Consider the following 130,354-nt stretch of genomic DNA (forward strand, 5'->3'; position numbering starts at 1 on the left):
GGAGATACACTCGTTTTTCCTAAATTTTTAAAAGACTTTGGTCAATAAAATTTTCCTTTGTCGATAAGGCAGAACTCATTTAATCTGAAATGTCAGGATTCTTTTGTAGTACTAAGTCAACTGGAGACACATTCACCCCATTCTTCACATTGAAATTTCTATCTCTTCTCTTTTTCTCCCTGTACTTACCTTTCATCTTACCCTTTTTGCCTCTCTCTCCTTTGCCTTCTCTAACCCTATATCTCGTCTTATATATTACAATATTTTTGTGTCGGATTTTTGCTCATGTATTTTTTGAAAGTTAACAAATAAGAGCCACAAAAGAGCTTGGGAGGTTAAGAGAAAACCTAGATGAAAAACAAATAGCGCCCAGATTCACTGATTTTGGTGTCATTTTTTTCCATTTTCCCAAACAAAACTCGATTCTAAATGAAGTTATAAGTCTAGGAAGTCAAAATTCTCCCGAATTTTAATCTGAAGAACTCTTCTACTACCACTACTACTAAAAAATTACTGCATCACCAAGCCGCCTCTGGCCATCACAGCTACACACGTTCGTCCTCCATCCCAATCTATTCAAAGCCTCCTTCTTTGCACCCTCATAAGAAGTTCTTATTTCCTATAAATCTTTCCTTACGACACTTACTCGCCTTAGCAAATTGAAAAGCAGGAGTTCAATAAGTAAATACAATATACGTTCTATATGATAGAGAAAAAATACAGATGTTGACATATAAACCGGTCAACTTGCTGCCAGGTCCAGATTTACCAATAGGCCCGTGCCAAGGGGGCGCAATGCAAGGGGGTACGGTAAATTATCACTGAGTGATTTTCTCTTAATAAAAGCTAAATTGATGCGATTTGCTGTCGAAGTGCCAGGTGCACTTTGCTGCTGTGCTGCCTGTTCACAGAAAAGTAATTTTAAAGCAACGCAGGAATTCTGTAGCCACTTATAAACTGATATCTCACAAGAATGCCACCTGAGAGTTCAGTATTACCTCTCTCTTTCATTAATTTTGGCTCATAAGTTGCATTCTGTTCAGTGCTTCCACTATCCCTGAATTTTCGGGGATTTCCAAGAAGCTCCCAAAAACGAAGTAGCAGAAACGCTGGGGCCTAAAAGCGTCAAAGCTTTAAATCTGGCCCTGGCTGCTGCACATTCGGAAAGTATAAGTGAGCCCAGAATATGTATATATAGCAAAAAAATAAGTCTGTAACTTTAATTTCGTAACCATATAAAACAAATCCTGTGTTTAAGTTGCTTGTTTTGGATGGAACGTCAAAGTCTACTATAATAATAACTATGAAAAGATCGATAGGTGCATGACTCCGGACTAATATCGAAATCTATCTGCCAAACTTTTGAGAACCGGGCCTCTATTCTGTATCTATCTCGATGCTTAAAATATACTTCTTTACATCTTCAATAAAGAATTTTTATTTTCAGGAATACTTGGATTTGGGTTTTTGTAGTGCAGACACTCCTTTATCTGGCAGTCCTGATGAGTCTGATCCTAGTTCACATTTTTTGATGAGCAACTAAATTTTGAAGCTAACTATTGAAGCATACTAGTCGATAATTTACAATTGTAAGGTGCTATTTTCTGTGCCATTGTGCTCTCACCCCATTAAAAAGCACAAAAGTGAAGAACACGTCAATGGAGTGTGCGATTTTGCCATAAGCTGCTGTGATGCTTGCCTTCATATTTTGATCAAGATTTTGAAAGTATTCTGATCCGTGATTCAAGGCCTTATCCAGGGTGGGGGAGTGGGGTTAACGGGTTTGAAATCCCCATCCTCGTAATATTTGTCTAACTTATGAAAATGTAACAAAATGCGTAAAAACAACTTTTTGATGCGTTTCACAAAGTTTTCTTTGTACCCCCCCCCCCAAAAAAAAAAAATATATCCTGGATACGCCCTTGTCGTGACCTGTGCTCGAGATTACCGAACCTCTATAATCTGTGGTGTCTTGTTACGCAGATTTAAAATTTCGTTATATTGTTACATGTTTGCATTTACGGTGCTATATCTGACAATTTTCAATATTTGATATTGTAATTTCATCATTAACATTGTTGCTGTCGAATCAAAATTATATTGATTAATGATTATAATCGCTTTTATTTGTTATGCCTATATGATTCTACTTATAATTCTTGTACAAACTAATGCAAAAAGCTAGTATTTTCTAGTACTTGTATACTAGTACTTGTGTGTTGACAAGAGCAAAGAAATGCATTTTACCAGCGCTACATTCAGGCACGTATACAGGAGGGGGTGGGGCCTCCTCCTCCCCAGAATGTCACTTTTTCTGATAATTGCTGTTGTAGTTTCGTGTGTATTCAATGTAAAACGCACATTTTTGCGTTATTTCGAACTTGCCGAAACTCTAAATACATGTCTGTCTACGGTAGATCCCATCCAGATTCATTTGCCATAATATATTTAATCATGTGCTATTATTTTTAAGCGTAAAATTAATAGATGTCCTCTCCCTTCTTTTTGCGTAACACTGAAAGGCTTCTTTATTTGTGCTGTCTTTTTAAACAGCGGGAAAGTAAACAACGACAGAAGTTATTAGTCTAAAAAGGTAGATTTTCGCTGTACTAGTGTCTAATCATATTTTTATGTTGTCATAGACGAGTCCGTTGCGAGCAAAGACTACATTTTTGAAAAGAATTAAAGCTTGCAACATAAATTTCTGTAATGTAATCTAAGTTGCTATATGAATTCGGCCTTGGAGGCTTGGGTTCCAATGTTTAGAACTCCTCTTCATCTGTCCACCCTTCGCAACGGTTTTGCGATGAGATTACTGCTATGTATCAAAGTATTTTCTGAGTTTCCTAGAATTTATTTGACAGTACTTCAGCGATGCCATCTATACACTTTATGCCTTTAAAGCAAAGAGTCATTGGCAATATCCTCCCTGAATTCACTAGGAATTCTAAATGGATCTTAATCGACCCTATCATTTTCGAATATGTACGGGAACAGAAATATACTCAAGGATGTTAGCCAACATTCGTGGAAATAAACTTTTGTTGGAAATTCAACTTATCATTTTGAGCAAAAAGTTTAGGGAAAACTACCGTCTCATCTCGGCAAATATCCAAGAGAAGATATTAATTTCCATCATCTTTTAAGAAAAAATTTGTGAATAATTAACTCACACATCTAAAACAAGAGAAATAAGATCATAAAATATAATAAAAGTGACTTTGAGATTTGAAGTTACAAAGAACATGAGCATAATCCATTGCCAAAAATCAGATCTTCTGTTTGATTTTTTTTCTGAAACTGTTAAAGTAAAAACAGGTGATAAGGGGGAATTAATGGCCACAGATTATGTTAAAACATCCTTAAAGTATAATTTTCATTCATTTTTTGAAATTTTTGGATTTTTATCTTCTTAATGTATATAGATTCGAGGTGGAGACCCTAAAGTGTTACATTTTACAACCTTCTTTTTTTACCATCTAATCTTACTCCAAACAAGTTTTTTAAAGAAGCTGAAAGCTATATTTTGTTGAAGATGGAAACAAATTATCAAAAATTTATTTATTTCACATTAGTAATTATGAATATCATACAGAAATAGTCCTATGAAATCCATGAATTAGGTTAAGCCTTAGAGAAGGGAAGCGGAGTCTCAACTATCTGTAGCCTTTTATGCATTTTGCTTCTATCCCTCCTCCTCCTTTTCTAGAATCTTCTTTATTATTTAGAAGATAACTATCACTAGTCATAGCTTAAGAAAAATAGTTTCAGACAGTTGTGGTGTACTGTTGTTTAAGTTCCTTTACACTCTAAGTGGTTTCGTTCGGTAGACCATACTGTGTTGCTGAGGAAGGTAGCCGTCTCTGCTGAACTACACTCCCCTCCCATTCTCGATCCGCCTGAAAATTCAATGAAATAGTAAATGTAATTACATCAGTTATTGAGGTGTCATTTTAACTTAGTCCGTATATAACTGTGTAGAACAGTTCGAAAAGAATATCCACTGGCGACTTTGATTTAAATTATAATGCTGTATCCTGTATTATTTCAAGCGTGTTTATGTTTTCTATGGCTCCTGACATCGTCTTTTAAAAAAGCGAATGTCCAGGAGTTTTGGGTCGTTACGCTAGTGTTTGAATATGGAAAGTTTCTTCGAGTCCATTTGGCATTAATTGGGCCAAATTGATAGCCAAAACAATTAGTTTATGTTCGGTGGCATAAAACAATTCATTTCCAGAGTCAATGATTGTTTTCAGATTTCTGGCTAATTTCCAAAATCAACCGTCGATTCCTGAATTAAAATCAACTTAGTGAAGGGGAAAAAAAGAAACACCCGTGCTATTCATTCAAAAAAGTTTCAGGGTTCCTTGTTAAAAGTTTCATTTTCCTTGTCTTTCAGGGTAAAGTTAGCAATTAACACGGGCTATTAAAATTATATCCAGAAAAGAATTTGATAAAACCATGTAAGTTTTACGAAAAGGGAAGAAAAGGGGCATTTACGAAAAGGGAAGTACTACAGCTCGGAATCAAAGCAATTATGTTTTAAGTTTTAGAAATCGGAGTTAGAGCTGGAGGCGGTATGTTGAAAATGTCCAGAGTCGGACTTAGTCGGACAGTTAGTCAATAAGAAATTGAAACTTTTTGCGAAGCAAATACTAAATAAAACGTAAATAAAACAATAACTCGTCCTTTAAAAGAGGTTTGGACTGATTCACATTTAATCCTATGAACACGAGTTAGAAAAAGCAAATGTACGGGAGTTTTCTTTGCAAATGTCCGGGAGGTTTCTATGCAAATATCCAGGAGTTTTCGTTGCAAATGTCCTGGAGTTTTGGGTCGTTGCTCTTCTGATTGAATAAGGAAAGTTTCCTCAAGTCAATTTGGCATTAAGTCAATCAATCAATTCAAGTCAATCAATCAATTGGCATTAAGTCAGTTTGGGTCGAATTGATGCCAAAAACTATTATTTTATGTTTGGTGGCAGAAAGTTTGTCATTTCTCAAAGGCTAAAAGTCAATAATTATTTTCAGATTTCTGAAAAATCTTAAGGGAGGTTCTGATACCCACCATCCACCCCTTATCCTGTGTACAGCTATATTTGGAACGATTTCTTTTTTTTTACTTTCAAATTTGTTGATCATCCGGTTGCCTTTCTTAGATGGTGCAGTATAAGTCTATCACAATTGAAACCTAAATCGAGTAGATTAGAAGATTACAAGTGTTCTTGCCTGATATCTATACCAATAATTGAGTTAAATGTATGTGCCTTATGTGACTAGCCTTTTAGAAGGATTTTGATGAGTGTATATAGGAGATAAGTACAAAGTATTATGCTATTCTTAGAAATTTTGTAGATTTTCTTGTGTTATTTTATTTCATTCTTGCGGTATATCTATATATGTGTATTATATAATATAGGGTATAAAACTATATATATATATATATATATATATATATATAATATATATATATATATATATATATATATATATATATATATATATATATATTATTAAAATGATTTGTCTTTTTCTGTATATTGCACATATTCTTCTTTCCGATCTCACTTGTTTCCACACTATTGCAATTAATTTTTTTTTTCTAAGTAAACACAAATTCTTGTATTCAACATTTATTCTTGTATCTCTATAACAGATTTTTTTTGGAAACTGACCTGCGGTATCTTATATAGAAATACAATGTACTTAATAAGTCGTGAAGTACTTTCTTTATATATTTTCATATAAAAGTGTTTCCGCTAAGACAGTTTGGAAGTTACCCTTATGGCACTTAAACATGACTAATATCAAGCCGATATTATGCTTGTAATTATTACTATTATAAATACAAGCATTCTAAGATTTTTTTTTTTTTTTTTTTTTTTTTTTTTTTTTTTTTTTTTTTTTTTTTTTTTTTTTTTTTTTTTTTTTTTTTTTGAATCCCTAGAATGTCTTTTCTTGAGCACTCTGTCCACTAGATTCGGTATCTGTTAATTTTCTTTCTGACATGTCCTTAAGCAAATTAGGAAACGGAAATTTGTTTATCCCAAGTGATACTCGAATACTCTTTGGGGAATGTGTAATACCTCAATGAGCTAACTATTTAATTGAAGTCTTTATGTGAACATGTATGCTGCTTTTGTTTTTATAAATAAAGCCTTGTAATTTATCTTGTACATGTATTCATGGTGGAAATAAAATTTAAATTGATCCATTGGGTATGTGTTTCTTTTCAAACAGTTCGTGATAACGGACTTGTGAGTAAGGAGCGACCCGGCTCAATAGTAACCGAAAATGTAAAAATGGAATTTTGATACCAATATACATCAAAAGAATTGGATTTTTATGCTGATTTTAAATGTATAAGGTTGACCAAGTTTAGTCCTACCCATCAAAAGTTACGAGTCTGAGAAAATTCGCCTTATTTTCGAAAAAAGGGAGATACACCCCCTAAAAGTCATAGAATCTTAATGAAAATCACAACATCAGATTCAACGTATACGAGAACGCTACTGTAGAAGATTCAAGTTCTAATCTGCAAAAATGTGAAATTTTGTATTTTATTGCCAGGAGAAAGATCACGGATGCGTGTTTATTTGTTTTTTCGTTGTTTTTTTTTTCTAAGGGTCATTGTATCGATCCAGTTGTCCTAGAATGTCTTGAGAGGGCTCTTTCGAATGGAAATGAAAAGCTCTAGTCGTTTTTTTAAGTGATCAAAAGATTAGAGGGCATTTGGGGAGCCGACCGAAAATGTGGCCAAAGTTGATTTAGTGGGCAGGACTGAGACTTTACTAACGTCAAAACTAAAGGTTGAAGGTAAACACAGTACATAATTTACTGTTACTCACTCATTTCCACAATTGCTGGTAACTATATTTCTTTAACTTATAATGTACCATCAGGCACGTACGCAGAATTTTTTTTCCGGGGGGGGGGAGCAAAACTTTCGGAACAGCGGAAATAAAGTAGCACTTTTCTTTTTTAGTAACTAAATAAATGCAAAAAGCAAGTATATCGGAAAATACAGATTAACTTTAATCTGTAGTATTGTAGCCGATGGGGGGAAGAAGACTAAAGCCTCAAAAGCACGTTTTAGGCTCAGGTTATGTTCATAGCGCTTTAGAACTAGTGATTAATCTTTTATATCCCACTGAAAGGGAGATTTTAGGGTTAACAGTGCAATATGGGTGCTGTGGGGGGTAGCTCTTCTATTGCGAAAACGTCGATTTTAATGAAAAATGATAGTTTCCAAAATTGATCCATTAAAGTCTGTATTTTATCCTGAAAAGGGGGGGAGATAAACGCCCTAATATCAAGGATAGTTCTATTTTGCTGTGGAAAGCAAACTCTCTTCAAAAAAAAAATAACAGTGCAATCGCTAATTACTTCAAAGAGGGTAAAAATTATGACAGAAAACGTGTTAATAATGGGGCAGTGATTTGACCGGATAATTGTATGCTGTAAAACCAAAAAAAAAAGGCTTCACACATGTATCTAGATTCTTAATAAATGTCCTACTTTTGTGCCAGAAATCCCTACAAATCATGGGGAAATTAACATTTCACAAAATTTGGGGGGGGCGAAGGCTCCCCCCCCCCTTGCGTACGTGCCAGTGTACCATATTATATCCCAGGGTTTTAGTCAGTGATAGATCGGATCACTTTGGGATTTTAGCATGGGCACCCATAAGCTGTATTTCAGGGGTGGCTTACCTGGTCTAATCTGCCCTTCCAATGCTGTATAATAGATATCACAAAACAAAAATATCATTGGCAGCGCAATAGCACTGCCTAAGTAAAGAGCGATGGGGGCACAATGCATTATTTTTTTTCCCAAGGCACTTCTTATAGACAACAAGGTCGTAGAAACTTCAAAAAGAGCTCATTCAATTGGGAATTGAGAGGGCTCGCACCCTTTTTAATAGTCAAAAGTGACTGGAGGGCAGCCAACGCCAATCCCCCACGTCAATCATTTCCCCAACGGCATCCAAACAAAATTTTCAGGCAACCATTTTGTTCAGAGTAGTTTAAGACTCCGGAAATTATGACTTTGAGGATGAAACCCCCCCTCCCCTAACCTCAGGGCAAGGGCTGTAAGTTATGCCCTGAGGGGATACATGGTTTTTATAGAAAGGGCGGTCGTTCGGAGAGGGCTCATTGGATTGGTAATCAGAAGCTATAGTTCTCTTTTTAAGAGTCAGAGTGATGAGAGGACAGATATCCCTCCTCCCCCCCCACACACATAAACGTAGTATTTTCCCGAAATACATATGATAGAAATTTTAAGATGGTCGTTTGTTGTCGTAGAAACTTTGAAAATGGCTCATTTGGTTTGAAATTAAAAGGGCTAGTGTCCTCTTCAATAGTCAAAAGGGATTGGAGGGTAACCATCCTATCCCCAACCATCATTTCCCTGAACACTTCCAATCAAAATTTTGAGATAGCTATTTTGTTTGATGTAGTTTAAAAGTACATAAATTATGTCTTTGAGGGTGAAACCCTCCCCCAGAGTCCTCAGGGCAATGTTTGTCAGTTACGCCCCAAGTGAATATAAGGCTTTTATAGAAAGTGTGGTTGTATAAACTTCAAAGGGGGCTCATTGGATTGTAAATAAGTTTAAGTGCCCTTTTAAGAGTCAAATTTATCGGAGGGGAGCTATACACCCCCCCCCCCACGTCGTAATTTCCCCAAATGCATCTGATAGAAATTTTGAATGAGTCATTTGTTCAAAAATAGTCCAAAGATCACATAACAAGGCCTTTGGGGTTGACACAACCCCCCAGAATCCGGGAGTAAGGGTTGTAAGTTATACCCCGGTGGCATATAATGTTTCTATAAAAGGGGTGGTCTTGTGAACTTTGGGGGAGGCTTATTTGATTGGAAATGTATAGTTCTAGTTCCATTTTAAGAGTCAAACGTGATGGGGGCAAAATAGCCCCTCTCCCTGATATCCTCTTTCCCCCAAACACATTCAATCGAAATTGCGAGACAGCCATTTTGTAACCTATAGTCCAAAGAGCATATAACGATGTTTTAGGTAATCAAATAAAAGGAATATTTAGGCGGACGTTGAATTAAATCAAAATAAACTATAAACATGTGGGCTTTCGAAAAGGTGACAAAGCAATATCTCAAGGACAACTTATATTATTAAGTTAGACCTTACGAGTAGGTTGTGGGGGATTTTGAACTAGCCCGAAGGCACTATGTGTATACTTTTAATACTACCACTACAGTTACTGCAAATATTGACACTAAAAGTATTAAGGTGAAACTTCTAGAAGCGTTTAGGGGAGTTTCAATTAAAAAAAAAAAAACTGTATGCATACAGGTTTTCAAAACCTGTAAGTTGTAAGCAATATGATAGGCAGCATCACTCTGTAATAGCTAGAAGTATCATTGAAACATTTAAAGGATCTAATTCGAAACAAAATTAAAAATTCTGGTATCCTTTCTAAGAGCAAAAAAAGAGATTGGAAAATAATCAGCCAGTCTCTCAAGGCGATTCCTTTTCCAAATTTTAAGACAACCATTTTGTTTAGCATACTAAAACGGTCCAGTAACTATGTATGTAGCAACTATGTCTGTGTCTTATTAGGCATGTCAACCACCACCCTCAAATTATGCAATTGGCCCATTATACTATAAAACTAAATGTTACATTATAACTAAATCAAAAGGCATTGTGTTTACGGTTTCCAATAAGACACTCCATCAATATATCGAGAACGACTGGGGGCATCAAGCTGCAGCTTTCGGGGCTACTGCTATTACTACTTCTCTTACGATTTAAATAAATAAATCATGTAAGTGTATCCAGGTTGCCAAAGAGAGTAGATAGAATCTTTTGGGAAAGATATTAAGTTTCATTTTCAGGTTAGTTTGAAGTGGTATGAAATTAAATTAAAAATACTATTTGTGTCAGGATTAAAAATTGTTGGAAAAGTTTCTCCAAACATACAAATAGCAAGCCAAACTATGGATTCTTAAAAAAAAAACTGAAAAGAAGTAAAAACAAAAATTTCATGAAAAAGACTATGTCAATAAAAAACGAACAGAAATTAATTTAAAACTTTTTCCACTAAACAAGCTTTCAAAGAAATGTAAAGAGCTCCATTAAGTCAAAATGGGCAGAAATATAGTCAAGTAATCTTCCAAATGTAAAACTACCAACTTAAAACGAACAGAAATTAGTTTAAAAAGCCAAGTCAAACTCGAAACGAGCAAAAATTAAGATTAGTACGGCTGATAATCCCCATGCCTTCTAAAGACCAGAATACAATTTGCGCCTTATTGAAAACAAATGCGTTTAAAATGTTTTCAATTTTTTTACTTAAATAAATAAAAAAATTTAAGACTTTAAGGTATAAATGTCAGTATATGTATGTTTAACTGACAATCCATAATCATTACTTTTTTCAGTAAAGCCTAAATTATGTTCTGGTCTTGAGTCTTTTTTCAAACAAAAGTAGGCTAAGCAGAACTTTCTAGACATAATTGTCTGCACATTTTTTGTTTTTGAGAGGAAATGAGGTTTGTTTTTGTGAGTGTAATTTTCAGTTCAGTAAACGTCTGGGAAGTTTATTAAATATTCAAGAAACAATTTTTATACACAAATCAATATTTAGCCTTCGGGGCTAATGCCCTATACATTAACGTTTATGTGTATATATCACAAATTTCAGCTACCTAACCGTTTCTTGGGTGCATTTCATCTAGGATCGATGTCCACTTGCATGATATATGCCTAAAGGACAGCCTTAACGCCCATTGGGCTGTAACTAACAGATCAAGACTTTCTTTTATTCACAGAGGTGTCAAACATGGAATAATATTTAGATGAGGAAATAATAAATTGTCATGTTTTTCGGTTCGGTTTAAGCAAAAGATTAAAGAAACATCAAGTTCAAATGTGAATTTTAGATTCTTCTTGGGTTTTTTAACGGTTTGTGGGTTTTTTTGGTTTATTTACGATTGGGTTTTGAAGGAACTGTCTTTTCTTCCTCTTCTTTTCTAATAGCTTCTTTGTGTCATTTTGGAAGTCTGGGCGCAGTCTAACCTCTGCGAAGCAGGAAAAGAGAATTTTCCAATTCTTGTTATCAGCAAGTTCACAAGAAGTAGCCAAACTTGAAGGCTTCTACGTTGAATTATTTGCTTATTAACAATAGATCGTAGCTAATCCTGGCTAGAACTGAGAACCTGTTGCATAGTTTTATCTTCTTGACAGGTGACCCCTGGACATAATGTAATTAATGTAAGGGACCCGCTGGAGTCCTTAGACTCTTGTCATCCATACGTTTGACAGAAGCGTTTTTGTATCTCCACAAGATGGTTCAGGAAGCAAGAACGAAATCCCTAGTTAAACCTTTTTGGAATCAGGATCTGACCGAGTCTCGGTGAGTAAGGGAAGTTTTTTTTTTGGGGGGGGGGCAAGAGATTTAGTGATGAGGACATTTTTTTTGACGGATTGCCAAATGTAAATCAGATTTAGTCAGAAACAAAGTACGAATAAATTCCAGGACTGACTCAGCCTCTGTGGGAGAGGATTTTTGTCGTCAAGACATCTTGTAAAAGATTTCATTGGATCTTAGCTCAGTAAAAAGTAAGGTATCGTGTCTTAATTGCACCTCTGTGGAGTCCGAGCCCCTTCGTAAATCTGAGCAACATGAAGAAAAAAGGGTCTCTAAAATTTTACCATTCGTCTATCTAACAGAAGCGAACGTTGTCTCTGAACAAACTAGACTTTCTGTTGTCTGGAGGCAATTCGACCTCCATACGAAAACCAAAAGTTTGAAGCTTAGTCGAAATCGCTGTTAGAAATAGGACTTTTGGTAATAATCAAAATATCTTTGAATAGCTCAGTATGAAAAGACATTAAATTGCGCAAAGAGCAAAACACTGGTAATTGCAAAAATATTTGATTGTTTTTAACAAGGGATTACAGCAATTCAAAAACTTTAAACAAAAACCAAAAGGTTGAAGCTTAGAAGAAATAAAAACGATCTAGAGAGGTCAGAAGTCTGAGAAAATTTATAAATGGCCTGTTTGGTTTTTGCAAATGGCGTCATGTGGTAAAAATTGCAATGACGTCATGACACTTGTCAGACATATGTGGAAAAATTGAAGATTTTCATGTATGGGGAAGTTTACATCAAATTGCTTAAAGAACAAAAAATAGATTTTGACAAGAGATTACAACAACTCAAGAGCCTTAAAAAAGAAAACAGCTTAGTAGCTACTGCAAGCTTAGTAGCTTGCAGCTTGAAGCTTAGTAGAAATCGTTGGTAAAATATCTTTGAATAGCCTTACTATGAGAAGAAATTAAATTGCGTAAAGAGCAAAAAACTGGTAATTACAAAAATATTTGTATAGGCTTTAACAAGGGACTACAACAATCCAAAAAGCTTAAAAAGAAAACCAAAAGTTGGAAGCTTACTAGAGATTATTTTATGAAAAAACATCATCGAATTTCTTTTCTTATAAGTAACTAGCTAGCTATAAGTAACTACCTAGTTGGTGGGGCGCTTCGCGCCCCCCCAAGCCCCCCCGCGTGCGTAAGTCGTTACGCGCCATATTAGTTATGCGCCATTGTAGTTGTGTCCCTGTGTCCCACCTGTGAATATAGATAGATTTATATATGTGTTTCAAACTACGTAAAAATTGCGAATAAACAACATTCTTGGCTTTCCCATTGTCTGTGCATATACAAAGCCGTATGTACTAATAATGACGTCATATGCAAACGCTCTTTTTACAAACAAACAAACATGCATCCACACAACTCGTTTTTATATAGATAGATAGATAGATAGATACAACACAAATTAACTGCGTAAAACTTGCGAATATACAACATTCTTCGCTGTCCAATTGTCGCTGCATATAAATACATTGTCAGGTTTACCGACCCTCATCGAGTCATCGTTTTGCAATCGGACACGTATATTTGTAGTTAATTTTAATATTTTTACGTGTGCCCATAAATTAAAATTTTTTAGGCAAGCATTCATTTCGTCTGCAGGAGTTAAACTACGTAAAAATTGCGAATATACAACATTCTTGGCTTTCCCATTGTCTCTGCATATACAAAGCCGTATGTACTAATAATGACATCATATGCAAACACTCTTTTTACAAACAAACAAACATGCATACACACAACACGTTTTTATATAGATAGATAGATAGATGGATACAATACAAATTAACTGCGTAAAACTTGCGAATATACAACATTCTTCGCTGTCCAATTGTCGCTGCATATAAATAGATTGTCAGGTTTACCGACCCTCGAACATGCAACGTACAATTGTCCATGGGAAAAACAATCAGTATTAAGATCTATACCACATTTTTCTAATGATTGACCTTGAGCTTTGTTAATGGTGATTGCAAATGCTAATCGAATTGGGAATTGCAATCTTTCAAATTGAAAAGGCAGATCCGTTGGAATCATGGGAATGCGAGGAATAAGAACAGCCTCACCCTCAAAAGGCCCTGTCAAGATTGTGGCCTCTATTAGGTTTTCCATTGTTTTTTTTTTTACGGCAAGTCGAGTGCCATTGCAAAGCTTTGGTGGGTTTATATTTCTTAAAAGTATTATTGGTACGCCTATTTTTAGTTGTAGCACGTGTGGTGGAAACCCTGAAAGATCTATGGAATTTAAAAATTCAGATGGATAATTAACCGCTTCATTTGGTTCCAAAACTGTGTCGACTGACTTGTAAAGGACTGCCTGGTCTCAAATCTTGGTCAAAACAATATTGTTGATTTCGTGGACGTCTATATTTTTGGATGCGAGAATCGCTCTTTCACTTAGCCATTTATTATTTTTATAATTTTTTAGAATATTCGGAAATACTGTTTCAATCAATTCATTTCTGGACGTCACTAAATTACAGAAATCAGCAGGTAGTTGTATACGTCCTGAAATTGAGTCTACTGGGAGCTTTCCGTTTCCAATTGTCAGCAATTGATCTGAAAATGTTTGACCAGAGTCATCGTTTTGCAATCGGACACGCATATTTGTAGTTAATTTTAATATTTTTACGTGTGCCCATAAATTAGAATTTTTCAGGCAAGCATTCATTTCGTCTGCAGGAGTTGATCTAGGTATTATAGGTAATGTTTGCCTGAAATCTCCCGCAAGCAATATTAATGTGCTGCCAAAGGGTTTCGACTTCCCTCTCAAATCTTTCAAGCATTGATCCAGAGCCTCGAGCGATTTTTTGTGTGCCATTGTGCACTCATCCCAAATAATAAGTTTGCATTGCTGCAATACTTTACCCATCCCAGATGATTTGGAAATATTGCACGTGGGAGTTTCTGTAGAATGCAAATTCAGAGGCAATTTCAAAGCGGAATGAGCAGTTCTTCCACCAGGCAGCAATGTTGCGGCTATTCCGGACGACGCAATTGCCAACGCTATATCATTTTTGATCGAATTGATGCCAGAATCAGTTTTATCACAAATGTTTTACCAGTACCTCCTGGCGCATCCAAAAAGAAAATTTCTCCAACGTTGTTATCGACACAATGCATTATCGTATCATAAATGTCTTTTTGTTCCGACGTTAACTTGGAAATGTTATTTTGTACATACGACAATAGATCACTCGTACTGTAACTTTGTTCACGATCCAATTCTACACATGTCGAAACAGCAGCGATACGGTTAGGTGAAGGCATTCCCAAATCCTGAAGAGGTTTGTTTGCCATACGTAAGCACAAATCTTCTATAATAACTAAAGTGTAGTTATAAATTTCTGATGTAAAATCAAAAGTCATATCTGATGTCTCTAACTGTTTTCGATGGAGTATATCTTCGGACATTTTTGACTTATATTTTTCCCATAACTCTGTAGGAGCTGATGGAGAGCAAGTTGTTAAAATGATGCCAAACAATGCACGAATTTGACTTGGGGTTGACGTTTCGCACGCGTCATTGATGCAGTTATCCCAGTGTTGGTCATTCTCCAATAAATTCAGAGCTTGGCATGCACTACGGTAAGTGTCATGTATAGTACCGTTTACAGTTCTCAAATACTCAAAGGATGTCGGACCGGGTACATTCACCAAAAGCAGGCGTAGAAAGAAGCATTCATGTTGATTGGGGTGAACGGTGTAGAGTCTTCCTATCGTGGTATCTTTGAGGATGGTAGGTTGGCCGTCGACTGACTTACCCTGTTTTCGACGTTCAAATACTTTATTTTTAGTATTCCACGTGTAATACGAAGGCACTTCAGTATACAGCAGTTTTTTTTGCAAAAGAATCATTTTTGCAAAGCGAAAAAAAAAGCTATTAATGTTGTATCTGGTGGATTCAGGACTCTTTGTTGCACGTTAGTTTCCGTGAAATAAACACGTTGACCATTCTGTAAATGTACCGCTAAGTGAACAACAGCTGGACTACGTTCATGTATCGGAAATGAAAGAATTCGCCAAACAGCTTCATTACTGCTTATGTATCTTCCAGCCTGATATTGTACGATTTCGTCGAAATCTTTGATTTCGGGCTGCAAGCCAAAAACTGCCATGTCACTGCCTTTGTTGACGTATTTACATATGTATTTGATTGCCTTTACGGAGTTACAGTATTCAACGTTTATGTGTGCATTAAATGTTTTTGATAATAATGGGGAATATGGAACAACCCACTGGTTATCTACTTCGATGGTGGTACCGTTACGCTTCTTTATTATTGCTGTTTTACCGCCATCTTCAGTAGATCTTCTTCTATATTGTGGGTAATCATCATTGCCAGTAATTGTGTTTGATACTAAAAGTCGAGGATATTGCTTTGTGCACCTTCCTTTGGCCATGCATGGTGAATTTTCGTTCAGTGCACCGCAAGGTCCATGTATCATATTTTTTACAATAATATCATGTAACCCCTTATCGACATTTTTATCAGGTATTTCAGCGGAAATCACATCATCAATTTCGTTCGAAGTAATTTTTTTATGTAGCCAGATTAGTATATGTGTGTGTGGCAAACCTCGTTTTTGCCATTCCACTGAGTACAACCAGCATCGCACTGACCCAAACACTTCAAGTTTTACTATGTAGTTTATCAGTGATTACAACTTTTGCCGGAAGACACGGGCCGTAATGTCATGTCTATGAACCGCCGATTGTCCTTGAAGTAAAAGCTGAAGTATCTCGTCCCAAGATTGATTACATGTAAATGTAATAAATAAATCTGGGCGACCATAGAGACGAACATACGCAATAGCATCTTAAGCATATTCATGCATATGACAGGGACTGCCAGCATATGACGAAGGTAAAATTGTTAATCTTCCAACGTTTGTGGTATTACCGTCATTTATAACTGCATCTCGCAAATGAATGTATTGTTCAGAGCGGAGCTTGGTCTGATTCAGGCGGATATATAGCAAACGTTCTGATTCAATTTTAGCATACATATCAACGACAAATTGGTGAAACAATTCACGGCATTTTAAAATATAATTTTCTTCATCCTGCCGAATCATTAGTCTATAGGAATAATAATGCATTGTACTGCATTTCTTATTCATTTCTTTGTTAGTGGCTGGATTCATCAATTTAATATTAAAGTGATAGCCGTCGGCTCCATCCCAAAAAATGATAGGATATTGTAGGGCATCGTAGCATCGATGAGTTTCAGCAATTCTTAACAACTGATCGTGTCGCTTATGAAGAATAATATCTCGAAGTAAAAACTGATCACCGACCATAACGATTGCCACTTCGTCGATAGTTGGAGCATTGTATCTACGCACATGTTGGCCAGGAGGCGTTTTGTCAGCGGAAATAACAATTTTATGCGTATCAGTAGGCATCAAATCGATGGCTGGTTTGAACAGACGCACTAAATTATTATTTTCGTGGAAAATGTTGCAATTGGGAAACGATTGTCCTTTCAACGTTGGGAGAAATTTCGCAACGTGCATTCAATTCAGAATTTCTATCACTGATGAAGTACAATTGTAAAAATTTATGATTCTCGCCTGAGAATGGTAGAAGGGACCCTGCTCTATGATAAATTTGCCCTTTTACTTTGAAAGTAGACATAAATTGATCTGGATTTTCGATTTGGGCTCCAAACGACGTCATTTGGAAAAATGAGTTGTATTTTCGGATTTGTGACAAAAAACGCTTAGATTCTGACGTAGTTCCAGTAAGGAAAGTCTTCAATGGCTCTGGTGGTTCAGCCAATAGAGGAAGTTTAACTTTTCCTGAGGTGCAACACATTCCCATTGTTTCACCATTGAATTTCAAGGCCTTGCAATAGGGACAAATTTTAGATATTTTCCCGATTTGTACACATCTACTCAAGCTATAATCATCGACTGGGTTGTACCTGAATGCCAGGCGATAACTTTCAGGTTGCTCTGATTCCTCGGCACGCTTTCTTTTCTTACTTTCTCTATCAGCAGCAAGCCTGATTTCTTGCTGTTCTTGTGATTCCTTGGCACGCTTTCTTTTCTTACTTTCTCTATCAGCAGCAAGCCTGATTTCTTGCTGTTCTTGTAATTCCTCGTCACGCCTTCTTTTTTCACTTTCTCTTTTAGCAGCAAGTCTGCTTCCGCGTTGCTCTGGTAGTTCCTCGGCACGCTTTCTGTTCTTTCTTTCTCTATCAGCCTCAAGCCTGTTTCCTTGCTGTTCTTTTGATTCCTCGGCACGCTTTCTGTTCTTTCTTTCTCTATCAGCCTCAAGCCTGTTTCCTTGCTGTTCTTTTGATTCCTCGGCACGCTTTCTGTTCTTTCTTTCTCTATCAGCCTCAAGCCTGTTTCCTTGCTGTTCTTTTGATTCCTCGGCACGCTTTCTTTTCTGACTTTCTCTATCAGCAGCAAGTTTTTTGGTATAGACTCTTTGAGCATCTTCATCGGCTTTTGCCATTGTAAGTTCATCAGTCATTTTAAACTTAAACATTAATAGATTTCTACGTGAACATATGTCTTAAATATCTTGAATGACGTCACCGTCAAAGCAAAAATGATATTTTTATATATATAGATGACGTCACCGTCAAAGCAAAAATGACGACAACTAACTTCATGACGTCAGTCAACACAGAAACATGACGTCACCTGACAGACAGACAGACAGACAACTTATTTTTATATATATAGATATTTTAAGGTTTTATTGGCTATTTATTTTTCACTGTGGGACGTGATTGTTTCTTACTAGGTTGCTAGCTACCGCTGTAACCCGTATTTAATTACAAAAAGTTCTTAACCCCATCAATTTCCCTTAAAATGTTCCTTTTTTTATAAGTATAAGCTATGTCTTTTTAAGACATGGAAAAAAAGTTGAAATAATTTTTATGTTCAGTTCAGAATCGCTAAGGTTATTATGTTAGCTGTAGAAATATTTACGGTACCCGAGCAATAATTTAAATGTTTTAATTAAACTATTTAATTAATTTAAATAGTTTTAATTAAAACTAGAAAATGACTGAAAAGTATGAAGTTAGTTTGTTTTTTTGTTAGATAAAATCCATTTGCTACGTGATTAAGCTTACAGGTTGGAACGCAACCAGTTATATAATGTCAGTAGGAAGACCAAAAAAAACGAGAATTTGCAAATAATATAAATGATGATTCAATATTTTGACAAGGGATTACAACAATTCAAAAACCTTAAAAAAGGAAAACCAAAACTTTTCAAGCGTAGTACATATCGTCGTTAGAAATCGGGGAAGCTTCAATAATCAAATATTTTTGAAGAGACTCCGTATGAAAAGACATAAAACTGCGTAAAGAGCAAAAGACTGGTGATTGCAAAAATATTTGTATATATTTTAATAAGGGATTACAACAATTCAAAAACCTTAAAAAAGAGAGACTTTTTGAACGCAACCAGTTATACAATCTCAGAAGGAAGACCCAAAAAAGAAAATTTGCAACTATTACAAATGATGATTCTCTATTTATAAAGAATTGCAACAATTCAAAAACATTAAAAAGAAAACCAAAGGCATGAAGCTCAGTACATATCGTTGTTAGAAATCGAACTAGCATCAATAATCAAACATCTTTAACAGACATCAGTATGAAAAGACATTAAATTGCGTAAAGAGCAAAAACCAGTAATTGCAAAAATATTTCTATTTATTTCAACAAGAGATTAAAGAATTCAAAAGCCTTAAAAAAAGTTTGAAGTTTAATAGAAATTGTTGTTTAGAAGTTGGACTTTCTTTAGTAGTCAAATAGATTTGAAAAGAATCTGTGTGATAAGACATTAAATTGTGTATAGAGCAAAAACTGGTAGTTGCAAAAATATTTTTATTTATTTCAACAGGGGATTTTAACTATTCAAAAACCTTCAAAAAGAAGGCCAAAAGTTTGAAGCTTATTAGATATCGTTGTTAGAAATCGGATTTGATTTAATAATCAAATATCTTTGAAAAGACCATCGTATGGAAAGGCAGCACATTGTCTGCGGTTAGAAGACAAGCGACAATAAAAATCTATATATAGAAGCCTGCCGCGTGTCAGATGCCAGGTCCCGGCGGTTGGTATATTTTAACAAAGGGCTAAAATAATTCAAAACCTTTAAAAAAGAAAACCTAAAGTTTGAAGCTTAGCAGACATTGTTGTTAGAAATCAGACCTGCTTTAATAGTCAAATATTTTTAAAAAGACTGCAATATGAAAAGACAGCAAATTGTCTCAAACTGTTCAACAGCAATTGTCTGCAGTTAGAAGACAAGCGACAACAAGAATCCATATATAGATGCCTGCCGTGTGCCGAGTGCTGGGATCCAGCAAAATAATAAAGATTAATAATAAAGATTCCAGCTAAAAAATATATTTCTTAGGTTAAATTAGTGATTACCAATTTAATTTAATTATGTCAAAAGGATACTTTTGTCAAAACTTGCCCTTGATTCTATTTCATTCGAATACTTAGAAAATTGATCTCTTAGTAAAACTTGTGTAACAATTGTGCGATCGAACCCATTGTCCTGATCGCGTCTAGACCCCTGTATTGCAGATAATGCATTTGGAAAGTCAGACGCACGTAATGTCTTTTGATTTACCCAGTTTCAGTGGGACTTCAAGAGTTTTCTCTGGGACAACTCGAGGAAATCTTGGCCCAACAAATCTATCTTAGAAAGTTTTCTGGCCAGTAAGAGACCCAAGATTAATCATGCCCCTGTTTTCCACTGTAAAACCGATTTGCAAACAGTTAGAAATTTGTATAATTTACGGCCCTTGCTCCAGTGGCTGTGAGGGCCATCTTATCCCCAGAGGTGTATTTATTTGAACTTTTAACCATTCAGAGCAAATGCTTATACCAAGTTTTGATTAGATGTCTTGGAGGCTTTGGGAATGGTTAGCAAAAAGGGCACGAGGGGGTTCCATTGTCCCCTTTGTCCCCTAAGAAAAGCAACTTTCAGTTTCTAGTCGAATAAGCCCTTTCCCAAATTTCTATTGTCTCTCTTCAACGCGGTGTGGGGTAGGGAAAATAAATAACGCATTCAGGGCACATGGCTCAAGATAACGCTACCGAGTTGGGTCAGAATTTTCACAGAATGTTTAACCTTTTGCTACTTAAAGAGTTGGCGGTCAAGCGAAGTATACTCAGTTACCGAATTACATGCCTATTTACGCACCAGCTTTTATATCCTGTTCAAAAGAAAGTATTATTTTTTTTGTTTTTATACACGGTTTCTACTTTGAAAAAGGGTCAGTTTCTCCAGCTTAACCCTTTAGCACGCCAATAAATTTGTAAACAAGTATAATAGTTATTCGAAATAATTACTGTTAAAATATTTTGAATAATAATAATAGTTGGAATAATAATAATGACTAAAGTTTGAATAACTCTTAAAATAGTTGAGCCTGTTGAGGATTTAGCATTGATAATTGATAAATAGTTTCATGTACATATCTATGAAAAAACACATTCTGTCAAAAAATCATAGATTTTCTGCAAGTAGACTTAAAATCCAATCAGCAGTAAAGTATCCCTCCCCTACAATAAAAGTTTATACAATAAGAAGTCATCAAGAATCTTCCCTATTGATCCATCGATTCTTCCTTCTCCAGCGGCTGTTTTGTGAACTGGTACATCTCTTCTGCTCTAATTCTTACGGTGATTTTTCCCTCATATCATTAGGCCCAAGGAATCAAATGCTATTTCTTGTTCTTTTTGTATATCTCCAACGAAGAAAATAATCTACGTTTTTATTTTAAGGTTTTTCAGCAAAACGGATATGCCAAAGAGGATTTACTAATGATATATTATGCATTTATATTCCAGAAGTAGATTTCTGAGTCAGCTCTGCAATATCTTGGGGTTTAGTTTCACTTTTGTCTAAGTCAGAGAGAAATAAATCTAGTGGTCACAATTAAGAAAATGTTTGGCGAAGAAATTGTATTTTAATTGAGCATGGACGCCAAAGAGCGGCAAGTTTGGTTCCAAGTATGTTTGACTTGTCTCCCTTCTCCATGATTAAAAATAAATTTGACTGAGGATGATCGCTATCGGGTACGGATCTAATTTACTCATTTTGTAGGAGAAGACATTTTTTCTGAGTAACAGTAATGCTTCCAATGCTTGCATAAAATAGTAAGATGGATCACGCAACATGAAATGTTACTACAAAATTCAAGATATTTGTCTCCACGGCCTAACAGCCTAAGATATGGTGCTAACATTAATTACTGTTAGCGTTGTAATTCAAGTTATTACTTCGTTCTCCTAGTAAACGTAGTAAGGTTGGAGATTGGCTCAGAGATTATTTTAGGTTAGGTCAAAGTAGACTTTCCCACCTCACTCAAAGTGCTGATGATCCGATTGCTGATTTGCTATTTTCATCGTCATATTAAAAAGACGCTGTTGTACTATATGTTATTTTTTGGTTCAGTCCGCTATAGTATAGCAAAATATAATCTAGACTGTTTAGGACACCTAAAAATTGTACTGTAGAAAACAATTCTCTTCGGCTTCTCTGGTTTAGTCGGGTCCACCCATGTACGCTCAGTTGCTGACGAGACGCTTTTACTAGTTTGTTTTATAGTATGCATGGTTCCAAATCGTTTTGTGACACTTGCTTGTACAAGATTGATCCGCATTATTTGTATTTGAACTACTATCATGCGAAGTCTTTTATATATAATTTCAATTGACCATTTTCTATTTCTTTCTCCAAAATCAAGATATCCGCTCTCAAACTCAAATTACAAGATACAACTATCGTAGAAGCGATTGAGAGAGACAGTAGCGGCTCAAGTTTAAATAAGGTTCAAGAAACAATAGATACAATCTCAGGTAGAAAATTTGTTTTTTATAGGGGAATTCAACGTTCAGGCTGGTACCTATAGGGCTATGGTATTCTAGTTATGTAAAGTTGGTGTAGGGAATGAAAATAGAAACCGTAATAGAGTTCTACAATTTTGTAGATACAGTAACAAAACGGTACTTGGCTATTAAATGGCTCATAAGTTAACATAAAAAGGTTCTCATTCTCATAAGATGATCGGCCATATCAAACAGCAAACAATTCGTGGTCACGAGCTGTAAGTACGGAGCGACTTGGTCCAATAGTGACCAAAACGGAATTTTGATAACAATTGATACATCAAAAGGAATTGGTTATTTACGCTAATTCAAACATTATAAAATTCATTCCGTTTAATATTATCCATCAAAAGCTACGAGCCAGAGAAAATGTATTTGATTTTTAGAAAAGGAGGGGGAAAACCTTCAAAACTTAAGTGACCCTTATGAAAGTCACACTATCTGATTCAGCATATCAGAGAACCCTGCTGTAGAGATTCCAAGCTCCTATCTGCAAAAATGTGGAATTTGGTATTTTCTGTGTATACACGAGTTCATTTATTTATTTTTTTTTATTCCCATATTCACGATGTTCCCCTAGAAGAGCGTTATAGATATTAGGGCAACCCAAATGAAGCTCTTCCTCAGGTAGGCTACTCGGTTCTTGGCATGCCCTCCTTTAGATGATTGGACCGAGCTGTGTGCCTTCACGTCTACCTTGTCGATTTGACAAAGCGGATACGTGTTTGTTTGTTTTGTTGTTGTTGTTTTTTATCGTTTCCAGTTATGATCATATCGACACAATGGTCATAGAAGATCTGGCTCGTTCGATCGGAAGTCAAAAGTTCTAGTGCCCTTTTTAAGTGACCAAAATATTGGACGAATATTGTAATTCAGTCCACAAAGACTGAGATAGGGGAAATGGCCGCACTCCCACGCTCCTTTTTCCTTCCAAAGGTATTTTGTAAATTTTTCTATTTGATTCAGCATAGTTAAATAATGACAAGGCCTTTGTAGATGACACGACACCTCATAGTCCCTGGGAAAAGGCTGTAAGAAGTAGTAATGATGCATGCAATATTGAATCTACCTCCTTGTTTGAGCTCTAAAGCTAGCATATATCACAGACAACACGCCTAATTTGGGCACTAAAGGTTGAATATACTACAGACAGGACAACTAACGCTTGTCCAACTTAAATGTTAGATGAAAGTATAGAAGGTACATCCCTTTTGCATACTTCCTTGATAATCTCATTTGCATATATCTATGAGGCCCTAGTAACCAGCTATAGCAGCCAGAACCAAAATAAGGCTGGATTTTCAATGTATTTCATACTCACAAGAAAGTAGAATTCAGAGAGGGAACAGTTTGACAATACTCTTTATCATTAGATTTTTATTTGACAATACATACTAGCAAAAATGAGTGGCTTGTTTACACTATTAGAAGTTGATTGTAGAGCTAACAGTAGCAATGATACAAAGACAAGAGTACCAAACATAGCAGTAGAAATTACAGGAGAATCTCGAATAAGCCTTGAATGGGATGACATGTATGAAAGATGTGTGATATGAGCAAATTCAAATTGGAGGAGCAGTTGTGTTTTTCAGCAAAACTTTATATACTGTATTTACATAAACTTCAAGCGTCTTTAAATACGATAGTGAGAAAATGAGTGATATATATATATATATATATATATATATATATATATATATATATATATATATATATATATATATATATATATATATATATATATATATAAATATATACTAGCTGTTGGGGTGGCGCTTCGCGCCACCCCAACACCTAGTGGGTTACGCGCCATTGTAGTTTTGTCCCCGTGTCCCACCTGTGAATATATATATATATATATATATATATATATATATATATATATATATATATATATATATATATATATGTTTTAACTACGTAAAACTTGCGAATATACAACATTCTTCGCTGTCCCATTGTCTGTGCATATAAATAGATTGTCAGGTTTACCGACTCTTGAACATGCAACATATAATTGTCCATGGGAAAAACAATCTGTATTCAGATCTATACCTCATGATTCTAATGATTGCCCTTGAGCTTTGTTGATGGTGATTGCTAATCGAACATTCCCTGTGTCCCCGTCGTCATTTATATAAAAAATTAAAAAATATCCCCCTGTGCCCACAGGCGTCCCCGTTGTAGTTGTGTCCCTGTGTCCCGGTCGTCATTTATATTCCCTATGTCCCTGTCGTCATTAGTGTCCCGGTGTCCCAGTCTGTAATTTCTCTTTGAGTGTCCCGGTCGTCATTTATATTACCTGTGTCCCGGTGTCCCGGTCGTCATTTGTGTCCCGGTGTTCCGGTCCGTATATACATTTGTTTTTGAATTGGTATATGATGAAATAAATTTTTAGTTTTTTTCCTTTTTCTCTTTTTAGTTTTTTTGGTTTTTATCTTTTCTAGCTTTTTTACTTTTTTTCTTTTTTCTTTTTAGTCTTCTTTTTTAGTTTTTAGTTTTTTTCGTTTTTTATCTTTTTTAATTTTTTTAGTTTTTTTAGTTTTTTAGCTTTTTTAGTTTTTTTCTTAGTTTTTGGTTTTTTTTTTGCAGTTTTTACATTTTTTCAGTTTTTTTTAGTTTTTTTCTTTTTTAGTTTTTAGTTTTTTTCCTTTTTTTAGTTTTATTTCTAGTTTTTTAGCTTTTTAGTTTTTTTTATATTTTTTTTATTTTTATTTTTTTTGTAGTTTTTACCTTTTTAGTTTTTTTTCTTCTTTTGTATTAATGCTGAAGACAAGGTTCGAACCTGGAACCTCTTGAACCTAGAACCTGAAACATAACGCCTTACCAACTCAGCTACATTGGCTTGAATACATTCGTTTTTGAATTGGTATATGATGAAATAATTCAGACAAATACGGACGTCACTCGACAGACAGACCGACAACTTATTTATATATATATATATATATATATATATATATATATATATATATATATATATATATATTTATATATATATATATATATATATATATATATATATATATATATATATATATATATATATATATATATATATATATATATACTAGCTGTTGGGGTGGCGCTTCGCGCCACCCCAACACCTAGTTGGTGGGGGCGCTTCGCCCCCCCCCAAGCCCCCCCGCGCGCGTAAGTCGTTACGCGCCATAATAGTTACGCGCCATTGTAGTTGTGTCCCTATGTCCCACCTGTGAATATAGATATATATATATATATATATATATATATATATATATATATGGTTTTAACTACGTAAAACTTGCGAATATACAACATTCTTTGCTGTCCCATTGTCTTTGTATATAAATAGATTGTCAGGTTTACCGACTCTTGAACATGCAACATATAATGGTCCATGGGAAAACAATCTGTATTCAGATCTATACCTCATGATTCTAATGATTGCCCTTGAGCTTTGTTGCTGGTGATTGCTAATCGACCATTCCCTGTCCCGGTGTCCCGGTCGTCATTTATATCCCCCTGTTTCCCCCGGTGTCCCCGTTGTAGTTGTGTCCCTGTGTCCAGGTCGTCATTTATATTCCCTGTGTCCCGGTCGTCATTTGTATCCCGGTGTCCCGGTCTGTATATACATTCGTTTTTTAGTTTTGTTTTTCTCCTTTATTTTTTTCCTTTTTTTTTCTTTTTTAGTTTATTTAGATTTTTAGATTTTTTAGTTTTTTTATTAGTTTTTAGTTTTTTTTTCTTTTTAGTTTTTTTGTAGTTTTTACCTTCTTTTTAGTTTTGTTAGTTTTTTTTTTTACTTATGTCCTGGTCGTCATTTATACTCCCTGTGTCCCGGTGCTTTGTTGATTGCTAATCGAACATTCCTTTTGTCCTTTTTTTCTTTTTAGTTTTTTATTGGTTTTTACCTTTATTTTAGCTTATTTTTCAGTTTTTTCCTTTTTTTTAGTTTTTTTTTATTTTTTATTTTTTTTTAGTTTTTTACCTTTTTTTAGTTTTTTTAGTTTTTTAGCTTTTTTACTTTTTTTATTAGTTTTTAGTTTTTTTTGTAGTTTTTGCCTTTTTTTAAGTTTTGTTTATCTCCTTAGTTTTTTTGTAGTTTTTACCTTCTTTTTAGTTTTGTTAGTTTTTTTTTTTACTTATGTCCTGGTCGTCATTTATACTCCCTGTGTCCCGGTGCTTTGTTGATTGCTAATCGAACATTCCTTTTGTCCTGGTCGCTTTCTCTTTGAGTGTCGTCATTTATTTTTTTCTTTTTTAGTTCTTTTAGTTTTTACCTTTTTTAGTTTTTTTTAGTTTTTTAGATGAAAATTTTTTTTAGTTTTTTCCTTTTTTTCTTTTTAGTTTTTTATTGGTTTTTACCTTTATTTTAGCTTATTTTTCAGTTTTTTCCTTTTTTTTAGTTTTTTTTTTATTTTTTATTTTTTTTAGTTTTTTACCTTTTTTTAGTTTTTTTAGTTTTTTTAGTTTTTTAGCTTTTTTACTTTTTTTATTAGTTTTTAGTTTTTTTTGTAGTTTTTGCCTTTTTTTAGTTTTTTCAGTTTTTTTTTTAGTTTTTTATTGGTTTTTACCTTTATTTTAGCTTATTTTTCAGTTTTTTCCTTTTTTTTAGTTTTTTTTAGTTTTTAGTTTTTTTAGTTTTTTACCTTTTTTTAGTTTTTTTAGTTTTTTTAGTTTTTTAGCTTTTTTATTTTTTTTATTAGTTTTTAGTTTTTTTTGTAGTTTTTGCCTTTTTTTAGTTTTTTTAGTTTTTTAGCCTTTTTATTAGTTTTTAGTTTTTTTTGTAGTTTTTGCCTTTTTTTAGTTTTTTTAGTTTTTTAGCTTTTTTATTAGTTTTTAGTTTTTATGGCACTTGGTATTAACCAAGTGACATATAGCAGTCGCCAATTCTGTCGGTCTGTCGGTCTGTCGGTCCCGGTTTTGCTACTTTAGGCACTTCCAGGTAAGCTAGGACGATGAAATTTGGCAAGCGTATCAGGGACCGGACCAGATTAAATTAGAAATAGTCGTTTTCCCGATTTGACCATCTAGGGGGGAGTGGGGGCCCGGTTAATTCGCAAAAAATAGAAAAAATGAAGTATTTTTAACTTATCAGCGGGTATTTGGATCTTAATGAAATTTCATGTTTGGAATGATATTGTGTTTTAGAGCTCTTATTTTAAATTCCGACCGGATCTGATGACATTGGGGGGAGTTGGAGGGGGAAAACCTAAAGTCCCGGTTTTGCTACTTTAGGCACTTCCAGGTAAGCTAGGACGATGAAATTTGGCAAGCGTATCAGGGACCGGACCAGATTAAATTAGAAATAGTCGTTTTCCCGATTTGACCATCTGGGGGGGGGAGTAGGGGCCGGTTAATTCGGAAAAATAGAAAAAATGAAGTATTTTTAACTTATGAGCGGGTGATTGGATCTTAATGAAATTTGATGTTTGGAATGATATTGTGTCTCAGAGCTCTTATTTTAAATCCCGACTGGGTCTGATGACATTGGGGGGAGTTGGAGGGGGGAAACCTAAAATCTTGGAAAACACTTAGAGTAGAGGGATCGGGATGAAACTTGATGGGAAAAATAAGCGCAAGTCCTAGATACATGATTGACATAATCGGAACTTATTTGTTCTCTTTGGGGTAGTTGGGGGGGGGGAGTAAGTCTTAAAAATTAGAAAAATGAGGTATTTTCAACTTGCGAACGGGTGATCGGATCTCAATGAAATTTGATGTTTAGAAGGATATCGTGTCTTAGAGCTCTTATTTTAAATCCCGACCAGATCTTGTGATGGGGGCGGGGAGTTGGGAGGGGGAACCTAAAACTTGGAAAACACTTAGAGTGGAGGGATCGGGATGAAACATGGTGGGAAAAATAAACACAAGTCCTAGATAGATGATTGACATAAACGGAACGGATCCGCTCTCTTTTGGGTAGTTGGGGGGGGGGTTAATTCTGAAAAATTAGAAAAAATGAGGTATTTTTAACTTACGAACGGGTGATTGGATCTCCATGAAATTTGATTTTTAGAAGGATATCGTGGCTCAAAGCTCTTATTTTAAATCCTGACCGGATCTGGTGACATTGGGGGAAGTTTGGGGTGGGGAGAGCTAAAATGATGGGAAACGCTTAGATTGGAGGGATTGGGATGAAACTTGGTTGGAAAAATAAGCAAAAGTCTTGCATACGTAATTTACATAATTGGAACGGATCCGCTCAATTGCGGGGGGGGGGGGGTAATTCTGAAAAATAAGAAAAATAACGTATTTTTAACTTACGAAGGAGTGATCGGATCTTCATGAAACTTCATATTTAGAAGGACCTCGTAACTCTGATATCTTATTTTAAATCTCAACCGGATCAAACGTAATTGGGGGGGGGGGGGGCAGTTGGGGGGACCGGAAATCTTAGAAAATACTTAAAGCGGTGAGATCAGGATGAAACTGGATGGGAAGAATAGAAACCTGTCTAAGATACGTGACTGACATAACTGGACCGGATCTGCTCTCTTTGGTGGAATTGGGAGGGGGGGAGGTAATTTTGAAAATTGAGGTATTTGTAACTTACGAAAGGGTGACCAGATCTTAATGAAATTTGATATTTAGAAGGATCTTGTGCTATAAAGTTTAACTTTAGGTTCTGACCTTCTCACAAGTGCCAAATGAGCTCTTGGCTCTTGGCTCTTCCGACCTCGTACCATATGAGCTCTCGGCTCTTCCGACCTCGTCCAAATGAGCTCTTGGCTCTTCCGACCTCGTACCGTATGAGCTCTCGGCTCTTCCGACCTCGTCACAAGTGCCATATGAGCTCTTAGCTCTTGTTTTTGTAGTTTTTGCCTTTTTTTAGTTTTTTCAGTTTTGACATCACCTGATCCAGTTTTTTCAGGTGACGTCACCTGATCCATCCACAGATCCACACACAGACAACTTATTTTTATATATATAGATTGTTGTAATTATGTGATAAAATAATGTTTCAATGTCAACAATGTTTTTTCTTATTAGATACTTTTAGTAGGTTAGTTAGTTTCAGTTTGGCGTAGCGTAAAGTAAGTTATGTTAAGTTAGGTTAGTTACGTGAGGTTAGTTTCATTTTGGCGGTGAGAGTGTCAACACTAGAAAAATGTTCGATCCATGTCCACGATACATTTATACGCTTTGCAGCTGGTCATCACGTAAGAATTGTACAATTATTGAGGATTATAATGAAAAGTGTAGATTATGAAATCTGTATAGATTAGATAGAGGATATGCAATACAAATTTGTGACTTTCACGCTAGAGGATTCCTTTCCTCCAATTATCACTATGATAAATGTGATCAGTGGGAGAATACCTATCCCGGTATCATTGAAAAGAACCCTAAACGAGACTGGTATCGTAGGATTTAAAATTGTATTTTGGGAGGCAAAATTAGGTCTAAGCTTCCGTAGAAAGAGAAATCTGAACCAGAGAAAAATCATTTTTACAATTCTTCATTAATAAACAAATTTACAGACATTTTTGGAGTTTTTTATCCGTAGAGCACTGACATCAATATTTTACAAATATAAAAGTATAGTTTTCACTAGGAAATCATTCAGGTGAGGATTGTCTACGTAAATGCTGAAAATTTTTTTGTAATTATAGCCACAACATCGGAAAACAAAATATATTAGGCCAAGAAAACCACAGCTTTTAGTCGTTAAATCGCGCACTCCCTTCTGATTTTGAAAAATAGTTCCCCACTGCTTTAAACAAAGTTGTTGATGTGCGGAGTGTAGAATGCCTATTGTAGGTCAAGAGGATCAAAAAATGATATATTTTTCGCTGTTTGAAAGATGTATAGCCAAATGACCTGTCTTTACGGTCGATGGACTGCTATTAGCACTGATAAGAATATTGTTAAGACTTTGAATTTTTTCAAGAAAATCCGATGGTATAAAAAAAGGATTTGTATTTTGACATGCACGGATCCATATTAAATACGCTGATTATTCGATTTGTGTTTAAGATGCGAGGGCTAGTAGAGCACTGCCTTTCCCCAGTAAGCTTCTAATTCATTTAATGAGATTAATTTAAAAAATAGTTTGGCAAAGGCACACTCTAAATATACACTCCCCGTTCGTACAATCCTCATATATTGAGTGCCAGACACGTCCAATAAAATGATAACATGATTTTTTGCAGACATTTTATCAGTTGTACCATTTTCAAATAATTGTGCATCTCGATCTAGGGATTTCATTGCCAATTCATACAGTGTCCTATAAGACTTCTCAATGGATTAACTGTAGGGAGGAATTCCGTTTACTTAAACACAAGACAGAAAAGTCCAAGCATTTCAAATTTTTTAATGGCAACTTGTCGACGATCTTATAGCACAAGCACTTTGTACAAATGCAAATGTCAGTTTTGAAGGAATTTTACCATTGATAAATGAAGAATTGGCGAAGGTGCGTGAGCCCTTGGCAATATGTCGCTGGTTGGTGATTGTATGAGGAACAAGTAGTTTTACATTATTTCCACTAGCTCTCAGTTTTTTAACTGCCAAAGCATTACAACTCATAACCTGTTGCTTTTGTACATGAAGCGTTGCCGAGATGAAAGAGATTGTTACATCGGGCGATGTAGGAAGTTCCTTTTGTAAAATGATATTGGATTGAGCAAGCGTTAATTTTATGTCCACCCTAATATTCGGTGGTAGCCACTAGGGTATATTAAATATCTCGTGATTTTTTTCTCCAACTAAATGCATTTCACTAGTTGTCACCTCTTTAAGTGTATCTGTAGTGTCGGTGTCTGTCTTATATCCATATCCATTGGTTGAGCCCCTCAATTCCTCATAGAACTTTGGTGGCATCAAAATGAACTGTCTATAGCTCATATAATCTGAGAGAAAGTTGCTAGTGCTCACCAATGCTCAATTTATGCAGACACTTATTTGTCAAAATAAATTACACAATAAAAAATTTTCATAGGATATTCCATTAGTAAGATTGGGCTTACATTGTCAGATTTCTTGACCACCAAATGTCCATGAAATAATCTTCGTTGGAGTAAATTTGAAAGTGGATGCTTTCAGAGAGTAGTTTTTGTGTGTAAAACTGTCCATAATAGCCATGTTTTAGACTCACATCAACATTTTCTACATTGAACGGATTTAAAGATGAAGTGATTGATGGATGGGAATTCCTGTGTGGTAGATATACTATTTCAGTCTAGGAAAAGAAATTCTTTTTTGATTTAAACTTTTCATTTCTTGGTTTCCTTGGTTTATTCTTATTTGACAAGAGTTATGTCATTTATATCTGACCTGAACAGAGACTGATGAGTGATGCAGTGTTTCTTGACCTTTTTAAACCTTTTTCATTTTGTCGAGATTTCAATCACTTACCAAGGGATCGTGCACTTGACCTGAGATTTTCCAAAACATTTTTTTAATTCTTGCCAGAATCCCAATTGTGCAGTGTAGAGGATGCCAAATTTTTGGCAGTTGGTACAATTTATTTTTTAGCCAAGGGCAGTGCAGAGCAAAACAGCTTAGCAAACCAAATGCCAAGACCGTAGCCCAACATTGATGAACAGCCTTTGTAATAATCAATTCTATGGCCCATTTGTCTTGGACCAAGAGTATTAACATTACAATCAATATCAGGACAGACGAATACAATTTCTTTATTAGACATCTTGCTATTGAAAGGGTGGAAAATGACTTGTAATAACGGCAAAACCTTTTGTTATTGCTTGTTACCTTTTGTTAACTGGAAGAGTTTCAAATGGGAAATGTTTACAGATATATTATGAAGATGCTTTAAATTGTAACGATGAATGTAATCTTGACTTTTTTTCGTTCAAAACAACGTAGGAGGGGAAGGTTGTTATTATCTACTCTCGATGATTCAAAGAATAAGGTGCAAAGAAATAGAGCAAAACAACTTAGCAAACCAACTGCCAAGACCATATCCCTACATTGATAAACTACTTTTTAATAGTCCATTCCATGACCCATTTGTCTTGGACCAAGAGTAGCAACATAGCAATCAATATAAGGACAAACGAATGTATTTTTTTATATTAGACATCTTGCTATTGAATGGATCAAAAAATATGTGTAATTACAGCCAAACCTTTTGTTATTGCTAAAGGATCACCTAGTTTATTTCTTAATGTTAAATGTCAGAGTTCCAAATGGGAATTGTTTACAGGCATATAATGAATATACTTTATATTGTAATGATGAGTATGATCTTAAATGGTTTTTCACTCAAATAAACGTAGGAGGGGAATATTACTATTGCCAACTCTCGTTGTTTCAACAAGTGAAGCGTAAAGAAATATACAACTGTCCGAGGAGAAACCAGATGGATTGTCGGCGAAAATGACACGATCCAAGCTACTAGTGCTTCCAGCACTTCTACCATTGATTAAATTCTGTTTAAAACCAAGAACATCTCTCAGATTATCATTGAGAATAACCTTTTCAATGTCAATGGGAGAACTGATGTAAATCTTGCTCTGTTCCATTGAAGAGTTGAATTGAAAGGCACTATTTTTACGAGCGGTAATTCTACTATTAATAGCACAACACAAATTATTCATTCTACTAAATTCCTTGTATGGTAATATGAAAAATGGATGTTGACCCGAGTTCACTGTTTCTATTCAATTCTCGCTAATGAGTGGCCAATCATGTGGTCTAACTTTTGTGTCATATGTACGATCTTTTTCAGAATATCATATGTATTTTTGTGAATACAATCGACAAAAAAAACTCATATTCACCATTAAATTTAATTGTGGGAGAGATTTTTGTCGAAAAATCACTTGTTTTATTCAAATCATTGTAGAGTGGATCACAGACATTGGACTTGAATGTCACATAGAAATCCTTGGGTATTGTTTAAGTCTTCAACTGCTACCCAAGAATCCAAATCATAGTTATATCCTAGACAACGAACAAGCAACTGTCTCTTGCCCTTGTGAGTCTGACTCCTTAAATACTTTCCAATTTGATAAATTTCACTATTGTTTTTAGCTTTTTGAAGTTTATAGTACTAAAAACCACAGAGGATCCCTTCATCTTTGGTGTCTTGTAAACGATATGTTATGGCTTTACTGTCTAAGACTTTTGACACTTTAAAAAGTTAACTGGACCATAAGTAATTCCCCTGTTCAAAAATATTAGTTGTTCAATTAATTTGAACAGTATCACCAGTATTGAATTTTTTTCTTCACAACCTTTTCACTGGAATATTGCTTAAGAATAGTGTCAAGTGTATCATGATCTCATTAATGAACTTCCTGAGGGCTAACTCCAGGCAGATACAGATGGACTGTTGATTATAAATTCATATGATTTTATCTAGATCTTGAATAAAAGCAGCAGTATCTTTCAATGTATAATGCTTTGAAATTAAAAGTCAAATAATTCTTATTAATCGTTCTGCCAATTCAGCCCTCATAGAACTATGACTATGATAGAAAATTATATTATATTTTAGCAATACCTTCTCTACATGTGGATAAACAAATTCGATACTTCCATCGGTTTGAATTTTTCTATAACAATCTTGCTCAAGAATATTTTTTACAGCCTTAGCAACCGCAAAACCTCTCATTGACTGCAATGGAATAGCATATACATAGCGACTAAAGACACAATCGAAAGTAGAACATATTTTTCGGGTCTATTGTGACGCCTTTGAATCTCATCTAGAGTTAAAAGATCTGCTTGCATTACATGCACTGGGAAAAAGGTTTTAGTTTCTTGATAATGATTACAATGAACCCTATGATTTCGATTTAGAGCGTAACTTGGTTCATTTTGTAGATACTCTCTCGCTAATGCTTTTTTAAGTCCAGCAGCTTTAAAAAGTGTGGTGGGTGAACTTAGACTTCCCACTTCACCAATATTTTCATAATCACGTTTCAAACTTAAATCATTTTGAACCCAAACACGTATTGTAATATCCGCTACCCTTTTACATACTAGAGGCTGATGGAGAGCTGATATCAATACATCTTCGCTTTGGTCTCGCCACCACTGCTAGTTTCATCAAATCAATGTTTCCACTACTGCTTGGTGTGCTAGTATTTGATAAAAAGCTGTATAGATGATTTTCAAATGATAAAAGTCCTTAAAGATTCGTAGCAATATCATATATTAAATCAAGTAGATTATCACTTTTTCCCTGAATTATAATTCTTTTCCCATTACTATCAACTTGAATGTGTTCACTTTCCGTCAAATATGTCAAGACTTTTTTAGTTTATTTACGATATGATTGTAGCAGTAGGTCTCCAATATTTGACAATATTGAATCTTCCTCCATTGGTTGTGCTGTTGTTCCAAAATCATGAATAGACGTTTCCTTTTTTATATAAAAGTTATATTGATCGTTCTCACATGATAGAGTTTATGTTTATCCACTCTTCTAAGTACATCTTGAAGTAAAAGTAGTTTTTATCATCGGCAATATTTTCATTATCAATGAATTTACTGAGTTGTCCTCAAAGTGTTTTATTGGCGAAAGGGTAAGTTCTATTGCCGTCAATTTGTTGAGTTCAGTCGTTTTTATAGAGAAAACTGTTTACAAGACCTATAATTATTGGTAGTAAAAGTGTAGAAAAGCTACCACCCGCTTGGAGAAGACGTTTTCTTTTAAAAAAATTCCAAAAAGATAATTTCTTATACCACATTGCCCCGCTATAATATAAAGAAAGAAAACGATCAAAAATGGGGTTCCTTGCTCTTGTGGTCTTTTGTACATCGGAAGAAACGATCAATGACTTATGGATAGATTAACTCAGCCCTCTACCTCAATTAATAACACCCTTAAAAAGTGAAAAAAACAGAAATTTTGACTCTGACCTCTCAGAACACAATCCAGACCATAGATAACTTCGAAGACCACACTGCCTTTCCATGACAAAAATATAACAGTTCAAAGTAGGGATAAATCCTTTTAATCGTCAGTCAAACAAACATGAAATTTTTAACTGAATATTTCGGATACATATACAGTGTCCATCATCAGCAGTAACATTGTAATGGACCCCTATTCGAGAGCTAATGTCCTTACCGCTTTCCAAATCAGTTAATAAATTGTCAGTTTTCATTTTTAACAAGAGTGAATCAGTGTCTCCATAATACTGCTGAACTTCTCCCCCCTTGACCATCGGAGCCTACATGGGTTGTAAAGGAATTACATAATAAGTTTCTTGGATATTTCTGTAATTGAGCTACCAGCAGGAATAGTTTTATTTAAAATGGCATTTCTGTTTCTTATCTAAGAGGACCATATTGGAGTCTATGATAGTGAATAATTTGAAGTTGGGATCGGATATTATTCGAGCACGTTATTTTGGACTGGTTACAATGTCACACCAACTCTTTTTGCGTACACTCTCGCATATTTTACTGAAGGCTGAATTTAAAATGAGTTTAAAGAATTTTTTTCAACCTTCGCTTTCGCTTTTGGACGTTTACTGATAAAAGTGTCAAAAAACGTCTTCATGCATGGCTTTTGATCAAATTGGAGGGCTCTATGAATCTTTGTGACCCTGAAATCGTTGGCTACCATCCAGTGCAATAGAAAATGATGAACAAAACATTCTGTTTCGGATCAATGTCGGCAATAAGTTTTTGTTTTCAACTCCCATCCTCTACCAAAGAAATATTATGTGGAAAAAAGAAAAACCTTTTACCAAGTTATGCAGTTTTAAAAGTATTTCACCATCAGTTTCAAAAAAAACATCCTTGTGGCAATCTCTTCAACAGTGTCGATTTCGGGGAAATTTGGAGCACTGGGAATATAAAGCAATTTGTAATTACCACACGACAAAGAGTTGTGAGACATTGCCGACGGATAAAGGGAATTCATATCCAGTAAATCCGCATTTGAAATTTCACCGGTATTGTCCAGTCGGATGAGTTTCCAGGATACGATTCCCGTGGAAAACATAGCCTTTTCTAATTGACCTCTCTACAGATAGATGCTGTCCAAGTCGGTACTGAGACCTATTTCTTCTTTACGGATTTTTAGAATTAAATCCATCACCAGATGAGGAGTTGAAGAATAATAACCCAAATCCAACCCAAAATCCTGATAGATTTTTTCCGTGTTCTTACTTATAATATCCAATAACGTCAATAATTCACTTGTCAAGTACATTTTCAATAATCCACCCCATTTTTATACCCTCCCTTTGCCTGAACTTTTTTAACAAATTCATAGTCGACAGTGGTGCATTGACGATAGTGACAGAAAAGTAGATCATAAAAAAGTAGATCATAAAACACTTCGATAGGCAGAAATTTTTGTGTTCATACGGGTATATACCCTAAATCTTTAATAAGTCATACCTTCTGGGAAATATCTTCTGGGAAAATCATATCTTCTGGGAAACACTGTTTCATGAGGGGGAAACTATTAAAATCGTCTCTTTTCTGTATTCGAATCAATTGACTTAGGGAACGGGGGGAAAAACTATGAGAATCCTAAAAACGGATTTTATTCAAGTACTTATGACTATTATCTTTTGTTTTCCATAGAAGATCTAAGACTAGCATTTTCTCAGATGATTTGGGTATGATATCATAAGAAAAATATCCATCTACCCATGCACCATCAACAAATTCACCTTTCTGCAAACGTGCCAACGCTGGTAAAATGAATTTCAAATCGTAATTGGAATTGTGTATATACAAAGGTAGAAAGTACTGATGTTTAAAAATTAAATTACATGATTTATGAGCCATTCCGTAAACTTTGCTACCCCTGAAAAAATTGGATTGCTTAATTGGTCATGATTACAAACTGACATCTGTCCCCCACTACCCTCAACAAATTTCTTCTGAAGAACCCTATGTATTTTCTGATCTTAATAGGCAAAAGGTCCTCTGGTGATAGAGTCACTGGATAATATACGTTGTGAAACCGTTATATTGATTTATATGCTGTTTTAATAAGTGGAGGCGTGGTTGTGTACATACAATCTTCGCCCCCCCCCATGTCTCAACTACCTTTACCGATTGCATAGCATTGCACGCGTATTTTTTGTTATGGGTGTGAGAAACCGCAATCGGTTCATGTTTTTTGACACGATTTAATTTTGATTGATCGTACACATCTTTGAGTTTGGTTTTGCAGTCTAATACAACTTTGTCACTCTGTAGGAGTTCTCTCCTAGAAAAGATCTTTCAATAATTTCTCGTACCAATCTAGTTTATTGTTGTTGTCAGGGGGCAAGTAAATAGGGTGATCATCCTGAAATTGTACTGGTGGTGACATTACAGGTGTCTCCATACCCTCGAAGAGGTTGCATGTCCCCTGAGTTGGTGGTGACAACTCAGCTAGGCTAATCTGAAATGATAATAAAATATATTTTCTATATGAAATTAGTACGGTCTTATAAAGTCAAAAATATGAATATCAACGAATTATGTTTTCATATCCCTTGCATAATAAATAAATAAAAAAAGTTATTAACACACACATTGCCTATAGTATTTAGAAAGGACAAGCCAAAGGTATCCTGTCTGTAGTATAGGTAACCTATAGCGCCCAAATGAGGTGTGCTGTTTGTTATACAGGCTAGCTTTAGAGCCCAAATAGGGAGGTAGATTCAGTATTGCATACATCATCCCTACTGCTGTAAGCTATGCAATTTTCCTATCGTTCACATATTTTATTTGTTATTATGAAACTAGCTGTTGGGGTGGCACTTTGCGCCACCCCAACACCTAGTTGGTGGGGGCGCTTCGCGCCCACCCCAGTCCCCCCTCGCCCGTAAGTCTTTACGTGCTATATTAGTTGCGCGCCATTGTAGTTGTGTCCCTGTGTCCCATCTGTGAATATAGATAGATATATACATGTTTTTGACTACGTAAAACTTGCGAATATACAACATTTTTCGCTGTCCCATTGTCTGTGCATGTGAATAGATTGTCGGGTTTACCGACTCTTGCACATGCAGTATATAATTGTCCATGGGAAAAACAATCCGTATTCAGATCTATACCTCATTTTTCTAATGATTGCCCTTGAGCTTTGTTGATGATGATTGCTAATCGAACATTCCCTGCGTCCCCGTCGTCATTTATATACCCCCTGTGCCCCCAGCGTCCCTGTTGTAGTTGTGTCCCTGTGTCCCGGTCGTCATTTATATTCCCTGTGCCCTGGTCGTCATTTGTGTCCCGGTGTCCCGGTCTGTGATTTCAGATCGAACATTCCCTGTGTCCCGGTCGTCATTTATATATCTCCCCTGTGCCCCGTGGCGTCCCTGTTGTAGTTTTGTCCCTGTGTCCCGGTCGTCATTTGTGTCCCGATGTCCCGGTCTGTAATTTCGTCAGTCGACAAACATGACGTCAGTCGACAACATGACGTCAGTCGACAACATGACGTCAGTCAACAGACACACACAAACACCTTATATATATATATATATATATATATATATATATATATATATATATATATATATATATATATATATATATATATATATATATATATATATATGTATATGTATAAATATATATATATATATATATATATATATATATATATATATATATATATATATATATATATATGTATATATATATATATATATATATATATATATATATATATATATATATATATATATATATATATATATATATGTATATATATATATATATATATATATATATATATATATATATATATATATATATATATATATATATATATATATATATATATATATATATATATATATATATATATATATATATATATATATATATATATATATATATATATATATATATATATATATATATATATATATAGGGATTTTTTTGGGGGGAAGGGGGGAATTTCATAGGGAAAACTGTATACAGGGAGGGGAGAGAAGGGGATTTCCTGGTATAATTTAAAAAATGATCAGAGATTAAATATATAAAAAGTCTTTTCCACTGAAAGTAAGGAACAACATAAAAACTGAAAAGGAAATGAAATTATTTTGTATATGAGGGGAGCTGCATCCTCCTCTTTCTCTTGCTCTTTACGCTAAAGTTTGTATTTTTGTCGCAATTCTTTAAGAAATACTGCTCATAAACAAGATCCTTTGAAATCGAATGTGAAGTGTTTTAAGAGAACTTTAAGACTTTAGGGGGAGGAAGAGACTGATGTCTAATGCATATTGAATCCCAGGAATATTTTGAATTTCACGCCTTTATTTTTGTTGCTAAAGGGGGGGAGTACTGTTACCACCCTCCAATGTTCAAATGTATATTAAAGTCCGAGAAGCCCTTTGCAGAGGTCATAATATCTTCAACAGAGTAGAAAATCAAATGTTTATTCACAATTTCCATCCCTATGGACAATGATATCCGTCTTTTTCACCCGAAATTCTGTAGTAAAAATATGATTAAGAAGTTATTCAGCAAAACTACTGTTCATCAAATTTTTTTTTATCAAACAATCAATTTTGTCCAAAATTTTGTTTTTAAAAAGTAAAAGGAAAAAGCGGGATGCTACCAATCAATTTACAATTATTGATAGTCTTTATGCAATTTAACAGCAAGAAATTGGGTGTTAACGGGACCGGTACCCCAAATCATATCTTGGTTAGGTAAGGTAAAAGGTAAAGGTAAAGGGTACGGCATTAGACTTTAGGCGGTGCTGATCTCCGTTTCTTGACCCTTCGGCCAGGAAGTGCAATGGGGGGTTATGGGCCAGCCATCCTGTGCTTTCGCACACCCTTCCTGTTTACCTTCCCCAGGTTTCTCCAGGTACCCATTTAGAGCTGGGTCGACTCTGGCTAAGCTTAAAGAGTCACGCCACTTGCCCCCATGTTATTCACATGATTTGAATACTGATTTGAAATGACTGACCTCACGTTATTCACATGATTTGAATAGCGATCAAAAATTAACAAGTTTTATCCCCTGAAACTAAGGAGTAACGTTAAAACTTAAAAGTAAAGAAATCAGCCCAAGACTAGGTAACGAATCGCTAAGACTAGGAATAAATGAGAGTGAAGAGAGGATGCTAGTTAATGGGAAAATTGATCAAGCGGGTAGCTTAATTTACCTGGATAGCATTATTAGATTCAGTGCAGATGTTAGATGCAGTGCAGACATAAAATGTTACATGGCGTGCAGATACTGGAAGTCATGGTAATGAAAGTGGTCAAGTGAATGCTTCTGAATCGTGGATACATCAAAAGGCTTCTTAAGCGTATTCCAGACAAATTGTAAAAGAAGAGTTTAAGGTACTTTCTTGACTGACTGTACATTAATCAGTAAGTTTTACTTAAACTCTGATCCGATATTAATTTCAAGGGCTTTAATGGAGCAAAGACTAATGTGGTATTTTTTATAGATGACACATTTTTAAGGTAGCACCTCATGGGATGAAGGATGACAGATTGCAAATGATTGTGCGTTTTGACCACCCCTATGAGGTAAAACGTAAAGTAAATCGTATCTAAATGAGACTTGTGGAGGTGATTAAAAAGAATTGATAGAAAATTAGACTGTTATGGGAGAGAATGAAAAGACAACCTTCGTATAGATTTGGAGAGAGGTTTGGAAGCACGTGCTGCAGTGTTGGTTTTGGTGCCTCAGTGAGCTGTTTGCAGTAGTATTATTGGTTTTAGTCAAAAAGTTCCTCCTTTCGTGTCTCAGTCATGTTTTTTCCCATTACTTTTTTGTTTTTCTTTTTAATATTTCCTGTTAATTCCCGTCTATCTTTGTATTTAAGACAACTTGTGTTAATGTCTTGTAATTATTTAATTGCAGTAGAATTATTTTCTTCTTCTTCTCAGGCGGCTTGGTGCTGCAGTGAGTTATTAGTAGTAGTAGTAGTAGTGCTAGTAGAATTATTTTACAAGGAAAAATGGATACAATTTTCCGTCTCAAACCCTCTAAACAGCTTGAGTGTTTTTTGAGTTTTAATTGAAAACAATATGCATTTTAAACAGTGTGGCTTTCCTTCGCCGAAACATCGACAAAATAAAAATATGCTAATCAAGATGACTGAAAAGAAGGGAAGTAATTTAATATGGGACAGGGGGACTCCTGCCCTTCCCAGGCCCCAGTTTTCCCCCAACCCAGCTGAAATTTGGCTTCTTTGAAAATCTTTTAAAAACTAAGATAAGCTGGCACAATTCAAGCATCTACAGAAACAGGTCAGTTTTCTTCAGTATATCTTTGCCTTTATGGTGCTATATGGCTCATTTAGGAAAAATGGCTTCACCTTTGCCCCCTCTCCCCGCCAGAATTTTGACGAAATCACGCCACTACTGGAAAGAACTAATGAAAGGAAGCTGATTTTTGTATACATATTGACATCAATTCGAATTTTTAAACTATATTTTGTTTTTAGTAAGACACAAATGACGTTGTAGCCTTTAAAAAGTTTGGAGGCAGTTACCCTACTCTTTATGTGGTAATTTATGTTCGCTTCAAGTCTGAGTAAAGTATTTATTTTCTTTCCGTTCCTTTTGTTATTTATTTATTCATCTCTAGCACTGTCTGGTGACTTTACGTTTGTGCTTTTGTATTTTTAATTTTGCTCGTTTTGGGTTTCAAATATCCATTCATAGTAATTTGTGTTTTTTTCATTGTTATAATTATAAAACAGAGAACTTTTAAACTATATTTTGTTTTTAGTAAGACTCAAATGACGTTGTAGCCTTTAAAAAGTTTGGAGGCAGTTACCCTACTCTTTATGTGGTAATTTATGTTCGCTTCAAGTCTGAGTAAAGTATTTATTTTCTTTCCGTTCGTTTTGTTATTTATTTATTCATCTCTAGCACTGTCTGATGACTTTACGTTTGTGCTTTTGTATTTTTAATTTTGCTCGTTTTGGGTTTTAAACAGCCATTCATAGTAATTTGTGTTTTTTTCAGTGTTATAATTATAAAACAGAGAACTTTTAAACTATATTTTGTTTTTAGTAAGACTCAAATGACGTTGTAGCCTTTAAAAAGTTTGGAGGCATTCCTAGCACTGTCTGGTGACTTTACGTTTGTGCTTTTGTATTTTTAATTTTGCTCGTTTTGGGTTTTAAATATCCATTCATAGTAATTTGTGTTTTTTTAAAACTTGGATTATTACAAAACTATATTTCTGCTCATCTTAGGTCTTATATGGCCCTTTACTTTTCGTTGTATTTTTTCATTAAGTTTTTTTTTTAAAGTAATATGTGTTAGAAACCTCTCTGAGTGCTCTTTGCAAGTTTAAACCAGTCTGCACATTCAACTCTGACTCTAACCTCAACTCTCGTGTACCCAATCTGTCTCCAGCCCCTCCAATCATACATCTGGTGTCTGACACTCATATTCCCGGTACACGCGAAGCAACCCATTGGATGAACCCTGGCTTATATTCTGTATTAAGATTTTGAAATGAGATTCATCTTTCAAGATTTTCTCTTGCATATTTAAAAAAGAAATATTCGTTTAGCGACTATTTCACGATTAGAATCCTGATGGTGTATATTTATATGGAAACAAGAGTGCAAAGCATCATTCAAGTATTTTGCAACTTCTTTCGCTTTCTCACCAAAAAATATAATGACAGGAAATTCTTTGGAAAGTTCTAAGCATGCGTTCCATGTCTGAGTACAAGGGATGCTGAGAAATAGCCCCCAGTAATGCGCTATATCTCCTTAGGAATATTTGCTTGATTACAATAGGGTTGGGAAAAGAATTTCGATAGTTTTTAGAAAATGGAGTTTTGGACTGAAAGCCTACTTGGAAAAATGCCAGTCAGGCGAGAATAGTTGATACAAGAAGATGGCAGGTATTGAAATAAAAGCAGAAAATTTAAAGGAATAGATTTGCATTGATTAAAGTAAGTACAATAATATGATACATCTCAAGTGTATTCAGAAAAGTGCGGTACTACGACGTCATTTTAAAATACCTAGAGGGTGCGGAGGAAATGCGTTACTGAAATCATCCTATTATTTTTTTTTTTTTTTTATGGGACCCTTTTTATATAACTCACCTCATTTCATCATAATCAGCAAATATTATGACAAAAATTTTATAAGAAACTAGCTGTTGGGGTGGCGCTTCGCGCCACCCCAACACCTAGTTGGTGGGGCGCTTCGTGCCCCCCCCCAAGCCCCCCGCGCGCATAAGTCGTTACGTGCCATATTAGTTACGCGCCATTGTAGTTGTGTCCCTGTGTCCCACCTGTGAATATAGATAGATTTCTATATGTGTTTCAAACTACGTAAAAATTGCGAGTATACAACATTCTTGGCTTTCCCACTACTGGGAGCTTTCCGTTTCCAATTGCCAGCAATTGATCTGAAAATGTTTGACCAGAGTCATCGTTTTGCAATCGGACATGCATATTTGTAGTTACTTTTAATATTTTTACATGTGCCCATAAATTAGAATTTTTCAGGCAAGCATTCATTTCGTCTGCAGGTATTAAACTACGTAAAAATTGCGAATATACAACATTCTTGGCTTTCCCATTGTCTGTGCATATACAAAGCCGTATGTACTAATAATGACGTCATATGCAAACGCTCTTTTTACAAACAAACAAACATGCATACACACAACTCGTTTTTATATAGATAGATAGATAGATAGATACAATACAAATTAACTGCGTAAAACTTGCGAATATACAACATTCTTTGCTGTCCAATTGTCGCTGCATATAAATAGATTGTCAGGTTTACCGACCCTCGAACATGCAACGTACAATTGTCCAAGGGAAAAACAATCAGTATTAAGATCTATACCACATTTTTCTAATGATTGACCTTGAGCTTTGTTAATGGTGATTGCAAATGCTAATCGAATTGGGAATTGCAATCTTTTAAATTGAAAAGGCAGATCCGTTGGAATCATGGGAATGCAAGGAATAAGAACAGCCTCACCCTCAAAAGGCCCTGTCAAGATTGTGGCCTCTATTAGGTTTTCCATTGTTTTTTTTTACGGCAAGTCGCGTGCCATTGCAAAGCTTTGGCGGGTTGATATTTCTTAAAAGTATTATTGGTACGCCTATTTTTAGTTGTAGCACGTGTGGTGGAAACCCTGAAAGATCTATGGAATTTAAAAATTCAGATGGATAATTAACCGCTTCATTTGGTTCCAAAACTGTGTCGACTGACTTGTAAAGGACTGCCTGGTCTCGAATCTTGGTCAAAACAATATTGTTGATTTCGTGGACGTCTATATTTTTGGGTGCGAGAATCGCTCTTTCACTTAGCCATTTATTATTTTTAAAATTTTTTAGAATATTCGGATATACTTTTTCAATCAATTCATTTTTGGACGTCACTAAATTACAGAAATCAGCAGGTAGTTGTATACGTCCTGAAATTGAGTCTACTGGGAGCTTTCCGTTTCCAATTGCCAGCAATTGATCTGAAAATGTTTGACCAGAGTCATCGTTTTGCAATCGGACACGCATATTTGTAGTTAATTTTAATATTTTTACGTGCGCCCATACATTAGAATTTTTCAGGCAAGCATTCATTTCGTCTGCAGGAGTTGATCTAGGTATTATAGGTAATATTTGCCTGAAATCTCCCGCAAGCAATATTAATGTGCTGCCAAAGGGTTTCGACTTCCCTCTCAAATCTTTCAAGCATTGATCCAGAGCCTCGAGCGATTTTTTGTGTGCCATTGTGCGCTCATCCCAAATAATAAGTTTGCATTGCTGCAATACTTTACCCATCCCAGATGATTTGGAAATATTGCTCATGGGAGTTTCTGTAGAATGCAAATTCAGAGGCAATTTCAAAGCGGAATGAGCAGTTCTTCCACCAGGCAGCAATGTTGCGGCTATTCCGGACGACGCAATTGCCAACGCTATATCATTTTTTGATCGAACTGATGCCAGAATCAGTTTTACCACAAACGTTTTACCAGTACCTCCTGGCGCATCCAAAAAGAAAATTTCTCCAACGTTGTTATCGACACAATGCATTATCGTATCATAAATGTCTTTTTGTTCCGACGTTAACTTGGAAATGTTATTTTGTACATACGACAATAGATCACTCGTACTGTAACTTTGTTCACGATCCAATTCTACACATGTCGAAACAGCGGCGATACGGTTAGGTGAAGGCATTCCCAAATCCTGAAGAGGTTTGTTTGCCATACGTACGCACAAATCTTCTATAATAACTAAAGTGTAGTTATAAATTTCTGATGTAAAATCAAAAGTCATATCTGACGTCTCTAACTGTTTTCGATGGAGTATATCTTCGGACATTTTTGACTTATATTTTTCCCATAACTCTGTAGGAGCTGATGGAGAGCAAGTTGTTAAAATGATGCCAAACAATGCACGAATTTGACTTGGGGTTGACGTTTCGCACGCGTCATTGATGCAGTTATCCCAGTGTTGGTCATTCTCCAATAAATTCAGAGCTTGGCATGCGCTACGGTAAGTGTCATGTATAGTACCGTTTACAGTTCTCAAATACTCAAAGGATGTCGGACCGGGTACATTCACCAAAAGCAGGCGTAGAAAGAAGCATTCATGTTGATTGGGGTGAACGGTGTAGAGTCTTCCTATCGTGGTATCTTTGAAGATGGTAGGTTGGCCGTCGACTGACTTACCCTGTTTTCGACGTTCAAATACTTTATTTTTAGTATTCCACGTGTAATACGAAGGCACTTCAGTATACAGCAGTTTTTTTGCAAAAGAATCATTTTTGCAAAGCGAAAAAAAGCTGTTAATTTTGTATCCGGTGGATTCAGGGCTCTTTGTTGCACGTTGGTTTTCGAGAAATAAACACGTTGACCATTCTGTAAATGTACCGCTAAGTGAACAACAGCTGGACTACGTTCATGTATCGGAAATGAAAGAATTCGCCAAACAGCTTCATTACTGCTTATGTTTCTTCCAGCCTGATATTGTACGATTTCGTCGAAATCTTTGATTTCGGGCTGCTGTAGTTTTTACCTTTTTTAGTTTTTTTCTTCTTTTGTATTAATTCTAAAGCCAAGGTTCAAACCTGGAGCCTCTCGGACCTAGAACCTGAAACATAACGCTTTACCAACTCAGCTACTTCCGCTTGAATACATTCGTTTTGAGCAGCTTCCTCGGGTGTTGCCATTGTATGTCTTTTTGTTCCGACGTTAACTTGGAAATGTTATTTTGTACATACGACAATAGATCACTCGTACTGTAACTTTGTTCACGATCGAATTCTACACATGTCGAAACAGCAGCGATACGGTTAGGTGAAGGCATTCCCAAATCCTGAAGAGGTTTGTTTGCCATACGTACGCACAAATCTTCTATAATAACTAAAGTGCAGTTATAAATTTCTGATGTAAAATCAAAAGTCATATCTGACGTCTCTAACTGTTTTCGATGGAGTATATCTTCGGACATTTTTGACTTATATTTTTCCCATAACTCTGTAGGAGCTGATGGAGAGCAAGTTGTTAAAATGATGCCAAACAATGCACGAATTTGACTTGGGGTTGACGTTTCGCACGCGTCATTGATGCAGTTATCCCAGTGTTGGTCATTCTCCAATAAATTCAGAGCTTGGCATGCACTACGGTAAGTGTCATGTATAGTACCGTTTACAGTTCTCAAATACTCAAAGGATGTCGGACCGGGTACATTCACCAAAAGCAGGCGTAGAAAGAAGCATTCATGTTGATTGGGGTGAACGGTGTAGAGTCTTCCTATCGTGGTATCTTTGAAGATGGTAGGTTGGCCGTCGACTGACTTACCCTGTTTTCGACGTTCAAATACTTTATTTTTAGTATTCCACGTGTAATACGAAGGCACTTCAGTATACAGCAGTTTTTTTTGCAAAAGAATCATTTTTGCAAAGCGAAAAAAAAGCTGTTAATTTTGTATCCGGTGGATTCAGGGCTCTTTGTTGCACGTTTGTTTCCGAGAAATAAACACGTTGACCATTCTGTAAATGTACCGCTAAGTGAACAACAGCTGGACTACGTTCATGTATCGGAAATGAAAGAATTCGCCAAACAGCTTCATTACTGCTTATGTATCTTCCAGCCTGATATTGTACGATTTCGTCGAAATCTTTGATTTCGGGCTGCTGTAGTTTTTACCTTTTTTAGTTTTTTTTCTTCTTTTGTATTAATGCTAAAGCCAAGGTTCAAACCTGGAGCCTCTCGGACCTAGAACCTGAAACATAACGCTTTACAAACTCAGCTACTTCGGCTTGAATACTTTCGTTTTGAGCAGCTTCCTCGGGTGTTGCCATTGTAGGTTCTTCAGTCATTTTACAATTAGAAATTTCTCTTTCAACGGTCTTCTTACAATTAAAAATTTGTCTTTGAACGATATTCTTAAATACCTGTGTCCTGGTCGTCATTTATATTCCCTGTGTCCCGGTCGTCATTTGTGTCCCGGTATCCCAGTCTGTAATTTCTCTTTGAGTGTCCCGGTTGTTATTTATATTCCCTGTGTCCCGGTCGTCATTTGTGTCCCGGTCTGTAATTTCTCTTTGAGTGTTTTTTCTTTTTAGTATTTTTTAGTTTTTTACATTTTTTCTTTTTTCAGTTTTCTTTTTCTTCTTTATTTTTCAGCTTCACTATGAAATACATATCGCCGAACCTTTGTTTTTTTTTAACTAAAATCTGGTAGGCATTGATGACCTTATCAAAGTCAAAATCCCAAACCCAATCATCATCGCTATCATTTTCAGTTTTGATATGTTTTTACTCTCGCTGTTCAGGTGGATCTTCATCTAACTGCGCGGTTTTGCGTTCTTTAGCCTCAAGCCTGTTTCCTTGCTGTTCCTTTGATTCCTCGGCAGGCTTTCTTTTTTGACTTCCTCTATCAGCAGCAAGTTTTTTGGCATAGACTCTTTGAGCATCTTCATCGGCTTTTGCCATTGTAAGTTCATCAGTCATTTTAAACTTAAACATTAATAGATTTCTACGTGAACATATATGTCTTAAATATCTTTAATGATGTCACCTTCATAGCAAAACTGACGACAACTAACTTCATGACGTCAGTCGACACAGAAACATGACGTCACCTGACAGACACACATACAGACAACTTATTTTTATATATATAGATTCACAACTTTTAAGCCATGAAAAAAGAAAAACAGTCAGATCATCAATGTGGTTCATAATGTGAGGCCCTCTGTTTGAAATAATCTGCTGGCTAGCATCAGGGAGTATGTTACTTTATACAGATTTAAAAATAAATTGAAAACATTTTGTTTAACTTACAGATTTTGAAGGGCGGGAGGTTTTTGATGTTTATTTTCGCAGTTTTATGGGGTGGGGTGGGGGCTGAAACCGGTAAATAATATTTAATAAGATTATTTTGTTGTAGTTTGTTCATGTGTATGTGTTGTTGTTCTCATATATAAGATAGGCTAGGTGGATAATCATGAGTTCTTATGTTTAGATATTTATTCAGTTCACTTCTAGCATTCATTCAATGCAGTCGCATTTCGCTAGCTCTGATAATTAGTGACGTGTGATTATTGGCACGAGTATTTCACATCTAGCATTCATTCAATGCAGTCGCATTTCGCTAGCTCTGATAATTAGTGACGTGTGATTATTGGCACGAGTATTTCACATCTAGCATTCATTCAATGCAGTCGCATTTCGCTAGCTCTGATAATTAGTGACGTATGATTATTGGCACGAGTATTTTGGATCCTCGGATATTTTTAAAGAATACGGTGAAGAAACCAATTACCAGGTCCTGCGTTTCACTGGGCCTCTTGTCAAACGGTGATTGCCACTGTTGACGTGGGACTGTCCCATTAACAGGTACGAGTTTTTTGGCAACTGTTGTAAATTACTTTTGATAAATTTGAGCTACAGATAATGGCTAAATTTAGTATTCATGATCTGGCTCTAGCAAAGTTTCGGGGATTCCCCAATTGGCCAGTTCGTATTATTGAGGTTTTGGATTCAAAGACTGCGAACTCAAAGTCAAAAGTCTCTAAATATCTGTTTTTTTGCTGCGGGTGACATGACATCCAATTTGTTCTCGAGTCACAGCTTATGCAGTTTGAGGCAAATAAGGCTGAAGCTATAAAATCTACTAGCAAGGGTGTAAAGGGAGCATTTCAGGATTTGATTCATCAACCGAACATTTATGTAGAACTTTGCAAAGAGAAGCTGAAAACTCAAATTCCAATTCCTGGGCAACAAACTATAGCGGGATTGTCGGCTATTATTACTTGCATTTCCGCGACAGAACAGGAAATCCAAAGTTTTATGGAAAATCTTGCTAAAAAAATAGACGAGAAGCTGAATGAAAAACTAGTGGCTACTGCTGCTGGTAGGCAGTCTCTATCCAGTGATGAAATAAAAAAAAGATTTTAAATGAAAGTAAGGGCAACATTAAAACTTAAAACGAACAGAAATTATTCCGTATACGAAAGGGGCTTTTCCTCCTCAACGCCTCGCTCTTTACGCTAAGTTTGACTCTTTCTCTTAACTCTATTTTTAAAACAGTAAGAAACTTTAGCGTAAAGAGCGGGGCTTTGAAGAGGAAAAGCCCCTTTCATATACGGAGTAATTTCTGTTCGTTTTAAGTTTTAATGTTGCTCCTTACTTTCATTGAAAAAAACTTTTTTTATTTAATTTCTGGACGTTTTTGAATTAATGTATGTTTTGATCTTGGCTCTCCGCACATAAATAATTAAAACGAAATTTGCATACTAATTAATTGCAATTAATCGGAAGATTTTGAGAAAAAAGGAGTGAGGGAGGAGGCCTAGTTGCCCTCCAATTTTTTGATTACTTAAAAAAGCAACTAGAACTTTTAATTTTTTACAAACGTTTTCATTGGTAAAAAATATACGTAACTTACGAATTAATTTACGTAATGAAATTCTATTTTCGTATGTTTTTGTTGCGTGTATGTGGGGGTTCAACCCTCGTAGATACCTCGCTCTTTACCCTAAAGCTTAAATTTTGTCCCAATTCCTTAAGAATGAGCTCTGAATCACAAAGGCCGTAGAATAAATAGTTGAAATTACTAAAAATACTTTAGCGTAAAGAATGAGGTATAACGAGGAGGTAACCCCCTATTATGCGTAATAATTTTTGTTCGTTTTAAGTTTTTAATGCTGCTCCTTACTTTCAGTAGAAAAAAACTTTTCATATTTATTTTTCATTGATTTTTCAAATAATGCTAGAAAATCCTGCGCCCCCTTCATTGAAATTCTCTTCCCCCGTTACTATTTTGTCCGTGGAAATATCCTCCCACGTAGCCCCCCTCAAATCTCCCCCCTAAACAAAAAAAAATCCCCCTGAAAACGTCTGTACACTTCCCAGCAACCATTACTATATGTAAACACAGGTCAAAGTTTGTAACTTGCAGCCCCTCCCACGGGGACTGCGGGGGAGTAAGTCGTCCCTAAAGACATAGTTATTAGGTGTTCCGACTATGGTAAATAAAATGGCTATCTCAGAATTTTTATCCGATGATTTTTGGGAAAAAATGAGCGTGGGAGGGGGCCTAGGTGCCCTCCAATTTTTTTGGTCACTTAAAAAGGGCACTAGAAATTTTAATTTCCGTTAGAATGGACCCTCTCGCGACATTCTAGGACCACTCAGTAGATACGATCACACCTGGGAAAAAAAAACAAAAAACAAACAAACAAAAAAACAAATAAACACGCATCCGTGATCCGTCTTCTGGCAAAAAAATGCAAAATTCCACAGTTTTGTAGATAGGAGCTTGAAACTTCTACAATAAGGTTCGCTGATGCGCTGAATCTGATGGTGTGGTTTTCGTTAAGATTATATGACTTTTAGGGGGTGTTTCTCCCTATTTTCTAAAATTAGGCAAATTTTCTCAGGCTCATAACTTTTGATGGGTATAACTGATCTTGATGAAACTTATATATCTAAAATCAGCATTCTTTAAAATGAAACTTATATATCTAAAATCAGCATTCTTTAAAATGCGATTCTTTTGATGTAACTATTGTCATCAAAATTTAATTTTTTAGAGTTTCGGTTACTATTGAGCCGGGTCGCTCCTTACTACAGTTCGTTATCACGAACTGTTTGACACTTTGAATGCCATAAAAGCTCAGAGTTCAATTATCGTCAGTGAGGTTTATTCAGCATTGATTGTTAAGTTTGAATCCAAATTCCTGGCCCTCAGTAACGAGCTAAAATTTCAACAAAAATTTCAAATAAAAGAAATCAAACAATACTTCTTAAGGAGAGAGTTAAGAATGCAGAGCAGAAACTAGATATGTATGACCAGGAGTTAAGGATAGACAGTCTTCTTTTCAACGGTATCAAACAGCCTCCAAGTAGTGACTTAAAGTCTGTAATCGGGGGTATGATTCGCAATAAAATGGAAATATCTGGAGTATCTGATGAAGATATTGTGGAAGTGAGAAGATTTAAACTAAACAGTTCTACAACTCGTCAAGATACCATAGCTCCGGTCCTAGTCAAATTCAGGTCGAAAGAAATGGCCCAGAAAATTTTTAAGCTTAAGTTGAAGACTTAAGTGGTATATTTGTATCAGAAAACTTAAAGCAGAGACGGAACATTCTGAGCCTAGCACGTGAAAAATACGGTAATAAACAAGTTTGGTCTGATCAAGGTCGCGTTTATATACGCCTTAAGAGTGATGCTTTCCCCCGTCACCTATGGTCGTTGCAAGATGTCGCTTAGATTGCGTTTATTTATTTTTTATTTTTAGTTTTTTTTTATGTATTGAGTATTGTTATTCTTTTATTATTTAGTGTTATTTATGTATTTATTTATGTATTATGTTTGTATGTTTATGTATTATGTTATGTATGTATTTATGTATTATTTATGGAAATGGTATTATTTTAGGAAATGCATTGTTTTTTTTTGTTCTTTTTTTTCCAAAAGGAATCAGTACAGTTTATATTGTTCTTATTTCTTGATAATTAGTTTTGCCGTTACACCAGAAGGATCGGTTGGATGAATTAGAAAATAGTGCTTTAGATGTTAATGGTATTGAGCGTTTGATCTTTTTGAATTTATGTCCATCACCAGAGGATCCGGTATGTTGCGCGCTTTTCACTGTGTCTCATGCTTTTGGATACCATTTGGCAAGTAGTTTAAAAGCAAATTATTTTGTTAAGTCATTTTTTTGATGTGTCTGATAGACTTAAACTTTTTGAGAGATACTCTACTGAGTTGATTAAAATATTAAATTCAATAAATATAGGTGATGAGCTAGTCCAAGACACTCTTGTTGATAATTTACGCCATAATTGGTATCTTTTACCTGAAGAAATTATTCCTGTTAATAATGGCCTTTTTAGACTTGCGAGTTGGAATTGTTGTGGGGTGCTTTCTAGCCTAGATTTGTTATTTACGTTCCTTCCTGGTAATGGGATAGGAGTTATGGGGCTTTGTGAGACTCTTTTGAATGCAAATACCCTGAATGCGGCAAATATTCAAGGATACCAAATACTTCAGAAAAATAGATAGAATAATCAGAAAGGAGGACTTGCATTCTACATCCATACTTCTTTGCATTTTGAAGAAATCAAAGATTTTGACTCTCTATATGAGGAAATGCTGTTCGAATTTCTGGTTATCGAAGTCATCTTAGCATCTGAGAAGGTTCTTTTATGCATGTTCTACCGCCCTCCTAGTTCTAGCGCCAAGAAATATTTGGATAAATTTGAAGAGTTTTGCTAAGATGGTCAGTTCCGAGAAAAGAAAAATCATTCTCATGGGAGACTTTAACATTGCCACTTCTTCAGTAAGTCATGACTCAAGTACTTCTGCGCCTTCGAGTACTCTGGCTACAGACTTCCTTACTACATCATTGGCTGCTGGCTTTGTTCCATCCGTCTGGATTCCAACTTGGGTTACAAATCCAAATGCATCTATTATTTATAATCCACTTGTAAAATTCCCTGTTGGGTCGTGTGACATAATACTTACGGATGTGTCTGACCATTTTATTTTTATGAGCGAGTTTCTCCGGTATTCCGGTGAAAAGGGTCAAATGAACAAATCTAGATGGATGGGTCATAGTTCGGTTAAGCTATTAAATGCCAAGTTACTTTGTACTGATTGGTCGCAATGGTTGGAGTCAGATGACGTTGAATTTGTATCCAGGTCGTTTACTAAACATTTCAGAATGCTTTAAATGAAACTTGCCCTCTTCTGAAGAAAAGGTGTAAAAAGTACCAGGTGCCCGTAAAGCCATGGATAAAAAGAGGCTTGCTTAAGAGTATTGATGAAAAAAATCGACTTAACGCTGAATACATAAATTCTCCCACATCAAATAATAAGACTATATTCAAATCTTATACAAACCCTCTCACAAGACTGATAAGATGGGCGAAGAGGATTCATTTTGAGAAACTATTTCTCGAAGCTGAAGGATCTCCAAAAAAGACCTGGACAATAATTAACGAGTGTCTTAACAAAAGCAAAAGTCAAGGGCTGCCCGAATCAATAAATGTATTGGATGGATCAACAGTGAATGGTAAGCACAAGGTAGCCGAGGAAATGAACCAGTACTTTGCTAGGATTGGAGAGGCCACCGTAAACAGTAATTTGAATGACTGCTTGTATGTGGAATCTGCATTTCGCGACTTTCTACCACATCCCGTCGATTCTATCATATTTCTCTCTCCCGTAACTGAAATGGAACTTAGTAATCTGGTAAAAATCATGAAGAATGGACATTCTGAAGGAACCAATTGCTCATCTACTTATCTACTGGAACAAACCATTGGATGCTATGCTCAAGTGCTGGCTCATCTGGTCAATCTAAGCTTCAAACACGGATCTGTCCCTCCATTCCCCTACATAAGGGAGGAAACAAGCAAGATCCATCCAATTATCGGCCAATTTCCATTTTGTCCGCTTTTAGCAAAGCTATGGAAAAGTGTATATATAACAGGTTGTACAATTTTTGGAAGAAAACAAATTTTTTTCAGCCCATTTCAATTTGGAATCAGGTCTTTATACTCTACAGAACATGCAATTTTAAAGCTAACCCAGTTTTTTAATGATGCCATGGATAAAGGTCTGCTACCTGCACCAATATTTGTTGACATAGAAAAAAGCTTTTGACACTATTTCTCATAATTTTCTACTATCTAAGCTACATAATTGCGGTGTTAGAGGACAAGTGAGTCTCCTAATTGAATCTTACCTCAAGAACAGAAAACAAATATTGGATGCAAATGGCTACATTTCAGATGAAGAAAACCTGTCTAATGCTGTGGGGGTTCCTCAGGGGTCCATACTTGGACCACTGTCATTTCTTATCTATGTCAACTATCTCCCTCTAAGCCTAACCTGCCATAGGACTGATATGGATCTCGGTTTACTGTTTGCTGATTTGCCAACTCTACCTGCGACATAGATCATCAATCTCTAAATTCAAATCTCGAATTAACACTGAGAAAGATGCTTCACTGGTTCCATTGTAACAAATTAGTTGTCAACACTTCAAAGACTCTTTTTATGGTTTGTTCAAGAACTTCTACTGTGGTACCAGCGTTACAAGAGGTTGAAGTCACATTTGGAGGTCGAGTAATAAAAATAAATCGAGTGCAAACAACTCGGTATCTTGGAGTCATTGTTGATCAGAATTTAAGCTGGAAAGTTCATATCACTAGCCTAAGGCTTAAGTTAGGAAGGAACGTAGGTGTAATGCATCGTCTTAAATTTTTCCTTCCTTTTTATGCTTTAAAATCAATCTATTTTTCTCTTGTTCATTCTTATATTAACTATTGTTCAATTATTTATTTGAGTACGTGTCAGTCACATATTTCTCCTATTGTGAAGTTACAAAATAAAGCAATGAGAATCCTTAAGATGTTATTTTATTCCCCTGGTAAATCTCCAACTAAGAGTCTTTGCAGTTATTTTAATATCATCCCGGTTAGACAAATTTTAGCTTTTCAATGTATACTTTTCCGTGTCCGTTATCTAAAGGATCTACAACCAGATTATTTTAAATCATTTTTTCCAGGCCCTCCCTCAGTCCGACCATATAATCCTCGTTTGCTTTAAGTAAGCTTCATGTGCCTTTCATTGTCTCCCAACGGTCTAGATTTTCGCCTAAAAATGTGATTATAAATTATTGGAACAAATATGAATCTTTTTTTGATCAGAGTCTATCGCTATTAAAATTAAAAACTAAAATCAAAGCTCTGCTAATTAGTAAATATTAATTTGTGAGTAGCTCCCGGCCCTTCAGCTATCGGATAAATATTGAAAATAATTTTAATAAATGTTTTTCGGCATTTATTTTTTGGTGTGAGATAGAGTGAGAAGTGTGGTGACATCCGTTTCTTCTGGGTTTGTTTGTTTATACTGTTTGTATTGTCGCCCGGCTTTTGAGCATGTCTCCCTGCCGGGGATGTTATGTGAATAGTTTTAAATATGCATAGTTAAAGATTAATAAATAAAATAATAAAATAAATAAATATAAGATATAAATCATAACATGAATTTGCAGCAAAAGTCCTTAGGACTTTCTTTTTGCTGCAATAATTTATTAGTGGTGTCATTTTTATTTATCTTTATATTGTGAATTCGTGTTCTCGTCGATCTTAATAAACAAGGTATACAACTAGGTCTTGATATATTTGTTAAGAAGGTATATGCTGTAGAGCAGGGAATCAAACAATCCGTGGTAACGAACTGTAGTAAGGAGCGACCCGGCTCAATAGTAAACGAAACTCTAAAAAACGGAACTTCGATGCTAAAAGTTATATCAAAAGAATCAGATTTTTATGCTGATTTTAAATATACATGTCTCATCAAATTTAGTCTTTGTCATCAAAAGTTACAAGCCTGAGAAAATTTGCCTTATTTTGGAAAATAGGGGGAAACACCCCCTAAAAGTCATAGGATCTTAACGTTTTAAATCACAAAAGTCTTAAATCACACCATCGAATTCAGCGAATCAGAGAACCCTGTAGAAAAAATTTCAAGGTCCAATCTAAAAAAATGTGGAATTTCAAATTTTTTGCCAGAAGACAGATCACGGGTGCGTGTTTATTTGTTTGTTTTTTTGTTTTTTTTCCCAGGGGTCATCGTATCGACCAAGTGTTGCAAGAGGGCTCATTCTAACGGAAATGAAAAGTTCTAGTGCCCTTTTTAAGTGACCAAAAAAATTGGAGGGCACCTAGACCCCCTCCCACGCTCATTTTTTCCCAAAGTCAACAGATCAAAATTGTGAGATTGCCATTCTGTTCCGTATAGTTGAAAATCATAATAACTGTATCTTTGGGGATCACTTACTCCCCTACAGTCCCTGGGGGGAGGGGCTGCAAGTTACAAACTTTGGCCAATGTTTACATACAGTAATGGTTATTCGGAAGTGTACCGACGTTTTCAGGGGGATTCGGTGTGCGGTTGAGGGGAGGGGGCTATGTGGGGGGATCTTTCCTTGGAGGAATATTTCATGGGGGAAGATAAATTCAATGAAAAGGGTTCAGGATTTTCTAGCATTACTATTAAAAAAAAAACAATGAAAATATAAACATGAAAAACTTTTTTCAATTGAAAGTAAGAAGTAGCATTAAAACTTAAAACGAACAGAGATTATTACGCATATGAGGGGTTTTAAAATACTTTAGCATAAAGAGCGAGGAATTTAGGAGGAGATAGATACTTCGCTCTTTATGCTAAAGTATTTTTAGTAATTTCAACTATTTATTCTACGGCCTTTCTGATTCAGGGGTCATTCTTAAGGAATTGGGACAAAACTTAAGATTTAGTGTGAAGAGCGAGGTATTAACGAGGGGACAAACCCCCTCATATATATATAATTAAAAACATAAGAATATAAAAGTTTGTTACGTAAGTTAATTCTTAAGTTACGTATATTTTTTACTAATAAAAACGTTCGTTAAAAAATAAAAGTTCTAGTGGATTTTTTAAGTAACCGAAAAATTGGAGGGCAACTAGGCCTCCTTCCCCACCCCATATTTCTCAAAATCGTCTGATCAAAACTAAGGGAAAGTCATTTAGCCAAAAAAAGAATTAATATGCAAATTTCATTTTAATAATTTATGTACGGAGAGCCAAAATCAAAGATGCATTAATTCAAAAACGTTCAGAAATTAATTAAAAAAACTAGTTTTTTTTAACTGAAAGTAAGGAGCGACATTTAAACTTAAAACGAACAGAAATTACTCCGTATATGAAATGGATTGTCCCCTACGCAATCCCTCGCTCTTTACGCTAAAGTTTGACTCTTTACCACAATTCTACTTTTTAAAACAATTAAAAACTTTTGCGTAAAGAGCGAGGGATTGCGGAGGGGACAACCCATTTCATATACGGAGTAATTTTTGTTCGTTTTAAGTTTTAATGTCGCTCCTTACTTTCAGTTAAAAACAACTAGTTTTTTTATTTAATGTTGATAAAGGTGCGATGAAGGTGTGATGAGATGGCTAAATCAGTAGGTAGGCTACTTTACTTAGCTGTCTAATAGCTATGAATAGAGGTTGCAAGGAAGACGAAGAAAGTAGAATGGATGAAGCCCTAGGTAGTTCTGGTTATTTTCAGCACTCATAAAAGTATAAAAAGGGGAAGAAAAGCAAACATATACAAATAAAAAGCAGGAAACCAATTGCTTAATTAAACTAATGGGATACAAAAAAGAACTGGATAAGTTCAAAACCTAAGGTATTTGAGGACGACAGTCAAAGCCGTATCCAGGGAGGAGGTTTAGGTGGTTTGACTCCCCCTTCCCTTTCGAAATTTTTGCCTGACTGGTAAAAACGTAACAAAATGCATATAGTCTATACAAATTTTGATTCATTTTTCAAAGTTTTTTTTGTAACCCCTTCCTCCAAAAAATCACCCCTACCCCCTCCCGAAAAAAATACGAGATACAAACTTGGTAATAGTGATACATTTGTCTTTGGGTATCCTAGAAGTGAGTGCACTAAATAAAATCAGGCTCACTAGAATATGCAAGAAAAATATGACGATAAATATTGAGCAAAAATTATTACTTATATGCTTGATTTAAAAGCTAGAAATACATTTTTTTTTTTTTTACTGTCTTATTCTTCTAAAATTACTGTGGCCACAATTCTAACGATGACATCTAGGGCGCTCGTAAAATTTTCATTGAAAATCACTCTACTATCGCATGATACATACCTCTCCCCACCCCCGAAAAATGGATTATCATCCATTAAAAGTTGCTAAAACTAAGCAAAAATTACTAGCTTTCACCAAAAACTTAATTTTCAGTAGATCTTTAACTCTGTTTTTGAGTTTCTTTCATACATTCTATACTTTTCTGAGCTTGGAAATATTTTTCATCCCTTTTTGTTCGGCCGTAGTAGATCAGATTTTGTTAAGAAACAATCTCCATTTTCAAATTTACCGGCTTTTCTGTCAATCTTTTGCATGGTCTAGAGGTGGCTGCCGATACATGCTTCTTTATTATTTAACTTAGGTAAAGGAAAACACTAATTTTATTCCGAACTTCTTAGTTCAACTGGAGAGAAAAAACTCGATCATCGCGGTTCATTTTGTTTCTATTCAAATCTGTTTAAATTTTCGGTATTTAAATTTCTTGTCATGTGAATGAGTCAGATAGAGGAGGAACTTTTTTAAATTGTATAAACCAAAAGTCTACACAACATGTTTTTATTGCTATGCACTTGAGCTATGACAATACAATTTTCAGCCAGCTTTTCCTCCCCCTACCGCCCAATTGATAAAGCTCTGGGATGATTTCAGTCTAAGAAAAATGATGTAATTTTATAATGTTGTGTATTTTAGTTGCATCTCTTGATCCAGTCAATGAAGACAAAAATATTTTTTTTTTAGTTACATCATCTTGGGAAACAAGAATATCAGAAAAATTGATTCGTTCGATCGGCTGGCAAACTTACTGGGTATATAGACGGAATAAAATTGATATCGATTTGCGCTTCCCTGAAATCAGTCAAAAGTCATTTTCCTCCAATCAGCTTGAAACTTTTGATACATGAAGAGTGGATCATTGGGGCCTCAATGAGGACAAAACATTTCAAAAGAAAATTTGACTGTAATGATTCGTGATGTGGAAATTTTTTAAGACGGAACCCTTTTCATAAGAGATCTAGAGATGCATTTATTTAAACAAAATGAAAATGAAAGTAAAATAGAGTATGAAGAAATTTTCTTCAAAAAAATTGTTTAGTAAGATGCATTTACATCCAAGGATTTTATACAATGGGGGTCAGACCATAACCACTCTATAGAATTCCAAAAACTAGGTATATTTTCAAACCCTGTAAAGGAACATCCTTTCTGTGTTCACGCAAATATTAGTTAAAAATAATTGTACAAAACCACAGGGAATTAAAAATTTAGTAATGTAGCGCAAAATCTAAGTTATAATACATTATTTTAGTTCTTCAGCAAAAAAGCTAAAAAAAAACTTTACAGATATCCCGACATTTAACCTATAATAAAACTGTAATAATTAAAAACTGAACACAAATTAAATTGTGAAAATGTTTCAAGAAAAGCATGGATAGTTACGTCAAAGGAATCAAAGGAATGACTGGTAATTACCACGCACAAAAATAAATAAGTTGAAAAGAATGCGATGGAAGCTGATTGTGATTATCAAAAGATGATTGTAAAAAGGATTTTGATTATTAGTTAGTTCTAAAACACTATTTAGAGGAAGCAGTAAAAAAAAAAAAAAAAAAAAAAATCTACTAAGATATATGCACATCTGCAACAGTGAGACTAAAATTACAGTTGAAGTGTAAGCAATCTTTTACCTTTTCAGATAATCTTGTTTTAGTTAATCTTTAGTTAGTTAATCTTGCACCTCTTTTACTCACATATTGATTAGATTTATGTGGTCAAAGTACCCGTCACACAAAGGGTAATAATATAAAGTTGACAATTTTTAATCCAGGAATTTGTCTAAGAAAGTGAAAATTGCCCAAGCCAACTGCACAGAAATCAATGGTGAGAAAATGCCAAAATCTATGGTGGCGGCAACCCTAATTTAAACTTTTACATCTGATCATTCGTTTAACTTCCTTAGCAGAAACTGCTACGCTGATCGTCAAAACATGGTCCAAGAGTACTGCCGCAAACATTTTTGTGGGATGATTCCATGAGTAAGGGGTGATTGCATAATATAAAAAAAATTAAGCCGGAACAAATGGGAAATTTCATAGAAAAAACAAAAAGTTAATTTAAAAATTGTAAAAGTTTTGAGATTTCAATAGAAAACAGGAATAAAATCACCCTCCTTTTTCACAAATGCCTGTTAATTCATGTTAGAATGATTGTAGTCTTATACATATTGGGGCTACGCAGGGTTGATTCCAAGTCGAGGAGATGGCTCATAAGAAACTTACCCAACCTTGTGGATCTTAGTATCAGGGAATAGATGGCTACTATATCAGTGAGCGTGCACGCAGGCAAGACATAACTAGCTCAGGTGCTTAACAAGCTCTGGTTGAAGGATAACGTGTTCAGTGAACTAACCGTTGGTGCCATAACCACATTAAGTGGCAGACGCACTTCGAAGAAATCAAAACTTTCTCCAGCCACGAGGAATCAAAGATTAGATTTGCTACCTGCTGGCTATATCCGGTTTGATTGTCAGAGGTGTTAGGCTACACTGCCTGACAATCAAAGAAGTTTTGTGGCCAACAGAGTTTCAGTACCTATACCATGTTGAAACCAACAAAATATGGAATAGGGCTATTTTTCCACTTTTCAAAGAAATTTATTCATAAGAGAGGCTCGGTAAAAGATTGAACATCAATACAACATGATTACATATGGCACCATAATGCAGTTTCATTCACAAATTGAAAAAGAGTTTTTTTCATCTTTGTGTTTCATTTCAATCAGAAAAAATGTACTATTTAGCATTGAATTTATTTTAAGAATTCTTTTTTTCATATTTCAAGTATGAAAGGGTAGCAAAAAGCAAAGGGTAGCCGAAAGATTCACAAAAGGTTTTTGGGAGGTTCACTAGTCCCTAGGCTACATTCATAAATGTCGTGCACTGTGAAGCACTTACGAATCAACAATAATCAAATCTCACAAGTAAAGAGATCCCCTTTTGCCACCATAAATTATGCCTTAATCGTTAATCATCTCTGAGGGGCCTTTATAATCAACAACAGGCTAATCATTAGTTGACAAATGGATGGTGTATGAGTTTTATTCTTCTTTATTTTTTATTTCAGAGAGAGAAATAGAGTCTGAGTCCCGAATTACTGTATTTCACTATTTATTTACTATTAATTCTCTAACAAAATAGACACATCTGTGTCACATTTATTTGGTTTTCACATTTTCAACTATGTTCAACTGTTAGTCGTAATTCTTGCTATTGAACAAAAACAATGAAAATTTAAGACACAATATTTGAAATGGCAAAAGATGAAAACTTAGAACAGCAATTTTGCTATGTGTATGACAAATTTGCTATCTGTAAGACAAAAGAAGAACACAGACTTTTTCTAAACCTTGGCTTCTATTATCGAACGGTGCGACTATAGCGTGGCTGGGGCATGACTCTCAAAATCTTTTATGGTATGCTATCTATAACATTTAGCCTAGGATTGGTAGTGACAGTGTAGGCTCATGAAGGGGAATCTATTTGGGGGTTGGAAAATCCGGGGAGAGGTTCGATAAAGAAAATTTAGCAATTTTCCCTAGATATGTACATATAGAGAAATTTGATGACACCGAATACCAAATGTAATAGAGAAAGTTGTGAACATTTATAATATAGGAGGGAACAAATCTGAACCCGGCGTAACTCTCTTTACCAGAGCGAAATTTTGTGTTTGTTCGTATCTTAATACAGCAGCTTAAAGGTTTTCTTTCTTACTTGTAACGAAATTTTATTAAGTAGCTACGGTATGTAAAACCATGCAAAATTTCTGGAGGGGGAAAACAGCTGCATAATGTGCCCCATAAAGAAACTCACTGCTGTTTCTCATCTCGGTATTATCAACGCAAATGTAAGAACATTTTTATGGTTCTGTTGAATTGAGACCACCACATTCAGCTAAATGTTCAACCGACTTTAACTATACCCAATGATAGTAAAAGCATGCATAACTTCGAATGTTTTGTGACATTTTATTATTACTGTTTGTTAGGCAATAAGACACGAGACCACAGAATGGAGAATTTGTTTTGGATGGCCGATGTGTTTTCTGGTTTATATTTTCAGTCCATCTGAGCTAGTATAGACTACTTAAATTGCCCATAATTAGCTTTTGCTTCAACTAGTGTGTGGGGTTGTGTCAAGAGTACTTATATTATCAATTTTATGATCTATACGCAACAGGATCCTTAATGCCTAAGCGCATTACAGTCACATCTGCTAATAATGTGCTGATTATTATTTATGCTGGTTATATTTTCTTCAGCTGTATGATGAATAACTTTTAAGCATAAATTTGTGATCAACCAATCAAGTTTAATGTGATTTAAATTTCAAAAGATGGGAGCAGTAGTTTTTGTATCTGTAAGAAACGAATGCGGCAAAAGATGCAAAGATATGTTAATAAACAATAATTAGGAGCAAATTAGTTTCATACAATCTTTTTATATCAGTTTTGTGTTACTTCAATCTTCTGACAGTGTTTTAGTAGTGATTCTATTTCAGTGTGAAGGTAAAATTAAGAAAAAACTCATGCCATACATAAATCTTGGCTTTTTTATTGACATACATGATTTTATTTAAAAATAAAAACAGTCTGTAAAATGCTTTCTTGACAGAAAAATAGTAATTAGCTACTGAACAATTTGTGAGGCATTGTAGCAAGTTTGGAATATACTGAGAAAAGAAAATAAGAAAAACCGACCTTAGTTGCTAGCTATTGCAACGACCCAAGTCATAAAGATTACTTGTCGGAAAGTTCCAGTTAAATTTATATCATTTATTAATTTATGTACATCCATATAGTCCATATAGTGAAAAATCAGGCCAAGCTATGGTTACAAATCTGTATTGCCTGTGAACGTCCCTCTCACGAAACTGTTTTTAGCATAAAGCATAAAATGAAACAGGCTTACAAAGACAACTGCGGCCTGTCCGTGGACTGCGATTAATTCCGTTAATAGTGTTTACTGATTATTAATAATAATATTCTGCAGTCAGCTTCGATCCAACATTATTATAGTATTTTTTTATGTGTTAATTTCGCTGTACATAGCCGATATTCCCAAATACTGGCCAAGTGCCTTTCCGTAAAAGTGCCGCAAAAGCATTTCCCTCTTTACTTAGCAGACGCAATTACTGATTCCATCAAGCGGGTGAAGTCTCAATGAATTGATATTGTTAGTAAAAGTGTTTTTAAAAACCAAGAGAGAAAAAAATCTCAAGATAAAGGAACCAAACGAGATTACGGTCAATAGAAGGCAAAGACAAATTAAAACGACGCGGATATTTTGTTTGTATAAAACAAGGTGTCTTCAAAGCTACAAATAAAACAAAATTAATCTAAAACCTAAAATTAAATAAAATCTAAATGCAAGAAAAAAAAACGATATACATCTGGTGCTACTGTGATTAAGCACCAGAGAAGCTAAATTGGGTTATATCTACGAGAATTAAGTTCGTCTTTAGTTTGTCTTTTTTTTCTACTAGTTGTAGTCCCGTTTGTTTCCTTCGTCTTGACATTTTCTCATTATTTGTTTTTTGTCATGGCTGGCCAGTTTGCCATGGCTGGCCAGTTTAAATCTTTTATAAGTTTTTATCATTAAAAAGGATTATCAGGAATTCGTAAACCATTCGCAGCTACTTTTTCAAATGTGCCTTTGTTGTTCTTCAGTGCCTAATAGATTGATATGTGGCACTATCACGCCAATAGTAAAGAAAGGAAAAAATGTAAATAAATTTGATTCCTATAAGACGGTTACCACTGCTTGTTATTTAAGCAAAATCTTTGAATAAGTGCTTCTTCCTTATGTTATTGATTGTTTTAAAATTACGATGGTAATAAGTTCGGGTTCAGAAAGGGGATTTAGTGTCAGCATCCAGATCGGGTGCCTGCTTTCCTTTTTAAGGAATCACAAAAGAAAGGTCAATCATTACATATGTGTGCTTTAGACATATCTAGAGCTTTCGACAATGTTACGCACCCATAGGCTTTTTATTCGTTATATGAGCTTGGTATAATTGATCGAATATTTCTTCGTTACGTTTTTGGAGTCCTAATTTGTATGTGAGATTGAAGTCAAATGGAGTTATTTCTTTAAATTGACCTGTTAAATGGGTGGAGTTCTAGCCTCCGCCTAGGCAAGGCGGAGTTCTTACTTCACATTTTTTATGCTTTTATTTCGTATGTGATTAGTTAGATCCCCTCTTGTTCTTATTTTTATTTTTTGGATGTGTCTTATTTATCTTATGTGGATGACCTCGTCCTGACGATTCAATCTAAATGGTGGCTGGAACAAAACGTCAATTCGGTTGAATCTATGCTTAATAAATAAGACCTATCGTTGAATACTTCAAAATGTAAATTTTCACTTCTTAACGCTATTAATCCTGCTAATCCCCTTGCTTGAAATACTTTTATGATACCTAGTGTCTCTGTCATTAGGTGACTTGGTATTTTTATATGTGAATCCGCTGGCTGCATCTGGCGTAAATATATTTGTAATTCCAAGCCACTTAGATACTGACATCTCATCTACCAATCCACCTTGGTCGGTAAACGCAGCAGTTTTTTACCGAACCATGCCGTGATTTTAAGGATGGTGCCATAATTTGCCCTTCGGTTAAATAAAGTGCATGAGAATACTGACATAACATATACTGAAATATCAATCTTAGTAGCTAAACACGGCGATTTTACGAAGTCGTGCAGTGATTTTACGTGTGGTGCCAAGATTTTCCATTCGGTTAAATAAAGAACATGAAAATACTTTTATGCTATCTATTGATGTTCAATCTAGGTGGATACATGTAGCAATTTTACCGACTCGTGTTGCAACTTTATAAGAGACCCACATGTCAGTTTCAAACTTCTCAAATTACTTGAGTTGGATAATTTATCTCAAGTTCAAAGGAATAGATTAACAAATAGAATTAGAGTAATTAGATATGTCGAATCTAAGAGCGAATCGAGTAAAAAATTAAGTATTGGGGGTGCATAAATGTATTCAACAAAGACTATCATAAACGGATCAGTGCCATCTTTCTCAAAAACAACGAGCCTAAATGAAATTTAGCTGCCAAAAAGGTTGTTTGCAACCCGTTTACCGCATAAGCAGCCAAAAGAATAAAATCAGCCGTGTATTACGGCCAAGTTTTAGAAAAGGATAGCATAAGCAAATAGGTACTTTTGTTTCAAAGCTATTATTCCGCAAGCAATATGTCTGGTATTCGAAAAGGTGTCCAGGAATACATTTCAGTCAAACTGGGGAGACATGTGCACTAAATTCAATCCATGGCCCATGGAGAAAATCTCATTGTGAAGCGCCTGCAGTAACACCTTAAATAGTCTAAAAAATGGTAGGAATCTTACATGAACTGTGCGTCTTCTTTACGGTTGGAATGAAATGAGTTATGGCCTATAAATATCAGCCGAGACAGGGATATCCAGGATTCTTTTTAGGGAGGGCCCATAGTAGGTTGCTTAGATAAACTTGTGAACAAAGAAATACCCACGATTTATTTGGAACCACGATAATTATGTGTCGTAAGCAGGTAGTGGAAATGGTCGGTAAAGTTAATGTAAAATCTGGTGAGGGTTAAAGTTCTAATAAATCTGTTCTAAAAGGGTATACAAATATTGATGCAAAAAATAGTAAATTATAAAAACCACCCCGCCATAAAAAAAATTAAAAGCTTTTCACCATCTTATAAAAAATATGATATTTAATATTTTCTGCATAATTTTTTGCCTTTGCACTTCTGACCGCTATAGCAAGTGATTTAAGCTTTTTGTTGAAAAAAAAAACTGGTCTTGAACCATCTCTTGGGGGTCATGCACTCTTTATGACAATTTGTATAGGTGGAACCATTTATCAGGTCGCCTAACTTTTTGGCATTGCTTAGTAATAAATGTAATATTAGTAATATGATAGTAATAAAGAGTAAACGAGATGAGGATACGGCTTGTATATCCGTAAAAGATATACTAAACATTAAATATTAGTTTTTTTAGGGAAGTAACAAGAAAAACAGAAAGAAGAGAATGAAATGCATAGAAGATATTTAAAACAATGGTTTTAAGTATAGACAGTAAAGCATTGACTAATCACTGTTTCTTTTTAAAAATAGGGTTTTATTAAACAGTGTCATCTTTGACGAAATTTCGAAAATTTACTAATAAAAATTTTACTTTTCATTAAAACGTAGCGTAGCTTTTCGCTTTTTAAAGTTCGATATATTTCGCTTAAATTTCAGAATTCAAAATACTATAAGAAAGAGTCTATTTCTGTATTTCCACAACCGCCATATCTATTTATGACACAGTCGATGTAAACCTCAATATTTTGGTGAATGTTTATAATGGCTGGTCCTGTCAGTTTTGAGCACTTCGTTAATATTTCCTCTTCTATTCATCTTAAAATCAAACAGTTCGTGGTAACGAACTGTAGTAAGGAGCGACCCGGCTCAATAGTAACCGGCTCAAATAAAAAAATTGCCTAATTTTAGAAAATAGGGGGATATACCCCCTAAAATTCATACGATCTTAACGAAAATCACACCATCAGATTCAGCGTATTAGAGAACCTTATTGTAGAAGTTTCAAGTCCCTATCTACAAAAATGTGGAATTTCGCATTTTTTGCCAGAAGACAAATCACGGATGCGTGTTTATTTGTTTTTTGTTTTGTTTTTGTTTTTTTTCCCAGGGGTGATCGTATCGACTGAGTGGTCCTGGAATTTCACGAGAGGGCTCATTCTAACGGAAATTAAAAGTTCTAGTGCCCTTTTAAGTGACCAAAAAAATTGGAGGGCACCTAGGCCCCCTCCCCCGCTCATTTTTCCCCAGAAGTCACTGGATCAAAATTCTGAGATAGCCATTTTATCCACCATAGTCGAAAACCTAATAACTATGTCCTTAGGGACTACTTACTCCTCCGCAGTCCCCGTGGGAGGGGCTGCAAGTTACAAACTTTGACCTGTGTTTACATATAATAATGGTTACTGGAAAGTGTACGGACGTTTTCAGGGGGATTTTTTTTGGTTTGGGGGGAGAGTTGAGGGGGAGGGGGTACATGGGAGGATCTTTCCACGGAGGAACTTCTCATATGGGAAGAGACTTTCAATGGAGGGGGCACAGGATTTTCTAGCATTGTTAAAAAAAAACAATGAAAAAAATAAATATTAAAAGTTTTTTCTACTGAAAGTGAGGAGCAGCATTAAAACTTAAAATTAACAGAAATTATTACGCATATGAGGGGTTTACCTCCTCGTAATACCTTTCTCTTTACGCTAAAGTTTTTTTTAGTAGTTTCGACTATTTGTTCTACGGCCTTTGTGATTCAGGGGTCATTCTTAAGGAATTGGGACAAAATTTAAGCTTTAGTGTAAAGAACGAGGTATCGACGAGGGGTGAGCCCCCACATATACGCAATAAAAACATACGAATATAAAAGTTCGCTACGTAAGTGAATTCGTAAGTTACGTGTATTTTTTACTTATGAAAACATTCGTAAAAAATCAAAAGTTATAGTTGCCTTTTTAAGTAATCAAAAAATTGGAGGGCAAACAGGCCTCCTCTCTCGCTCCTTTTTTGTCAAAATCTTCCGATTAAAACTATGAAAAAGCCATTTAGCCCAAAAAAATTAATATGCAAATTTCTTTTAATTATTAATGCGCGGAGAGCCAAGATAAAAAAATTCATTAATTCAAAAACGTCCAGAAATTAAACAAAAAAACAAGTTTTTTTAAATGAAAGTGGGGAGCGACAATAAAACTTAAAACGAACAGAAATTACTACGTATATGAAAGGGGCGTTTCTCCTCAACGCCCCGCTCTTTACGCTAAAGTTTTTTACTGTTTTAAAATATAGATTTAAGAGAAAGAGTTAAACTTTAGTGTAAAAAGCGGGGTGTTGAGGAGGAAAAGCCCCTTTCATATACGGAGTAATTTCTGTTCGTTTTAAGTTTTAATGTCGCTCCTTACTTTCATTTAAAAAAACTTGTTTTTTTTGTTTAATGTTCGAATAAAGACCAAAATTGTCAGAAAAAGTATGAACTCTAATAAAGATGCATGTAGGTATGTGCTTCAAACTAAGTATATGAGCCGAAATACTCCTTAAAAAACAAATTATTATGTCTTTCTTGTTTTTTGTATTTGATAGGTTTAGACTGATGATTTAAATTCTCAGGGTTTGCTATGGCAGATTTCTGATTAACTTTATTAATCTTGAGATTTTCAGATATTCAATTCAAAGTATAAATCCCGATATGTATGTCAAGCACAAAATAAAATTTGAAATTTGATTCAGATTTAGCATTAAGTAAGAGAATTATTCTGTGGACATTTTGATTTATAAACAACTAATAATGGAAATATGATTGAATCCCATGTATCAAAATAATTATTAAAATCCTCAGCGATATATATAGCATTTAGACAATTTTATGGAAAAATATATGCAACCTCTATACAAAAACTGATTAGTTTCAGAAGGTGAGAAATTCTGAAGTAATATTGTAGTTTCATTGTGTTTATGTGGTTAATTCAAATTGTGTGAATTTCCACTTTTATCAACATTTTGATAGTAAATGTTTGAAAAAAAAATCGATGCCATTCCACTGATTCAAACTGAGAATTCAGAGACCCATCTACACCAGCTAGATAAAAAAAAATACACGCATAAATATTGGCCTTCTTTTATAAACAATTTTTCGAAAATCTATTCTTCTTAAATAACTACTCCGATCTTTGAAGCAGTATTTCGACTCATATACTTAGTTTAAAGTACATACTTATAAGAACCTTTATTAAAGTTCTAGAGAGTTTTGCATTTATTTCAATGCTTTAGGATGAACAGAGGAGGTGATAATGTCATATAATGCAGAACTTTAAGTATAAGATAATAGGCAGAGACCATCATTTGCTCACCAAAATTCAAAATTTAAATTAATAATTTTTGTACTTCTCATACATTTACTTTATATTGTAAAAATTCCCTAAAAAAAACAATTTTGCAAAAACCACCCAGCTTTGCCCCAAAAAAACCTAAAAACTAAAACAGACACCCGATTAAAGTAACGATATCAAAGTCTTCGTCTCAATGCCATAGCGAGACTAGAAAAAAAATTGACAGTGATAGAAGTAAATGTTTTGCTTTTTAGCCCCGCTGTGACACCAAAATCCCGAAATATTATTTTGACAGCCCTAAGAAGTTATAATTTTATATTTCCCATCCCTGTTATTATGTAATGAAAATTTTGCCTCCCAGTTGGCTTTTGTGGTAATAAAGACAGATTCCCTTGATAAACCTAAATATAATTAAGTACTTTTTGGCGGTATGGATCTTTAGTAAAATCTAACAGAGACCGCACAAAGAAACTGAAACCTTGTTTCAAACTTGTTTGTGAAAAGAAAAAGTCTTGATAATTAAAAAATTTGTCAGGGGGGCATCTCCCCCTGCACCCCCTGGATTCACCACTGAGTTGAGAGTGCCGAATCGACATTGAAGCTAAAGAATCTGTCAATGACAAGAAGACATCCAGGTCGGAGGTTTAGACAGTGTTATGGGCCACCTTTGACACTTTCGTTGAATTTTGCAAAGGGCTAGAAGAAAAGAACGATGACAAGATGATAAAAGAAAAAGTCCAACTTCTGCATCGCCACATTACCTACTTTGATTTTATACTGGTGCTTATGTTTGTACGTCAAGTCCTGTCTAAGACGAAGGTTCTTGCTGAAAAACTTCAGACTGGACAGATTGATCTGGTGATTTCGAGCACATAGCTCAGGGCAACACCTTGTATCTTAAATGCTCTCCTCTGAGACTTAACAGATAGAAAGGCAAAAATTTAGCCATCAAAAGCATTAGCGGAAAAAGGTGCTTCACTAGCCAAAGACAAGTTCCAACTTAAACAGCATCCTAGGTGTCCACCTGCTTGTTATATAGAAGCAATTTCTAATCCTGGAGCCAACCTACTGGATGACTGGAAGTTGATCTATGCTAAGGAACTCTGTGTTGTCTTCAGACCCCCTGTGAACGGCTCGGACGATACAATCCATCATAACTCCTCTTTTCCAGAACCAGCGTACCGATGTCTACTGGGCAAAATGTACGACAGCCATGAAAGCCAGTAGTATGTGTTGCCTGGATTTGGGTGAAGCTATACCTCTTTCATAGGAAGTAAGTAGCTTCTCGCTTGTCAAGGTCATCCCCTAGGGCACTTGGAACAGCAATGAAATCTTGCGCAATCGATTTCTCTAGCTGTGAGATACTTGTAGATCATTCCCTAAGGCACTTGGAGGATCAATGAACACAGAGTACGGGTTAAGGTTCGGCTTGAGCCTGAAAACTGCGAGTCCCTGGTAAAGTAAGCCCGAATCTACAAAAATCTATTCAAGCAATTGCACTTTATTTTAAAATTTTTTTATATTATATTACACACTATATTATTTAATTTTAGTTCTGTTTATTTTTCGATCTAATTTTTATCTCAACTTTTTCTGAACAACTTGTCTACTGGCAATTCTTGTATTGGCTTTAATTAAACTGTCTTTTAATTTGCGACATCTAGGTTACAAATATTGACACGGAAGTTAGTAATTACCTATGCTAATTACTTTGTTGAATTTAAAATTTATACCTTGGGTTGAAGATTACCTTTCTTACAATATGTGATGATAACATTGGTGAACAACTGCATTTCATTTAGCGATATCTAATTTTCAAACTTAGCATTGACAGTATTTATTGGTAGCAGCCTGGTAGTACGTTATTTCTTACTTGTGAATAAAGAAAACCCACGGCTACGGACTTGGCTTTGTAAAGTCCAGGGTGTGGGGGATTTGAAATTCAGAAATTAGTGATTTTTTTAATTTAGCATAGGAGTTTTAACTTCAATGAAACAACTGGTTGCGCTGAAATTAAAAATAAAGTTGGTATTGAAAGAGAAGAGCCCCAAACTTCAGATTCAGGAACTGGCTCGCTATCCACCAAATTCAACTTCTTTGTCTCTTTCAAAGCCTTTTCTTTTTCCTTAGAGCAACGTCCATAAAATAAAACCATATAAAAGGTAATAGAACACATCCCTGCTTTACCCACAATCTTCCGTCGTGGTAGCTATTACTCTTGTTTCCTGCCTTAGCCTTGCAAAATATTTTCTTGTATATTCCTGATCACTTTACCTAAATCACCTGAATATGTATTAATTCGTGCAAGTATAGTTTCAAACCCCTCTAAAACTCAGTAGAAGAGCATCAATAAATATTGGGTTTATCAGGTCCCTGAATGTAGAAATCCGTCCATTTAATAGCCCTGGAAAAAAAATATTAACTGCCCTTTCTATTTAATTTTTTTTCTACTCTCAGTGCCATATTCAGCTAGAATGAAAGGAAGAACTCATTCAGCTAAAAACTGCTACTCTTTTGCTGATAAATGCTAAAAGTTTTTGCAAGCTTTTTGTTGCGTTCGAAGACTTTCTAACAACTATAAATTGCGTGCTTTTAGGTTAAAATAGAAAGCTTATCATTGAAATTGTTATATTGATGCTTCTGTGAACTTCTCCAGCTGTAAAAACTTGATAGACTGATATGCTTTTTTATTATATATCGGTTTATGGCTTAGCACTTTCTTTTCCTTAAGAGCTGAGTGAAAGTCAACTCGGATGACCGCTATATCAATAACTAAAATACTAATGCAAATTCGGTTTGTCATTATCAATCAATCAATCAGTCAATTTATTTTTGACCTGTCCTCAATACAAAAGAGGGTCTGTAGCCCTAGTGACAGAGTAAGACAAAAAAAAGAAGAGGAAATAAAAAAAAAACAATGAAAAGAGATAGTGCAATCATAACTACATGCTATACGAAGAGGGAAGGCCACTGGTGGTTGAGTTTTTTAGTGGAGGTTTTGAAATCTTCCACTCTTTTATCAATAATGATTGCAGGCCGAATCAATTTAAATTTTTGTACCAGCGAAAAGTTACTGGTCCAAGGAGGCAGATGCAGCAGATACTTGGCGAATTTAAAAAATATTTGGTTAATATTTTTTTCAAGCAGAAAAAAAGGATTTGTTTGATTACTTGGTACGGCTTTGGGCCGTCAAAGGCACTTCTTAATAAAGAAGCAATGATTGGCTTAATAAAGGTAATGATTGGCCTTGAACTAAGAAAGTTTGTGATAGGCCCTGAACAAAGCGAAAACTTATCCAATGAAATTGTCAACGTTGCACAAAAAAGAAAGAAAAATGTAACAACAACATACAAAATTAACACCCAAGCAATTTCTAATGGTATCGTTTCAGGTTAAAGCTCCAACGACTCTAGGTACACAATGGCACGGGTATGCCAATCTTTTAGTTGTACGAAGTAGGGTACATCCAACTAATGTATTTCTCATTAATTTTTTAAACGATGGGTTTAGCTTTTTAACATTAGGTAGAATGAGGGCTTATAGTTTTACTAATATGTCTTAATAACCCTGTAATAGTTTATTATTAAATTCATTCACACGCATTTAGTTTCCTATTCTTGGAATACCACCGTAGGCAAGGTTTTTAAACAGGTCAAACAGGCACCCTTTTCTATCCCCCTAAGACCATCTCTTGAAATCTGTTCAAAATATGCCCTAAAAGACAGAGCATTGGACTCTTTTATGTGTTAAATCCTAGTGATAAAAAGAGTAGGGCAAACTGGAAGCCTTGATTATTCTGTTCTCAATTTGCTTCTGCTTATGGTACTCCAGGAAACACAAGATAGTACCTGTATATACACAAGAGTAAATCCAGGAAGAATGTTTATTTAGTTTTTACGACCCCCTCTTCCACTCCATGATGTATTTATCAAACGCTAAAAATATTTGTGACTGTAGCTACTTAGGGCAATCGTTTGTTTTCAAAATCTTTTTCAAGGTATAATTTTTCTGGTTCTTTTTAACACGCTCAGTGGCTTCCCATTGAACTTAAAGGAGGGCTATCTATTCATACTTGACTAAATTCATTGCATTATACAAGATTACCGTGCTGATCAATTAATGAAAACATTGATCCCACTCCTAGGACTAGCTGAGTCATTAGCGGGACTCATTATTAATGGACCAGAAAACACTTTCGTTTACTGTTAGAGGGTTCCTCGTCGCTTTTCAAATGTTACTTAATCGTCAGTAAATTCAGAGCGTACAAACAGCGAAATCCCAATTTGATATATATTTTGCTTGGAAGAAAAAATAAAGCAAATACATTGACAGTGCATTGTACATAATGCGTTTAATTTATATATACTAGTACTACTAACAACTTACTGCAGCACAAAGTCGTCTGAGGCCAACAAATCTGCGCAGGCTCTTTCTCCACCCTAATCTACTCAATGCTTCCTTCTTTACACCCTCCCAAGAACTTCCAATTTCCCTTGAATCTTGTCTTGCGTCATCCTCCCACCACATTCGGGAACGACCTGCTTTTTTGTTTGGCCCTAGATGGTTGGCCGACAAGGGCATAGAAACATGTCATTTAAGATTTTTTTCTAATTAACGTCTATAAATTGTTTCTTTGTTGAAACTTGCATTTTAAAGAATCAACTTAAATTAATAAAACAGTTCGCGGTAACTCTCTTGCAACCAGGGCAAAATCTTAATTAGCACCCTCTTCCTGTCTCCCAAAAATTTTCAGGTACAAATTAAATGTCCAAATTACAACATGATTATAACCGTTAGACTATTTATTTGAAATTTTGCGCCCCTAAAATGTCTGTTCCTAGGGCAAGTGCACCCTGTGTCCTCCCCCTAAACTGTTTCTAGTTGCCCCTTTATCTACCATCTCTCTTTATGTTAAAGTTTGGCTTTTGTCACAATTCTTTAAGAAGCATTTTAATTGAATTTAAGAAGTAGTTGAATTTGAATGAGAAGTATTTTAAGAATTTACGAACTTATCTAAGAACAGCCTGATCCTCGTCCTGATATCTGATCCTGGAGTTTCATCACCGTTTCTACAATATTTCTCTAAATACTTTTACACTACTACAAAACTATTCAACGAAATCCTTGTGAAAATGATTGTAAGGTGTTTTAGCACAGCCGTCCACAATCAGAACATTCGAGATAGACATACTAGTTATATTTGTCATCCCTACTGTGTCGAATAGTGACGTCAGAGGAATTGCTAGACCTTGTCTTGTTATTTTATTGTTGTTTCAGATACAATGAGTACTTTTGAAATCTTTGCAATGGAATGATTTCAAACTGTGATTGCTCATAACTTGTTCTTTGCATGGATTACAATTGAGTTTTAATTTCCAAGCATTATCACTCTTTATGTTGTTAAATTCTTTTTATTTACTTGGTATTTGTATGATATACGCCCTACCACTCAAGTTGTTCATTCATTGGTGCATTATAAAACCTTTTTTTTCTTAGTTTCTTTCAGCTTAGGGTCAGACAAGACAAAGAGAAGTGACAGAATAGATACGAAATATATAATTTGGTATATATATTTGCACATTAGGAGGGGGTGGGGTAAAGTATTTGGACAGTGGGAGGTTAGAAAACAATTCTTACTACTTAATATGTAGAATAATTATACCTAACACATTAGGCATGCAGACCAGCTATACTTTACCCCCCCCCCCTCCTTAACGTGCAAATATATAGCTCAAATTTGTTCCAAAAGTATTAACAACTTGCATAAGTATTACATTCCAATGATAATTCTTTCTTGTTTTTTTGAAGACGATGAATGAATTCATAGCCAGGCGTCTGTAGTTTTTTTTATTATTATTATTATTAGCCGATTGCTTTGATTGTAAGGTTTTAGTGACCCAGCTTGAATACTGAAATTTGTTCCTAAGGTGGACTTTTGTTTTGTGGTGTTAAATGCCTTGTTTTTATCTGTTAATTTAATTATTTTACACCGATATACTTTTTATCGGTTTATCGGCTCATTTATCGCATCTAATGAAACAAGACAAATCGGTTCTTATTTAACTGGATATGTACAAGAACACAGCACCAAAATATGTGAAAAGGGTTTCTAAGCCTGAAAAATAGTTTTGCTCAGGTGAGCAATTGGGAAACGATTGTCCTTTCAACGTTGGGAGAAATTTCGCAACGTGCATTCAATTCAGAATTTCTATCACTGATGAAGTACAATTGTAAAAATTTATGATTCTCGCCTGAGAATGGTAGAAGGGATCCTGCTCTATGATAAATTTGCCCTTTTACTTTGAAAGTAGACACAAACTGATCTGGATTTTCGATTTGGGCTCCAAACGACGTCATTTGGAAACATGAGTTATATTTTCTGATTTGTTTCAAAAAACGCTTAGATTATGACGTAGTTCCAGTAAGGAAAGTCTTCAATGGCTCTGGTGGTGCAGCCAATAGAGGAAGTTTAACTTTTCCTGAGGCGCAACACATTCCCATTGTTTCACCATTGAATTTCAAGGCCTTGCAATAGGGACAAATTTTAGACATTGTCCCGATTTGAACACATCTACTCAAGCTATAATCATCGACTGGGCTGTACCTGAATGCCAGGCAATAACTTTCAGGTTGCTCTGATTCCTCGGCACGCTTTCTTTTCTTACTTTCTCTATCAGCAGCAAGCCTGATTTCTTGCTGTTCTTGTGATTCCTCGGCACGCCTTCTTTTTTCACTTTCTCTTTTAGCAGCAAGTCTGGTTTCATGTTCCTCTGGTAGTTCCTCGGCACGCCTTCTTTTTTCACTTTCTCTTTTAGCAGCAAGTCTGCTTTCGCGTTGCTCTGGTAGTTCCTCGGCACGCTTTCTGTTCTTCTTTCTCTATCAGCCTCGAGCCTGTTTCCTTGCTGTTCTTTAGATTCCTCGGCACGCTTTCTTTTCTGACTTTCTCTATCAGCAGCAAGTTTTTTGGCATAGACTCTTTGAGCATCTTCCTCGGCTGTTGCCATTGTAAGTTCATTAGTCATTTTAAAGTTAAACATTAATAGATTTCTACGTGAACGCATGTCTTATATATCTTTAATGACGTCACCGTCATAACAAAAATGACGACAACTAACTTGATGACGTCAGTCAACACACAAACATGACGTCACCTGACAGACACATCCACAGACAACTTATTTTTATATATATAGATATACATATGTTTTTAACTACGTAAAACTTGCGAATATACAACATTCTTCGCTGTCCCATTGTCTGTGCATATAAATAGATTGTCAGGTTTACCGACTCTTGAACATGCAACATATAATTGTCCATGGGAAAAACAATCCGCATTCAGGTCTATACCTCATGATTCTAATGATTGCCCTTGAGCTTTGTTTGATGGTGATTGCTAATCGAACATTCTCTGTGTCGCCGTCGTCATTTAAATATCCCCCTGTGCCCCCCGGCGTCCCCGTTGTAGTCGTGTCCCTGTGTCCCGGTCGTCATTTATATTCCCTGTGTCCCGGTCGTCATTTGTGTCCATGTGTCCCGGTCTGCATATACTTTCGTTTTTGAATTGGCATATGATGAAATAAATTTTTGCGTTTTTCCCCTTTTTTTCTTTTTAGTCTTTTTTTGGTCTTTACATTTTTTGTTTTTTTTCTTTTTAGTTTTTTTTGTAGTTTTTACCTTTTTAGTTTTTTTGGTCTTTTTTTAGTTTTTAGTTTTTTACCTTTTTTATTTTTTTTAGTTATGCCTCATGATTCTAATGATTGCCTTTGAGCTTTGTTGATGGTGATAGCTAATCAAACATTCCCTGTGTCCCCATCGTCATTTATTAATCCCCCTGTGACCCCGGGCGTCCCCGTTGTAGTTGTGTCCCTGTGTCCCGGTCGTCATTTATATTCTCTATGTCCCGGTCGTCATTTGTGTCGCGGTGTCCCGGTCTGTATATACATTCATTTTTGAATTGGTATGATGAAATAAATTTTTGTGTTCTTCCCCTTTTTTTCTTTTTAGTTTTTTTTGTTGGTTTTTACCTTTTTTTTAGTTTTTTTAGTTTTTTTTCTTTTTAGTTTTTTGGTAGTTTTTACCTTTTTTTTATTTTTATTTTTTTTAGTTTTGTTTTTCTCCTTTATTTTTAGTTTTTTTCCTTTTTCTATTTTTTTTTCTTTTTTAGTTTTTTTTTAGTTTTTTAGCTTTTTTAGCTTTTTATTAGTTTTTACTTTTTTTTTCTTTTTAGTTTTTTTGCAGTACCTATTTTTACTTTTTTTATTTTTTTTTAGTTTTTAGTTTTGCCTTTTTATTTTTTTTGTAGTTTTTACCTAGCCCAGGTTCGAACCTGCAACCTCTCGGACCTAGAACCTGGAACATAACGCGTAACCAACTCAGCTACTTCGGGCTTGAATACATTCGTTTTTGAATTGGTATATGATGAAATAACTCAGACGTCATATGCGGACAGAAAGACAGACAGACATAACAAACATACAACTTATTTTCAGCTTCCTCGGCTGTTGGCATTGTAGGTTCTTCATTCATTTTACAATTAAACATTTTTCCGTCCACGATCTTCTTACAATTAAAAATTTGTCTTTGAACGATTTTCTTAAATACTATTAATGACGGCATCGTCATAACAAACATGACGACAACTAACTTCATGACGACATGACATGATGACATGACGTCACTCGACAGACACACAGACAACTTATTTATATATATATATATATATATAATATACTAGCTGTTGGGGTGGCGCGAAGCGCCACCCCAAGCCCCCCCCCCCCCCGCGCGCGTAAGTCGTTACGCGCCATATTAGTTACGCGCCATTGTAGTTGTGTCCCTGCGTCCCACCTGTGAATAGATATATATATCTTCTATATATATATATATATATATATCTATATATATATATATATATATATATATATATATATATATATATATATATATATATATATATATATATATATATATATATATATATATATATATATATATATATATATATATATATATATATATATATATATATATATATATATATATATATATATGTTTTTAACTACGTAAAACATGCGAATATACAACATTCTACACTGTCCCATTGTCTATGCATATAAATAGATTGTCAGGTCTACTGACTCTTGAACATGCAACATATAATTGTCCATGGGAAAAACAATCCGTATTCAGATCTATACCTCATTATTCTAATGATGTGTCCCTGTGTTCCGGTCGTCATTTATATTCCCTGTGTCCCGGTCGTCATTTGTGTCCCGGTGTCCCGGTCGTCATTTGTGTCCCGGTGTCCCGGTCTGTAATATCTATTCGAACATTCCCTGTGTCCAGGTCGTCATTTATATATCCTGCCTGTGCCCCCGGCGTCCCCGTTGTAGTTGTGTCCCTGTGTCCCGGTCGTCATTTATATTCCCTGTGTCCCGGTCGTGATTTGTGTCCGGGTTTCCCAGTCTGTGATTTCTCTTTGAGGTTCCCGGTCGTCATTTATATTCCCTGTGTCCCGGTCGTCATTTGTGTCCCGGTGTCCAGGTATGTAATTTCATCAGTTGACAAACATGACGTCAGTCGACAAACAACTTCATGACGCATACAGCTCAATCCTTAAAATGAAGTCAGTCGACAAACATGACGTCGGTCGACACACAAACATGACGTCACTCGACAGACACACACACACACAGACAACTTATTTTTATATATATATATATATATATATATATATATATATATATATATATATATATATATATATATATATATATATATATATATATATATATATATATATATATATATATATATATATATATATATATATATATATATATATATATATATATATATATATATATATATATTCCTCTAAATGAAGGAAAGTCAGGCAGACATGAATCCAGAGTCTTTTTTTCAGGGGGTAGAGCCTATCCTTTTAATCTGGCTTTTAACTTCTCTCTGCAATAGCTGCGTTATATTTTCAAATAGTACCAGGTTAAATGTTAATTTTGATCAGCGGAAAACAAAAACTTCAGCTTCAGAAGAATTTTGAAATGATGAATACACCTCCAGCTAATTCGAGCTAAACCGCCTTCTGCTCACTTTTGGCCATGTGACTAATATTAAACGTTTTGTTTCTCTGTAATTGTATGTGTTAATATGTATCTGTGCGTTGATTTTCAATTCAATCTAGTCTTTTCATTACTTTGTCAATTTACAGTTACTTCAGCAAGACATTTCAATCAAACGATAAATGGATTGTTAGGACACCAACTAATATTTTTAGCCTGGTCATTGGTCATAGCAGAGAGAAATAAAAGGAATAAGCATGCACCTACCTCCCTCCTCCTGAAAGCAGAATATGTAAAAACTAGAATACTCAGTAATATTGTATTTTGTACTACAGTTAATGTCAGTAATTCCCAGCCAGATGGAGTCAAGCTATACGCAACCATCTAATCTAAAGCGTCAGTGTGTTTCCGATAATTGTTAAGGACTGAAGTTTTTTTCCTTGGATGACGACAAACAGGAAATTCTCATTACATAGATCAGTCCATTGTACAAATATTTATACTTAAAGAAGAAAACACTAGCCATATATTACTTAACTGTAAAAAAAGAGAAAGCAAAGGAGTCAATATCATTAAAATACTCAACCCCTCAACTAAACACTAGCTAAACTAGTGTTTAGTTTTAGCTAAACTATAGTTTTTTTTATTATGACAACCCCCCACCAAAACATCGTGTCCGTACATGTTTGATAGAGATTGAATATGGTCAAGATTGAATTTTTTGGGCCAAGATTTTTATTTTGTTAGGTCTCCCTTTATGTCTTTCGGTCAGGGATTAGTCGAAACTTTCAGGAAAAAGTTTTTTTTTTATTGTATTGTAAATATATTACAAAATTGCCTTTAAAGGTAAAGATAAGTTTAATAATAAACTTAACCTTTTTCAGGGCAAAGAGCTATAAGTTCTAGAAGTGAAGAGAAAGTATTTTAGAATTTTAGGTACTAATGGGATTTTGAATAAGATTAAATCTCACTTGACATTAGGTGCCATCATGTGGAAAAAAAATTATATTCAAAACCTTTAAAAAATAACTTGCTATTTCTTATAAAGTTAGAGTATTTCTAAGTGATTCTATTTTATCTTTTAGGTTCAATGACTGTCGAAGGAGCGATTAACGCTTCAAATTTGTCATTTGCTGGGAATATTTCGGCTCATCAAGTAATTGGTTTTGTTAGTTTGATCACAGTCTCTTTCTTGACACTTGGTGTTAACGTCGTTTTTCTTCTGTCAATCAATTCGAACTTGTATTTACCACACATATTGCCTCAGGTAAATTTTTGCTTTGATAAAAAGTTATAATTACCTAAAAATTTTAGATTACAGAAATGTCCTACCGTCCCGTCAAAATAGTAGATGGCATTGTTTTACATTTCGCCAAATGTCAATTTGCGATTTAAGTTGGTTGTCACCTTTAAGAGGACGTTTGAAAAAGATGAATTTATTGGACAATACGAAAAAGAAGATAGAATACTATGACAAAGAGAATGTTTTATGTTTAAATAAGTTTCAAGACCAGAAGACAAAAAAATATTCTTTCTTACAAAAAAAACATTTATTTTTTGTTAAGTTGACTAGAATATTTAATTATATGCATTTAATTATGTCTCAGCTGCTTCCTTTGATGTTTTGTTTATTTTATTTCAAAACCAGCTGATTTTATGCAATTCAAAAAGCTTGACGTTCATAAAATTACAGAAGCATCCATCGGTTCAAATCCTCTAGTCTCATAAAAGACAAAATCAGGTCGTCTGAAACTGTGCCAGACTAGTCTTTTATATTATTTCTGATTTTTTTGGTACTTCTCAAAGAGTTTGGATTTATTTTAGCTATGATATCAGTTTCCACTCATAAAAAGAGGAGAGAGAGGTTTCGTCATTACTAGGTTTTGGTTTTTATTTTTGGAGATTGGATTATCGGGATTTGTTACTGTGTTGAGTGCAGGCTTATCCAGGTACAATGTTAGGACTGCTTGTCAGTGTCTCAGAATTCATGGGTTTGGTAGAAAATAGCATTTTTCATAGGTTTTGACAAGAAAATGATGAAGATTGTTAGTGGAGTTCATTTATCCTTGAGAGAGAACTGGAAAGGTAAACATATTTTGAATACTATGAGGAAAAATAAATAGACTTTGACTAGATTTTATTTTGTTTTTAAACACTTGTAAAATAAAAAAAATTGAAATGAATACTCATGTCAAACTTAAAAGGAATAAAATTACTATATACAGCAGTTCGGCTCCGTAAATGTAAACCTTCTAAAGTATATTCTGTTATTTGCATTTTCTTGAAAACTTCCAGTATTTTGAACAATGTGCTTTAGTTTCCAAAAATCGGCAAAAACTAAAATTACAAATAATCAAGATGACAGGAAAGAACTAATGAAAGTAAAGTAAAATTTTCTTGCATAATGACATTAATTCATGGAAATCTCAGGAATTCAAAGTTTTGTTTAACAATATATTTAATTTTTTCATTTTTATAATTATAGAAATTATTTCAAAAGTAAATTTCTTATCTTCAGTGAAGTGCAAATAACTCATTAGACTTAAGAAGGCTTACCATTAGAGAAGAGGGGGCATATTTTCCCTTTTTCCTTCCGAAACACTAATGGGCTAAAATCTAGAGTCCATTAGTCTGAAATTTTACTACTACTACTTGTAATAAGAGCCAAGCAGAGCCAAGTCACCTAAGATCATCTCATTTGAGCACGCTCCTCCTCCACCAGAATCTATTCAAAGCTTCTTTACAAATGTGTTATAAAACCAACATTACGATCGTGAACTTTGATTTCTTCAAAATTTTATCAAACCAAAAATACGCTGAGGTGTAAATTTAAGATTTCCGTTTAACTGAAATGTACAATTCTAGCGCAAATGCATTTTACATACAATTTAAACATTTTTGTACCCTACGATTTCAACGAGATGATTTATCTGATGTGTCTATAGACGCACAATCGTGAACAAAAATATTCCGTAATAATTTAAAAAGAAATGCGAACACTTATAAAACTGAGTAAACTTTGGAATTTAGCATACAAAATTTCGTCAATGAACTTACCCAAACGATAAAAAAGTTTGAGAAACCCAAAACAAGCAAATCCTACAAAAAATAAAATTTCCATAAGTTTGAGCGCTTAAGAAAATTGAAATATAAGAAAATGGAACATTAAATTTAAATAGGATTATATTTGAAAGGTGACTTGAAAACCTGCATCCTTATTTAATTTTCTTCTCTGCAAGGACTTCACTAGAATTATGATTGACGGAATATCTGTTCGTTCTTTTTCTTTTTAATGTCCAATATACCTTCACCCTGACTATGCTCTTGAGAGCTTATGACTGTTGTTTTGGGGTATAAAATAACACCGATGATTGACCAGCTGATTCAAGAGAAAGAAAATATATCACTAAAAGCTTGTTATTTATCTATCACATGGAAGCTGGTCGCAATTTTTTGTTTCACGAAAAACTCCTCCAGATATCCACAGTTAATGTTGAATAAATCGATATTTGTGCACACTGAAAAGAATGAGAAACAAAATTGTCTTTCAATATTCATTAGGGTTATACATCGTGAATTGTTGGGGTGTAAATCCCCATTGAGGAGCAGTGGTGAAACACCTCAAAGTTTTAGTCAGAAAACCATTTAGATGTAACATATTTAAACGTAGAAGAAGAAAAAATAGGTTTTACGTGAAAATTGTTTTTGAAAAATTATCCTATCCGAAATTCTCATCACTTGAACTTTAAAATAAGTTAGCACCAATAGATTAAACAGAAAATGCTTAATCAGCGAAATTGAAAGCTGAAGATAGATTTAATAAATATATTGTTCACTATACTGTAGCATGTATTTATAATTTTGGTCTTATTCTTTAACAGCCTAAGGGATTATGTCTCCCTTGGAGGTGAGTTCAGAGTTTCAAGCAACACTATTTATAAAAGTTTTATTTTCGTTATTTGGGAGCTGCATGTTGAATAATTTCGTACAATAGCTGGCCGAATCGGATGAAGTTCCGATTCCTTCATCAATGATTTGGACCTTATGGACGCAGGGCAATCTTTCGGGCCAATCTTCCAAAAGTACTTACAGTTATTGATTTTTTTTTTTTTTTTATACACCTTCTTATTTTGCGAAGTAGCCCCATCCTTCTAAAAAAAAATTCTTCATACGTTCTTAGGTGCAATGTTAGAGGCCCTATTAAGTTTATTAAGTTTATTAAGTTTTTTAAAGAATAAACTAGCAGTTTCTTATATGACAATAAAGGAAAGTAATGGATCTAAAAGACATTTGGACTTAACAGAGAGACACTTAATCTATGAAAATGAATTGGTGAAAGAAGCCCCTTTTAGAAGCTCTGTGCATAAAATAGCATTTTTTAGTTATTTTCTGAGAGCGAACTGTTTTCTTTTGCGAACCACATAACTCTCTAAGGTCAAAGTCTTAACTGGAATAAGACTTCAACTGGTATAAGCGTTAATACATATTTGGGATCTAGAAAAAACGGGGGGGGGGCTAGGACTAACCTTCTTAAATTCTAAGGATTGGTACAACTGTCACAGATGCATCAAACGTAGGGAGAAATTTTTCCAAGATTATCCAGTATGACCTCTAGGGAATATGGAGTAACCTAGGCTAAAAAGTGCAACTTGGTTGCACCTACAGAGTAATATTTTTCTGGAGTTATGAATGGATCACCCATGACTGGTACAAAGGATGTTCCTGAGTCTCTAGCTCTAAGGCTAGAAACTATAATTTTTTCATAATTTTTTCTTAAAATTCCGGAAAAGTTATTTACCCCAATTCTCAAGTGATTTTCAACTGCTATCACAATGACTATGACTGACATGAAATTCTTGCTTGTATGGGTATTAAAGTTCTTTTTCCGACCAAACCCCTCGCTGCTAGATTTCTGGACCAATGATACCGCAGTTCAGTGATGATTAGGCTCTCCTTCAAAAGCCAGAGCTTTAAGACTAGATTACTTTGCAGTAACAATCGTCTAATTTCTTTATTTTAAGAAGAAGTAGTACCGTACTTTTGCAATCCAAACGGAGGCCGGGACCAGTAAATGGTTTGAAGAAGGGGGTAAGTCCAACTGTGAGAGAGAACTAGTTATGATTTGATGGGTTAGTAGATGCGCGAGCAAAGGACTGCTTTTTATTGGCCCAGGTTCCGCAATCTACCGATGAAGACAGAAAATAGGTTGTCAGCGATTTAAATACGTTGTTTTAAATGTTAAAAGAATATTAGTGATTTGGTCTTCTGTTGCAAAACAGTTCGTCAGGAACAAACTACTACTAAAAAATTCCATAACGTGCCTTTACTATTGATTTGGAAAAAAGTAGGAAAATGGACATTTTTTAGGTATTTGACCAAAACCTTCAGGATAGAAACAAAATAAATAATGGTCATTAAGATATATGCCAAAAGCCGTGTTCACTAAACTTAGTTAGGAATGATAATAACTTCCTATTTATGTATTTTTGGAATTATGGATCAATTCAGAGAGTCTGAAAGAGGAGGCTTGGGGGTCATTAAGCATTTATGATCAGCATATCAATCAGAAGAGGCAGCAAATCCTTTTTAAAGCTGATGCAAAGTAAGTATTAGACTTACTAGTACTTACTAAAGCCGTCCTGGGATTTGCACCTGATCCAAAGCATGCCAGGAGGTGGATGGCGGGAAGGATTTCAAAATCTATTATAAGTTGAATAAATACTAGATCAGCAAGTGGAAATCAACGTAATCTGGAATTTGCACTCGATATCATCTAGGCCCTACTCGAGTAAACAAAATCTGGATTTGTGTTTCAAAATAGTACAAAAGGCACTCTGACTATGCGTAACCTTTACCTTGAATTAATTGAAATGATATTTTTCGCAAAAGTAGTTTTGCAGGGAAAAGCCATGGAAAAGGGAAAAGAGTAGTTTTTCCAGGGAAAAGTCATGGAAAAGGGAAAAGAGTAGTTTTTTCAGGGAAAAGTAAAAGTAAAAGAGAGAAAAGTTAAATCAAAAGATAAGCAGAAGTAAAGCCAATTTATTTTTTGAGCGCAGAACTACCATAAAGCAGCATCAAATAATTGAAATACCATTGGTTCTCATTGATGCGATTTTTTTTTTAAAGCAAAACGGCTCACGGATAGCTGATGCAGGAAAATCACAAAAATATTCACACAGAAACGTATCACTGCAGCCGTTGAAGTGCAAAAACTGTTATGAAATATGTAAACAACAATTACGTAAGAATGGGCTAAATGAAGTTCTAGAAGGGATAACATATATTAATTTAGGCTACCTATGCCTAATCAAAAATATAATTCTAATCTTGAATGCTCTTTTTTCTATAAAACATCTCCGCTGGCGTTAAGGATTAAAATCTTGGATAAAAAGGGAGCAACCCTCTTGTTCTTTTTCAAAAACTATTGTAAAACTTCTGATAAAAATGATGAATTTCTCAGTTATTTGTAATTTATGATTCTAAAAAGCTTTCAATTCAGAATAACTGGTGCGATTTTCATCGGCCCAGTAGAAATATTTCAACGCAGCCGCTGAACCGCTGTGACACATAAACTTGCTGCAAAAAAACAAAGCAGATTTGTTTGTTCGTGCAAAAATTGTCGCTTTCGCGTGAAATCGCATCAGTGGGAACCAGGGGTTAAACCAAAAGTGAACAAAAATTGGAATAAATTTCCGAGTTTTACCCAAACAAACAGAAACTACCGCAAAAAGGTGTAGGGTAACGTCCCCCGTGGTTTCTAAAGACCATAACATAATTTACACTTCACTGAAAACAACTCTTATTTCTAGCATTGTTTCTATCTCTCATAACGATGCTAAATAAATAAAAAAGAATCAGCATCATAACTATTATTAATGAAAAAACAAATGAATATGGTTCGATAGCTTAATGTATATGTTGATATTCATTCCTGAAATTCTTAATCAGATTGGATTTATTTAAGTTAAAAAAGAGAAAACAATTGAAATGTATTTTGTTGTCAGTAGATTGTAAATTAAGTGCTGGTCTTTAGAAGGGAAGGGGATGTCAGTCCTAGTATATGTTACCTACTGTTTGTTACCACTCGTTTTGAGTTTGACATGGTTATTTATTGGAATCTCTTTAGGTTTCGGGATTTATTTATTTTTTATAGCTGATTCATGATATTTTTACGCTTGAAAATTTATTTGACTTTATTTCTGCTCATCTCTGGTTTGATGTAGTCCTTTATTTGTCTTCAAAAAATACCTTTTGTGGAAAAGGCTTTTTAAAACTAAGTTCTTTATCATAGGTTAGGAAAATATTTTTTAAAATAGTTTTTGTTTTTTCTATAAGAAGCCACATTTTGGTTTACTGTTTCTGAGTTGGAGAAAAATTTGCAGCAACTTTTAATAATAAATGTACTGTAATGTTTTGGATTGATCGGTACGGATCTTACAAAATCCATCACTTTATTGGAGAGAAATGTCGCGTCTACCCCTCCCAGAACGAGTCACTCCTGATCATCAGATTTATTATATCTCACCGTCCCCGTCATGAATTAAGTCTCAAGCCAATGCCATGATGAATAGTTGCTCCCAATAAAAATCAATGCAAATCCCAAGGTAAATCTATGTTCTATAGAGTAGCAAAAAGTACTTTCTAGCAATATATCAAGTTCACGTAAAAACAAGGATAACTCGTCAACACCCCATTTTTCCTTGTATAATTGTCCATACATAATAGTGTGAGAACAGAAACATTACTTACTTATCTGAAAGGCACCAATAATAAACCAAAAAATAGAGAAAACTATAAACCAAATGTGTTTTTTCTTATACAAGCCTTGATTTTCAGGCTTGACGAAAATATAGCAAATTAAAGAACTCGATATAAGCTCTGGAAATGTTTTCATTGACTATCATTGAAACATTCAATAGAAATACTTATATATAATTTTAATGAAGAATTTAGGCTCTTTATTGGCCCAGGTTCCGCAATCTACCGATGAAGACAGAAAATAGGTTGTCAGTGATTTAAAAGCGTTGTTTTAAATGTTGAACAAATTTTAGTTACCAAAGAAACAAAGGCAAAAGAAACAAAAAAAAATCGAGTTTACCGACGATTCCAGAGACTTTAAAGACAACGTTGGAAGCGCCCACAGCGATACCCATTCCTGTGCTCGATATAAGCTTCGGGATACTTTTTCGATAAGAACACGATATAAGCTTTGAAAACGCTTGAATTGACTATCATTGAAATATTCAATAGAAATATTTCATTAAAATATTTCACTCACTTATATATAATTTTAATGAAAAATACAAATCATTGAAATATTCAATTGAAATATTTCATTAAAATTTTTCACTGACTTATACATAATTTCAATGGTCTTTTTTCTTACAGACACGGTGTATGGTCACGTCCCTTGTGTTTAATGAGCTTGTTGAAGTAGTGTTAGTGACAGTCCTTGGATCACTGGCAACGCTGATAGGATTTTTGCCATATGGAGAATCATTTTGCGGGATACAGGTAACTTCTGAATTGCTTAGTTTTCTTTGCTAAAAGTAAAATAAATCAATTAAGTAAAATAAATGGAGAAAAGGTTAATGCATTACTTCAAGAAAATTTATATTTAATCGTTTAAACAGAAATACCCGTATTTACCTGGTTCTGAGATACTTTTTTTCCATTTGAGATCCATAAAGAAAGAGAATATTCAGCAAATCTAACCACTTGAACAAATACCATTTATATTCAATTTACAAAATTGTTAAACGGGGACCCCTACCTCAGGTCAAAAAATGGTAATATATTCTATGAAAAATCAACATTCAATATTCAAGGATCGATTGGAATTAGCAAAATGAATTAGCACGAGTATCATTTGCTTTTTACTGAAAGTAATGAATATTTTGAGTAATTTCTCTTTTATTATAATAACATTGAAAAATAAATAGATTAAAGAAGACTATCCAAATTAATGCGATTATGTTTACTATATATTTTTTTATATTTTCTAATATCAATCTAGTTCCATCCGGCTGATATACACTAAAGTTATATTCATACTTTCTTTATTCTAAATTTTTACTCCTTTAATTGCAAAAAAGAAGCGAATAGGTCTGTCATCGCAAAACTTCACTTCAAAGAACAAAATTGATTTCGTAAAAAACTAAAACTATTCATTTCCATTGCTCATTGTACACCATTTTCTGTACGTTTAAATGAAATACACCGAAAAAGAAGAATTTAGGCAAAAGAGGACATTTTTTTGAATTTAAGAAAAAAGAAAGAATTACAAGAGAGCGTAGCAGAAATTAGCTTAATGGCTGGGTATGAGGAGGGTGCTATAGAGTGGAGCTATTTAGGTAGATATTTTTGTCAAGAAGGGCATTTCTGTGGTTTGAAATGGAACACATTTTTACTGTAACCTTATTCATTGAAATGAAGATTCTGTTTTATACCGTATTTTGCCTTTATAATCGAATATTAGTATACAAATCACCAATACAAACTACAAAGCCTATTATACAGGTTCGACAGTTTTAATACATATATAGTGGCTAATCTTCTTATTTTTTCTTTTATTCTAGGCTGTTGTCTGGGGGTCTCTGGGACAGCATAGAACACTAATAATCATAATGATTGCCTTTGAAAGATATGTCGACACTATGTGCCCTAGTACATTTGGACCCATAGCCGCACAGCGGGTAATTGAAATCTTTATTATGGTGTAGTTTTAAGATTGATGCTACTGCTCCTATATAATTAATTTATATTATTACTACTGATTCAAGAATGAACAGTTTGAAAATTGGAAGACTTCTGAATAATAGAAATTCTGTATTAAAATTTTGCAAATATAATTTATCTTATTCTTCTCGATTTGCTAAGAAAAGAGGTTACTCTATCTTTTCCTAGAAGAATAATTGACCAATTTTCAAAAGTTGACATCCTGAATTTAAGTCTGCTGAGGTCATCCAAAAGTCATATTGCTGCATCATAAGAATTTCCAGAACATATTTTTTTTTTTTTTTTTTTTTTTTTTTTTTTAACTCTTGCTAAAGACCGGTAGTTTGTACACACCAGTTGCTATTCATCCTACATGCAGTAATATTGCGATTTCCAAAATTTCGAAAATGATGAAATTTCCAAGCATCTCGAAAACCAGACAATGTTTTGAAGGATTAAACCAATCGACGTACCACCCCAAGTTTAACAGGGTAGCTAACCATGTAAACCGCAGGTGGACAAACATTTTTAAATAACACCTTTTAGTTGTTTTTTTTTTTTTGTAACAACTTTCCTTTAGCTCCGTTCATTTCAAAACAATTTTCTTTTCGTTTTTTTACCGTATTCTTTATTAATCTCATTGAGGAATCATTACAGTATTAGGTAAACATCTCAAGCTTAGATAGAAATACAGCTTTTGATATAAACTTAATCAGTGCAGCTTTTCATGTAGAATAATTAATACAGTGTATATGTGTAGGACATTTGTAGGTGGAAAAAGGCAACTTAAAATAATAACATGAAAAAATAATGATATAAAATAAAAGTTTGTTGTAGGCGAAGAAAAATATCATAATCTATGTAAATGCAAGCACTTAGTAAGAAGCGACATGTCACCATGTGTTGTTTATTTTATGAATTAATTATATGAAATAGAATATCGTGGGAAGTTCAGGAAAAGCTCAATCGATCCGAATTTCCAAGACACAGTATCTTCTTTTAGTAACAGAATTGAGTGAAGGGCTCCAAGCCACAATTTTTTCAGAATTCGTGCCAGATGCCCCAGTATCGGGCCTGACCCAAAATTTAATATAGTCGTTTTTATCAAAATGGTTGAAAAGTTTAAGAAATATGCCTTTGGGTGTACGCAGCTCGAGGATGCTAAATTGTGGTAATGCCATCTTTGAAACAATTAGGCTAAGAGTCTGCAGTGATTGTTTCAATTAATTTTATTAATTATTTGTTTTTTATTGTTTTAAAAAGTAGAGTTGCGAGAAAGAATCAAACTTTAGCGCAAGGAGCGGGGCGTCGAGGAGGAAAAACCCCTTTCATATAAGGAGTAATTTCTGTTCGTTTTAAGTTTTAATGTCGCTCCTTACTTTCATTTCAAAAAACTTGTTTTTTTTTATTTAATTTCTGAAAGTTTTTGAATTAATGCATGTCTGATTTTGGCTCTCCGTACATAAATTATTAAAATGAAATTTGCATATTAATTCTTTTTTTGGCTAAATGGCTTTCTCTTAGTTTTGATCAGACGATTTTGAGGAATAAGGGGTGGGGAAGGAGGCCTAGTTGTCCTCCAATTTTTTGGTTACTTAAAAAGGCAACTAGATCTTTTAATTTTTAACGAACGTTTTTATTAGTAAAAAAATACGCAACTTAAGAATTAACTTACGTAACAAACTTTTATATTCTTATATTTTTGATTATATTTGAGGGGGTTAGTCCCCTCGTTAATACCTCGCTCTTCACACTAAATCTTGTTTTGTCCCAATTCTTTAAGAATGACCCCTGAATCAGAAAGGCCGTAGAATAAATAGTTGAAATTACTTAAAAAATTTTTAGCATAAAGAGTGAAGTATTTATCTCCTCCTAAATACCTCGCTCTTTATGCTAAAGTATTTTTAGAACCCCTCATATGCGTAATAATCTCTGTTCGTTTTAAGTTTTGATGCTTCTCGTTACTTTCAATTGAAAAAACTTTTTCATGTTTATATTTTCATTGTTTGTTTTTTTATAGTAATGCTAGAAAGTCCTGCGCCCTTTTGATTGAATTTCTCTTCCCCCATGAAATATTCCTCCAAGAAAAGATCCTCCCATATAGCCCCCTCCCCTGAACCCCACACCCAAACCAAACAAATCCCCCTGATAACGTCGGTACACTTCCCAGTAACCATTACTGTATGTAAACATTGGCCAAAGTTTGTAACTTGCAGCCCCTCTCCCAGAGACTGTGGGGGGTACGTCATCCCCGAAGACATAGTTATTATGGTTTTAGACTATGCGGAACAAAATGGCTATCTCAAAATTTTGATCCGTTGACTTTCGTAAAAAATGAGCGTGGGAGGGGGCCTAGGTGCCCTCCAATTTTTTTGGTCACTTATAAAGGGCACTAGAACTTTTCATTTCCGTTAGAATGAGCCCTCTTGCGACATTCTAGGACACCTTGGTCGATACGATGACCCCTGGGAAAAAAACAACAAAAAAACAAATAAACACGCACCCGTGATTTGTCTTCTGGCAAAAAATACGAAATTCCACATTTTTGCAGATTGGACCTTGAAATTTTTTCTATAGGGTTCTCTGATACGCTGAAACCGATGGTGCGAATTTCGTTAAGATCCTATGACTTTTAGGGGGTGTTGCCCCCTATTTTCTAAAATAAGGCAAATTTTCTCAGGCTCGTAACTTCTGATGACAAAGACTAAATTTAATGAAACTTATATATTTAAAATCAGCATAAAAATCTGATTCTTTTGATATATCTTTTAGCATTGAAATTCGCTATTGAGCCGGGTCGCTCCTTACTACACAGTTCGTTACCACGAACTGTTTGAAAAACATATACTTCCGGAGCACATGTTCCTACCATGAAATGAAAATGCTCAAAAGATTTGGCTTTAAGTTTGATTAAATAAAAAAAAAACAAGTTTCTTTTTAACTGAAAGTAAGGAGCGACATTAAAACTTAAAACGAGCAGAAATTACCCCGAACATGAAAGGGGATGTTCCCTCTTTAACGCCCCGCTTTTTACGGTAAAGTTTGACTCTTTCTCTCAACTCTACTTTTTAAAACAGTAAAAACTTTAGCGTAAAGAGCAAGGCGCTTGAGAGGGAACATTCTTTTTCGTATACGGGGAATTTCTGCTCGTTTTAAGTTTTAATGTCGCTCCTTACTTTCAGTTAAAAAAAAATTGTTTTTTTAATTTAATTTCTGAACGTTTTTTAGTTAATCCATGTTTTGATTTCGGCTCTCCGCAGATGAATAATTAAAGCGAAATTTGCATATTTATTTATTTGGCTAAATGGCTTTCCCATAGTTTTGATCGAATGATTTTGAGAAAAAGGAGGGTGAGGAGGCCGAGTTGCCCTCCAACTTTTTGGGTACTTAAAAAGGCAACTAGAACTTTTAATTTTAAGAACGTTTTCATTAGTAAAATATATACGTAACTTACGAATTAGCTTACGTAACAAACTTCTATATTCGTATGTTTTTATTACGTATATGAGAGGGTTCACCCACTCGTTAATACCTCGCTCTTTACACTAAAGCTTAAATGTTTCCCCTGAATCACAAAGGCCGTAGAATAAATAGTTGAAATTACTAAAAATACTTTAGCGTAAAGAGTGAGGTATTAGGAGAACCCCTAATATGCGTAATATTTTCTGTTCGTTTTAAGTTTTAATGCTACTCCTTACTTTCAGTTAAAAAAAACTTTTTCATATTTATTTTTTCATTGTTTTTTTAAATAATGCTAGAAAATGCTGCGCCCCTTCATGGAAATCTTCTTCCCCCATGACAAATTCCTCCATGGAATGTTTCCCCCACATAACCCCCTCTTCCCAACCCCTCCTCCCAACCAAAAAATCCCCCTGAAAACGTCTGTACACTTACCAATAACCATTACAATATGCAAACACTGGTCAAAGTTTGTAACTTGCAGCCCCTCCCATGGGGACTTTGGGGAGTGACATAGTTATTAGGCATAGTTATTAGATTTTTCGACTATGCTGAATAAAATGCTATCTCAGAATTTTGATCCGACGACTTTGGGAAAAAATTAGAGTGGGAGGGGGCCTAGGTGCCCTCCAATTCCTATGGTCCCTTAAAAAGGGCACTAGAACTTTTCATTTCCGTTCAAATGAGCCCTCTCACAAAATTCTAGGACCACTGGGTCGATACAATCACCCCTGGGAAAAAGAAAGAAAAAAAATAAACAAATAAACAAGCATCTGTGATTTGTCTTCTGTATTTTTATATATTTAAAATATTATATTTAAAAAATATTAAAACATCTTTATATATTTAAAATATACTTATACATTTAAAATCAGCATTAAAATGCGATTCTTTTGATGTAACTATTTGTATCAAAATTCCGTTTTTTAGAGTTTTGGTTACTATTGAGCCGGGTGGCTCCTTACTACAGTTCATTACCACGAACCGTTGGATCTAAAAATATTCTTTTCATGGTCACACTGATAGCTGCAACCCAGTAAAGAGTGAACCACGGCTGAAAGTAAGCTAACGTTTAGAAACAACTTTTTAATAAAACTGCCAAGCGAGGAAAATTATCACTTGTAACTGATTCATGAATGTTAACTATTATTTCTATTTATCTCAACAATAAACATTTGTTTTGAAAACATATTTACTAAAATTTCTAAACACTTCAAAACATCTTCAACATCGTCGAAGGCCTCATGATGACTTCCTTAGTATTTTGACTAAGTTAGGAAAAGACTGTTTTATAAAGAATTAAATTAAAAAAAACAAGCTATTTAACTGCAAAAAAGGAGCGACATTAAAACTTAAAACGAAAAGAAATTATTCCGTTTATGAAAGGGGTAGTCCCCTCCTCGATGCCTTGCTCTTTACGCTAAAGTTTGACTCTTTCTCACAGCTCTACTTTTTAAAAAAATAGAGAATTTAAAAAAAATAAAGAGTGAGGTATTGTGGAGGAGATGAACCCCCTTTATATACGTAATAATTTCTGTTTGTTTTAGGTTCTAATGCTGCTCCTTAATTCCACCACAAAAAACTTTTATTTATTTTCTTATTGTTCTTTTAAATAATGCAAGAAAATCCTGCAGCCCCTTCATGGAAATTTTCTTCCCTTATGATAAAATCCCTCCATGGAAAAATCCTCCAACGTAGCCCCCTCCCCTAACCCCCCTCTAGAGTGAAAAAGTCCCCCTGAAGTCGTCTGTCCACGTCCCAATAACCATTACTTCATGTAAACAATGGTCAGAGTTTGTAACTTGCAGCCTCTCCCCCAGAGACTGTGGGGAGCCAGTCGTCCCCAAAGACATAATGATTAGGGTTTTGACCATGTTGAACAAACAGGCTATCTCAAAATTTTGATCCAGTAACTTTGAGAAAAAATGAGCGTGGGAGCGGGCCTAGGTTCCCTCCAATTTTTTTGGTCACTTAAAACGGGAACTAGAACTTTAAATTTTCGTTAGAATGAGCCCTCTTGCGACAATCTAGGACCACTGGGTCATTACAATCACCCCTGGGGAAAAGAAAAAACAAAAAACAAATAAACACGCATCCGTGATCTGTCTTCTGGCAAAAAATACAAAATTCCACATTTTTGTACATAGGAACTTGAAACTTCTACAGTAGGGTTCTCTGATACGCTGAATCTCATGGTAAGATTTTCGTTTATATTATTTGACTTTTTGGGGGTGTTTCCTCCTGTTTTCTCAAATAAGGCAAATTTTCTCAGGCTCCTAACTTTTGATGTGTAAAGCTAAACTTGATAAAACTTATATATTTAGAATCAGCGTAAAAATTCGATCGTTTTGATGTAACTATTGGTAACCAAATTCCATTTTTTAGAGTTTCGGTCACTATTGAGCCGGGTCGCTCCTTACTACAGTTCGTTACCACGAACTGTTTGATATGGTGTATATTGTTAAAATATAAATATCGCACATAAATTGGTTTAAAAAACCAAGTTTTTCTTTTGAAAGTAAAGAACGAGGTTGAAACTTAAAATGAACAAAAATTACAGTTTATGCAACGTATTTTGAAACACTATTTTAAATAAACTGGATTGTAATATTTCTCTATTTGAAGGATTCTGAAAAAACAACGCTACAATGAAAACTAAGCTTCCTCGAGTTTTGTAGAGAGTTAAAATAGTGTTGGAATATTTATTAATGTCATGACTGATGAAAAAAATTATTAAGAGCCTTATAAATTATTATTTTATTTCTTGCCGGCCCCTTAAGAGTTTTTCTGCTTCTAATCCTGTTTTGTCGCGTTTATTTTGTGTTTTTAGTAAAATGCTAGTTTTCCAGAATTCTCACAAGGAAATATTACAGGCCAATTTATTTGAAACATTCTTTCAAAAAGAAGTCGCATAAACGACAAAGCAGCTAATTTTTGTTCGTTTCAAGTTTAACTTCACTCTTTACTTTTATCAGAAAAACTTTGCTTTTTAAAGATTGATTATTTTGTTCGACTCTCTTTAAATACCAATTTTATTGAAGGATTAATCTTTGCTTAGACCTTTTGCTCACAAAACCATACAACAAGCTGTAAAGCTTATTCTTTATTTCCTTAAAAAGCAGCTAAACTCATCCTTATCTTTCTTTTAGATAAGTCATATATCATGCATATTTTCGTGGCTTTTGGCTTTTGTCATTTACTCTTTGACTTCTTTGCCATTCGTCACTGGCCGTGATGTAATTGTAAACCCAAATGGACCCAGCTATTGTGATGCCACCTATTACTTTAGTAAGTAAAATAAGAGCATTATTTAACGATTATTGTTGCTACTGCTGTACTAAATTTGTATGTCACAGTTCAGATAAAGCATGCTGCAGCATTAAAATTGAGCAGTTTACTCGTGATCTCGACAGAACTATCCAGGCCAGACATTGAGAAGGTAGTTGAGAAGAGGTATCATGAAAAATGAATCCATCTCCAAAGTCTGTCATCAGCTTTAGATGGTCTTTTTATGCCAGAAACCTATTAAATTCCCTTTTTAACCCTTTTCTGATTACAATATGGGACTGAAAACTATTTCTGAATGTTTTACGGTTTTCTCATTATCCAATTTTTTTTAGAAATGAAATAAAGCATCGGGTAAACACTGCTACCTCCGTAAATTAAAAGGCACTTACAAAACGGAGCTCCAAAAAAAAGAATTTGTTAACTTACCCCTAAACGACGAGGAAGACATTTGATTCTCTTTGTTGAAGTGATCAGGCATTTTTCTATGCGAATGGAACCATATTTTTAACTTGAAACACATGCTTGTATGTTCAAAGCCCTTTGACTAGACATATGAAATAGACGTAGTATGGCTAATCTCACACTGAAGCTGTGAACTGTAGAAAGATAGAAAAATTTTATAATGTTACACTTTTTCTAATTTGAATCCATACACAATGCTGACATCTCGTACAATAATGATGCCCACATCCCATAACGGCGCTCTTAATTAGAAAGACATTGAAGTGTCGTATTTCCCTTATATATAAAAGAAAGGTTAGCAGTATGGAGATATTTTATGCTCCCTATTTTCATACAAAATCCATATTATTTACAGAAAACGAAAATGAAAATAATTTGCAGAACCGAAAACCCAGGCTTTTTTACTATTTACATCCCCCTTCGAACCCTGCTGTTTATCCTAAAGTTTCACTATTGTTTCGCTGAAATGAGTTTTTTGCAGCAAATATAGTTTCAGTATGAGTTTAGTCTCTGAACTAAAAGGAACTAGCTTATGAACCTAATCGGATTATCTTTTGTACTATACTGTATTAGATTGCGCAATTAACTTGCGGATTTAATTTTAAGGGATTGCTCACTTCATACAAAGTGAGTTATTATTTATCATAGTGTATAATTGAATATATTGGTGTTATCGCTGATTAAAAACTTTCATATTTACTTTTGGTCAAGTAAAATTGAATTAAGACTGATTAACAGTTCGTGAATCTGCAGTGTCTCGTCGGAATAAATGACGGAAAAAAGCCCCTAAGGCTACCACCCGAGAAGGATACTCCCACTAAAACCATTAGCCAGTCGCCATTCCAACCTACCTCTAAAACTCTTCCTAGAACCCCTCCAACTACGCGATCCAAAACAGTTAGCCACTCGTCAGGAATTCAGGCCTGAGCCGAACTAACTCTAATGAAAGAGGTGAGACGCCTGGCAAAAAGAGGAAAAAGGATGAAACTCGTTCGCCAGTGATAGTGCAACCCCTCTCTTCAAGTGTCCCAGAAACTAGTGCTAACGATTACCCGAATTATTATACTGTCTCAATCAAGAAAACCAATGGCCGACCCTTTTCAAAAGATCGAATAAGGCAAATTAAGAAAGCTGTCTTTCTGATCACCAAGGTAAATTTTGAACTTGTTTTCAAGCAGGACGAGTCTATTAATATTTACTTTACGTCTTCTCAGGTGGCAGACCACGTCCTGTCAAAATCCAAAGAAATAATTTTTGGTGGCTCAAAAATTTTAGCCACAAAAAAGGATGTGGAAAAGTTACACAAGTATGGGCTGTATGGTATTGATACCAGTGTAAAAGGGGAGGAAATACAAACTGAACTAATAATAATAATAATAATAATAATAATAATAATAATAATAATAATAATAATAATAATAATAATAATAATAATATAATAATAATAATAATAATAATAATAATAATAATAATAATAATAATAATAATAATAATAATAATAATAATAATAATAATAATAATAATAATAATAATAATAATATAATATAACGTAATAATAATAATGCTAATAATAATAATAATAATAATAATAATAATAATAATAATAATAAATACTTCAGACCTTCTCATCAATCCTTCAACTGCTATAAGGCTAAGTTTAAACAAAGAAGGTTTTCTTCACCCAAGCCGTTCAATCCTCATTTCCTGCAAAGTTGAGCTAAGTAGAGAAATATTCTTGTACGGTATGTCCCTTTTTTACAAGATTTATAAGCCCAAGCCCCTACAATGCTCCACTTGTCTGACCCATGGTTACAGAAAAAAACACTGCAAACAGTCCCATCCGTCTTGCCTTGAGTGTGGGAAAACAGGCCACGCAATTAGTGAATGCCCTGAGTCAGACCCTTTCTGCAGAAATTGTAACCGTAAGGGACACACAACCCTCCAAAAACAATCTTGCCCAGCTCACCAAAAGCGAGTCGTAATCCTTAGAACATCTGATAAAATGAACCTACCCTACTCAGTTGTAGCTGCAAGAATCCTTTGGCAACCCACACCCCATTGGCCCAATAGAAGCCAAGCAACAGTTGCTGTAGAAGATGTAAAGACAGTATCATTTCCAAAAGAGGCAAATAATGCTCATACTCAAGGCTCTAGTCAGTCCCCCATCCCTTACCTAACTTTATTTCAACATCCTGCCCTCCAAAAGATTCATCTAAAAGTAGCCAAGAATGGCAAAGGCTTGCAGCTTATCTCACAGTCAGTCACTTAATCGAGGTTAGTAATGAAGCTGGGGAAACTTCTCAAGAAGAAAGCTATCACTAAACTCCTAGGTGATGACATCTTACAAACAGCTATAGCTCAATTATCCTCCATGAAAAAGGACATAGATTCCGCATCAAAGCTAGTTAAGCCTGTAAACTCAACTGCTAATTAAATTAATACAGGCTCTGACAATGCCACAACCCCCAAGATGGTAGTCGGTGCCACTGCCCTAGTAAAAGGCAAGAAAGTTAAAAAAAAACGGCAAACTTTCCATCCCAGTCCAAAATTACGACCAATGATATTTCGTCGGCTGATGAAGATTTCCAATATTCTAATCAAGGAGATGATGAAACTCTGATCAAAATGGATATTTAATGTGTACTATACAAGATATTACGTTTCTCATGAATTTATCACTTTGTAATAATGTTGTTTTTCACTATTACAGTGACCAAAATAGTTTACCCACCAGCCCCTTAGCTAGCCCCAATAGCCCTTTAAACCAAATTAACTGTGAATATCTCGACGTTTTTGAATTTGTGAAAAATGTGAAACCTAAGCTAATGGAAGAGACCAAACTTAATGCAATTTACTTTAACATTAGAAGTATACGGGATAAGTGGGCTAATTTTAAAGACTTAATTTTAATTATTGGTTACTGCCCTTTCGATGTAATTGCAATAACAGAAACGTGGCTTTCAGAAATTGATGATAATAATGAATTTTCCCTCCTTGTCTTTCAAGCTATTCATAGTGAAAGAAAATTAACCAAGTCCTCTGGCGGCATTTCTCTTTACATCCGGTCAAGCCTGGAATTCACCAAGCTATTAGACTGTGAATCCTTATTCTCGCAACCTATAAATAATAGATGCATTTATTCAATAGTCGTATACATAAGTGTTGACGAGAATTCTTTTATTTTTTCATTATTTTGTGAACCCCCCTCATTTCCAACCCCTTTCTTTTGTAATTTGTTTGATGATTTTTCTAGTTTTGTTAATTTACCACAAAAGAAGTCAATAGTTTTTGGGGACTTCAATTGTAATTTACTAAATGTTAGCAATAATAATGATTGTGATACCTTCTTTGAAACATTCACCTCAAGTGGTCTTCTTCCCACAATCCTTTTTCCTACTAGAGTTGATACTATGAGGTCTACAGCTACTGTAATTGACAACATTTTTGTATCTACTTCCCTGGGAAACCACCTGTCCTCCAAAAAAATATTTTCTGACCTGTCAGATCACTTTCCGATCTATCTCTCCCTACCCTACCTACCAGCTGTTCAACCCTGTAGAACTAATACCCCTACGTATAATAGAAAATATAATACTGTGAATATAAATCGGTTCACGGATCATTTTAAATCCTTCGACTGGTCCAAGGTTTTGGATTGTCAGGATGTTAATTCAGCCACAAATGGTTTTACACAGGGACTGAGTGATCTTATCAGTTCAACCTTTCCTCAGTTCGTAAATCAAATCGAAAAACTACCCATATACGCCCCTGGATGTCAAATGGCCTGATAATCTCTTCATACCGAAAAAATGACCTATATAAGTTAGCTTGCAAAACCAGTAACGTTATTGACCTGACTAATTATAAAAAATACAAAAAGCTATATACCAAACACGTCCGGGAAGCAAAAAAAATTATTATCACTCAAAAATCTCTCATTGCAAAGGGAACTTGCAAAAATTTGGTTCACAATAAATGAAATTCTTAAAAAAAAAGAATTCAAGATCTGTACCTGTTAACCTTAAGAACATCAGTGGCAGATTAATTGACCCAATTTCAGTACCGGATACTTTTAATAATTATTTCACTAATATTCCAAGTGCTAACTCCTGTTCCTTCTCCCAGTCAGTACACCCTAGCAAGAATCCTGGATCCATGTTTTTTTCTCCAACTGATCGTAAAGAGGTGATTAAAGTTGTCAAATGTCTCTCTAATAGTAGTACACCTGACTTCTTTGGCATAAGTAATAAGCTTCTTAGGACCGTATCTTCATATGTTTGTTAACCCATTGTGCACATAGCAAACCTGTCTAAGACAATGGAATCTTCCCAGAAATATTTAAATCAGCAATTGTTATCCCGATTCATAAAAAAGGCGATCAGTCTGAGATAAGTAATTAACGTCCAATCTCACTTCTCCCAGTTATATCTAAAGTGCTCGAGAGAATTATATTCCGACGTCTTTCTCCCTTTTTATTTGGGATTCATTCTTCAGATTCGTTGATTTCTCCTCATCAATATGGCTTCCGTTCCAAATTTTCAACTGCTCATGCACTAGTAGACGCCACACAGTTTATACGTTCCCAACTTGACTTTAAAAATACTGTATTGGGGTTATTTCTGGATTTTTCTAAGAGTTTTGATATGGTTGGTCACAGTGTTTTATTAAGTAAACTCAACAACTTAGGGATTCGTGGAGTTCCTTTCTCATGGTTTGGTTCTTATCTCTCTGGTAGAGTACAGAGTGTGAGTCTTGGCTGGGTGACTTCACACCCCCTTCCTGTCCGGAGGGGCGTCCCACAGGGCTCTGTTCTTGGTCCAATACTTTTTCTCCTTTATATTAATGATTTGGTTACGGACTTGGGTCCATCAGTGCACCCAGTACTTTTTTCTGACCACAGCAACTTTTTCATCACCAGTCCTAATTTACCATCCTTCGTCGCCTCTACTCAAACCCTTTTGAAAAGAGTACAGGAGTGGTGTCTCGTTAACTGCATGACCATTAACAGCAAGAAAAGTCAGGTTGTATTATTTCGAGCCCCTTAAAAAAAATGAAGCTCAGCAAGCACTTGGCCTAAAATATTCTACCAATCTCCTCCCACAGATCGAAGTTGCCAAGTTTCTTGGTGTCCACATAGACTCCTCCCTATCATTTGCAACACATGTGTCCTAAATCAGAGCCATAATCTTGCGACAGGTAAATATGATTAACCGTGTGAATTATTTTCTTCCTCCCGATATCCTTGTCACTCTTTATTACTCTTTTATTTACCCGTATATCTCATACTGCGGATCTGTTTGGGGCAACACTTATCCTTCAATTACTAAAAAATTAAAATGTTCCCAAAACTGTGCCGTCAAAGCAGTTTTTCGGCTGCCCCGACTGTATCCCACCTAGGACTTGTACTCCGATTTTGGTATTATCCCTTTTGAACAAATCATCAAAAAATTAAATCTATCCCGTGCATACTCCGCTTACCATAAAAATCTTCTTCCCCAATTATTATCTTATTTTGATAGTAATAATTCTGAAGGCCTCTGTCTCCGTTCATCCAACCGTTTCTTCAGTGTCCCCAAGTGTGTCTCTAGTTCCGCCCAGCGATCCCCCATTTATAAATCAATACTTCAATCGAATATAATACCCTCTAGCGTCGAGCTATCCACAAGTTTTCGCACGCTGTATAACAATGTACTAAAATTTTGATATTATCATTCTCTAAATTCTTATTCAGTTTGGTTTAATTACCCATGTTTTCTCTTCTTTTTTTCTCTCTTCTTCATTTTCAATTTTTTGTTGTTATGATCCTCAACAAGTTCACTTCCAGGATCTTTATTATAATTGGTGTTATGTTTTTTTGTTTTTTTTTTTTGAATAAATTGAAATAAATATACTGTTTCGCAACGAATAGTATAACTAGCGATAATACCTATCGCTATTTGATCATCGTAAATGTTTTATTTAACGATGGCCAAGGCATTTGAACTTAAAAATATTACCGTTTCAATCGAATTGGAAAAATCTCCCAGGCTATCTTGCCATTGACATGTTATACGTGGATGAAATCTCAATCCTTAGTCGAGCCCTTCCGGATATAATTGGGATTTGAGAAATCCTTGAAGGTTACAGTCAGAAGGCCTGACTACAAATTCACTTTTCAAAATCGGAAGGTGTCTCCTTTTCAATTGGACAAATAATTCTTGCTTTCCTATTGCAACTCTTGTTTCTAGCTCTGTATGACTGCTTCATCACCTTATTTTTCTATTTTGGTTCATAAATTTGCCAATATACTGCATCCGCAATTTTCTCCTAGACTAAATAAGCCACTGAACTTTGGCAACTTACACATCAATGGCATCTTGTTAAACGGATTTGAGGATGAAAAGTCCGCCTCCATCGGCATTTTTTTTTATCCCTGGGTATTTCCGTAGCCAATCAAAGTATCGGATCAAAATTTTGGGACAGTAATTATGCTGAAAATAGTTCACATATCTAACAAGCGCAAAACGAAGTCGACTTAACCCTCGTAGCCCTAGGGATCATAGCCCTAAATTTCACAGGTAGATTTTGCTCAGAGATAGATTTTGGAAGAAAAGGCGGTAATATTTGGAAATGGATGTTAGGTCGGATTGAAACTCTAAGGGGCTGTTACTTAGTAAGCGGTGCTGTCTATCTTAGCATATTCAAAGATGTAATGTCTAGGTTTTCAAAATAGGTTATTTGCAATATCACAGCAGCAGCGTGAGGGACCCAAATGAAACTCTTATGGAGTGCTGGGAAGGGGGGGGGTGCAAGGAAAGTCTTCCTAAGAGTTTTTGGGCTATGGATGCTGGCCGATTTTTTTTCTGAAGCTACGAAGGAAAAAAAAGCATGAGACATTATGTGCACCCAGGTTATTAGATTAGTGTATCTCACAAACCTCAAGGACGGATTGAGGGATACGATAAGCTAATTTGCTTAAATAAATATTGTAAATCACCTCAAGTTATGAGATATATCCTAGGATTAAGTGTTTTAAAAAATGCACCGTTAAAAACAGAATTGTAACCATTTTCTTGCAGTAGATGACTTGGTTCATTTTCCTATATACGGTTGAGAATTGCTTATAACCCTTCTTGTATGGTGCTTTTGTTCATTATACTCACTTTTGCATTAAAGCATAATTGTATTTTCATTCAGAGCCCATTCAATGAAAATTGTAAGTTGATATCTTAGACCATTATCTAGATATTCAATATTAACTTTTCTAACGCTTGTAACCCATTTCATCTAGGATTATCGACAATTTCAAATCTTTTAACCGGAAGCCATTAACTCGCTAATAGAATAATCATGTAATCCGCTATAGGTAAAACAGAAAATTTCTAAAGATGATTTCTTATTCGAAATTTTCAAACGGAACTGAAAGTATTTTTCATATTTCTTTCTCTGGATATCCAAAGGGTTCCTTGAATTTCAATCCAGCAAGATTGTCCTCATCTAATTTTCTGTTTTCAAACTCAATGTGTTGGAGTTTTCTGGATATATAAAATTGACATAAATGTGGTTATGCAAAATTGACGCAATATCCATTACAAACAACACGCTCACTTACATCACCTACTTTCGAATAACAAGCCAAACAATCTTCATCCTGAATTATATGTCCTGTAGGTAATTTGTATGAATTGCTTATTTATACTTAATATATGCATATTTTGTTCGTTACTTAAAAAGGCACTAGAACTGTTAATTTTATTTACGAACGTTTTTATTAGTAATAAATATACGTAACTTACAAATTAACTTACGTAACGGACTTCCATATTCGTATATTTTTATTACGTATATGAGGCGATTCGCCCCCTCATCAATACCTCGCTCTTTATACTAAAGTTCAAATTATGTTCCAATTCTTTAAGAATGATTTCTGAATCAGAAAGCCGTCTAATTAGAATAAATATCTCTTTTGAAATTACTAAAAATACTTCAGCGTAAAGAGCGATGTATTGAGAAGGAGGAGAACCCCCTAAGAATTGCTGTTAGTGTTAATGTTCCTTCTTACTTTCAGTTGAAAAAACGTATTTTATTTTTTAATTTACGATTGTTTTTTAAATAATACTGGAAAATCCAGCGCCACCTTCAGGGAAACTCTCTTCCCCCGTGATAAATTCCTCCATGGAGAGATCCTCTCACATAACCCCCAACCCCCCCACTATCAGACATAATAACCCCTGAAAACGTCAGTATACTCCGTCAATAACCAACACTATATGTAAATAATGGGCGAAGTTCATAACTTACAGCCCTTCCTCCGGGGACTGCGGGGGATTAAGTCGTCCTCAAAGACATGTTTATTAAATTTTGACTATGCTGACAAAATCACTATTTCAAAATTCTGATCTGGTGACTTGGGGAAAAATTTGAGTGTGTGAGGGGGTCTAGTTGCCCTTAAATTTTTTGGTCACTTAAACAGGGCACTATATCTTTTTATTTCCGTTAAAATGAACCCTCTCCTGGCATTCTAGGACCACTGAGTCAATACGACCACCCCTGGGAAAAAAAACAAATAACAAATAAACAAATAAACACGCATTTGTGAAAAATACAAAATCCCACATTTTTGCACATAGGAGTTTCAAACCTCAACAGTAGGGTTCTCTGATACGCTAAATCTGATAGTGTGATTGTCATTAAGAGTCTACAGCTTTAAGGGAGTGTTTCCCCCTTTTTTCTCAAATAAGTAAAATTTTCTTATGCTCGCAACTTTTGAGAGGTTAGCTTATAAATTTAAAATCCGCATGAAAATTCGGTTCTTTTGATTTATAAATCGGTATCTAAATTCCATTTTTAGAGTTTCGGTTACTATTGAGCCGGGTCACTCCTTACTACAGTTTGTTACTACGAACTGTTTGATAGCCATTAGTGTCCCGAATCATGTGAACCACACTATAAGTTCTCTAATATACCTGTTACTTTTAACAAACAAAATTTCCTTAAGATTTAAGAGATAGCCAAGCGTCTTCGACTGCTTTCGCCCCTTAAGGCTTTCCTTTCTTACCACTGCGAAATTATTTCGAGTGCTAAAGCTAATGGCTGCAATAGCTGGACCATAGTTATTAAGACCTCGTACCTCTGAACGTATTTGGACTTGGTTGCTTTAGCTTAGAGCATTTGTGCATTATTTCGTTCTTACAATTTCTCCATGGAGGATTCCCAATACTCTGCTTCTTTAGGTATGGTCGCTTCTTTAGAACGCATGGAATGTAACGAAAAAACTAGTAGACCCTGAGGCGTTTTATGTGTCTGCTAGTGATCAGAATAGTGCAAGCAAAGCTAGAACGGAAATGGTCAACGATGTCAACATGTCAGCGGATGAATTCAGGAATTGAGAAATTTAAGTTCAGAAAAATGATCAAAAATTAAGTTTAAAAAAAGTTTTTTTTTCAATTGAAAGTAAGGAACAACATTAAAACTTCAAGCAAAACGAAATTACTCCCAACATTAAGGGGGCTGTCCCCTCCTCAATGCCCCGTTCTTTACTCTAAAGTTTGACTGTTTGTCACATCTCTTTATTACCAACTCCTGAAATATAGAGCCCATTTAATTGTCATATGAAGCTTCTTAAAGTAGAAAAAATTAACGTTAAGAGCAGGGTGATTAAGAAGGGGGCAATCCCTTTCATATATGGAGTAATTTCTGTTCGCTTGAAGTTTTAATGTTGTCATTTTCAGTTGAATTTTTTTAAAATTTAATTTCTGATTATTTTTTAAATATTGTAGAAGACTAAAACGGCAGTGAAATACTATTGGTAATAATGATACTGTTCCAAAGTACTAAAACAAGCTAAATTGCTACAAAACACTGGTGTTATGTGTAACAGAAGTTAGTTACGCAGAAGAATTACTTTAATAGGTCAAAAAACCAGTAAATGATGCTTATGAGTAGAATAATGTTCCAAAGCACTGAAACAATCACAAAAGAAAAAACAAAACAAAACAACAATAGCTTGATCAAACTTTTTGCTAGTCATTATCTGTAAGAATCCTGTTGTTTGTGTCAAAAAGAAGATACACGGTTTTCGTCCTCTGCTTCACAAAAAATCTTTAAATACATTTAACGTTGAAGCAACACTACCATGATATTTTTTCTTTCTATTTTTGTTTTTTAGGGGGTGGGTACAATGCCCCTCATATATGGAATTATTTTTGTTCGTTTTACGTTTTAATTTTAGTCCTTACTTCCAGTCTATTGTTCTATTTAATCTTTGACGGCTTTGCCTGGGGCAAATTAATTAAAGCAAACACCCTGCGGACTCAAATATAAGCAAAAAAAGCCGAATGAAACGAAAAAATTATCAGCCCCCTTACATGGTGGGCCCCAACTGAAGTGCCCGGGGTAGTTAATTCGGTTTCTCCCTCTCCTGTCAACAGCTCTGATGACAAGCTATGCATGAATATTGATTAGGCTACCTGCCGTCTTCTGTTGAAATTCTATATAGAAATGTGATTGACTGTGGAATTATTTGTACCAAATTTATTACGGAGAATCTCAGTAATAAACTTGACATATATGATTCAACAGTCAGTAAGTCCAATGAGACTGTTAAATAGTCAAGCTGACGCTTTATTAAATTCAAAATTGTGATAAAAGTGGATTTGTACAAAATTTATACTAACTGGCTCATATTTGAAAAGCTAAGTTACAGTCTCACCAGTTTTTTGTTGTTGTGAAATTGTAATAATATCATAATAATAACTTTATTAATAACCTCTCATATAATCAGGAGAAAACAATGTATTACAAACAAGAAAAGAAAGTAAAAAATTGACAGCAAACACATTCAAACAAAAGCAACCCACGTGCAGAGGCAGCCCTAATAAGGGAATAGAGGGTGTACTAGCCCCGGGTGAATAGATTTTTTTGGGCGCTAAATTTCAAATAAGTCGCATTTACAATTTGGACTGAAAATGTTGGGAGTCACGGGGAGGGGGTAGTAATCAAGATTTCGTCCCTTTCGCAGGAGAGCCAGAACCACCACTGCCTACATGTTAACACATCTATTTCACGAGGTAGACCTACTCATACTGCAGTAACTTTAATTTTATGTTAACCCAACGCAAATATATGGAGCCGGTGTTTATTTTTCAAGTCTTTATTTTGTAAAATTTATAAAGTTAAATTGTTGAACATATATATACTCCATTTAAAGAAAGTTTAAAGCTTTACACTTCAGCCAAAGCTAAATTCTGCGTAAATTGTCAAACTAAATGCTTCAATTTTGAAACTAATATCTTTTTTATGCTAGGATTCGTTCCCATGATAGCGGCGTGTATTCGGTATTTCCCAGCTGCACTGTTCTCATTGTATATATTTGGGACGATATTTAACATTGGAAGGAGAAAAAAGCTTGGGTCTAAGGAGCTCAAAAGCGATGTCACTAAGGTAACGTCTTTTCTTTTAAACTTTCTCATTATCAGCTCCCCTATTCTGTAATCTGTCAGATAAGTCCTGAATTATTCAGAAAATGAAGTCATTTTAAACTCAGAGCTTGATATACATAAAGTAAAAATAATTTTTTATATATTTTTTTTATTATAGACAGTGAGTAGCACAAAAACACAGGGAGTATGAAAGTCGGAATATAACTGGAAATAGATATCGTAAGTTTTTCAAGGAAAAGTAAAGAGCCAAGAAATGAGCAAAAAAGCCAAGAATGAGCAGAAATAAAGTCAAACAATCTTCCAAGCATAAAACTACCACAAATCACCATAAATAAATAAATGACACTCCAAACGATCAGAAATTACAATAAACAGCCGAGTCAAACTCAAAACGAGCAAAAATTCACATGAGTAGGGGTGATAACTCCTATGCCCTCTCAAAACCAGAGCACAGTTTGCGCTTTACTGAAAACAAAATATGTTTCAAATGTTTTCACTTTTCTTAATTTCATTAATGAAAAATTATCAAATCCTTAACGAAGACAATGTGAGTATATGCCAATTTAACTGACAATTCACTGTCATTTGTTTGTTTGTTTTTATTCAGTAAAGCGCAAATTGTGTTCTTGTTTTGAGAGGGCATAGAGGTTATCAGCCCTACTCATGTTAATTTTTACTTGGTTTGAGTTTGACTCGGCTAATTGTTGTAATTTCTGTTCGTTTTGAGTTTCATTTATTTATCGATAGTGATTTGTGGTATTTTTACACTTGGAAGATTATTTGATTTTATTTTTGCTCATTCTTGGCTTAATGGAACTCTTTACTATTCTTTGAAAGACTCTTCTTGTGGAAAAAGTTTTTTTTTAAATTAGTTAATGGCTAGAATAGATGTCAATTTTCTTGTTTTAAAAATAGAACAAAAAAAGCAAAACCATTCGAAAAAATTCTGTAAAAGGAACAAAGGGTCTTTTCATCTTATGTCAAAAAGCTGATAGATTTTCAAAGACTATTATAAAAAGGTTACAAATTTGATATAAATATGACGAAAATAACCATTAGGAAAATAATAGAGAGAAATTTAAAAATGATTTTCAAATTTGTCGGAAAAATAACAATTTTCGTTGAATATAGGTGTAGCGAATATGTTGAGGAATTTCTTTGAAAATTTATAGACTTTCATTTTTAAAGATCCTTAAAAATTGTAAAAAAAAAAAAAAAGTGTTTAATTATCATCAAAGCGCATAAGAGTAATAGAATTTCAGTATTTGATACGGATGACTGTGTCAACGAAATAATACTGTCCTTAAAAAAAACGTCGCACTTACTTGACCTTTTTTTTACTTGTATTAACATAATAAACAAAAATACAAATTATTAAAAATATAAATCACTACACTAGAAAAAATTAAATTTTGCTAACGCTTTGTGATTAACTACATAAACATTCCTAATGGTATCCTAAATTAATAATAATAATAATAATAATAATAATATTAATAATAATAATAATAATAATAATAATAATAATAATAATAATAATAATAATAATAATAATAAAAGAACCCACACAAATATTCCTAGAAGCGTCCTAGACAAATAAAAAAAAATAAATAAAAAAGCACCTTCTCCCAAACACTCCCAGGGTAACAGCCCCCATCCAAATGCAACTCCATCCACCCCACTCCTTCAACCCGCTCTTCCCTTCAGCCCTTATAAATAATTTCGAATAATTTAGAAATAATTAGTTAGAAACTAATTTCCGAAGAAACACTCTATTAAACTATTTGTAAACTTTTGGAGGTGCTCAGCCGCCTTAACACTCACAGGAAGTCAATTCCATACAGAAGGGCCAAGATACGTCAAAGTAAAACCAGATCTCCAACTATTTTCAATCTCCACAACCAAGTTATCATATTTTCTTGTATCTCGCTAATAGACAGAACTTCTGAAGCGGTAAAACTCATTAAAAATTTCCAGGACTAGATTATACACAGAACTAAACACAAACATCGCCACTTGGTAGTCCCGTATTTGTCCAACATTGATAAAAATTGCTGCTCCAAACTACACATCCATGTGATATATACGGGTAGACTATTGCAAAATACATCATGCGAAGAGTACGTTTCAGCAAAATATGCTTCAGTCTTCTGAGAATGCCAACTCCACGCGCAATTTTGGCGGAAATATTGTCACTATGATGCTTCCACGACAGATTAGAATCAATTTGGAAGCCAAGGTACCGTGGTGACTTAACTTGTACAACAGATTTTTCACACAATAGAACTTAACCAGTTACATCAATAGAATCACCCACTCTACAGGATGTCAGTAAAAAGGTGTTCTTTAAATTCACTCACGTTTACTTAAATTCATAAGCACATCTAGTCTTTTGAGAGCCTTATTGGCTTTTTTGTTATTAAATCATCAACTGACTTTGCAAATACTGTTAGAGCAGTGTCATCCGCAAAAGAAGTAATACATACCTCATGCAGATAAAAACATATCAGGTCCACGTCAACTAGATAAAGTAAGGGGCCCAGCACAGAGCCCAGAGTCACAACATACTACACAGGAAAAGACGATGAGACTGCATCATTTAAAACGACTTTGAGGACCTTACCGTAAATATAGCTCTCAAACTCTCTTAGACAAACTCCATTTATTCCATAAATTTTCATTCGATGAAGCAACAGTTGGTAGTCAACCGTGTCAAACGTTTTTCTACTGTTAATGAAAATAGACATAGGTACGTTACCTGGGTTTAATACACAGTTAAAATTTTGAATAGGTGTTGTAAGGCGTGTGTCGGAGAATGACCCTTTCGAAACACAAACTGTGTCTGACTAAAAAGCTTATTCATCTTAAGGGAATTATAGAGCCTATACTAGAAAGAAACCCGTAATGAATTCTGTAGTTAAAATGAAAGAAATATCAGTAATTCAAACGACTGGCCAAATTTGCTTAATTTTCTTTCAGCAAGGCATAATGCGCTAGTCAAGGTTGGTATAAAAAGCGACGGTTTTTTAACAGTAAACAGTAAAACACGAACTGAAACAGTAAAACAATTACTTCGTATATGAAAGGAGGTGCTTCCTCATCAACGCCCCGCTCTTTACGCTAAAGTTTTTTACTGCTTTAAAAAGTAGAGCTAAGAGAAAGAGTCAAACTGTAGCGTAAAGAGTGGGGTGTTGATGAGGAAGCATCTTCTTTCATATACGAAGTAATTTCTGTTCGTTTTAAGTTTTAATGTCGCTCCTTACTTTCCGTTAAAAAAACTAATTTTTTTATATTTAATTTCCCACAAGACAGATCACGGATGCGTGTTTGTTTGTTTTATTTTTTCCCAGGGTGATCATATCAACCCATTGGTCCTAGAATGTCGTGTGAGGGCTCATTCTAACGGATATTAAAAGTTCTAGTGCCCCTTTTTAAGTGACCATAAAAATTGGAGGGCACCAAGGCCCCCTCCAACGCTCATTTTTCCCAAAGTCACCGGATCGAAATTCTGAGATAGCCATTTTATTCTAATAACTATGTCTTTATGGACGACTTACTCCTCCACAGTCCCCGTGGGAGGGACTGCAAGTTACAAACTTTGACAGTGTTTACACATCGTAATGGTTACAAGTGAATAGACGCTTTCAGGGGGATTGTTTTAGGTTGGAAGGCGGGGTTGAGGGGAGGGGGTCATGCAGGGGGGGATTTTTACATGGAGGAACTTTTCATGGGGGAAGAAAATTTCCATGAAGGGGGTGCAGGTTTTTTTCATATACGGAGTAATTTCTGTTCGTTTTAAGTTTTAGTATCGCTCCTTACTCGAAGTTAAAAAATCTTTTTTTTTCATTTAATAGTATACCAATACCAAACCGTTCATAGTAACGAATACGATTTTCTTCACTTTTTTCATAGAGGGCAGAAAACCACCATCTGACGGTCTTTGAATATGGGGATTTCAGTGGCATACTTTTAATTTGATCTGCCGCAAGCTTTCGAAAGTCTTCAGGCTCTTTCTTAACTTCCATTGAATTTGTTATCGTCATTATTTTTTTACTCTTAGACTTAACAGAAATAATAGTCTAACATTATGAATCAATGTTACATGAAAATTTTCTTACCTTTGAAAATTCATCAATCCACCACCATTTTTACGTATTGTTTTGTATTATCATTGAGTTCAGTGGTTTTATATTTTATTCTCCTCCTAGGTTTTTAACAGTACCTTTTTTGACATTTTTATTGGAAATAGCTTTTTCTGTTTTCATTTAAAGTTGAAAAACAGCAATTGCCCCACCTAGATATTGAAAAAAACATAGTTATCATCCTTTCGCCCTAATTACCGTGAGTTGACACCATTTATTGCGCTAGTCTTTTAAAAATACATGTTGCACAGACTGAGAAGCAAAAGTTTCAATTTTGCCCTTACTTTTCCATAAGAATAACCTCGTTTTTTCAGTGTCAAATTTTTTAATATGCAATAAACTTTACAATATATTGTTTATCTAACTAGCTTTATCTTTTGAAAGTAATTGCAATTTTTATGTAATGCAAATTACACAAATGTGACTTTTACTAAGATGTCACATTTTCAGTCCTTTTGAGTGTTGTTCTCATTCTCGTTTGCATTAGTTTTTACAGGATGGAAAACTCTGTCCACCAGTCTCATCCATGTAACACATCAGTATCGCTATTTAGGACCAAGAGCTCCAAAAAAAACGGCGCCTGAATCTTGAGAATCAGAAACTTGACCGCAAATTTTTAATTCGAAGTGCAATTCCCATAAGATTTTAATTTTTTTATGTAAAGAAATAAAGGTAAATACAGGTAAATTAGGAACGAATATAGGTAACTGATATTACCTAATGAATATTACCATTTACCTGAAGATTATTAGAAGATAATTTCGAAGACTACACTGCCTTTCCATGACGATAAATAAAAGTTCAAATAGGAATAAAATCCTTTTAATAGACAGTGATAAATCTCACAAAAATACTAGGTTACTAGGTATTTCGGTCACATATGCAGTGACCGTTTTCAGTAGTAAAATTAAATAAAGAAAACAAGTTTTTAAAATAAAAGTAAGGAGCGACATTAAAACTTAAAACAAACAGAAATTACTTCTTAAATGTAAGGGGATTTTTCTCCTCAGCGCCCCGCTCTTTACGCTAAAATTTGACTCTTTCTCTTATATCGACTTTTTAAAACGGTAAAAACTTTAGCGTAAAGAGTGGGGCGTTGAGTAGAAAAATCCCCTTACATATACGGAGCAATTTCTTTTCGTTTTAAGTTTTAATGTCGCTCCTTACCTTTGGTAAAAAGAACTTGTTTTTTTATTTAATTTGGGTAAAACGACTTGTTGACGTCAAACCGAAAATTATAATTTGTAGCAGAATTCTCTTGTGATTTTGGGTGAATATTATAAGGAAAGGATGACCAAGACGTTACCAGTACGATTCCTCCTTTTACAGGCATGAAATTCTGTAGATCTACGGAAAAATCCATAGATGTCGAAACACTGGTACACAGGTATTGTCTGGGACAGAGAGAGGGTTAATTGATACAAGAGGATTTCTACAAAGATTACTGTTACTTTTTACATTCATTATAAGTAGAAAACTTCTCTGCTGATCTAGAATAAAACTAAGGGTAAAATGAAATATAACTTAACACATTGCAAGTGACATATAAAGATTGCAGACTTGTGACCGAACTTCTAAGAGGTATTGCAACATTTAATTAACTGCCGTTTCTGCCAATCCTAACTTAGTAATTGTTATTCTTATTTTTATTTCTTTCTTTTATTTTCATATAAGCTTTAGTGCTTAAAGGCATCACAAGTATTGCTTTTTTTTTAGCACAAAGTAAACAAGGTCGGAATTGTAGTAGAGAAACTTATCGATCGTTTTCTTTAATCGGTTGGCACGGCTCAGATTTTCAAATGAAATATAGGAACGAATTCAGGAGATTGTTTATATTCAATTTAAAAGAGAAATACAATCTAAAATCTTTTCTGTCGTTTAAAAGTGTTATTCTTTGTAGCGTCGTGCTTAAGATAGCCCCCAGACGGTGTGGCTGAGATATAAGAGCGTCCTAAGAATAAAAAACACTATGTAATGTCATGTAAAAAAAAACCGCTTTTACAATATGCTAATGTTTCAAAGAACGTCGAATTGTAGACACTAGGTGAGGTGGAAACGGCTGGTCTTATTACAAGTACAAGTAAGTAAATAATACTGAGGAGAAGGATGTAGATTGACATACAATTAAGATTTGGGGATAAGAGCAGAGATAGATCAAAAGACGCTACATGCATCCAGGTTATCAAAATACTGTATCTGCAAAATTTTGGGAACGGGAATGCACCTTAAAAGTGGGAAATTGATAGTTTTAGCGCCCTTTTCTACAGTTAAAAGTGATTTAAGTGCAGCTAGGCCCCTTTCTACGCGGTTTATGGCTCCCCAGCTTTATCCCCAAAAGCATCTGATTATTGTTTAGAAATTTCATTTTTATCCAAAATAGTCAAAAGTTTCAAAAAATATGCTTAAATAGTCAAAATGTTCACTATGCGTCTGGTGATGACATAATCCTCCATAGACCATGGGAAAATCCCTGTAAGTTATGCAATTAGGGTCCTACAAGAGTCAGTACGCTCTATCGACCGAACTCGTCGTTCGGTCGATAGAGCGATGGACTATTAATCAGAATATAAAATGTTCAATTCCTTATTGGGCATTTTATTTTCAGTCATGGTTTTGTGCCTTCTATATGATTATGTGGATAACCTGTATTTGTTAATACTGACTACGGTAATTCTTAACCAATGCTGTTTCCCGTACATGCCAAAAAAAAATACGGTTATCCGCAAAAATTTGGGCTTTCTTGAGCTTGATTTTTTTTTCTAATAGTTTCTGGATAAAAAAAGCCTTAACTTTTGTTTTACAATATCTTTTAGAATTTTGAAAGTAAAATAAATTAATTTATTCGAATTTGTCAATTCATTGTTTCTTTTGATTCCCATAGTCTCCAAAAAGGGTTCTAAGTTATTAAATTTGCTTATTGTCCACATAAAGCCTAGTATTCGCAAGGGGGGGGGGGTTCCGCTGGAATTATTTTCCATGGGAATGAAAGTTCATGGGGGAACTTTCCAGGAGGAATTTTACTGGGGGACGGGGAGGATTTCTTGACATTATTTGAAAACTGTGAAAAAATAAATAAAACAAACTCAACTGGAAATAAAAGTAACATTAAAATATAAAACGAACAGAAGTTATAAGTCAAGAGGAAAGTCAAGAGCGATGCTGAAACTTAAAATGAATAAAGTTGTTGCTTCATAGTCTATCTAACATATATTCAATAAAACTAGTGCAAATAAGCCTATGTTTGTATGTTTCTAGAAAATTAGCGCTTTACTGAAAACACCAAAAGGCTAGTATAAAAAATAAGAATATCAACTTAGGAGTCAAAAGTGAGGGCGCAGCCTGACAACAACAAACTAATCTATAACGTTTTTCATAGTCTTACAACAACTGTGACATCAATAACTTTAAGTATATAATTATAATTGTCTTAAAACTTAAGCATGAAAATAGATATTTTTTTAATATCCACCAAGTCATTGAACAGCACAAAATTCGAAATGAAGAAAAAATAAACCATACTATAACTCTGAAAATCCAGCTATTTCGCTCTATGCAACAGAAAATTTTTCTGTTGCTCTATGCAAGTTATGATTCAAAAGCTAGTCTATAGTCCTAATACTATCAAGATGGCTTTACTTCGGACTTGTCTACAAACTAATCATACGAACAAAAAAAAGACTAATCTTCAATTTCAAAATGCTTTATTGTTTTTCAAAGGTTGTCCTTAATCGGTTGGCTTTTACCGTACCAAAACTCCTATATTGTTTTGTGACTGACGATTAAAAAAAAGTGAATATACATCAGAATCCCTATCTACAAAATTTGGTAAATCATACTCGATCGTCAAATAAAAAGGTACTAAAGAAAAAGAAAAGCCTTGCTTAATGCAAGGGAAAACTTCTCATATTTCAAAATAAACATAAAGGATATGCCAGCCGAATTCTCCGTAGGACATTAGTATTTTAGTCTGGAATTACATATATCAAGACCATAGATCATTATCCAATAGAGATCATATATTCAAGGTCAATATTGTGATTTTTGTTTGTCATCCCTCAAGTATTTTAGTTTGCAAAGAAAAGACAAGCAAATTTTAACTTAATACAATCACAAATCTTGAAAGCTTAGCCTCTTCTCAGATCTGAATTAAAATGAGAGATTCTCTATCAAAGACGGATTAAAATATTTATTTTTGTCCAACTCTGATGTGCCCTGACTGCTGCTTACCCCTATGCTAGGCTTTGTGAATATAAATAGCGACGAAGACTACACTGCCTTTTCATCACAAACACCAAAAAACAAGAAGAACAATAGGGAATTTCTCAAGACAGTGGGAAACAAATTAAAATGAATATTTCGGCCCTATGTCCAAGGGCCGTCGTCAGCAATACAAATAAGAAAAAAACAACATACTAGAGGACAAAATCAATACAACTAAAATGAACAGTTTTTCAAAACAGTCCCAGCATCCTTACCTCAGCGAAGTTCTTAAATAATTTTCTTTCATTTCAATAGCCTTGTTTCATCACAATTTATTTATCAGTCCTGGTTGAACTTCGCTGAAGTAAGGATGCTGGGACTGTTTTAAAAAACGGTTCTATTTAGTTTTATTGATTTTATCCTCTAGTAAGTTGTTTTTTTCTAATATTTTTTTTAAACTTGGTTTTCACTTGTTGGAGACTAAAAGCACTATTAGTATCAGCATCGTGAAACCATAGATTATTGGTATAAGCATGAACGGAATGACAGATTTATTAGAATAAGATACAAGGACAAAATGCTCTAGGAGTCTTGTGCCAAATCAAGAAGTCTTTTCTACAGGGCTCTTCTGTTCTAGTAATATTTTCTGTCTAAATATCTCAAAGGGAAATCTACGTTTCGAAGGACTCTCTAATATCGTCCCTTGACATAATTCACCATCCGTGAAGCTACGAAAAGGGGATGAAAAGTTATGGGAAAAAATCTAACTTTTTTTCTATACAGGACTGTTCTTAAGAGTGATGGAAAGGAGTCTAGACTCTGATTTGCTTTTTCTCACACTTTTCCCTGGGAAATGGATGTTTCGGGTTTTTCTAATGAAGGTATTTCCAAGTATTTACAAGTGATGAAATTGCCACTAATTAACTCATCTGGAACTGCCCGTTTTGAACAATTTTGTGAAGAAAAAACAACTGGCTGTTTAAGAAAAATATGTTCTCTAATATTGGTGAAGCTTAGATAATCTAGACTTAAGAATTTTAATCTTGCCCTTAAAAATTCCAAAAAGCGTTTAAAATGTCATGTATGTGGAAGGGTTGATTAGAGACACGGTTTCACATTCCTTGGATTTCACTCGTCAAAACCAGCACCAATCAGATCAATCGGCGCCAAAACAAATAAATATCTGTTTAGTCAGTAATTTAAACTGTTTTCTGCTTTATATGGAAGAACTAAATTGTAAACTAGAATTTTATATTTTATAATTAGGCTACAAGGACGAGATATGAATATAAATATTCATGACGAGAGATTGTTTTCTGTTTTAAAAATTAGATTTTTTCAACTTGCCTCTCCCGATCTTCAAGGACCATTTGTTTGATAAGATCATCCGTAGGGAGAAAAAATTAACACGTTTCCATGATCTTTCTTCCGACAAGAAAAAAAAATTCCATATTTTTGCAGATAGGAGCTTGATACCTCTACAGTAGGGTTCTCTAATATACTGAACCTAACGGCACTTTTTTTCTTTAAGATCGTTTTAATTTTTGGGTTGTGTTTCCCCTTTTTCAAAAAAATTAGACGAATTTTCTCGGACCTTTAGCTTTTGATGGGCATGACGTTTTAAGGGTAATATTAAACTTAATAATTTGTATATACTCGGAGTCAGTGTAAAAAAAATGTATGCATCTATTATTTAGATGCATACTTTTTCAGGTTTACTTTTTTTCAAGTTTAAAAATATAAAGTAAAGACAAATATTAAAACTCAAAGTGAACAGAAGTTATTATACATTTGAGAGGGAATATCCTTTCTTCAAACCCCTCTCTTTACCCTAAAGCATATAGTATTATGTTGAAAGCGTTTATGAGTGAACTTGTGCTTGAGGAGTTCTTGCTAAAGCGATGGGGAAAAAATTCAACTTTAGCGTAAAAAGCGGAAAGTTGAAGAGTGGGCAGCCCTCTGCATTTATACAATAGTTTCTTTTCGCTTTAATTTTTAATGTCACTCTTTACTTTCATTTGAAAAATTCATTTTTTTTCAATTGATCTTGCAAAAACTTTCATAAATATAAAGAAAAGTATAGAGCCTGATTCAAACTGAAGAAGAGCAGAAATTAAAGTCCCATAATAATTCAAACATAAAAAGCCCGGGAGTAAAAGCTGTAAGCTATGTCTTGAGGGCATAATAAGGTTCTTATGGAAGGGGTGGTTGAATAAACTTTGGTTAAGGCTCATTTGATCGGAAAACTGAAAATTCTTTATGAAAGAATGGAAATTGAAAGTCCCTTTTTAAGAGTTAAAAATGATCAGAGGGCAACCAGTGCCATACCCGCTTGTCCCAAAATGAATCAGATCAAAATTTTATTCATTTTGTTAAAAATAGTCCAAAGATCATATAACAATGTCTCCGGGGTTGATGTAGCTCCCCAGAGCCCGGGGTGAGGGTTGTACGTTATGCCCAAAGGCATATAAGGTTTTCATGGTTTTCATAAGGCATATAAGGCATATAAGGTTTCAAAGGTTCGCCGAATGAACCTTGGAAAGGGCCAATGGTACAACCCCATAGACCCAGGGAAAAAGTTATAATTTTTAATCCCTGGGGCATATAAGGTTTTATTGAAGGAGTAGTCGTAGAAACTTTCTATAAGAAAATCATTTGATTGTAAATTAAAAGTTCTAGTTCCCTTTTTAAGAGTCAAAATTGATCAGATGGCAACTAGCCCCCTCCCTTTCGCCCTCTTTTCAACAAATGCATCCGATTGAAATTTTCAGATAGTGTTTTTGTTCAAAATAGTTCAAAGATCATATAACAGTGCCTCTGGGTTTGAACCCCTAGCTCGAGAGTAAGGCAGGTAAGTTGTGCCCCGGGGGTATAATAAGGTTATTATGGAAGGGATGTCCCTATAAACTTTGGAAGAGACTCATTTGATTGGAATTTGAAAGTTCTAGATCCCTTTTTAAGAGGTAAAATTGATCGGAGGGCAACAATGCTTACAGGCTTGATTTGCAATCTTAAAACGAACAATGTTACTACAAACAAGAGTTTGGCTACTGTCCCTTATCCTATTTGTAAAGGCCTACTGCGTCACTTGCGCTTTACTTAAAAGAATTATATTAGAAATATTTTGTTTTGCACTTATAACACTGAAAACAAAAAAAAATGAAAATTACAGTGAAATAAAATCTTGAGCTGCTGGGCTTTCAGAAATAAATTTCGTTTTGCACCAATATTCAATTTCATTACATTAGTTCTTTCCAAGGACTGTTCAGGACACATACAGTTTTCAGGCAATTTTTAAAAGAAGCATTTTCTTTCAAACTTATTACAATATTAGAAAAAAAGTAAAATTACATTGAAAAAAAAACATTTAACCGGTGAGCTTTAAGCAATTAATACCATTATATATATATCAAATATTCAGTTTAATTTTACTAGTTTTTTCAAAGACAGTTCAAGACACAATAGTTTTCAGTAAAGCGTCAATGACGCATTAGGCTTTATACATTTACAGTTAGGGAAGGGGGTATCTCTTCTTTGTAGTAATTTTGAACGTTTTAAGCCTGATTCACATATTCAACTTAAGTTTTACTGGTTTAAGATGTATCTATTCATTTATATTAATAGCTGTTATATGCTTGTTTGCTATGATTATTTATTAAATATCCGTTCGTTGGGGGTTTCATTTATTCTTTAATAGTTATTTCTGGTGGTTTTGAGTTTGAATTAAATAAAAAAAACTGGGTTTTTTAACTGAAAGTAAGGAGCGACATTAAAACTTAAAACGAACAGAAATTACTCCGTGTATGAAAGGGACTGTTCCCGTCTTTACGCCCCGCTCTTTACGCTCTTTAGCGTTAATGTCGCTCGTTACTTTCAGTTAAAAAAACAGTTTTTTTTTATTTAATTACGGAACGTTTTTGAATTAATGCATGTTTGATTTTGGCTCCCCGCACATCAATTATTAAAATGAAATTTGCATATTAATTCTTTTTTTGGCTAAATGCCTTTCTCCTAGTTTTGATCAGAAGATTTTGAGAAAAAAAGCTTGGGGGAGGAGGCCTAGTTGCCCTCCAATTTTTCAGTTACTCGAAAAGGCAACTAGAAGTTATAATTTCTAACGAACGTTTTTATTTTCAAAAAATATACGTTAACTTAAGAATTAACTTACGTAACGAACTTTTATATTCTTATATTTTTATTATAACGAAAAGAGAAATCACCAATGCAACAACACAAACACATAAAAAAAAAAAAAAGGAGACAGAAGGAGAAAGGGAAGACTGTTTTCCTAAATTAGTGATTAATATAGACCAGCATTTGAATGAGGCCTTAACCCTACTCATCCATACAATCACATAGGTCAAACAGCATAGCCATACACAATCAACCATAAAGAATAATCTGTGGACAGGCAGTCATGTCGTCAATAAGTACAAGTCATCATTTACCGAACAATAAAAACAGTAAAGACAAATAATTCAGAGGCAACAACCCAACACAAGGGCTCATCAGGAGAATACCCTTGCCTATAGGGTTTCGGCACTTTAGTTTCTCTACCCAGTCAAGTGTTGTGCCTACCACAGAATACCTATGGTATCCCCGTGTCAGGTATCACCCCCAAAATACATGCCTATGAAAAAAAAAGCAAATGTAGAACAACCAAGTAACACCAAAACAAGCTTTTCCTGTTAATATAATCCTCTGTTTAGCAGCAGTAGGTAAACTAAATCTGATAAATTTTACTAAATCACAAATATTAACTCTTTGCAAAAAACCTGAATGAACTAAAACAATTACAAATTTCAACAGTACCATGTGGCAATTTTTGAAAAATCTGCTCTTTTAGATACACAATTCACAAAATAGATGGCTCTGCATCAACGCGAACCTACAAAATTAACCAACAATTTCCCTAAGTATTTCTAGATAATTCTTTTGGTATTTATTTAAAAGCTCTTTATAATGAAAACTAAATTTTTTAAATTTGCCAAGTTAATTTATTTGCAGAAAATCCTCTTAATATAAATTTTTGGCTTAAGGTTTTACATCTATTTTTAAAATCAATATAATTACTGCAAATCCTTGCATATCGAAGTAACTGTGAGAAAAACGCCAAATATGTGATATTTGAGTGTATATTACATTCAGGGAATAGGAAATTAATCACTTCAAAATCGAAATCATCCGTTTTATTATATATTTTAAAACTTAATTTATTATTATCAGAAATATTATTATTTAAATCTAAGAAATGATCTTCAAGACCAGCGCCATGACTAGGTTCAAGAGTAAGCTCTGATGGATATATATTTTTGGAAATATCAATGAAATCCTTACAATTTATGACCAAAATATCATCTAAATATCTTTTATTATTTGACAAAACATGTTTTAAATTATTTGGATTATTCTTATCCATCATATAATTATATTCTAGCTGACTTAAAAACAAGTTAGCTATAAACGGACTGGCATTCCCCCCCCCCATGAGAATTCCCACGATTTGCTTGTACAAATTACTATTAAATCTTATATAAGTATTGTATAAAAACAAATTCTAATAAATCAAAAATCATATCCAAGCTGTAACATCTCAAGTTAACTGTAGTCTTAAAGCAATTTGTCCATATAGCTTTTTTATTATAAGTGTCTTTTTTTAAGAACCTCTTACTAGATAAGAGGAAAGATTTCTTGATAACCGTTTCTATTATCTAACAAGTGATAAACAAGTGATACATTAAGTGATAAATTAGTATACATTGTCGCAAAATCGAAAGACTCAATTCTTTTAGCTGAAACCATTGTTAAGGGATCTATCACCTGCAGTGAATTATTAACACTCCAATATGGATTAAAATTCGAAAATTTTTTAATACCAGAACAATAAGTTTTAAGTTTATTTATAATTTCCTTTAAAATTAAAGAGAGGTCAGTAGCAGCAATGCGGGTTGGACATTTAGCTGCTCCAGCAATAAACCGTGGTTTAGAGGGATTCTTATGGAATTTTACAGTCCAATATAGGAAAGGGAACTTTTTATCATTGTCATTTATTTTAATATTACAATTTTTAAAAAGTATTTCTTCAGTCCTTTCAATTAAATTCTCATCCTCTAAATTTACCTTTTCGTAAACATTAGTTGTGCATAACTCCCTTTTAAGATATCACAATACAGCTTCTGACAAATTATGGCAAAATTATTATTAGCTTTATCCACCGGCACAATTACAAATTCATTCTGTAGATTAGCAATTGCTTGTTTTATCTTAGCATTGTAAAATAATGATTTAGCGTTACTATTTTTTAAGTTAGAATATATTTTATTTCGTATTCTACTAATAATTAAATTCTTCCAACTTTGAAAACTCTCTTTATTTTTATTCTCTTTCTTACACCACTTATCAATAAATAAATCAAAATCATTTTCCAAGCTATCAAGAACACTCGATGGTTTCAGATGATGAGAAAGACGGAAATTAACCCCTTTATTCATTATAATTTGAAGATCATCTTGTTTTATTATTGACAAGTCCCCTGTTATAACATGTTTGTAAGTGGTATTTGCAAATGGGCCAAGTTGCTTACAGTTACAAACCGGTTTCCAATTTATATCACTATCTAATCTTTTAAGTATTAAATTATAATTAAAAATCATTTGTCCAATAGTTTTTGAAAATTTATAACTTAAAACTGGACTATCATTATAATTCAAATTACTAGGAAGGGCCTGTTTCACATCCCGCTGATTTAAAATTTCCGGTAAATTAATATCTTCAATCTGCTTACAAGTAAAATCAATAGGTAAATATAATCTGTTGTCCTTATTACCAATCTTATCAAACTTTTTCTTTTTTGAAATAAATTTCGTTTTAGTTAGAATGCGAATTGTATCGCATATTACTTTAAAATTATATTCAAGAGCTATATTATTCTTAACAATCCAGAAAAGTTTGATGAAATTCCTCTTGGATAAATTATTTAGACATATTATTACGGAAATCATACCCCTAGATTCAAGTAGCTGGCATAGATCTATAGAAAGCATATTTAAATCTAATTCATTTTTTCTATCATTTTTCCTATGTCCTCTCGATCGTTTTTTACGTTTAGAAGGACAAGTAAAAGAAGGATGGTCCATAAAACCATCAATACATTTAACAACAACATGAGACATGTCACCATATTTTGCTACACGATCATTTAGCCCAAAAGGATAAGCTGTACCAAGAGTATGGATCCAGAAATCCTCCTGTTTACGTAGTCTATTATTCTTCTCTTCTTTATTTAAATTTCCTAACTCTAAATTTTCTAAAATTGTGACAGTTATATCTGATATGGAACACGTACCATTATTACAATGTTGAACTAGATAGTTATTAGTTTTTTCTTTATTAACTGTTGTCTTGTGTCCAGAAAATCTTTTATATATATTATTAGTTGTTTCCCCTACATATTGTAGGCAGCATTTATCACATTCTAATAGGTAAATTACATCGGTTGTTTTACAATTAACATTACCACGTAACTTGCATGCAAAATTTTTATTATACAATGTACTTTTAACAGAAGTCGGTGGGATAAAATAATCTTGGCAAAGAAAACAACGACTCTTACACCTACTAACTTTCAAAAAATCATTCCGAGTTCCGAGGCTAATATCTGTATTTTGTTGCATTTAAAATTGTGAAAATAAATCCAAATCAAACCAACATCCAAATCAAAATCCAACAATCAAAGTCCAAAAAAACGTGCCAAGGTCAATAGGTCAATAGGTCAATAAATACATAAACATAAAAAAAAAGTTGTTTCATGAAAACATGAAAAAACATGAAACTTGCATAAGTGCCATCTCACCAATAATTAACAATATCAGGTTAAAAACCTTGACCAGGGTAAAGGTCTGTCGGGGAGAAAACTAAAAAATTTTCTCCACCAGCACTGGATCCAACCTGGAATAATATAACGAAAAGAGAAATCACCAATGCAACAGCACAAACACATTAAAAAAAAAAGGAGACAGAAGGAGAAAAGGAAGACTGTTTTCCTAAATTAGTGATTAATATAGACCAGCACTTGAATGAGGCCTTAACCCTACTCATCCATACAATCAAATAGGTCAAACAGCATAGCCATACACAATCAACCATAAAGAATAATCCATGGACAGGCAGTCATGTCGTCATGTCGACATATTCCTCCAAGTAAAGATCTTACCAAATACCCCCTCCCCTCAACCCCCTCCCAAACCAAAATAATCGCCTTGAAAAACGCCTGTACACTTCCCAATAACCATTACCGTATGTAAACACTGGTCAAAGTTTGCTACTTGCAGCCCCTCCCCCAGGGACTGTGGGGGAGTAAGTCATCCCAAGACATAGTTATTATGGTTTTTGACTATGCTGAACAAAATGGCTACCTTAAAATTTTGATCGTTGACTTTGGCGAAAAAATGAGCGCGGGAGGGGGCCTAGGTGCCCTCCAATTTTTTGGTCACTGAAAAAGGGCACTAGGACTTCTTATTTCCGATAGAATAGGCCCTCTTGCGACATTCTAGGACCACTCAGTCGATACGATGACCCCTGGAAAAAAAAACAAAAAAAACAAACAAACAAATAAACACCAACCCGTGATCGGTCTTCTGGCAAAAAAAAAATACGAAGTTCCATATTTTTGTACATATGAGCTTGAAACTTTTACAACAGGGTTCTCTGATACGCTGAATGCGATTCTATGACTTTTAGGGGGTGTATCCCCCTATTTTCCAAAATAAGGCAAATTTTCTCAGGATCGTAGCTTATGATGACATAGACGAAATTTGATATATGTTTAAACTTATATATTTAAAATCAGCATAGAAATCCAATTCTTTTGATATATCTTTTAGTATCAAAATTCCGTTTTTTAAGAGGTTCGTTTACTATTGAGCCGGGTCGCTCCTTACTACAGTTCGCTACCACGAACTGTTGGATTATTATAGGAATTTATTTATGTTGATCTCAAATGTAATATAGCCCTGACTTTTTTTGAAAATCTTCTTTTTCGGAACATTTTGGCATACTTTATCAGGATTAGCCTAACTTCCCTTCTCGAGTGTGTTCTGGATTGTAGAGGAGTACCAACTTCTTTTTCAGAAAGCTTTTTATAATTAATTTCTGTTCCTTTTTGATTAAAAATAGATTTTATCCAGGTTTTCGTGCTAATAGTTCTAATTTTAATTTAATAGTTCTAATTAGGGGCTGTTGATTTATTTCAATACCCTCTTAACGTACACTGACAGTTTCAGCTAAATCTCATCAGCTGTTCCTTAAAACCACCCCCGTCCATAAAAACTATATACGCCCCGGGGCACAACTTACAACCCTTGCTCTAGGCTGTGGGGGTATGTGCCAACCCGAAGCATTGTTATATGACATTCGGACTATTTTGAACTATTTTGAACACTCCAAATCACTTTTGACTCTTAAAAAGGCAACTAGAATTTCCAATTTCGGATCAAATGAGTCTCGTTCAAAGTTTGTACGACCAATTCTTCCATAAGAACCTTATATACCCCCGGAATATAACTTACAACACTTGCCCACCTGCTAAGTGTTGTATCCTAAAACACTCTTTGGATAACCTGGATGCACATAAAGTCTTTTATTTAGCTTCAAATCCCCTTAAGCGTTCCCTGCAGGCTCAAGAATTGTTCAACATAACCCGAAAGTTTCAACTTAATGCCCTCAGCCGTTCATGAGATATTGCTGATGCGTCCTTTTGATAATCAGCATGCACATCATGTGTTTTGATTTTGTTCAAAATCCCCTAACATTATTTGAAAGTAGTTACAAGTAAATGCAATACCAGTTGCAAGTTGTCGCAGTCACAGTCGCAAGTTGCCGCAATCGGAAGTAGTCACTGTTGCAGTCTGCACTAGTCGTATTTGCAGCTGTAGTAGTGACCCTGAAAGTGTCAAATTAATACCCTTATCCATTCCTAAAATGTTGCAGATATATGTCGCTGTCTCAAAGTTTAAATCAGATGCATTTGGGGAAAAGAGAACGTGGGGCCCTCCGATCACTTTTGACTCTTAAAAAGGGCACTAGAACTTTATATTTCCAATCAAATGAGCCCCCTCCACAGTTTGTAAGACCAAACCATTCATATGAAGATCCTCTGGGGAAAAATTTAAACATTAAAGCCGTATGGCCTTTACTATGGGCAAAGCTATAGCGTTTCCTCTAATGCTACCTAGGTAAGTGAAGCTTTCCATTTGCGCGATCATTTCGTTACACAACGTCAGCTTTTCATCTTCACTTATTTCTAGGCTTATCAAATTTGTCAGCTTAACAACACTTTTCGAACCTATCGTAGCACGCTGAACTCACAAAACTTGCAATACACACACATATATATATATATATATATATATATATATATATATATATATATATATATATATATATATATATATATATATATATATATATATATATATATATATATATATATATATATATATATATATATATATATATATATATATATATATATATATATATATATATATATATATATATATATATATATATATATATATATATATATATATATATATATATATATATATATATATATATATATATAAATATATATATATATATACTAGCTGGGTCCCGGCGGCTTCGCCACTCAGCCCCTGCACGACAGGCTTCTATATATGGATTCTCATTGTCCCTTATGTTCTAACCGTAGACAGTTTGCTGTCTTTTCATATTGCAATTTTATCAAAGATATTTGATTATTAAAGCAAGTCCAATTTTTAACAATGATATTTACTAAGTTTCAAAGTTTTGGTTTTCTTTTTTAAGGTTTTTGAATTCTTGTAATCCCTGGTTTTTTAATTTTGATTTTTTTTAATATTTTTTTCTTTTTTAACTTTTTCTTTTTTTGGGGTTTTAGTTTTTTAATTTTTCTCTTTTTTTGTAGTTTTTTTAGATGTTTACCTTTTATTAGTTTTTTTTATTCTTTATTTTTTAGTTTCTTTTTCCGCGACATGTCCCAGCAACGCGTGTGCAGGGTGCTAATTGCCGTTGCAAAGCTTTGGTGGGTTAATATTTCGCAAGCGAGAGAGAGAGAGAGAGAGAGAGGGAGTTACCATGTGCCACACAAATGCCAACAACTTGTTCATTTGGACTGATTATTATTACACCAATTTTTAGTTGTAGCAATTGTGGTGGAAACCCTGGGAAATCCAGCGAATTTTTACTTTCTCTTTCAGCCGCAAGCCTGGTTTCGCGTTGCTCTTGTAAGACATCGACACGCTTTCATTTGGTAATTTCTCTCTGAGCCGCAAGCCTAACCCCCCCCCCCCTTCCCTAAGGCAACATGTGTGCAAGGTGCTAATTTTTAACAGCGTAAAACTTGTGGATATACAACATTTTCTGCCGTCCCATTGTCTTTGCATATAAATGTATTGTCCGGTTTACCGACTCTAGAACATGCAACATATAATTGTCCATGGGAAAAACAATTCGTATTAAGATCTATATCGCATTCTTCTAATGATTGCCCTTGAGCTTTGCTGATGGTAATTGCAAATGCTAATGGAATTGGGAATTGCAATCTTTTAAATTGAAAAGGCAGATCCGTTGGAATCATGGGAATGCGAGGAATAAGAACAGCCTCACCCTCGGAAGGCCCTGTCAAGATTGTTGCCTCTATTACGTTTTCCATTGTTTATTTTTAAGGCAATCACTTTTAGTTTTTTTAGTTTTTCTTCTTGTTTTAGTTTTCTTTTTCTTCTTTAGTTTTTTTAGTTTTTTCTTCTTGTTTTAGTTTTCTTTTTCTTCTTTAGTTTTTTCTCCTTTTTTTATACAAGATACTGTAACGGACAGACAGACAGTACATTTTAATTTAAATAGATAGATAGATCATTTTTTTAGTTTTTTCTTTTTTTGGTTTTTTATTTTTTAATTAATTCTTATAGTTTTTTCTTTTTTTCTTTTTATCTTCATGTATCAAAATGAAAGCTTTTCTTATATATATACTAGCTGTTGGGGTGGCGCTTCGCGCCACCCCAACACCTAGTTGGTGGGGGCGCTTCGCGCCCCCCCCCAAGCCCCCCCGCGCGCGTAAGTCGTTACGCGCCATATTAGTTACGCGCCATTGTAGTTGTGTCCCTATGTCCCACCTGTGAATATAGATATATATATATATATATATATATATATATATATATATATATATATATATATATATATATATATATATATATATATATATATATATATATATATATATATATATATATATATATATATATATATATATATATATATATATATATATATATATATATATATATATATGTTTTAACTACGTAAAACTTGCGAATATACAACATTCTTTGCTGTCCCATTGTCTGTGCATATAAATAGATTGTCAGGTTACCGACTCTTGAACATGCAACATATAATGGTCAATGGGAAAACAATCCGTATTCAGATCTATACCTCATGATTCTAATGATTGCCCTTGAGCTTTGTTGATGGTGATTGCTAATCGACCATTCCCTGAGTCGCCATAATCGAATTGGGAATTGGAATCTTTTAAAATTAAAAGGCAAATCCGTTGGAATCATGGGAATGCGAGGAATAAGAACAACCTCACCCTCGGAGGGCCCTATCAAGATTGTTGCCTCTGTTACGTTTTCAAATGTTTTTTTGCGGCAAGTCGCTTGCCCTTGCAAAGCTTTGATGGGTCAATATTAATTTTTATCTTTTTTAGTTTTTTTAGTTTTTTTCTTCTTTTTTTAGTTTTCTTTTTCTACTTTAATTTTTTGTTTTTTTTTCCTTTTTTCAGTGTAACGGACAGACAGACAGTTTATTTTTATTTATATAGATTTATAGGTAGATAGTTTTTTTCTTTTTTCTTTTTAGTTTTTTCTTTTTTTTACATTTTCTATTTTTATTTTTTTGTTTTCTTTTTTTTAGTTATTTTTGTTTAGTTTTTACTTTTTTAGTTTTTATTTTTTTCCTTTTTTTATTTTTAATTTCTTCTAGTTTTTAAATATTTTTGTTAGTTTCTTCTTAGCTTTTTCTAGTTTTTTTTGTTTTTTTTCTTCTTTTTTAGTTTTTTTTTCTTCTTTATTTTTTAGTTTTTTCCCCTTTATTTTATAGAAGACAGTGTAACGGACAGACAGACAGTACATTTTTATATATACAGATAGATAGATAGCTTTTTTAATTTTTCTTTTTTTGTTTTTTTTCTTTTTAGTTTTTTTCTTTTTTGGTTTTTTCTTTCTCAGTTTTTTCTTCTGTTTTTTAATTATTTTTTTAGTTTTTCTTTTTTTAGTTATTTTCTTTTTTAGTTTTTGTTTGTTTCTTTTTTTGGTTTTTTCTTTAATTGGACTTGCTTTAATAATCAAATGTCTTTAAAAATAAATCAGCATGAAAAAAAGAGCAAATTGTCTGGAGTTAGAAGACAAGCGAAATTGAGAATCCATAGAGAGAATTGCAATCTTGACAGGGCCTTTTGAGGGTAAGGCTGTTCTTATTCTTCGCATTCCCATGATTCCAACGAATCTGCCTTTTCAATTTAAAAGATTGCAATTCCCAATTAGATTAGCACTTGCAATCACCATCAACAAAGCTCAAGGACAATCATTAGAAAAATGTGGTATAGATCTTAATACGGATTGTTCCCATGGAAATTTATATGTTGTATGCTCAATAGTTGGTAAACCGGACAATCTATTTATATGCACAGATAATGGAAAAGCGAGTAATGTTGTATATCCACAAGTTTTACACAGTTAATAATTAGCACATATCCGTTGTATATACATATGAAAATCCATATATAGAAGCCTGCCAAGTTCCACTAAATGAGGCCAGGCGGCGAGGCCGCCTGGTCCCAGCTAGTCTATATATATAAAAATAAGTTGTGTGTCTGTTACACTATCTATCTATCTATATATATATATATATATATATATATATATATATATATATATATATATATATATATATATATATATATATATATATATATATATATATATATATATATATATATATATATATATATATATATATATAACTTGAAAAAAAATATATATATATATTTAAATATATATAAATATATAATATATATATATATATATATATATATATATATATATATATATATATATATATATATATATATATATATATATATATATATATATATATATATATATATATATATATATATATATATATATATCTATATATATAAAAATAAGTTGTCTGTCTGTGGATGTGTGGATGGATGTGTGGATGGATGTGTCAGGTGACGTCACCTG

At 34.3% G+C, this 130,354-nt stretch overlaps 2 protein-coding genes across 6 annotated transcripts in view; both read left to right on the plus strand.

The window, feature by feature from the left end:
- The window catches only part of LOC136025071 (fibroblast growth factor receptor 3-like), a gene marked incomplete in the record, with an annotated part of 144,394 nt that extends 138,953 nt beyond the window's left edge, over positions 1-5,441 (plus strand). Inside the window, 1 exon segment of the mRNA XM_065700770.1 lies at positions 1,448-5,441. Coding sequence (XP_065556842.1) covers positions 1,448-1,543 — 96 coding nt within the window.
- A 5,932-nt stretch (positions 5,442-11,373) lies between these two features.
- On the plus strand, positions 11,374-112,662 carry LOC136024631 (muscarinic acetylcholine receptor M2-like). Of its 5 annotated transcripts, none has more exons than XM_065700063.1 (7): positions 11,374-11,394; positions 80,425-80,606; positions 87,728-87,853; positions 88,918-89,034; positions 95,665-95,803; positions 107,550-107,686; positions 112,315-112,648. In XM_065700063.1, the coding sequence occupies exons 2-7, from the start codon at positions 80,430-80,432 to the stop codon at positions 112,357-112,359; spliced, it is 741 nt and encodes a 246-aa protein (XP_065556135.1). In that variant the 5' UTR covers positions 11,374-11,394; positions 80,425-80,429; the 3' UTR covers positions 112,360-112,648. The 5 variants fall into 5 exon arrangements, with proteins under 5 accessions (XP_065556135.1, XP_065556133.1, XP_065556136.1 ...); XM_065700061.1 differs by lacking the exon at positions 11,374-11,394 and adding an exon at positions 42,918-43,104 and having other exon boundaries at positions 112,315-112,645; XM_065700059.1 differs by lacking the exon at positions 11,374-11,394 and adding an exon at positions 48,741-49,025 and having other exon boundaries at positions 112,315-112,643.
- Positions 112,663-130,354: the final 17,692 nt, after the last annotated feature.

Source organism: Artemia franciscana, chromosome 3 (assembly GCF_032884065.1).
Source record: "Artemia franciscana chromosome 3, ASM3288406v1, whole genome shotgun sequence".
Lineage (NCBI taxonomy): Eukaryota > Metazoa > Arthropoda > Branchiopoda > Anostraca > Artemiidae > Artemia > Artemia franciscana.

Bases quoted from the DNA above. Each gene is read 5' to 3' on its own strand.
- LOC136024631 (XM_065700063.1), top strand. From the start codon at position 80,430: ATGACTGTCGAAGGAGCGATTAACGCTTCAAATTTGTCATTTGCTGGG. The intron at 87,854-88,917 runs GTAACTTCTGAA...CTTTTATTCTAG, and splicing joins AATCATTTTGCGGGATACAG to GCTGTTGTCTGGGGGTCTCT. The intron at 89,035-95,664 runs GTAATTGAAATC...TCTTTCTTTTAG, and splicing joins GACCCATAGCCGCACAGCGG to ATAAGTCATATATCATGCAT.